The following is a 144,179-nucleotide window of genomic DNA, read 5'->3' as shown; positions in this document are numbered from 1 at the left end:
AGAGACATTTAATAATTCCTGTGAAACTGCACTAAGGGTTTCCTGATCTACAATTCCTTTCACATTGCTGCATTTCAAGCACTATTTTTAAGAGTATAGAGTCAATTTCTTAGTGGAGTTTCTTGCTCCTTTTGCTTGAGGAAAAGTGGTGGAGCTCTCTTATGTCCTTCAGTATTGGTTTGACTTTGTCGGCCAACAATTTGGAGGTTTAAAGAGAGACTGACTCTAGTTGGAGGCAGAACCTCCTTACAGGCCTAACAAGGTTTGTAGCACGCGCACACACACACACACACACACACACACACACACACATGCATCTCAGCACTGTATGTGCTGCTCACTGAGAAGATGAAAAATGCAGCCTTGATTTTCATCTGTCAAATTGGGCTTGGGCATGAGAGGGCAGAAGAAAGAGAGAGAGAGAGAGAGAGAGAGATGGAGAAAGATAAAATGTGAGAAATGAGAAAGTGTGAATAAGTGTCCAGCGAGGCAAGCAACTGGACAGGGTCAAGGCTCCTCATCTTGTTATTTTGTCAAAACGGGTAAAAAATGAAAAGATAGTAAGCAAGCGCATCACAGAGAACTATCAAAATGCAACGAGGTCACCAGAATTTATTTTATGAAAATGAATTTCCAAGCGTGGCACTCTCGACCATTCATTATGTTCTCCTTCACACAGTAAATCAGACACTCTGAGCCACTTTCTATTAAAATTCACAAAGACCTACTTGCGTCTCGCGCTGCAATCACATTCAATCAATTCTCCAAAGAAGTAATGTTTCTCTTAAGTAAACCATTTGAGCGGTGTAATTATAATATTTCTTTTAATTTTGGGTTGTTGGTCGGCTGGACGATGGTTTTTAAATTGCTTAATAACTACTGCATTTGAATGCATTTCTAAATGTTTGTTTTATTTTAATATTTAAAGTGCAGTTTCTTTATGAGTTGCTCAAAGTGTTCAAGTATACAGTAATTATTATTTTCATGCATGTTTCTTCGGAGGCAAGACAAATGTTTATTATAATTCTTAGCTCAATAATTTTACATCTATGTTTTTATCCAAAGCAACTTATATTGAAGCTATACATTTGATCAACTAATGCATTCCTTGGGAATCAAACACATGGCAATGCCCTACCAGTGGAACAGTTCTGTAGAATATATGGATGATCTTATGTAAAGAGTTCATGGTCTGAGTGACTCAAATTTATTTAATGTTTCATAATTCTGCTGTGAAGGTGACTCCACTGAACATTCACATTTTGGAATAGAATACTTATGCCCAAATACTGGCACTTCAGCATTCTGCTTCAATAATGGCACATTAAAATAATTTAGTGGTATTTTTGACTGTTTAAAATACAAACCCTCACTAAGAACACTTACTGAGAGAAATTCAATCTAAGTAATAAGGTCAATGAGACAGTTGGAAAAGGGTCAAAGTACTTTTGTAAGTTATCACCATAAAAGTATAAATTTCTCCTTCACTTACATTGACATTTTTTTTACGGCCCTATGCGAAATAGGACTGTATGACATGTAAAAATAAACAATGATACTCAATGACTGGAAACGTCTGTGAAATGGAAATGAAACAAATGACAGTGACTCTTTACATCAAGGTCCAATTAGTTAGTTGTGCATTAACTAACAATAAGCATAATATTTTTACGGTATTTATTATTCCTTGTTAATCTTAGTTAAATGCCACTGTCCATCGCTACTTTGTGCTATCTCAGGTCCATTAAATTATATTAAGAGATTCAACTTTTCATTTTAATAATTTATTAGAAAATGCAAAAATTAATATTAACTAAGATTTATATATTATGTAGTATATTTAAGTATTTTTTTCATTATTAGTTAATCTTAGTTAGTGTTGTGTAACTTAACAGATACACTGTAAAAAAAAAAAAGTTGAGCCAACTTAAAATTTTAAGGCAACCAGCTTTAGCAGATTTTTGAGTTTTCTCAACTTGTCGTTTTAAGTTTATACAACAAAATTTGAGAATCTCCCACAAAAATAAGTTGAGCAAACTCAAAAATCTGCTGAAGCTGGTTGCCTTAAAATTTTAAGTTGGCTCAACTGTTTTTTTTTTTTTTTTTTTACAGTGTAGAACCTTATTGTACAGCTTTAATAACATATTTATTTATACAGCCACATTTGAATGATTTTCCTGAACTATGCCTTTGAATTATTTTCATTTGGGGCCTTTTCACAGCAAATATATACAGTAATATGTCTGATAAATATTTAATCAAATAATCAGCATATCGTGTAATCAATTTCATATTTATGTAATTGAAATAAGAAGAGTGGCTTAGGTGGAGCAGCCACTTGCATTAGAGCTTCACTTTTCTCATCAGTCTTATGGCATAAAATATTCATCCGCAGTCTGCAATCTAAGCTGGTAAGAATTTGCCCCACTCCATCTGCTTGAGTGGAAAGAGGGGTTTTGTGGGAGACAAAGAGAGCAAGAGCGATAGTAAAAATTGCCTGGTGTCTAGGAAGTAATATATTGATGCATAGGACCTTTTAATTTAATTTTTAACATCTTATTCAAACTGTGATGTATCCGGATTAGCTTCAGTTGGCCATTGTAAGACCACTGAATGGAGGTCACAAATAGAAATGGAACAAATCTCTGCTATTCTCTCTCATTAATTTTTTTAATCTCGGTTAAGATAGAGGCAGTGTGATTGGAACTGTGCTATTTATTTTACCATGTGAATTATTTCTTTAACTTAAAATATTATAAAATATTTAAAAAATATATTTTTTAGAAGCCAAGTATCTTATAAAAGGTGAACAGGGCCAAATGTTTTACAATGCTCTATATGTAGGCCAGATATAGCTGATTTATTCATATACCAGGCATATTACTTTAAAAAAGTTGGGTAGGCCTATTATTCCTGCATTCCACAAATTATGGTATAGGACATTATGGTAAAAAAAAAAAAACAGTGCCAATAAAGAGCTGGAAAAAACTCTTTGAAGATGGAAAGATTATATAAAATAGGCTCTGAATTAATTATAATAACACTTTTGCTGTGTAATTGAATCTAGTATCATTTTACATTCTGTTTAATGTAGAATTTATATGAGATCGCTATAAAATATTTACTTTTAGCCCATGCTCTCAGGAGTTATATATGACGTAGACTTAAGATATATGATTTCATTAAGGTGAGTGTAAAAAGACAAAGAACAACCGTTTCTAAGCCTTAAGACATTATGCACATGCTATATTAATTACAAAACCCTAGAGTTTTAAAATCATAAAGATCTGTAAGATATGTAAAATCTTCTATAATGTAATTTGAAGGAAAGTAGCAGAAATATTTCAGTTTGGTTTATTTAAGCTAGAAACAGGACCAAACCAGATTTGGCATTTATACTTAATAATTATAATAATTTAGCTATTATACATTCCTTTTGAATGTTTTTTTTGTTTGTTTGTTTGTTTGTTTGTTTGTTTTTTGTTTGCTTTTTTTTTTTGGATTCAGTTATCCATTTAGGCTTGATAAGGGAATGTATGTCTTTGTCCTTTCCCCTGGACTTGTAAACTTCCCTGACTTGCACTTCCATTAATAAAATTATTAGCAAAAAAAAAAAAAAAAAGTGCCAGGACATTTTGTCATGATGTTTTCAGGCCACCTCTGCCCTGTTTTGACCCGCATGGTGTGATTACTGATATGAAGCAGTGGCGATGCCAGAAATTTCCAAGTGGGTGGATCTCTATGGTAAACCTCTATTGTTTATCAAAGCTATTTTGAAAAGTTACTATTTAAATTGACTGAATTCAGAACCATATATTTGTGCCATATGAAAAATAGTACTAGTGCGTGATTCATAATTGAGCATTATCATTGTCCATGTTAAGTGCAATCAAACTGAATGAGTTAACTTACTTATTATCTGAAGTTATGATGATTATGAAGTACAAGCATGGTTATGAAGTACAAAATATGATGTAACTGCCTAGTTTTTAAAATTATGACTGTTTCGGCACTTCAGTAACATTACAAGTGGACCAGAAAGAAAGAAAAACCATTAAAGAATTTCATTATATTAGTGTAGTCCAACAGTACTGGCTCCATGTTTGGAATTGTATTGATGTTACAACTCACAGATAACACAGAGTTTAGTTCTGGTTCTTAGATTCTAAGTGTTTTTCTTATGTAATTGTCACAAACACTATATGCGCAGTTGCCTGTACGTCGCTCTGATAAGAAAGCATCTGCCAGCAACATAAAATGGGTGCCGGCACCCTCTGAAATAATGCTAATCTAGTCCCAGGAGATTTGAACTGACATTGTAAACGCCACAGAAATAATAGTGGATATCAAACTCTATAATGAAATGTTTCCCCTGTCTTTCACAAGCAGAGGTAACATATGCTCAAAAGCGCAAATCAGACCTTATATTAAATTGCGTTTCCTGTGAAGATGCTTTGCTCTGAGCACGCTACACTGCCAAGATGCCGTTTTCTTTTTTTACAGTGCTCTGAGGTGCATTAGCTGTAATTGATATGTGCGTTGCCAAGTTGCTTGATCTCTCCTCAGACCTCCAAACGGCATCTGTTTCAACCTTCCGTTCGTTTTCCCTGTTACTGGAGAAAATTACACTGCTGGCACTTGGCTTTGAGCAAAGCCATGGTTATAACCACCAGGAAAAGCACAATGAATCTTAGAAATATAAAAAGAACATATCATCACATAAGTTCTGAAAGAAAGAAGGTATGAGCTAATGTGATAAAGAGTGTGTTTGAAATGGGTGGGTTGTGTGACACGGTGTGGGATATGGCATGAAAGCCCTTTGTTTTACTAAGGACTTGGGTTTGTTTTTCAGTTATATAATGATAAAAGCACCTCATGTTTCCCATCGCATGCTCTTAAACTCATTAACATTATATTTATTTATTTTTCAGTTTATATCCAACTGCAAGAATCATGTATTGAAAACAACCATATCTGTGAAAACACTTTTAAAAATGAGTCCTTATATAACTCACAGCATTATGTAATACAGATATTTAATGTGGTCTAAACAACCTCTTTACATTAGAGTTTGGAAAAGAAAAAAAAAAATGCTCAAGATTCTGGGTCACTAATGAAATTTGTGACATTTATCATGTTAACCTCCTCGTTCAAAAGGTCAGATTTGAATTTATTTATTTTTTTCTATTAAAGCACAAGATGCTCTTTGGAACATTTCCAAACCATGCTGGGATAACATGGATCATCAGGTTTTGCACATCAGTGGCCGTAAAAATGGAAATATCCTAATTCCAAACTTTATTATTTTAGTAACCATGGTGATTACAGTAATGAACTTTAAAAAAAATTGTTTACCCAAAATGAAATTATGACCTTTAAGCTTTCCATTAGGGTTTCGCATCAGTGAACTACAGTTCTCGTTATTGCTAAAATGATCACGGTTATGGTGTAGTAACAGTTAAATCTAAAGAAAGAATCTATGAGATTTTTATATCAGCCTATAATGGGAATATAAATATAGTTAGTTAGTTAATAATAATAATAAATTTTAAACAAATAAATAACTCTAAAGAATTACGTTTTCAGATTGGGTGGATGGCCATGTGCATGGTCATGTGCATCTTGAATAAATGGCAGCAGGATGCACTATGGGAAGATGGCAGGCTGGCAGAGGCAGTGTTATGCTCTGGGCAATTTTCTCCTGGGAAGTAGATGTTACTTTGACACGCACCACCTACCTATAAATTGTTGCAGACCACACACACCCCTTTCAGTGGTGTTCTTGATGGCAGTGGCCACTTTCTGCAGGATAATACACAGTGCCACACTGCAAAAAACAAAAAAGTTCAGAAATGGTTTGAGTAACACAAATTCAAGGTGCTTGGCTTCCAAATTCCCCAGATCTCAATCCGATTCAGCATCTATGGGATGTGCTGTGCTGGACCAACAAATCGGATCCATGGAGGCCAAACCTTGCAATCTGCTGTTAATGTACTGGTGCCAGACACCACAGGACGCCTTCACAGGTCTTGTGGAGTCCATGCCTCAATGCATCAGAGCAAGTGGGACCTACACAATATTAGGCAGGTGGTTTTAATGTCGTGGTTGTATTTTAAGACAAAAATATATCGTTTGCTGCAGTTCTCACATCTACAGCATAAAACATTTTGCTATTTGTTGGTTTTTAAAGATTTTCCATTGGTATTTAAAGTCGAACTATTGCAATGTGGAGGGACTCTCAGAGTCGGTATCAGAAGGGACACCATCTGCAACCGCTAATGAAGAATGACCCAAAACAATTATTATTGAATTTCAGTGTTAACGTTCCAATGCACCAGCTTAGAAATATGTGGAGGAAGCACATTGATTCTCCCACATTTCACAGTTCACTCTCTGGTTCTCCCATCACCAGCAGATGTATTATATAGGAAGTGACTCTCTTATGACCTGTGTTCAATGACAAAGTAGCTAAGCTGTGGATTCAATAGCCTATTCAGTAAGCGAGAGTGATATTCATACCAGCTTCATCGGCACTTGTTTTGTTTGAAGACATGTCATTATTCATTGGTGCCAGCGGTCAAACGAAAGGCCAAATGAAAGCATGATTAGATTGCTTTGTGTTTTCATTATCATGAGATCAATGGGTTTTCTCTTTTTCTTAGCCAGTGCACTACAAAAACTGACTAAATTGGTTCTCATAAAGGTTATTGGATGTCTATGATTGTTTGGTAGCTTTATTCATTTGTTTGCTTTTCCATGATATTTATTTTATCAGAGTAGCTGCCGTGGTGACACATTTCAATTAGTTTGTAAGAAATGTATTTCATAACTTTGCATGACAATATTTAATTACAACATTTTTGAAAGTGTCTGAAACTCTGTAGAGATGAGTTGAGTTGAGGTCAAACAGTTTGTTTTCTACACCATTGGGTCATGGCCATATGTGTTCATTTTAAAAGGCAATGATCCATAAATATAGTTCTAAGCTTCAGCAAATTGGCATTGTCACTGGAATTAAACCAGTCATTCACATTACTGTACAAACTACACTATCTTTTAGTGGTGGCATTTCTGATCTCTGTGGATTGAGGTGTGGTGTAGATTGAGATTGTGGTGAGCTGTTGACATGATAAATGAAATCACTGCTTTGCAGATTTGCTTTCAATGATTTGCTTTACAAACCTTGTAAATTTTATTTTATTAGAATGATTAATTAGCAGTAAACACACAGACACACACTGCCAAAAATGCATTTCTTACTTAGATTTTTTTGTCGTATCCTTACTATCCTTCAAACATTCTATTAACATTACTGGAAGAACGTTCAGAACTTTTTGAACATTTTTGTCACTCTTTTTCATCAAACACTGCAACCAAATTATACCGATGAGCCATTACATTATGACCACCTATCTAATATAACCTGTAGGACCTCTTTTACCCCACAAATCCACACGGCAAGGCATTTATTAGACAAGATGGCGATAGGTCTCCTCAACAGCAGGTCCTTTAGTTCCTGTACACTGTGTGGTGGTCGTCAGGTAAATTTGGAGGCCAAGGCATTAACAGAAATTCACTGTCATTCTGCAGTGTGGCATAGTGCATTATCCTGCTAGTAATGGCCATCACTGGCAAGGAGCACAGTTGCCATGAATGGGTGCACCTGGTCCACAACGATGTTCAGATACCTGACAGCTGTCAGGGATTGTGCTATTGGGATAATGGGACCTAAAGTGTCCCAAGAAAACAACATAACCGGCCTGTGTCCATGTCAATGTGATTTGTTATTCCAGGCCACTTTCTTCCAATAATCCATCGCTGTGAACAATTTGCGACAGATTCCACTCTCCTCTGGCATCAGTGAGCTATGGATGACACATGGTTGGACAACGGTTTGACGTTTGGCCATCCGTGCACTACTTTTGATAAATACTTTCAACAGCAGCATATGAACAACCCACAAGGCGCGCCGTTTCTGAGATCGAAGTTCCAAGGTGTCATGCCATCACAATTTGTCTTTTATTTAACTCCAAAAACATCATTAGCTTTTCACTATCTGACACTGAACACTCGACTGTCCAAAAGCCGGTCCTCGGGTGGTATATATGCTGCTCTGTGAACTTCACCTGTGGCACCATCCGGTTGCCAGGCACGTCCATTGCTCTAGGCTGGGTGTGCTCACAATTAAATGTCCCATTGGTATATATAACATGTCATTTATGTAACATTTAAGGCGACACTTAGGTACTCCTTGATCACTCATAAGAGTCATTTGTTCAGGAATTGATTTCCATCGGTTTTCTGTATATTCCAACGTGTTAAAGAAGAACCAGGTGTTCATTTGAACTGGTATTCAGACCACAAATGTCAATGAAGAAAGGTGCATTTTGGCCACTGTAGTTACAACATACCCTTAAGGGCAAACTAGGACTACTTACTGTAGTTGGTCGTGTTTAAAAAAAAAAAAAAATATATATATATATATATATCAGACCCATTTTTTATGCAGGGCCCATTACAAAGAATAGAACAGTCACTGATATGACTGTGGTATTTATTTACTTTGTGTACCGCAGAATATCATTTTGAACATAAACTGTCACCTTTCTATTGTTGATTTATTTGGGAATTTAAGTGGATAAAAATGACTTGAAGTCAGGGACTTCAAGGTGAAATTAGATCCTCTTTTTTATTTTCTTTCTTGTTTATAGTTCTTTTTTTGCTTCCTCAAATGTTGAGTGTGTGAGAGAGACAGAAAGAGATAAATGAGGTTTTTAAGTTGACTTATCAAGAGGCAGCAGCTATGACTGAGCTGACCTACCTGTCAGCAGATCAATACCGCACATCAGAGATGACAGAGAGTACGGCTACACTCAGAAATCTTGTGTTTTCCTATTACATACAGCGGCCTGTTGACAGCCATTACACGAACATGAAGGTATGGGAATCCCACTTGCCTGCAGCCAATGCATCCAAAACATCCATTCACGGACAGTCACACTCAACCTAACCCACTCTGACAGGGCCAAGGAGCCGCATGGCAGTAATGCACTGCTGCTGTCTCTAAATGAATCAATTTAACAGGACAAACTGAATGTGTGTTTCACGGGGAGTTCATTAATTCTCTCTGACAGACAATCTCAGATAAAAACACTGCAGCTGCCAATATTTTCTTTCTAAGTGAGGTCAGACATTTGGGATTGATGTCATGCTGCATTACGTAAGAATGCCAGCGGTGCTTTTAGAAAAAAAATTATCTGGATACCTGGAAGTTGACATTCCTAGTTCCTTTCATTAGCCCAATCTGGCTTAGCTAGTGGCCAATTTAAATTGCCCATTAAAGCTTGGTTACCACAGGCTTTGAGCAGTTTTATGTGGGGTTTGGTTGGTCAACAGGCATGGTTACACTGATTAAACTGGTCAGCACCTGCAAGGTAAGGACAGAAACCTAAATGGTCAATAAGATCAGTATATGCATTAAAAAAAAATGCTTTAGAGTGAATTTTCATTTCATGCCTAATTGGCATTGTTGTAGTTATTGATCAAATAATGGAAATGAACATTATACATATCAAGACCCATTGTAATTATGGTTGTAACCTGGGTTTAAAAATTAGTGAGGTTTTTTGGGTGGGATGTTATGAATTATGCTAGAAATACAACTCATTAAAAGAGACAGACATGTAGATGTTTGTGAAAGATATTTTCTCTATTTTAGGAGGATGGACGTTGTTAAATTAGACCTTATTTACTGCATCAAAATTTGTTATTGCTTAGGTTGGGGGTGGATAATTTTATTGTTTTTTAATAATTCATGCAACATACTTATTACTAGTTTTCATTAGTAAGCATTGCTATATGACAATAACTTTGTCTAGTGCACCTATAAATGTTTCAGCATGAATTTGTAGACGGTTAATATATATGTAATATAGCCTTCCTCATGGCCAGTGTCTGCATATTTGGCATAATTCATTCTGTAACCTACCTTTTCAGATCTCTGTAGTGTTATTATGCTACTGTTTTTGATAGCAGTTTCTTACAGATAATATATCAATGATCATTGTGTTTGTCTCACTGAATGTGGTATCCTGTCATCAATAGCATGCCCGTGCTCTCTATGAGCCTTTATTTCTTTGTTTGTTTTTGTTTTTGATTATTGTCCAACCATGGTTTGTAATGGTGTGTGAAGAAAAAAGTATAAATTATGTCCCTAGTTTCTTCTAGTTCCCCAAATATAAATTACTAAAAACATTAATTCACTAATGAAAAATTTGAAAGAATTATTCAACATTTCCAATTTATAAGGAAATGTGAGACTGAAGCAAGTACTCCAGCCAGGATTGGCTTTGGATATTAAAAATCCAACATCAGGAGGTCAGTTATCTTATAAAAATTTTACAAGCCATTACAGATGATGTTAAATATGTTAAAGAACTGAGATGCTGAAGCCAAAGGCTGCTGGGGCCTTTTCGCAGGCCTCAAATCACATCCTGAACGTTCGCGGCAGTCGTTCAACTTCTTTCCGGTAAGTATTCCTGTAATGAGCTATCAATGACTTTGTAATATTGTAGAAAGCTGTTGAAATGTCTCCTCTGGCAGTCTCTGGATGACGTTTGCCAAGTATAACATTATTGTTTGTAAGTGCCCCTCGAGTGGATACAGGACAATTTCAGTGTGCGCAATTCTAACGGATGAGAAAATGACTAACACCCCAATCCCCATATGCGTCAGCTTGAATATTAATTTACTCTCCACAAAAGTGCAAGGAGTATTATTTATGGTTAATTGGGCCCAATTGCATGATTTTCATTTGCCAGTGCAGTTAGTCTCTGTGTTATTAGTCATATGCTGCATCTTTTCTTCTGAATTGGCACATGATTTCCCTTTAATTTCACTCTAGGTTCTATAAATATCACTTTGTCCTATCTTTGAAGATGAATATTATCTCTACTGAGATCCCTAATTCATTTGTCATGTGTAAAGTATATTTTCATGTGCGTCAGTGGAAATCGTAAATGGCATGCTAACGTAACATACATTATTACAGGGAGGTAATAAAACTCTGGAAACTGTAAGGAGGGGGATGCAGAAGAACTTATCAGCTCTGCTCATTAACAGCATATTAATTATGTTACATGACATTCACTGATTTGCTGGAAGGCAGTGTTGATAGCTAATAGTCATGGGAGATTTACCATTTACAATTGGCCAGAGCCTCCTGCTTGCCATTAATGTTTTAGATATTAAAAAATAATATATATATATATATATATATTTTTTTTTTTTTTTCCTATTAAAAGCTCAGTCTAGCTATATGCATTTATAAGTCATCTGTAGGCTGTAAGTAATTTGTGGGCTGATTCCCCCAAAAATAGCTATTTAAATGTGCATCAATAATGTGATTAAGGATGGAATCTGAGAAAGGACTTAATCAAATTTACTTGTTTACATTTACTCTTCAATCCTTTCCATTAAAGTGATTTTTATTATAATTATTATTTTTTATTTTATTTTTACCAGAATTATTTTTTTACCATGATGCACATAAAGGTAACACTTTACAATAACAGAACATGAAAAAAAAAAATCATGTACTATTACCTAATACATAACTTAGTTGTTGATTAGTACATGCCTTAACTCATCAGTAACTCACATCAAAGTAACATTTAATTTAGCTATTAGTACATGATTATTCATGTAAGCTACTGTTGTAAAGTGTTACCCAGATCAATTTTAAACTCAAATGCAATAGGCCTGTTTATGTGTAATGTACCTATTTCAAATGAAATATGCATGATCATTAAGTTCAGTTTTAAATATGTTTGGTCATTAACAGAACCTAAGGTTTTAGAATGAATACTATTGCACACTAGAATGCACTTTTTCCTCACAAAAAGAGTGCTACTTTTAGGGTATAGGTGAGTTAGGACACAGCAATGATATTTCTTCTGAGTGCTTTCCTCAATCAAGGGGTGTTTTTAAACCCTGATGGGTGCTTTTCAAATGTTTTACCTGCAACGCTCTAATACACTGAGGGTTTGGTTTATAGGAGGGGGGTTAGTGCTAGGCATTCATGATTTAAGTGATGGAAACAGTTATGCTGGTTGGTAAGCCTTTATCATTTTTATTTCTGTATATTCCTGATTTTTGTTTAAGTTTGTGTCATAGATAACTATCTGCACTGCACTGCATGACTATGAATAAGTGGGACAGCGTCTGCTGTCTCGCAGCAGGATAACTGATTTGTGTGTGTGTGCATGTGTGTTAGTAATACGCTACATTTGGAAACAAATTGAATCCTCTGAGACTGACTTAGGAAGGTGATGTTTTGTCACCCTTTCTCTCAGGATATTCTGCCGTTTTTACATACGCTCTGATTTCTGACTCTCTTTCGGGCCTTTTGCAATTTATGTCAGCTTGGCCTTCAATTTAAGATACTGTATAAGAACTGAAAGAAGAGCTATTTATGGAAATGTGTTGCTTTCTGGTTTTGCTTTCCGTAATGCACTCTCAAATCATTTATTCCAAGCCCTACAGAATACATTTTTACACTGCTCTGTAACCACCAACACATCAGTTTAGTTTGTGCAGTGTTGAACAGTACTGTATATATCCACATTAAGTCCAAAGTGGTTACAATTGAAATTATTTAGATGTTTGGTAAAAGTAGAACGCTTTTCTGATAAGCTCAACATATGGGAATGGATAAACTGATGATAGCTCTAAGCTCAGAGGTTGCATATTCCTGGACGCAATGTTCATTTATTGTTTTTGAAGATTATTTCTATGATAGAAACTATCATGATGACTCTCAAATCACAATTAGATGAACATTAACCCTCCTCTTAGGTGCAAATTTTGTCAGTGACTTTAATGTGTGGGATATTTAAAGACATGATATCCCTAGTGAAAAGAAAAAAAAAAATAATAAAATTAATTTGAAATACATCGATTTTTTGTAAAGTATACTACAAATACATTTAGAAGTACTTAATAAAAATACCCTGCAATTGTACTTTTAGAATACTAAACCGGTATAGCCTACTAAAAGTCTGCTACAACTAAATTGCAACAACTAATTTTGCACTTAATGCACATTAATTGTCCGGAAATAGTGCTGAGATCCAACTAAAGATATACTGAAGTATATCTGATTGTGCTAAAGTGGAACTATTGCAAGTATACATTAGATACACTTTAAATATAATGCATTTAAAGACATTATTGATATTATTCAAAGATCTTACAATCCTCATCAATAGTGACATAAAAACACATTTTAGGCTTAATATTAAGAAATGTGCTTTGTGAACAAGTACTTTAAATAATGTATAATTATTATTTTGGTAACACTTTATTTTGATGGTATCTTTTGAACATTCTGTTGACACTAAGTAATGTTGCAACTACATGTCAACAAACTGTCATAAGAGTATTAGTAGACTGTCTGCTTCAAATCTACTAACTCCTTATTGTGTTGGTCTCCCAACAGATATTCTACTGACTATAAGTAACTTTGAAAGAACGTGTCAACTTAATCTAACCCTAACCCTATCAGTCACTACTAACAATCTAATGAGAGTTAGTAGAAATGTAGGTGCAACATTACTTATGGTCAATAGAATGTGTTAAAAGGACCATCAAAATAAAGTGAAACCTCGAGCGATATGTCAGGAAATATGTTAATAGATTTGAACTATGTATGAAATAAATGTATTTTCAATGTATTACTTTTTTCATTAAAAATGAGGGATTTAAATTTGAAATGTAATTTGTTTTTATTTCCTATTCTCTTACAATGTACCCTCTAGCCAATATTTTCAATTAAATATTAAAACAAAACAATTCTTAATGTTAATGTAGGTCAGACTATTTGTATAAGCAAATGTTATTTTCCATCAAAATTAACATTTAGCTTGAGCTTTTTTGTAGTTCGAGTTCCCACACCCACAAGAAATTGTTGATTCTGATGGATGCAAAATAAATAAATAAATAATAATTATTATTAGTAGTATTTATTTATTTTTAATAATAATAATAATAATAAACTTCACAAAATGTAAGCTCTATTTCCAGTGGTCAGGGGGGAATGTATATGAAAATAACTAGAACCAAATCTGACATATTTCCTTGCTGACCTTTACGTCTGCATTCAGAATTCAAAATTTCAACTTTTTTTTTTTTTTTTTTTTCTCAGAGATGTCAAAGTTGCTTCAGAAGATATTACAGGATGGATGATATTATCAAGACTCAACACCCCAAGTTTGACATTCATGTAAAGACACTTGAAAACCAAAGTTAAAAATGACATCAATCCTATAGTTTTGATATGTTGTATGCAAAATAAATGCATTTTCAGTGAATAATTATTTTATATATTAATTTTTTTTTTTCCTCGAGTCTAAGAAGTCTTGGTAAATCCTGTTGTTTTGTTTTTGTTTTTGGGGGTTTTTTCTACAACCTGTCTGCATTATGAAAAAGTGCATGCAGCAATCTTTTTTTGTGTGTGTGTGTGTGTGTTCTACTGAGAGAAAGCCAGGTTTTGAGTGAACTATTTCTTCAGTATCATTATCATCATCTACAGTATCATTTTAACATCCTGTCTGACATTTTGTTCCACAAACAATAGCTTGGAGCATCATTAATCAGTTCCTTACTCCCTGACGCACAACAACAGTCTCGCAATAACATACTAGATTCCAGAACAGCATCTTTACAAGCATTCAGTTGGTGGTTTTCTTTTGTCTTTGTATCATAGCAACTGCAAAAGCATGACATGATATTCATTCCTTTGGCTTTTCAGCATATTTGTACTGTAAACATGTTTCCAAGAATTCAAAGAACAGAATTCTTTTTTTTATTTTTTTATTTCCAGTATTTTTAAAATACAGAATACGCTTACTAACAGATCCAAAATTCAGTGTATCTTGTGAAGACCAGGAAATACTTCTGGGTGAAGCCTGTTAGACTACACCTAACTGAATCCAAAATAAGAATGCGGTGTACAAAATCTCTCTCAAACACCTTAGGGTAAAAGTCTACAGGCAACTCATCAGATCAACAGCTGCTGCTCAAGGATATTACCTGAGGAGTGAAAACAACAAGAACCTTTGATTAATCTTGGGAAATCGGATCGAATAAAGAACAGTTTTTGAATTGAGTGCCAAATGAATCACAATGCTGCTAAGTATCTCAGGAGGGAATGGAATTGAACATTCTGACACCTGAATGGTCCAACAAGACACAAAAATCTATCAGCAACAAACAATGACAGCCATTTTTATCTGCGGGGGCCCACAAGACTGGTTCAGTTATCACAGGAACAGTGGAGGAATGAGGGGAAGCAGGGGACGGGTTTGATGAAACTGTCTGCTCATTAAAGAGAACAGGCATTAATCACCAGTCAGCGGCAACCCACAGGTCCGGAAGTGGTTGGAGCTCAGCGAGGCGTTGAGGTGTCCAAGCTCTGATTAGGAAGATGCCGGATGACGGGAGAGGAGGGGGTTGTTGAGAGACTGCTTCATTAATTGCAAATTATTTACATGCCAAAGTTCTTATCAGCTAATTTCAAGAGCCGGCACGATCTGCATAATTCCATCCGGAATGACGACACACAGATCGAGAAGGATTAGACTCTTTTTCACCTCATATTCTCAGTTTCTTGGATGTGGCCATTTTGTCCTTCAGAAGAAAAAATAAATAAAAAAATGGCTAGCTGGGTTGTGTGTTCCATCAGCGTGTTTATGGGTCATAGGTTGTGAGGCAAGAGTGGATGACATGACTAAAATCTTTACAATATGAGAAACTTTATTTTACGATAGCAATATATATCACAATACAGTCTTTTCTTTCTTTCTTTCTTTATTTCTTTTACTAAAAATAAGAACATGGAACCAAATGACAAACAATAGGACAAAAACAATATGACAAAAAAATAAAAACTTTTTTTTTTCAGGTACAGTAAATTTTTATTTAATATGTAGCAAGAAATACTACATAATTTGCATAATTAAATTTGTTGCATAGTCTTTACTGTATGAATTAAACAATTGATTTTCATTATGTTTTATGATTTACTCTTCCAGCAGCAGGTATATTTGGCTGCTGTCACTTTAAGACCTACTGTCTGTCTGCATGATTTTCAGCTGTCCCAGGCAAAAGATTGCCATTGTGAAACAATTCCTAATCTGTGATCCTATGTCATACAGTGGGAGAGGCTCAAAGACGGCCGTTGTCAATGCAACATGATGCTAAAACATAAAACTGCTTACCTCAAGCTATCTCCTTCGTTCATCTTCAGAACACAAATTAAGATATTTTATTTAAGATATCAGCGTTGTTTACGTTCATTAGAAAGGGTGCGCATGCTGAACGTAAACAACGCTGATTACGTTCTGGGGTACTCTCCAAAATGGCGGAAGACAGTAACTCAGGGAGAAGAATTGTTGAAAAAATTATGTTATTGTTTTCTTTGTGCACAAAAAGTATTGTTGTAGCTTCGCAAAATTGAAGTTGAGCAACTGATGTCACATGGACTATTTTACCGATGTCCTTGCTACGTTTCTGGACCTGGGAACATTGCAGGTGCATTGCTGTCTACAGAGGGTCAAAGAGCTCTCAGATTTTAACAAAAATATCTTAATTTGTGTTCTGAAGATGAACGAAGGTCTTACAGGTTTGGAATGACGTGAGGGTGAGTAATTAATGACACAGTTTTCATTTTGGGTGAACTAACCCTTTAAGACATGACTGTGTTAAGGTGAATACTTCACACCATGGGCATTTTGAAATTGGGCAGTAATACATAAATCATACCACAATATAACTGATACAGCAAAATCTCGAATGATAGACTCTTTATATTGTCATCACTGTGTCCAACACTATTGTAAGGATGTTGCTATGCATTAGCTAAGGTGTTCTGAGTGTTTTTTGACTGTATTGCTATTTGATTGTGCAATGTGTTCATGAGGATGCCAAGGCGTTCCTGTAGCTCAAACAGTAGAATATGCTACTAGATCATGTAGTCGATTACTACGAATTGCATGAAAAATTTAAATGTGTACTGTGCATGCAACATATGTTGACAAATGTGTTCCTTCTTCAAAGACACATAACTTGTTCACTTGTCTTGTTAAAATTCATAAGTCTGATCACTTAAAAGCATACATCTTCATAATGATCCAGACAATTTGAAGGATCATTCATGTCCATAGCACAAACGGTTTGTATAAGTTATATGCCGTAGTCAAGTTAGGAATGAGTAGGGATGAATTATGGACTAATACCTTGGGGCTTTGCATCACCAGGGACTTCAAAAGCCTGAGGCCCCATGACCCAAGACTTCCTAAGAAAGCTGATCACAAGTGATCCTAGGCCCCCAGCACATACAGAGCAAGCTGATCACAGGACTTCAGGAAATTCAGGCCCCTTGTTACTGTATACTTTATTATTTGAATACTGTTAGATTTTCCCAAGTATTACTGAAACATTCAATTTGAGCATTTCCTATCATCTATCTATCCATCTATCTATCTATCTATCTATTTATATATCCCTGTATCAAACACTTTTTAAAACAACATAAATCAATGCCTTTCCCAAAATCAAAAGATGAAATCTGTCCTCTTGCTTGTTGTCAGCCGTGTGCTGGAATATCCGACTGTGCCTTAGATCAGCCGAATGAAGAAAGCCAACTCACTCTGAGAGCGCTGTTATGAAATGAACTGTCATGGCATCCAAAGACCTCTTGGTGACAGAGGCTTTGATGCAAACCTGAAGATGTCTGCTCACAGGGACACTATATAATAAGATATATATATATATGCATTATACAGTGCCATGAAAAAGGGTTGTAATTGGTTTTGATAATTGGTTGCATATAAGGCACTCAGGAAAATGTTGACAAAGCCACATGGTCAAGAAATGTGAATATGAAATACTGCTCTCTGAATAGAAAGGCTAATGAGACTTTCTTATAATCACTAGCATTTCCCCTTAAGCTATAGGGCACATTATATTTATAATTAATTATTAATTAATTAATTAATTAATTATGAATAAATAATTAAATAATTGTCTGCTGTTTTTGCAAAAGGACCAAAAGAACCATTCTATTAATGTTATGGTCACACTTTAGTTAGGGAACCAATTATCACTATTATCTAAACATTAACTATGAGTTTTGCCTCAATAAACTGTTAATTTGCTGCTTATTAACAATTAGTAAGGTAGTTGTTAAGTTAAGGTACTGAGTTGGATTAAAGGGATACTCCACCCCAAAATGAAAATGTTGTCATTAATCACTTACCCCCATGTCGTCTTCAGAACACAATTTAAGATATTTTAGATGAAAACCGGGAGGCTTGTGACTGTCCCATTGACTGCCAAGTAAATTACACTGTCAAGGTCCAGAAAAGTATTAAACACATCGTCAGCATACTTTTGATTTCGCAAGCAACAACGGTGTACCAGTTCTAATGCCATGATGAAAGTTTGAAAAAAAATTATACACCTTTTTCTTGCCGTAAAAATGGGCGAGTTAATTTCAGATTTTGTTGCTGATTTTAAATATGTAATTTAATCGTGAGTTCAGCGAGCCGTTTTTGAGATTTCAGGATTCCCCCATTCATTTAGTGGATAGGACTTGGTCTTGTTTGAGCTGCCCAGAGGCGTTGCAAATATGGCTGCCGAGTGAACAAACTTTCCTTGAAAGGGACTTTGAAAACATGCCTTTGGCTGCACAGACGAGCACAGAACACTATTTAGAGTCCCAGCCTCAGAGGAGACAACAGTGGATTTATTGATTTATTTACATATTGCTGCTGCCACACAGATCTAAAATAAACATGTGATTTATTTCCCAGCTGTTTAACTTCACAGACATATCCAACCGTTTTTGTAACTTATGTGTGTTTTTAACGTAAACTTATATGTGAATGAGAACTTATGGGTTCTCACACGACCCTGTTGACTTCTAAACGTATGGACAGAGACAGAGACAGTGGAGAAAATGGTATCAGAATTTTTATTTTAAGGTGAAATATTGTGTTAAAGTATGCAGTAACTCTTATTCAATGATTCACCATGTTCTTCGAGTTTACTTGAGCAATACAATCTGCCTATTTGGAATTACGTAGAGAAACTCCTAAAATCCCTGGAGGAAAAAATGAAATCCTAAGCAGTTAATCCTGTCAGCTACATTCAGGATAAGCATATTAGGATTCATTTTGGCATAGTGAAACAGAAACTATACTCTGTGTTTCATAATTCCATGACTAAAGTCCGGCTTACATGTATCATTTTGTGAGGCTTTGGTCTAATGGTGCCTACTGTTTCTCTAGTTTCTGATGAAGGTAAATATTAGATCTGTTTCAACAGTGTAAGGAGTCCAAGTTAGATTGACGTTCCATCTCTAGGATGGAAGATGACAGCCTTACTGTGGACTGAGGAAATATTTCATGGGGGTTATAAATTATGAAGCCACTCAAAACAAAGCACAAGAAGACTTGATCTGTGGTGTGAAGGGTCTCACATAGCAGTCAGAAAGAAGCTGAGCAGAATTATAATTTCTCTATATCTGATATTCGTTTTGTTGAGGACAGTATCTAATTACCACCGACATTTTGGCAACCAAAAAACTTTAGTACAAACTCTTAATAATTTAAAAAAAAATAATTTTTTGAAGAAAATGTGATACTTCTTGTGCAAAAGTCTACACAACTTTTGACTTTATGAATTTGAATTGAAATGCAGAAATGCAATTCAAATGTCAATACAATAATGTTTTAATCACTTATCTACTAGTATTTCATCTTTATTTAGCGCAATTGCCTTTAATAATGTCATGAAAATTAAACTTTGAATGTATGTATCTATCATATAATCCAGATGATCTAAAAGGTTAATCAACAAATCATGTGGTACATCTATAGATTTTTGCTGATCTAGATTCTAACTAGTTTGCAGTTTCCAAAAATGAGAGATGGGGAACATTTGCAATTTGTGAAAACAGAGCAGGATAGGAGAAGAAGAAACGATCAATCACTGTAACCATCAGGTTGATCAGAGATTCGTCAGAAGGAGGGAGACAGATGGCTGTTGCAACAAATACAGGCATTTTACATGATGTATGCTACATCTGAAAGTATTGCAGGAAACTGTTCAAACATAAAAAAAAAAAAAAAACCTTATGGCTGATGTGTCATGTTTTTATAATACCTTTTGATAACACACTGGACAGTGGATACTATTACAAATGTTATGAATTTTATGTCATGTAGAATGAAAACATGATCGCAAGTTTTGATAGACAGCATAGTTACAAGTCTGATTAGTTCAGAGATTTATTTAGGAGTTTTGAAAAATTAATGTGAAAAAGTGAATTAAAAACTCTAAATGTAAATGAATTCAGATTAATTACATAATTAAAGTTGATCACTCAAAAGTTTTGGAAACAAATATAGTAGTGAACTTTGAATGTTTAGACTTCAACTTTGGTAACACTTTATTTTGATAGTCCACTTTAGATACTCTACTAACAGTAAGTAACTTTGCAACTACATGTCAACTAGCAGTCATTAGAGTATTAGTAGACTGTCTGCTTAATATCTTCTAACACTTTATTTTGATGGGTCCACAACATAGAACATATTGTATATGAGAAACTTTGCAAGTATATGTCAACTTATTCTACTAACCCTAAACCTACCCTACTGAGAGTTAGTAGACATGTAGTTGCAAATTAATGAGAATTAGTTGACATGTAGTTAAAAAGTTACTTATAGTTAGTAGAATGTCTAAAGTGGACTATCAAAATGAAGTGTAACCATAACTTTTGTCACTGTGTCCATGTAGTACATTTTAGCACACTTCCAAATAAAGGTACATATGTACAGGTAAAGTTGACATACAACCCGAATTCCGGAAATGTTGGGACGTTTATTCACAATAGAACATAGATAACATAACACATGTTTAAACAGAGACATTTTGCAATTTTATGCACAAAATGAGCTCATTTCAAATTTGATGCCTGCTACAAAGTGCTGAAAAAGCAAGACATTTTGAAAAGATTCAGCTGGGAGAACATCTAGCAACTAATTAAGTTAATTGACATCAGGTCTGTAACATGATTAGCTATACAAGGGATGTCTTAGAGAGGCAAAGTCTCTCAGAAGTAAAGATGGGCAGAGGCTCTCCAATCTGTGAAAAAAACGTTCAGCGATCAGTTCAGTTCAAAAGCCAACATCTCTGATGGTATGGGGGTGCATAAATGCATACGGTATGGGCAGTTTGCATGTTTTGGAAGGCACTATGAATGCTGAAAGGTATATAAAGGTTTTAGAGCAACATATGCTCCCCTCCAGACAACGTGTATTTCAGCAGGACAATACAAAACCACATACTGCAGCTATTACAACAGCATGGCTTCGTAGTAGAAGAGTCCGGGTGCTGAATTGGCCTGCCTGCAGTCCAGATCTGTCTCAGATCAGTCAAAGATGACCACAAACTCTTCAGCAGATGGAAACCAATACCAGGCAAGAATGGGACCAAATTCCAACACCAAAACTCCAGAAACTCATAACCTCGATGCCCAGACATGTCTTCAAACTGTTTTGAAAAGAAGAGGAGAAGCTACACCATGGTAAACATGCCCCCGTCCCAACTATTTTGAGACCTGTAGCAGGCATCAAATTTGAAATTAGCTCATTTTGCGCATAAAATTTTAACATTTCTCAATTTAAACATTTGTTATGTTATCTATGTTCTATTGTGAATAAAATATTGGCTGATGTGATTTGAAATTCTTTTAGTTTTCATTTTATTCAATTTAAAAAAAAAAAAAAACATCCCAACATTTCCGGAATTTGGGTTCTATTCAAGTGCCAAACTGAATGTTATCAGACAATTAACTGTTATTTACAGTTAAATAAAAATGTCTTACAGTTTAAATTTCAGTCAAAAAACAGTCCAAATCTCTTACTAAATTAAATGCCTTTGAACATTGACTGAATTAATGCTTTTAAACAACAATAGGATCATCTCAGGATATAGTCAGTACAGTCTGCCAGGACCAGGAATCCAGACATCCCCCTCTTCTCCTGGAGACCTTCTCCTACATTCTGAAAAAAAAAAGTTGTTGACATCTTTTTGCATCTGGGGCTTTTGATGGAACAGCAATTCAAGTTGTTTCTTTCAAGAAGGGCTTCTCTTCCTGGGATTGTGTCATAAGCTTGTTCTCGGCAGCTTGTGAAGGCTGCCCCCCAAGCCAAGAACGGGACCTGATCCTCACCAGCGCTCATAAATGTTTGACTGATAATGTTTCTGGCCCATAACCACAGAGTAATGTCTTATTGTTACAGCTTCATTTAAGAAGAGAAAAAAGTATTTGTAATAACACTGGAGCCCATGTGAGAGTTATCCAAAATGTTGAGTATGTGAGGATGATCCTATGATACTGCCTCAGGTGTCAGAGGAATTTTTCCTTTAATAAAAACAGCAGAAATTTGAAGTGCTGTTGAAATTTGAATGCAAACACACCTCTGAGGAAAAATCTCAACTTTGTGTTTAATATGCATTGTGCATCCTTTACAAGAAAGGTATCGTGTCAGACATGAACTATGGTAGTACCATGGTTCTTTAAAGTACCTAGTGTAAAAATATGGTAATCATTCAGTATTCATGGATGAAAGTATTTCATAAATGAAAAGATTGTTCATGAGTTGATAGTATGGCTGACTGTACCATATACTTTTTAGTTAGTTTTATTGTTGTTATTGTTAAACTTCAAGGCATATTAGCATACCTATTAACATATTGGCTGTTAATTAGTATTTATAAAGCAACTACCTTACTAACTGTTAATAAGCAGCAAATTAGGAGTTTACTGAGGCAAAAGTCATTAATGGTTTGTTAATGGCAAGAACAGGACCTTAAAATAAAGTGTGATCACATGGCTTTTAGTATTACAAGCATGACTACCTTAAAGCTTCATGTTTATGCTATACATGACATGCATTTTTATATGACCCACACTACATGATTTCATTTTTATTTTTTTTATTACATTCATTTTGATTTAAATTAATTATTACAATAACACATGAGACAGAGTTGTATTAGATATATATATATATATATATATATATGAATATTTCAGAAAATGTATATTTTTGTGTGTTTGTGAGTGTGAGTGTGAAAATTATTTGCCCTTATATCAATTTTACCATGAATTATGATGGTTCTATGCTGTGGCATGATTTATTTATTTATTTATTTATTTTATATAAAACACAGCAGATGTACTTGTTTACAAAAGTAATAATAATAAAACAAATATGTGAAATATGTTATTCAAAAGTTAATTAAATTTTGAAGATAAAAATAGTCATGTGAGAGGATTTTTTTTCAGTAATGTGTTGTTTTTAAGCATGATTTGTAAAATTATACAAAAGATTTGAAAAAGTCGAAAAAGTAATTTAATTGTGTTTGTATTTAAAAGGGTCTCCTATCCTAAATAATATAATATAATATAATATAATATAATATAATATAATATAATATAATATAATATAATATAATATAATATAATATAATATAATATAATATAATATAATATAATATAATATAATATAATATAATTAGTTACATTATAGAGCTTTTCTCAGCACTCAAAACCCAACATACTGTATATTTGGAGGGAGAAATCTCCTCATCCACTAGCAATGTGCAGCACCCGCCTTGCTTTGAAATATTAAAAACTGTCTCAATATTGTCAAAACACAGCTTTGTTTCACTGGCTCATCCAATGAGTTAGTAGACCATAATTTTTCCTGCCACTGTCATTATTTATGCATTTTAGCTTGTGACATTAGCATGCAAGAAATTACACACTTCACCTTTAAACAGAGTGTTGTTCTCTGCACTAAATTCTTTATTTATAAAGTCACCTTGTTGTAGCCTATATGCTAATCTTTGTTTATCATTCTCAAAGTACTAAAAAAGCTTATGAAGTCTCTTATAATCACATTGGCCAAAACTGACTGGGGCATGAGTACACAATGCAGGCAGCACAGACGAAGACATTCAATTATTTTTAGAGACGGTCTAAATTTGATTGCATTGGCTTTTTATTCCACACACTACACGAAATAGCAGTAACCCTCAGAAGTAATTTTGCTGGAACTAACGAGCAGAGAGAGGGAGGGCGCTCCTCACTTCAGCTAAAACAGCTTTGATGAACGACCGCTGTCCCATGGTGCACGTTGTCATTAGCCTGACACCAGATAGAAGTTAAGTCTTAAGAAAATGGAAAATTGATTTACCTCTATTTTGCTTTGGAGCAAATGGTTAATTCCCTGAAATTCCAACGTATTGCATAAACATTGCCACAGCCACTGCCTATATATATATATATATATATATATATATATATATATATATATTTTTTTTTTTTTTTTTTTTAATCTCTCAACAGGAATGACAATCTCAGCAGCTGCTGCCTAGATAACAAGTATGCATTCATTTACTATGAAATGCAACACGAACATCCAATGACCAGTTAAAGAATTGGAAAATAAGTCGAAACTCTAAATCTCTACAGCCGAATAAATAATTTAGTAAAGTTGTGTGTCTTTTATAAGCATAATGGGCTTGGCTTTGAAAATGGGTTCTGAAAAAAGAACACTAAAAGTAGAGTGTATGAATGTTGAAATAGGGCTGATTGATTCCTGAAGACAGAGAGAGATGCTGTATGTAGGTCTTTTACCTGCAGAAATTGCATGTGCACAAGCAGACTGTAATAATGGTAATCTTCTCCTCTTTGACAGACACTTTTCCAGTAGTAATAAATAGAGGAGATTGAGTCTATTCCTCACATTTTGTACTCCAGTGAATATTTCTCAGGTTGAGTTTATTTTTAAAAGTCAATATCTGAGTAGGCAAACATGTCAAATACAGTCAACAAAAAAGCTATTGAATATGTCCACACTTATTGCTAAGGAAAAAGTCCTACAGGGTATACTGTCACAAAAATATATATTGTCTTGATATATAAAACATAATAAAGTATATATTTGTATAATATGTGATGTGTAAAATTATCTACTTCATGGATCTTCAGACCACAAACATATATTTATACCACACACACAAAAAAAATATATAGTTTTTAAATATGAAATGCTGTCTAAAGTTGAAAAAACAAAAATATCTCTGTTTTAAATGTATTATCATCAATTTAAAGGCTTGGTAACATTTTAGAATAGGGAACACTTGTTCACTATCAACTATGACTTTCCCCTCAATAAACTCCTAATTTGCTGCTTATTAATAGTTAGTAAGGTATTTGTTAAGTTTAGGTATTGGGTAGGATCAGTGATGTAGAATAAGGCATTAATATGTGCTTAATTACTACTAATAAATGGCTAATATTCTAGTAATATGCATGCTAATAAGCAACTAGTTAAGAGACCCTAAAATAAAGTGTTACCAAAGGCTTTTCAGTGTATAATATAATATTTTGGTAACACTTTACAATAAGGTGTCATTTGTTAACATTAGTTAATGTATTAACTAACATGAAGAAACAATGATCAACACATTTATTACACTATTTATTCATCTTTGTTAATGTTAGTTAATAAAAATAGAGTTGTTCATTGTTAGTTCATGTTAGCTCACAGTGCATTAACTAATGTTAACAAACACAACTTGTGATTTTAATAATGCATTAGTAAATGCTGAAATTAACATTAACTGAGATTAAGAAATGCTGTAGAAGTATTGTTCATTCTTAGTTCATGTTAACTAATGTTGTTAACTAATGAACCTTATTGTAAGTGTTACCAATATTTTATAATATAATATATTATATTATATTATATTATATTATAAAACTTTAAAATACTTCATGGCTCTTCAGTAATAGCATATTCTATTCTAGTCTAGTCTAGACTTATGCAAGCCACAAAAATAAATAAATAAATAAATCGTTTTATCATAAGAAACTATTTATCTACTTTTTTTTAATATTATTATTATTTTACATATCTGATCACAATAGATCTGTTTAGTAATATAATATAATACAATATTAAGTCAGAATTCACAAAAATAATAATAAAATAAATAAATTAAATAAAATCATAATTAGCAACTGGATGTTTGAAATCATGCAAAACTGCTGCTAGATAAAATGTTAGTCCTTACAATATATTAGCTCAAACAGTACAGCATTATGCATAGCACTAGAGATTGCATGAACTTATAAAATGTAAACTTGAAATGCAATGTACAGTAAGTTGTTTTGAATGCATGCATTTGTCAAATGTATTAATTCAATGCCAAGCCCCTGAAAAGGTTTCAGGCAACAGGTGTGGGATTAACAAACAATACAACAGTTCCATCTAGTGTTTGAATTCAAGACCACAAAGCCGGATAAAAATTCTCATTTTCAGTGGATAAATGTTGCTATATTGTTTATTTATATATGCACGCAAGTGCTGTCTCTTTAATGATCCAAGGTCAGAAAAGATAACAGATTTCTGCTGGCAAAATAGGTCAGGTCTATACAGGTATTAAAGGTATGTTTTAACTAATTGAAAGTTTTAGATAACCAGGGCAAACATGGGGATCACGCAATGTTCAAGGTCTTGTAGAAATTAAATGAATGTTTAAATAGGGATTAGTGAAGTTTGTTTTTCTTAAACTGAAGGTCAGATGTTAATTGTTGAATTGTTGAATTGTTGGGGGGGGGGGGTGCATAATTCATCTTTCAGTGATGTCCCATACCTTTTTCACCAAAAGGAAACAAACACAGTTTTATTGGACATTAATTTTAATATGTTCAACTGTTGCAATTTTATTTACTGCAGTGGTAACTTCAACTTTTTGTTATACTGTTTGTTATACAAAGAATTATGAGGGGTTTTTTTCATCCTTGTAATTCGAAGCAAATATGACTTATCAAAAATTAATTATTCTTGTCTTATTGTCATATCTTGCTAAGGTACTTCCGAATAATGATAAATTGCATTGCAAATTCAATAAATAAAGTGTAGAAATTGTGATAACTAAAGGCTCAATTACAATACCAATACCAAACATAGCATGTGTTTAATAAATAGTAACAGTGACAATAATAGCGTACAAAACTGCAATAAGGCAGTCAGAAGGCAATATTAGCGCTTGGAATAAATTACATTTTTCATTTCTTTGTTGATTTTACACCATGCCAACGGTCATTGGCACACATTCAGGCACTCTTCAATCAATATCAGTGTTACATTTGCAGTGCTTTGTTTCTGGCACTGTGGGCCTTTCAGCATGAAGCCCAGGGCAGTCAGCAGCCTGTGAGAATTGGCCGTTAGCCATTTTGAAGGGTAAGAAGTCAACTGAGGTGATATTAAATATGTTCAGACCTTTGCTCTTATGAAAACCCCCAAATTGTGTTTTTGTCGCCTTGTAAATATTAAGTGTAATCATTTCTTAACCCCTTAACTGTCACTCACAGTTTTGAACACAGACATTAAAGTGTACTATCCAAACTTATTTTTTTTTAGAATTCATGAATTATTATAAATAATAATAATTTTAATAATAAACATTTTATAACATTATTTTGATGTACTATTTCCATGGTAATGCAATGTCTGATTTTAAAATGGGTTCCAAAGGATGAATTTTAAGATTTTCAATTTACGTTTTCAACTGATATATAATTTCTTATGATTTCTAAAGCGTGATAGAGAAAAAGGCAGCTAAGAAGACTTTCTGTGACAAAGGTCAGAACTCCTGTTATGATGTAGATTTTTCAGGTGCACTCTTGTCATAAATTAATCTATTACTTTTCCTTCATATTTTTTTAACAAAAAAGGTGGTAAAATATCTATTTAGGAGTCTTAGACCTTTCCAACGATATATAGTTTGTCATGATTAGATTAGGATTTAATTGTAAAATAGTGAAATAAACGTAGGCGTCCCACAGAGAGGACGGGTGACAAGAGGTTAAATACATTACAAGCTGAATTTCAGTAATATTTTCCTCTATGATCTTCCCTAAAATCCAACAGTAAGCAAAATGCGGCAGTTGTGACTAAGAACAGAAGCAGAGAACACTTGGCGTTCTACATGAGAGATGTTCTAAATGCCCCCGTGGTCTCCTGACATCAGATTGGGACTGACAGACTTTAATTAGACCTGAGGCCTGTCAGCATGAATTTAAATGAAATCCCGATACATATATTTTAGCCATTTATATTTATTTTATATGTTCTGATTTTAGTTTTGCTTTTAATCATGTGCAAAGATAGCTCATGGGATGTTGTGTTCCCACCTGCCCTTAAGTGACTTAACCAAAACTTCTTTTGTCAATCAGACAATCTTCAAATCAAGCAGAAACTAGCATGGAAATTTATGTTGATCTAAGGTAGGATCTTTTCAACAGGATGTCCTTCAACAAAAGCAATAGCTCTTGAGGAGACAACTTAAAAAGAAGCATTATTTTAATATAACTCATTTTTAAATCATCTCGCGGCCCCTTGGTTTTGAATATTTTGAATGAATAGTTCACCCAAAAATGAAAAAAATAAAAACTGTATAAGTTGCTTTCTTATGTTGAGCACAAAATAAGATATTTTGAAGAATTTCGAAGAGCCAAACTGTTGTTGATCCCCATTGTCTTCCATAGTAGGGAAAGAAATACTATGGAAGTCAATGGGGACCATAGGCTGTTTGATTACCAGCATTCTTCAAAATATCTTCTTTTATGTTTAGCATAAGAAAGAAGTTCATTCAGATTTAGAACGACATGAGGGTGAGTAAATGATGACACAATTTTCATTTTTGGGTGAACTATCCCTTTAAGTGTGGAATGTAATGCTATTTACAGTTAAATGAAAATGTATTATAGTTTACATTTAAATGCAATTAGTTAAGCACTTAAGAGTCTTTTGTTTTTTGGCCACTTAAGTGCATCTTTATGTGCAATTTCATAATTACATAGTCACTGGATACAGCTAACTGTACAAGCATTAATGGAAAACTAAAATATAAACTACTGCAATGTCACTTCTGTTAAAATATGCATATCATGTATTCAAAATATATGTGTAATTACAACCCGAATTCCGGAAATGTTGGGACATTTTTTTTTTTTTTTTTTAATAAAATGAAAACTAAAAGACTTTCAAATCACATGAGTCAATATTTCATTCACAATAGAACATAGAGAAATTTTACCCTTTTATCCACTAAATGTGCTCATTTCAAATTTGATGCATCCTACGGGTCACAAAAAAAGTTGGCATGGGGGAAACAAAGGGCTGAAAAAGCAATAAATCTTGAAAAGATTCAGTTGGGAGAACATCTAGCAACTAATTAAGTTAATTGCCATCAGGTCTGTAACATGATTAGCTATAAAAGGGATGTCTTAGAGAGGCAGAGTCTCTCAGAAGTAAAGATGGGCAGAGGCTCTCCAATCTGTGAAAGAGTGCGTAAAGAGGTTGTGGAATACTTTAAAAACAACGTTCCTCAACGTCAAATTGCAAAGGCTTTGCAAATCGCATCATCTACAGTGCATAACATCATCAAAACATTCAGAGAAACTGGAGAAATCTCTGTCCGTAAGGGACAAGGCCGAAGACTTTTGTTGGATGCCCGTGGTCTTCGGGCCCTCAGACCACACTGCATCACTCATCGACTGATTCTGTCATTGACAGTCCAAATTTGACATTCTTGTTGGAAGTCACGGACGTCGTGTCCTCCGAGCTAAAGAGGAGGGAGACCTTCCATCGTGTTATCAGCGTTCAGTTCAAAAGCCAGCATCTCTGATGGTATGGGGTGCATATGTTCATATGGGCAGCTTGCCTGTTTTGGAAGGCACTATGAATGCTGAAAGGTATTTAAAGGTTTTAGAGAAACATATGCTCCCCTCCAGACGACATCTATTCCAGGGAAGGCCTTGTGTATTTCAGCAGGACAATGCAAAACCACATACTGCAGCTATTACAACAGCACGGCTTCATAGGTGAAGAGTCTGGCTGCAGAATTGGCCTGCCTGCAGTCCAGGGATCTCATTTATAAAACTCTCCGTAGATTTCACCTTAAAAATGTATTTACGCACAAAAGATAGGTACGCGTGAATTTTTTCAGATTTATAAAACCATGCGAACGCCAGAACCTGCGCAAAAATCCCTTTATAAATCCCAGTCAGGGGAAGATTGTGGCTACCTGCAACTCCACCCCGACTCCTCCCAGAAATCACCATATATGGAGCTTACAGCACCTAGTTTTACGATGCATAACCTCATCTGCATATCATTTCCATGCATATTCCCACCACGTGACACCGTGTTTAATACCGTCAAAGGTACAATACATTAAGGAAATATGAGATCCTGACTGTAATTCCATTTCAGCCATAGCCTAGACATTAATTTATATTGCCAAAAAATATCCAGTATCCTTGTATTTATGTTTTATAATAAATATATGAAATTATCCATAAAAACAAAACGGTGTAAAATAGTTGATATCATTCTTTTACGCTGGTCATATAGTATTTCAATTGTTTTAAACAATTCAAATCAAATACAATTTATGCAGTTTTGCTGATAAGGTGAACATAAGCTGAACATCTGTTTTTAGTGGAAACAGCTGATATAATAGGACTATTTTTTTGCAGTGTAAATACAATTGTCTGACTCGGCGAATTACTGAAAGTATTGTAAAAAGGAAATGAGCAAATCTTACCGTTTTCCTTTAATGGTATCCTTCAAATACAGTGGTATTTTTTTAATTTTTATAATGTTTTGGTGATGCCTTTACACGACATCAACACGTCCGTGCAGCTGTGGTTGTACAGTCAGATATTATTTAATTGGTCCTATTCAAATGGACCGTATCCAGCTGTGTCCGCCATAATATCGAAGTAAGTGCACATCATGATCATTGTTCTCGCAAAAAAATAAATAAATAAAAAAAATTCCTCGTAACACGAGATCTGCAGTTTAGTTTAAAAATGAATTATTGTGCACCTATAGCGCTCCTCGCTGTCATTAAAACATAGGATGCCACATGAAAAGGGATCAAATGCATCCACTACATGTCTAAATTTAATTTAGTTTAACTTCTGCGTAATTACTTTTTGCAATTTCAGTTCTTATCTCCAATGAGAGTGGAATATTTATTGTAAATGCATATCGAAATGAAAACACAGTTTAATCGTTTACTTCATTAATTCTCACTCCAAAAGAGTTCGTACGCATGGTCTGAATGTCCGTACGGTACGTAAATAATTACGCCAAGTTTATTTTTTATAAATCCGGATATGTGCGTGGAAAATTGCTTATGCATATTATATACCCATTTTGTGCGTACGCAACCTTTATAAATGAGACCCCCTCTTTCATATAAAAGGGTAGAGAACATTTGGTGCATCATTAAACGAAAACGACGACCAAGAACTCTTCAGCAGCTCAAGTAGGGCTCGCTGCACAACACAAGATCCAGGGGGCGTGGATGGATCCACATCTAGGGGGTGGAGATTGCTAGGTTTAGGGGTGGAGATGGGTGGGTTTAGGGATCAGGGGGTGGAGACGGGTAGGTTTAAGTATATGTAAGGTGGGAGGAGTTGGATACGCCCCCTGGATCTTGTGTTCTGCAGCGAGACACTCCTCGGCTGGAAACCTATATCAGGCAAGAATGGCACCAAATTCCAACACCAAAACTCCAGACACTCATAACCTCGATGCCCAGACGTCTTCAAACTGTTTTGAAAAGAAGAGGAGATGCTACACCATGGTAAACATGCCCCGTCCCAACTATTTTGAGACCTGTAGCAGGCATCAAATTTGAAATGAGCTCATTTTGTGCATAAAATTGTAAAATTTCTCAGTTTAAACATGTGTTATGTTATCTATATGTTCTATTATGTTTCATTTTATTCAAATGAAAAAAGAAGAAAAAAAAAAGTCCTAACATTTCTGGAATTCGGGTTGTACACATTTGCAATAATAATGTCGCGATAAAGTTTACATTTACATTACATTTAAAATAGCCTATTTAAATGTACTATCAAAAAAAAACACACTACAGTTAAAATTATAATAAAGAACTTTACATGTGATTTAGTATTTGTAGTAGTTTTAAAATGTCCGCAAGCAGTTTTATTTTATTTTAATTTTTTTATTATATTTTGAGTATGAGTGTACTTTTAAGATTTGAAGTAGGTTACACTACAAGTATTTTGTCGGTGAGCGTCTTGACGTTGGCTGGCGTAATTTAAAGAAGGGGGTGGGGGCTTTTGTTTTGACGCCGTTGTGGCCCGGAAGTGCTCTATTCACACTGCCAACATTACACTCGGCTAGTTGGTCGATACTGCGGAATAGGTAACAAACTAGATGGGTTTACTGCGACAAAACAGTGTCGCCTGTTAGGGAATTACAATGCCATTAAGCGCAGCATGAGATCTGAGAAGTAGACTATGAAAACAGTACACAAATCTGTTGATTTATGTGTTTATTCACAGACGGATTGTTATGATTTTAGCATTTGCTAAGCGTGACGTGATTCTGTGTGATTAAAGTTGAGCAACAGTGTTCAGATAATCGACCAGGTCAATGTGCCAAGAGTTCCGAACCGACTTTACAGCAGATCAGCAGTGGATGCTCGTGTTTAATCGTCTGATCTGGAAGGATATATGCACAAAACTGACTAGCTCACCAGCTAATACACCAATCCAAGTACGTTAAGGAGGATCTGTTGGCACCAGACATCGGTCGATTGTACAGGATTTGCTGTTAAATTCTAAAGTGATTCTCAAACTGAGACAGCGGTGTATCTTTAGCTGAAATGGATGACTTCAGCTCCATCAGTCTGCTGTCTCTGGCTATGTTAGTCGGCTGCTATGTGGCTGGAACAATTCCCCTGGCTGTCAACTTCTCTGAGGTGAGCCTTAACTCGAGTTGAACATGTCTACAATAGTTTACGGGGTGCTCAGTCCTTGAGAGTTTCTCAGTGTACCTTCCTGCAGAGATTAGTTCTCTCCAGAAAGCTAACCATGTGTTTGAGAAGACAGTCGTCCATCGTGTGCAGTGCTGATGACAGATATACCAGGAGTTTGATCTCCAAAAGTTTTAGCACCCTTGATTTAAGCTACCCAGGAGTCTTAAAAGTTTAAATATTGACTGTAATATCAACCGTAAGTTTATACTGTGGACACACGCTGTTTAACTTGCCACCTACGCTGTATTTGTTTAAAATTTTGACAAGGAACTGGTTTTTAAATGCGGTTTAGATAGATTTTCTGGACAAACGAGCTGTATGGTTTATTAGCCATCAAAACATGTTTGTAGTTACTAATGCAGAAAAGTGCGAGACATTTAAAACTCTGAGGTGAATTTCTTCAGTTTTGAATCAGCAGTTGAATGTACTCATACACTGAAATTCTGAATTGTATGCATTTAATATGCATGTATTTTACACAATCATTTACTAATATTTTACTAGGTACACTACAGTTCAGATCTGTGCTCAACAGGGCTGCATTGATTTGTTCCAAAAATACAGTACAATAGCAATATTATTACAATTTTAAAATAACTGTTTTAATGTACTCTAATTGTCACTATTCATGTATTGGCAAAATTGTATTTTCAGCAGCCATTATTTCAGTTGTCAGTGTCATATAATCCTTCAAAAATCATTATAAGTTATATAATAACATTAAAAGTCAAGTTATAATGATATGTATAAGCTGATGCTGATCTCAAAGTTGCTACATATTAATTTATCTGTCTAGCCATTATATTGCTCTGTCTGTGGTGAAGTTTGTGTCTATAAGGAGTTTATGATTTCTGTGAGCTGTGTTGTACCTGTATGCTTATCTTGATGAATATATTTTAAATCTATTTTTATGATATCCAGCTTATGCACATGAAATTGACCTGATGTCATCCCCACCTAAATACATAATTTTATGACCTAAATGCAAGTTTTTGTGACTACTCTTCTCTCTTCAGGAGAAGCTGAAGTTGGTGACAGTGTTGGGAGCTGGGCTGTTGTGTGGCACTGCGTTGGCTGTCATTATTCCTGAGGGAGTTCATGCACTCTATGAGGAAATGCTGGAAGGTGAGATTCGAGTTCATACTTCAGTTGATGCATTAATTCTTTTTCTATTCGATGCACAAAATATTTCATAGTTTTGGGCAAAGTTCTTCATTCCTAAATCCTTATGTTATGTAGATGTGTATCTGTAGTAATGCTTTCATGTGTGGTAGGCATTCTGCTGTAGCTTGTAAAACTACTAGCTGAACTATGAGTTTATAAACTATATTTAAGTCAGGCTGTTTTTTGTTTGTTTATATATATATATATATATATATGCGCGTGTATATATACAGTGGGTACGGAAAGTATTCAGACCTCCTTAAATTTCACTCATTTTTTTTTTTTATATTGCAGCACAGACAGAAAAACACAGAATTGTTGACATTTTTGCAGAATTATTAAAAAAAGAAAAACTGAAATATCACATGGTCCTAAGTATTCAGACCCTTTGCTCAGTATTTAGTAGAAGCACCCTTTTGATCTAATACAGCCATGAGTCTTTTTGGGAAAGATGCAACAAGTTTTTCACACCTGGATTTGGGGATCCTCTGCCATTCCTCCTTGCAGATCCTCTCCAGTTCTGTCAGGTTGGATGGTAAACGTTGGTGGACAGCCATTTTTAGGTCTCTCCAGAGATGCTCAATTGGGTTTAAGTCAGGGCTCTGGCTGGGCCATTCAAGAACAGTCACGGAGTTGTTGTGAAGCCACTCCTTTGTTATTTTAGCTGTGTGCTTAGGGTCATTGTCTTGTTGGAAGGTAAACCTTCGGCCCAGTCTGGTCCTGAGCACTCTGGAGAAGGTTTTCGTCCAGGATATCCCTGTACTTGGCCGCATTCATCTTTCCCTCGATTGCAACCAGTCGTCCTGTCCCTGCAGCTGAAAACACCCCCACAGCATGATGCTGCCACCACCATGCTTCACTGTTGGGACTGTATTGGACAGGTGATGAGCAGTGCCTGGTTTTCTCCACACATACCGCTTAGAATTAGAACTTTTTGGCCTTATCTTGGTCTCATCAGACCAGAGAATCTTAATTCTCACCATCTTGGAGTCCTCCATGCAGGCTTTCGTGTGTCTTGCACTGAGGAGAGGCTTCCGTCGGGCTACTCTGCCATAAAGCCCCGACTGGTGGAGGGCTGCAGTGATGGTTGACTTTCTACAACTTTCTCCCATCTCCCGACTGCATCTCTGGAGCTCAGCCACAGTGATCTTTGGGTTCTTCTTTACCTCTCTCACCAAGGCTCTTCTCCCCCGATAGCTCAGTTTGGCCGGACGGCCAGCTCGAGGAAGGGTTCTGGTCGTCCCAAACGTCTTCCATTTAAGGATTATGGAGGACACTGTGCTCTTAGGAACCTTAAGTGCAGCAGAAATTGTTTTGTAACCTTGGCCAGATCTGTGCCTTGCCACAATTCTGTCTCTGAGCTCTTCAGGCAGTTCCTTTGACCTCATGATTCTCATTTGCTCTGACATGCACTGTGAGCTGTAAGGTCTTATATAGACAGGTGTGTGGCTTTCCTAATCAAGTCCAATCAGTATAATCAAACACAGCTGGACTCAAATGAAGGTGTAGAACCATCTCAAGGATGATCAGAAGAAATGGACAGCACCTGAGTTAAATATATGAGTGTCACAGCAAAGGGTCTGAATACTTAGGACCATGTGATATTTCAGTTTTTCTTTTTTAATAAATCTGCAAAAATGTCAACAATTCTGTGTTTTTCTGTCAATATGGGGTGCTGTGTGTACATTAATGAGGAAAAAAATGAACTTAAATGATTTTAGCAAATGGCTGCAATATAAAAAGAGTGAAAAATTTAAGGGGGTCTGAATACTTTCCGTACCGTGTGTGTGTTTATTTATTTAGCAGTTAGTTTTACTATAAACTACTAACAAAATGTAGCTGACACTTTTGTAGCAATTTACGTTATTAGATAGATCCGATTATATAAATTCTAATTTAGTTGTATTATTTCTTATTTCTTACATCAAGGATTTTTAAATAAATTAATCTTAATTAGAGTGCTGTGATAAACCACTACTACTTGTTACTATATGTGACCCTGGACCACAAAACCAGTCTTAAGTCGCTGGGGTATATTCGTAGCAATAGCCAAAAATACATTGTATGGGTCAAAATTATGAATTTTTCCTTAATGCCAAAAATCATTAGGATATTAAATAAAGATCATGTTCCATGAAGATATTTTGTAAATTTCTTACCGTAAATGTATCTCAACTTCATTTTTGATTAGTAATATGCGTTGCTAAGAACTTCTCGATATTTAAGAATTTTTCTCGATATTTAGATTTTTTGCACCCTCAGATTCCAGAGTTTCAAATAGTTGTATCTCGGCCAAATATTGTCCGATCCTAACAAACCATACATCAATGGAAAGCTTATTTATTCAGCTTTCAGATGATGTATAAATCTCAATTTTGAAAAATTGACACTTAAGACTGGTTTTGTGGTCCAGGGTCACATATGTTAGTAGTATAAATGACTCCAAAGCTGTGCCCCCTCGTGTTTTGGTTTAGGTGGGCACCACCATGGCCACGTGCAGGTAGAAGCAGAAGTTTCTGAACAGAAGATTGTTGAAGGAGTCGTGGGACAAAGTGTTGAACACAGCCACAGTCACGAGCAGCTCCACGCTTATATCGGCGTCTCTCTGGTGCTGGGCTTCGTCTTCATGCTGCTGGTGGATCAGATCGGCAGTTCTCACATGCACAGCAGTGATGGTGGGTGTGACGCTGGTGTTTTTGTTTTTTACTGGTTAACGAATTAGAATGGTATAAAGTGTCTAAATCTGTTCTCTCCACATTTTTAGATCCAGAAGCAGCAAGGACTGCTAGCTCTAAGGTCACCACCACACTTGGATTGGTCGTTCATGCTGCAGGTAAATAAATAATACTGTGAATGAAACCTCTTCAGTTGCATTATCCTAATATTTTCTAGGAGTAGCTTCAGATTGTATTTGTGTCTTATTTATTATGTTAAATCTGACCAATAATCATATTTTATTCTCTCTGTGCTCCAGCTGATGGTGTTGCTCTTGGAGCAGCTGCGTCCACGTCTCAGACCAGCGTCCAGCTCATTGTTTTTGTGGCCATTATGTTGCATAAGGTACATTCAATCTTTAATTAATTTACATTGTGTATTATGTTATTGTTCTGTGAATATAGTTGACTCTTGTGATAAATTGTTTGCACTGTTCCTTATTTGTATCGATTTGTTTAGAAATACCTGCTGAGTGACTGAATGTAAATGCAGGCACCTCTCCAAATAAAGGCAATGGGTTCCAAATACATTTTCTAAATATTTAATACATAGGCTCAGTATATTTTAAATAAGCAATAAAATATCAGTGAACATATTTTGTGTAATTTGACACAAATATGAATGAGACAGGTAGCCAAATCTCTAAGCGTTTTTTATTTTTTTTTAATTTTTTATGCACACTCACAACAGGTGCTTTGCATGTAATCTGAGACTATGTCTGTAAAGCATTGCCCTGTTGTGTATTATTCTAACAATAATTATAAAATTCAGTGCATTAAATATATATAGTGTATACTCTTAATATAGGCACCCTTGGTTAATTTTAGCAAAATGGACTGTGTTTGAACACACAAAAATTGTGTTTTACTGAAGTAAATTTTTGCATAAAAATAAATGTGGAATATTTTTATTTTCTATTATTTCTATACTGTTCTATTATTATATTTGAACTAAAGGGCATTTATGATTGATACCACTTGCACTTACATCGTCCTCCTCTGTTTTCTCCATCTCTTCCATACCTTTTATTTTTCTTTTTCTTGATGTTTTTTTGTGAAATTTGTAGCTTGACAATTTTAAATTAAAATTATTTAAATTTGATTAAGTCATGCTATCTTGATATGTATTGTATTTCAGGCTCCTGCTGCGTTTGGACTCGTCTCGTTCCTCATGCATGCCGGTTTAGAAAGAAACCGTATCCGGAAACATCTATTAGTCTTTGCCTTGGCTGCCCCTCTTTTGGCCATGCTCACCTACGTAGGACTCAGTCAGGTATGTGCAAGTTAAGAAAAAAAAAAAAAACCAACAACAAAAACGATAACACTTTACAATCATTTTCCTTTTGTTAACACTAGTTAACATGAACTGACAATGAAAAATACTTCTTAAGCATTTATTAATCTTAGTTAATGTTGTTTACAACATTTATTAATACATTATTAAAATAAAATGTTGTATCTATTGATGTTATTTAATGGACCTGAGATAGCATGCAGTAACGATGAACAGTTGTCTTCTAATTAACGTACATTAGCAAAGATTCAATTAAAATTAATAAATAATTAAATACTGTTACAAATGTATTGCTCATTGTTAGTTAATGCATTATATAGTTAACAAATAGATCTGTATTGCAAAAATTGTAAAGTAAAAATTAATAATAATAATAATAATGTTATATTTTAAGAGTGCATTAGTGCCTGTTCACTCTGTCAGCGACGTTGGTTCTGGAATCATTTTTTTACAAATTTAAAAGACTGTGTACTGCTACAATCCCATGCAGTTTTGTGAATGGCATAATCAAATTAAAAGGGTTGGTGAAATAAATAACTATTCATTTATCATCAATAGAAAGAATATATTGAGGATGTATTTGGGGGGGGGGGACTATTGCAAAATATCCCTTGTGATTTCCTTATTGCAACTGTCTGATTGGTGGAATGTTTCTGAACAGCATCATGGGTAATGTAGTTTTTCACCATGAAATGTTGTTTAATATGGCATAAACCATCAATAAACAACCTCGGAGCTCAGACCAGGTCAGTTTTTGAAGGTTTTATTATCGTTAAAAATCAATTTCTCTGTGGATAATATCTTTATTTATTAATTTATTTAATCTATTCTTATTAAACAATTTGACTCTAAAACAACTCTGCCAATATTTATTTAAATGTGTCCTAAATTGACATATCCTTTATTAAAAAATAATGTTTTTGTTTCCCCTGTAGGCGTTGTAACATTGTTTTATAATGGTGCATCTACTAATTACCCCCTAATGGGCTTAGTGTCCTTTTTATAACTTCACAGCCATAACTTAAGATGCTTCACCAGGGTTACATAACAAGTATGGAGACCCACACTGTGTTTTTCAGATTTGTCCCGCAGGCTTCCCATCGCCATGGGAACGGCTGAGGTGGCAGAGTGAAGATTACTCACCTCTGGCTCTCCTGCTGTGAAACACCCCATAATTGTGCTTCTTTAGCCAGCCTGGAAATCACTGAAATGCAGAATAGCAATGCAATCTTACCGCTGGGACGCCAATGAGCATCCCTTTAACAATACTGAATATTTAATGTCTGCCAAAAAACGAGTTTCTACCACCCCGACTGTGTCCTAGATTCACCCGTCATCTAACACTTTTCCTCTTCTTCCATCCAGAGCAGTAAAGAGGCGCTATCTGATGTCAACGCTACCGGTGTGGCCATGCTGTTTTCCGCCGGCACCTTCCTGTATGTAGCCACGGTGCACGTCCTCCCAGAAGTGGGCGGCATGGGCGGGCACAGCCACTCGCCCGGAGGCAGCGCAGGGAAGGGACTGAGCAAAGTGGAAGTTGGAGCTCTGGTTCTAGGCTGTCTGATACCTCTGGTGCTGTCCATCGGCCACCAGCACTAGTGTTCTTCACTTGCAGCAACATTGACGAAGGTCTAAAAAGTGTAAACGGGACTTTGAACAGCATTGGCCACAGATGTGGTTTGAATCATGCCTCTGTCAGTTTATTCAAGTTGGCGGTTGGAGTGAACGGAGGAACATTGCAGTCGGGATCAAGATTTGAGAAGCGCCTATGGACTTCCGGAATGGGGCGGCCATGTCCCTCCTTAAAGCCCCGTGGGCTGACAGCTTACGATGACCATACACAAATAAATGCGATCATGTGTCCACCTTTTAATTTTATGTTTTCTTCAGTGGTGCTGGTTAAAAAAGTTTCGGTTGTTGTTGGGTTGTCATGTATGCTTTAAATTTAATATTCTATTGGTTTTTATATGAAATTTGTCCGTGAATCTTTTAAAAGATGAACCAACACAATTGTGCCCATTTACAATGATGATAAATGTTTAGATACTTTACAAAGATTAAATTCATTGAGTTTATTATCCCTCTTTTTCTACAGTATTGATTTAGTTGTTTTAAACTTTGATCAAATTTCACCTTGCCTAAGCTAGTCAGCTAAAACACTTTTCATTAAGAACATGTCCATGTTTTCTTTGTTTTTACTCTTTGTTTTTAATTTAATTACATTTTTTTAATTAATGCTAACAGTTTTACTCTGTATTCTATTAACAAATATGCTTCTGAGTTAATATGGGAACGTACAGGGCTTTGTTTTCCCCCTCTCACAAACTTGGCTACTGCTAAACTATAGTAATTTATTCAAAAATGTCATCATGTGTATGATTATTGGACAAATATGACATCTTTTTTGCCAGTAGAATTTTAAATCTTCAAATATTTGGAAGTACTCTTATTTTTGCAGTCAATTCCAAACAGTTGCATATGACTTTGTTTTTCCTTTTTTTGCTTTTTTTTTTTTTACTATTGCTATTATTATTAAATGACACATGAAAAATGTGTTGTTGTCCAAAGGCTTGCAGGTGGACATTTTTCTGTTGAGTTCAGTGCATGTACAGCTTTATTATTTGACTTACCAACCATTTTTCAAACTTGACTGGTTGTTTAATCCTGAAAAAAGGATCTGACTAGTCATTCAGATGTTTTGTACTGTGATGCCTGCTCCGAGCAGAGCCTGTGTACTGTAAATATGTATTCTCTGTAAAAATAACAGACAAAAATATCCTGTTTGACACCTCGAGTAGTTTTTAGTCTCATTTTAGAATGGGAGAGAGAGATTGTTTTGAAATGAATGACTATTACTTGGGATTTATTCTTTGAGAATTTGAGGTCAGTTGGAAAGATATATGGTGAACTTCTGCTTTGGTCAACTGAAGGTTTTAGATTTGCGAATGGTAAAGCTCCTGTGTTCATCACCAAGTTACTTAACGTTTGCCTCTGAACCTTGAATAAGAAAATGTAAGGAGGCTTTTGGGGCCGACTTGGACACCATCAACATCCTATGGTCCTGGTTTACAAATTGTCTTGCTCTGAAAAGTGACAGTCATAGTCTGTTTGAAAGCTGTGTTAGTGCTTTTAGCTCTCTAGCGCCCTCATCTTACCGAAGCACAGCATCAACTTCAAATTGTGGAAGAAACACTGATGAGAGATTTCATGCTGATTTGTGGATAATGATTATTTTATGACACCATTAAAAGGGAAAGCTAGATAAACTTAGCCTCATTCGAATTCTACGACATGATCTCCTCCCAGAAACTTGGGACAGATATATAATGGAACTGAATGGTGATTGGATAGATGAAATTGTGTGCCATAATGACTTATTTTGACTGATTCTGCTCATACAGCTCAGAGCTGATGGGGTAGGGAGGGTGGTGGGATTTGGATAGAGATTTTACAATGTGGGGGGATATGAATTCATGATGAATTGTATTTTGGGCTTTTATGTGATCATTCCACAAGAGGAGTATGCCTTATTTTTCTCGCAGTTGTTTAACTTAAAATGGTTTCACAATTCTTTGTTCATGATTTGAATAAACTTGTTTTCTTTTTTAATGGATGCTGATCTTACTATGTACTTTATTTTGCCTGTCTAATGACATTTGGAATTGCATTGAGAAATATTTTCACATGTGAATTAATTAAGCAAATAAATGGTAAATGAGTAATCATTTAAAGAAAAATACGAGTTATTGTCCGGTAATAAAGAACTAAACAGGCACATCTTTGGATATTGACAGCAATCTGGGATCTTTTTTTAACACTTTCAACATTTAGTTTATAGTAATGTCACATTGTAGTCCAAACATGATTACATTGGAGTTTTGATTATTATGACTATTATTTTACATATTTAATAATAGACACTTAAATATTGACATTTTTCATACAAGTATTTGTATATTAAAAATATAGTAATCCAAATACAGAGAAATAAATATGAATTATTTCAATATATATGTGAAAATAATTATAGCTTTTACACAAATTACAGCACTCAGTTATACCTGCAAGTATCTTTTCCACCACATACAACAGTTTTACCCTAATGAAGTTTTATTGAACATTAGCATGCTTAATAACAAGATGACATTGCAAATGAAGATCAAAAAGTCTGAAAAGAGGGATGAGATGTGATGCTTGAAGAAATTGCATCCTTCGTCATTTCAAATTAAGCTGTAATTCTGTGAAAATGCCTGTTAATGTGATATAACAAAGTGCAATATTCAGTTTCTACACTGTAAAAAAAAAAAAAAAAAAAAGTTGAGTGAACTTAAAAAAAAAAAAAAAAAAAATTACCAGCTTCAGCAGATTTTTGAGTTTGCTCAACTTATTTTTGTGGGAGATTCTCAAATTTTTGTTGTATAAACCTAAAGCGACAAGTTGAGAAAACTCAAAAATCCGGTTGCCTTCAAATTTTAAGTTGGCTCAATTTTATTTTTATTTTTTTACATAATATAATGTAGGTTAAATATGATTTTTTTTTTTTTTTCTGCATTTAAATCCTGAATTTATGTTCTTATTATTTTCAGCATCTCTGGCTATATCTTAACTTGAGTTAAACCAAGATCATTCCTTTAATACATCCTGTACTATGCAAATAACCTTTAGTCTGTGTGTAAAGTCACAGATGAAGTGTTATTAAATATAAATCCACTGGATCTGGAAGCTGTGTTAAGTGTCTAGTGTACATAATCCCTGATCCATTAGCAAACTACACACTCATAATGATACCATATGTTCAATGACAAAGACAAATCACTGTAAATATGGCAGATTTACAAGCATATAGATCCAAAATGTGTGTGGTGAAGTTGTGTGGACAGGAATACATCTGTAATCCGAACACTTACACACACAACAACACCAAATGGCTCTTTAGCAGATTAATCTGATGTGAAAATGGACAGATTGCTATTTTATGTAAAAACAACATCTAAAATCTATTTCCCCACCTGTCTACTATATATTTTTTATTATTATTATTATTATTATTATTATTTTTTATTATATATATATATATATATATATATATATATATATATATATATATATATATATATATATATATATATATATATATATATTATCACTTTTAAAGCATTCTAGAGACTGGCCAAAGTTCTAAATAAGTAGTACAATATAAAAAATACAATATAAAAAATAATCAAAATAAACATGAGCAGAACACACAAATACCAAATTTAAACAGAAACAAAAATCAATAATTAACACATGTTGAAGGCTAAGGAGAACAAATTAGTTTTAAGAAGAGATTTAAAAACTGGTAAAGAGGGGGCCATTCTAAGTTGTACTGGCAAGCTATTCCACAGCCAAGGACCCACCACTGAAAAAGCTCGATCCCCTCTGTGTTTAACCTTGAACAAGGGATTGTCAATAAGTTAAGGTTACCAGATCTTAAACTTCTAGGAGGGTTATAGGGACACAGTAAGTAACGCCAGAACTGGTCATATTGAACATAAAGAACTGTATGCTCGGTATATGCTAAGCTATAAGGAAGTTATCACTACAGCTAAATCTGAATTTTACATTAATTTATTTAGCGCAAGTGAAGGGAATGCTAGAATACTTTTCTCTACTGTTAATAAGCTCTAGCAGTCTACTGAATCTCTACCAACACACTTGTTTTCTACTACTGTATGTAATTATTTTATGGATTATTTTAATACAAAAATTAGAAGTATCCATAAGCAAATACCTGCATATAATGTTGGATGTGGCTGTTTAGATCCCTTCTTTCCTAAACTTTCTCTGTCCGTTTTCTCTACTTTTAGTCTATACCTATTGTTGATGAGGTAAACTTCGTCATTCAGATCTCCAAATCCACTACCTGTCATCTGGATCCTCTTCCAACACACTTAGTTAAAGTCTGTTTATCTTCTCTGTCCTATACTGACATTGTTAATTCGTAATTTTATTCTGGTTTTGTTCCTTTATCATTTAAAACTGCTATAATAACCCCTATCCTTAAAAAAACAGGAGCAGATCCAACATTTTTTTTGTTTGTTTGTTTTTGTTTGTTTTTGTTTTTTACACACAACATCACAACATCTATTCAAAACAACAACAACAACAACAACAAAACACAGACATATAATCAATACTTTAAAAAGTCCAGTCAAAAGGAAGAGAGAGAGGGAGGGAAAAAAGAAAAAAACAAAACAAGTAATTCCTTTATATAATCAAGTATGTTAAAGGAAAAACACTGCCAAGCATCAATAGCAGAGGGCTTGGCCCCATTAATTTGCGCTGTTGTGCATTCACAAGTCACTATTTTCATGAGGCTATAGATCCAATATGTTTTTCCACACATGTGCGGTGTAAACCAGTTCTGTATTATTGTCTTCTTTGCACTCCCAAAACATATGATGAAAAGTACCTGATGATGCAGTATTGCATATATGGCAGTTAAAATTTGGTTGTAGTTTCATTTTGAATCTTTTGTAAGGAGTTATGTATGCTCTATGAATGGCTTTGAAGTGAATAAGACGATGAGCTGAGGTTAGACCACACTTTCTCCCAGTCGACAGATAAATTAAGGTCAGATAATTCCCGATTCCAAATAGATTTATTAGAAAGAGGTTTTGTAATGCAATCAATAATTATATTATATATTAAGGAAACAGATGGCCGACCAGAAGATGGTGCAATCCCGCATAGGATGAGAGGAAATGGGAGATGCCCAAGGAACTCCATACGCTTTGAGAGCAGAACGTAATTGAAGAAAGGCAAAATATGCAGATGCTGGTAAACAAAATTTGGTTCTTAATGTCTGAAATGAACAGAGGCCCTGGTTATCATATATATCACCCCACGTGTTTACGCCTAAAGAAGACCAAGAGGGTTGGACAAATGGACGATTTATGCATACAAAATTAAAATTGTGCCATAAAGGTGTACTGTTACAAAATTTAAAGGGTCCTCCTATCAGACGTTCAACCGTTTTCCAGATTTTAATAGAATTAGCCACAACCGGACCAAATTTATAATGATCATCTTTTTTTTCCTGTGCCAGTAAATAACATATTTTGGAGTCTATGTGGTTTAACCTTCTCAGCTTCAATCACTCTCCATGAAACTTTCGACTGAGGATCAACCCAATTATGAAGAGCCTTAAGCTGGAACGACCAATAATACAATTCAAAATGTGATACAGCCAGTCCTCATGTGCGATTAGGATGTTGTAATGTGGTAAGTTTGATTCTGGGGCATTTATCATTCCAGATAAAATGAGAAATTATGGAGTTGATCTCCTTAAAGTAACCTAGAGGGGGAGAGGGTGGTAGCATAGAGAAAAGAAAGTTAAACCGAGGTAACAAATTCATCTTAACTGTGGAGATTCTTCCTTGAAGAGAGACTTTAAGATTCTTCCATTTTTGAATGTCATTTTTGACCTTAACTAGAATACTATTAAAATTGTCTCTGGCAATCTTATGGATGTTTTTATATATGGTAATGCCCAAATAGATGAAAGATTCCTTAATATGGACAAATGAGGGAATATAAGAATTAACGTTAACATTGTTAATTGGCATTAAAGCAGATTTGCTCCAATTTATTTTATATCCTGATAAGCTACTAAAATGATCAAATTCCTTAATTATACTAGAGACTGAAACATCAAAGTGGTCTAAATATAGAATAATAACATCAGCGTACAATGAAATACTATGATTATGATCATGAATCTTAAACAATACTTCAGATTTCCTGATGGCTTGTGCTAAGGGTTCAAGACACAAGCAAAACAAAAAAGGGAAAGCAAAAGAGGGGGGTAATATTTACCAGTCAAGACTAATGCTGCAGGTGAGTGGTATAATGTCTTAATCATAGAAATGAAATGTTCACCGAAGCCGAAACATTGCAGAACTGTCCACATATAGTTCCACTCTAGCTTGTCACATTGCACCCCTTGATGAAACCAGTTTGGTCCTCCTTGATCAAACTACGATCCATACGAAAAGCAAAAACTTTAGCATAGATTTTTAGATCACATGGGATAAGTGATATTGGTCTGTAGCTGGAACAATCTAATGGATCTTTCCCTTTTTGAAGAAGTAATGATATCAATGATGTTGTTTAATCTCTATGAAATACACCATATTCAATTGCAAAATTAAATGAATTAAGCATAAGTGTCCCTACCAAATCCCAAATTTCTAAATATAATTCAGGGGGGGAGACCATCCAGCCCCGGCGATTTGCCCTTTTGAAGGCTTTTTAGAGAGATGTGGAGCTCCTCCAAACTCAATGGGGCCTCCAAAGATTCTTTATCCACCTGTGAGATCCAAGGCAGTTCCAATTTATCTAAATACTGCTTACAAATTGGTTCATTAAAATCTGTTTCGGCTTTATACAGATTTGTGTAAAAACCTTTAAATATGTCGCTAATCGCTGCAGGGTTCATGGTGACCTGACCATTCGATGATTTTATTGCGCTAATATATGCCTTAGACTCACATTCTTTCAGCCTAAGGGCCAATAGCTGACTAGGTCTCTCTGATTCAAAATAATATTTTTGCCTAGTCCTATGTAAGATAAATTCCACCTTTGAGTGTGAAAGTAAATCATATTCTTCTTTTAAAGAGGACATCTGTGTAGCCTGTTGCTCAGTAAAATGTTGTTTTTGTAGGTTTTGTAATGATTGGATTTTACTTTCTAATTTTGTAAACTGGTGAATTTTTGCTTTGGCAAGATTAGAAGAGAAAGATATACAGAAACTTCGTATAGTACACTTAGTCGTTTCACACAGTATTTGAGGATCCACATCAGAGGGCATATTAATTTCAAGAAATTCCTTTATATATTCTTTTAGAGAAGTAATGAAAGTATGATTACTTAATAACGACATGTTAAAGCGCCATCTAGGGGATTTGGCTTTAATATCAGAAAGAGGAATATTGCATAACACAGCAGAATGATCAGATAATAAAATTGGTAATATAGATGGAGGAATTAGACAAAATTAAAGATGGGCTGAGAAATATGTAGTCTATCCTTGAGAAAGTCTTATGTCTATTAGAAAAAAAAAAGTGAAGTCCTTAAATTTAGTATTCTGAATTCTCCAAAGATCGATTAAGTTGAGCTCAGTGATAAATTTATTCAGTAATTTAGAAGATGGATTGACTGTTGTGTACCAGATTGAGATTTATCCAAAGCAGGATTTACGACAGCATTAAAATCACCACCCACCACTAATGAGCAATGCTCAAGTAATGTTTTGAAAATATTGTAAAGAATACACTGTCTGTCTCATCCGGACCGTAAATAGAGACCAATGCTAACCTATTATTATGTATTTTGCAACAGATAAAAACAAATCTACCCTCCTCATCACTTCTGGTATGTTCAATTGTTAAATGTAACTCGTTCGTTTAACAGCAGAATTTAGGCCATTCACATTCAATAATAAAATATTTAGAGTATCCATTGAATATTCATAATCCCAAAACTGAATTCAGTAAATGAAGAAAAGCATTCCCATTCTGTAAGTAACATGTAAACGCTGGTGTGCATTCTAGATACCAAACCACCTAAATGAAAAATCCTTTTAGAAATAAGGTAAAGTAAATAAAAGTATGAATGTCTGTTGTGAAAAATAAAAGCAACACAGAAACAGGAACAACAAACAACTATAAACAAGAAAGAACTCAGACTGCACATTACCGAGAATGTAGGTCTGATTGAGCAATAAAAAATGGTGATGATACATGACCGGTCCACTTCAACGCAAGACATGTCCCCAAAAGGCCCACATAGTCAAAAAATATTGTAATTAAACCTACTCTCCATCGGACCCCTCCAAAAAAAAAGGTTAGTCTTACCAGTAAAGAGACAGTTGTGCCGGAAAAATAGGAACAATATCTCAGGAGGAGAGAGAGAGGGGGGAAAAAGAAAAGAAAAGGAGATTTAACAAGTGTCCATGTCCACCTTGTTATTATCTTCTCCTGGGCAGCTGGAATCGCCTCCATCCCGGTCTTTAAGTTCTTCTCGCTGGGCCGAAGAGATGGAGATGGTGGCCGCTGTTTTCCCGTTGCCTTGTAGAGCTGCAGCATAAGTCTTCCTCTGTGACAGTGAGCTGATAAAATCCTCCGCTTTCTGAGGAGAGTCGAACATCATCTGCTCACCCTTGTGCCGTAGTTTAATTACGGCCGGATAAGTGAGGAAGGGCTGAAGACCAAGTGCTGTCATCTTCTTCAAGACTGGATTAAAGCTCTTTCTCTTGGTAGCTGTAGCTGGACTAAAGTCGGGAAAAAATAGTAGCGTGACATTGTCCTGCATACACCAGTCGCACGTTATTTCTCCTGCTCCTATCCTCAATATCCGTCATCTTCTCAGTGAGTTGCTCCAGGTAATTTCTTAAGTCTGTGACTGTCGTCCTATCCTCACGTGCAGCTGCTTGAACAGAATCGACCCGGTCACGTGTCTGCTTCACCGCACTAGCTCATCCCTCAAGCTCCGCTCTTAGCTCTTTAACAGAATTGTTGGTCGCTTGTATGTCCGCACGCAAGTCACGCAACGCTGGGGTCAGTACAAATTCTACCGTATCTCTTACTGTCGAGGCCACAACCGAATCCAAAGTACTTTGCTGCTCTTTAAGTGCTAGCTTGATACCGTTAGCGATAGCACCGTTGATATCCTCTCTGGAGATGATGGAATCTTTGAATTTTTTCTTTATTGGCGATTGCTCAATCTCTCTTTTCCGATCGTCTTTGACTGTTGAAGTATTCATGATGGGTTAAATAGAGAGTGGTTCGAAATTTACTGACAGGATTATATAATATTTGACAAAGTGAGCAGAGCGAAGGACTAGATGTGCATCACAGTCGAAGGGTCACGTGATCTCCCAGATCCAACTAATTTTGACAATTTTCATCCTATTTCAAATTTACCATTTATATTTAAAATACTAGAAAATATAGTTGTAACTCAGGTTTCAAATGATCTTTCTGACAATAATTTGTTTGAAATATTTCAATCTGGCTTCCGTCCACTTCATAGTACGGAGACTGCACTTGTTAAAATCACTAATGATTTGCTTATGGCAGCAGACTCTGGACAGCTGACTATACTTATTTTGCTCAATACGAATGCTGCCTTTGATACAGTCACACATAACATCTTCTTAGACAGGCTTGTCTCCCTGGGATTTACAGGTCTTGGTTTAGATCATATCTTTCTAGTCGCACTCAGTTTGTACAACTTAAAAACTTCAGATCTGAGTTATCGCATGTCACTGATGGTGTTCCCCAAGGCTCAGTCCTGGGGCCTCTTCTTCATTATTTATTTACTGCCACTTGGGCAAATTTTTAGGAAGTTTGGAATTTATTTCCATTGCTATGCCGACGACACCCAGCTCTATATGTCTTCTATGCCTAATTCAGTATTTCCTCCTCCTTCTCTGTTAAGCTGTTTAGCTGAAGTACAAAATTGGTTTTTATCGAATTTCCTTAAATTGAATAGTGATACAACTGAAATTCTTCTTATAGGTACAAAGTCTAATCTGGTCAAATCTGATCATTTTTCTGATTATTGATGTCAACAGTTTTTCAATCCTCTCAGGTAAAGAGTCTAGGTGTTGTCCTCGATTATATTTGTAATTAATATTATTAATATTATTTGTTCTGCCAACTTTCATGTACGTAACATAAAGCGTCTTTCTCCATTTTTGACAACCAATAGCACTACTACTCTTGTACATTCTTTGGTTACATCAGGTATTGATTACTGCAACTCTATTCTATATATCTTTCTAAAGCCTTACATAAATTACAGCTTGTCCAGAATCCAGCTGCACAAATTATTTATTGAACTCCTTTCATAGAGCACATTTCTCCCGTTCTCTATCACTTACACTGACTTCTGGTTAAATATCGAATTGAATTCAAAATCCTGCTTCTTACGTATAAATCCCTTAATAATTTAGCTCCATTTTATCTCACTGATGCTCTTCAAATTCACACTCCTGTACATACTCTTAGATCCTCTTCTTCAATCTCCCTAGTTCAACCACGTGTCCGTCTGAGAAGTATGGGGTCCAGGGCTTTTAGTTATGCTGCCCCTTACTTGTGGGATGCCCTTCCCCAGGACATTCGTAACAGTAACAGTCTTCACACTTTTAAATCAAGTCTTAAAATGCATTTATTTAAGCAGGCATTTCTACAATTGTATGTGTTGATTAGTTTGTTTTATTTTAGTGTTTTATTGTATTTTTATTGTCTGTCTGGTTTGCTGTTGTTGTTGACTGATGATGTTATAGGGAGATTTGTAAGGTGACCTTGAGTGTCATGAAACGCACTTAAAAATAAAAAATGTACACACAAATCGAAGAATTTTGAAGTCAATCCTGAAGTGGACTGGAAGCCAGTGGAGAGCTCATAAAATGGGGGTGGCATGGTCATATTTGCGACCATTTCTAAGAAATGTAGCTGCAGCATTTTGAACCAGTTGAAGTCAAGCTATACTTGGAGATACCGTAAAACACAGAATTGCAATAATCCAAACATGAAGTGAAAAGAGTGGATAACTGCCTCAAGAGACTTTTCAGACAGAAAAAATGTTTTAGAAAGTGAACAAAGCTGAAAAAACAAGAGTCAATGACGGAGGATACATGTTTATCTAATGTTAGCCGACTATCAATGAGTTACATACACAACTTAAATTAAAAACAGACAGTTTGCCCAGTGTGGAATTATTACAGTTTTTCTCAGTCGCTTTGGTGCATTTCTCGAATCATCCTTACTATTTGCAAAACAGTAAGTGCATTTCTCAAAACAACTCGTACAAATAGCAAAACACCATGGATTACCTGCAAAAGCCAGTCTCTTGCTCAAAATACTTAGTTCATCTCTCAAAAATAAATATCTGTCAATGAACATGTCAGCGCCATCAGAATGACAAGTCCTTGTGTCATTGTGTACGGACAAGACAGTCAAATTGCTTAGTCATGTTATCAATATAACAGTGTACTCTGGAGGGATGTTCTGATGTAAACTATTGCAACAGTTTGAATGACAGTTACTGTATTGAAATGCAGAATGCTGCACTTTTCATGTATGCCATATATCCATTTCAAACGTACACATTTACACATTACTGTATGTAGGATATTGATTGAAAGAGACTGGACAAGATTCACATTTACGCTTTTACTGTAATTTGTTGACAGACCATGTCATTGCGATACAGAAAGGAAAAGACAGCACTACATAGCACAAAGAAACAAACAAAAAAAGTAGAAATGTGAACATAGGATAATCTCCTTAGGGAAAACTGTACATGCAGTGCTGTAGGAATTACAGTGCAGTCTTCCTACACCTCCTGACGTTCCTGTCTGTTGGGCCACAAATTCTCATCCACATCACAACGAATATCTTCTCTTGCGATGCAGTGTGGAAAGAATCTTTTAGAGTGTCTTATCCAGCCTCTGCAGGCATCTGCTGTGATATCATCACACGCTGCATCCATGGCAGTCAGAAGGGTCATCTGTGTATGTGGCTGGCGATCATATACTTTTCACCTCCATGCAGAGAAAAATTCCTCAATGGGGTTAAGGAATGGAGAGTAGGGTGAGAGGAACTCCATCAGCATCCTGTTGTGGGCTGCAAACTATTGCCTGATGATGTTGGAGCGATGAAAACTGACATTGTCCCAAACTATCACGTACTTTGGCAGGTCATCTCCAATCTGACCCCTCTCTTGTTCAGGGATGAGATCCCTGTAGAGAGTGTCTAAAAGAGAGTGTACTGTATGGCCCAATAATGGGAATATGCGTTAGCACACCATTCTCAGAGATAGCAGCACCCATGGTTATGTTCCCGCCCCGTTGGCCTGGCACATCAACTGTAGCTCTGTGGCCGATGATATTTCGACCACACCTTCTGCATTTCGTTAGGTTGCAACCAGCCTCATCCATGTAGATGAAGCTGTGCGGTGGTTCACTTGCTTCCAGTTCCATTATACGCTATATCCAGAAGACACAAAATGAGTTTTATGAATTATATGCATTTTCATTTTGACCAAGATACAGTTACATCAAATGTAGACAGCACATACTGCATCTTTTCTACAGCCATAGCAAATGTGTAAAGGTCACACTTACTGTACTGTATATCACTATATGATGTTGTACTGTTTACTGTGAGGTACAGTTGCTGCATGCTCATACATGTTTTACCTGTACATACTGGTAGTGCAGCTCCTTCACTCTTTCACCATTTCTTTCAAATGGAACAGTGTACAGCTGCTTCATATTCATTTGGTGTCTTTTCAGCACCCTGTCAATGGTTGAGATGCTGACTGATTGGATGTTTTCAAAGATGTTGTTGTCCTCTATAATGACACTCTTTATCTCCCTTAGTCTTATGGCATTGTTTTCTACAACCATGGTGCAAATAGCCTCCTCCTGTTCAGGTGTGAAAAGGGGCCCTCTGCCACCCCTGTGAAGTTGTCTTGCAGTCCTATGTGGAAAAAATATAGTAATGAAAACACAAAATTGAGTAAGATAAAATGTCACCGTTTAAAGTATACTTACTGTATATTGTAAAATGCAAGTGGAATACTGTAATATTGTATGAAGCATTACAGAAAGTATACAGTATTACAGTACAGTGCCTATTGTTAGATTACATACCTGTTCTGTTGACGAAAAGTCTGAATGATTGAGGGCACAGTTGTTCTCCCAACATTTGGATGCACCCTTCGACCAGCCTCGGCCATTGTAAGCCCATGATTGAGAACGTGGTCTACAAGTGTGGCTCTTATCTCATCAGGAACACGCATATGTCCTCGGCCTCTTCTGCCTCTTCCTCTGTTTTGCCTCCCAACTCCTCCGCCACGCAGCCTCACTCCTCTTCCTCTTCCTCTTCTTCTCTCTGGCTGTTGACCCCGTCCAATTCCTTGTCCTTCCATTGTCAGGCATTATAACATTGTGTTGTGCTCCGGCTATATATATACAGTACTTGCCAGCTGATGGTTCATGAGATGCACCTTCGTTAGAGAAAGTCAAGATTCACCTGGGAGCAATTTACCAGTTCAGGACAGATTTAGAAAAAAAAAAAGTCTAATGGAAATGTATAGAAATATGCTTGACATATTATGACAACTTGTTCAACCATTTTGCATGTAATGACTTATACGATGAACTAATGACTTGAGGTTTTGAAGGGTAAGACTATAGCACAGAGAACTATATAATACATTTTGAGCAACATGACAATAGTAACTGAAAATGTAGGAAACCGCAGACAAATGTACATAATCAATTGCATAAATGTACCAAATCAATCGCAACTTGTTCAAAAGAATGATAAACTGGTTTTATGATGTGCACAACTGACTAGATGATGTGGAGGTTGAACAAGTAGTTTTGAGAATTTCATTTCTGATCTGAGAAATGCACAAAAGCGACTGAGAAAAACCGTAAACTCAGATTTGTCAGATGGACCAAAAATTATAATCTCTGTTTTAGAGTCATTTAGAGTTAAAAAGCTCTTGGATAGCCAACATTTGACCTTGAGAGGCAGGAGAGTAGAGTGTGTAAAGCAGAAGGGTAATTTCTTTTTATCGGCAGGTAAATCTGACTATCATCCACATAAAAATGGAAAGATACTCCATACTTTCTCAGAATCTAACCTAAAGGAAGCAAATAGAGGGAAAAGAGCAATGGCGACAAAATAGAGCCCCGAGGAAGTCCAGATACGAGCGGAGCAGCAGAGGATGTAAAATTGCCAATCCTAACAGAGAAATATCTCTCAGATAGAAAAGATTTAAACCAGATAAGGACAAGTTTGAGTTGCAATTTGTTAATATATATCAATTATATTCATATTAAAAAATAAAAAATAAAAGTAATAATAATATGTGTGTGTACTGTGTATATTTTATGTATATATAAATACACACAAACAATATATATATATATATATGAAAATGTTTACATGTATTTACATTTATATATATATATATATATATATATATATATATATATATATATATATAATAAATCATATAATTTATATTATAAATTAATAGATTTAGTATGTAAACATAACATATTTTCTTAAATATATACATGCATGTGTGTGTATTTATACAATATATACATAATAAACAGTACACACACATATTATGTAAACAAAATGTTTATTCTGATGTGATTAATCACGATTAATCATTTGACAGCATTAATTCACATATTTATTTATTTATGTCGATGATGGATTTTCATATTTTATTGTAAGATAGCAAGCCTGTGTCTGGGATATAGGTAACATGATACAAATCTATACATAAAATGAATTAAATAAATTATAAAGGAATGGTAAAAGTTTCCAGAAACACTGTTTCTATAATTGCCTCTCTAAAATTTCTGTAATAGTAATTTGTTTGTTTTAATAAAAATCTATTTAATTTACATCTTCAATAGTTAAAGAAACATCGATAGATAGATAGACCCAACGTCATAAGTGATGTAATCTGCAAAGTAATAGCTTTTCTCTTCAAAATATTGCATTGACGTACCTCAGATTAAAAAAAAAAAAAAAAAAAAAAGCCTCTTCCCTAACCCTCTTGCATCCATTCCTCCCTCCCTCCCTCTCTGACTCTGTTTCCACATCCAATACCACTGATGTCACTATTGGCAGATGCATCATTCCACGTCGCTGAATAACTGGAGGATATCATCACAAGCTCTGTCTGTTTGAATGCGTCTATAGGATTATTGGAGAGTGTACATGCTACTGTTTTAACTTTATTGACATTTTTTGCCACACCTCCTCCTCTCCTACTTCCTGTGAAGGAGTCAGCTATGTTCTCCTCATCCAAACCCTCCCTACTCTCGCCCTGGACCTCCATGGATCAAGCTGACTCGGACGCTTTGGATATCAGCACCAAAGTGCAACTACATGGGGTTCTGTGGAAGAGACCTTTTGGGAGGCCCTCAGCCAAGTGGTCCCGCAGGTAATATTGGGCCCTAACTATGCACAGTCTGTAACAAAAATAAAGGTGTATGTAAGATTCTTTTATTAGGAGGAACTTTCAGTTATTGTATTTAGTTTGCTGTTTTTCATTATTTTGTCATTTCCCTGAAGAGATATACAATGTATTTGTTTTTGTTGTTCTGGTCAGTAATGAAGTGTTATGAAATATATGATGTTATATACTAGATAGAGTGAGGCAAAAGAACAAGCTGCAGTATTATTAGTATTTTTGCTCGGTTTAAGCACATATTTTTTGTGTGGTGCCTTGTTGTGTAATGCACTTTAAAAGCTTTATAGCTTAGCTGATATTGAGTAACCCATCATTATAAACTGAACTGATGTGTTTTAAATGTGCCTTTAAAGCTGAGTAAGTCAGATCCATGAGGATGTTCTGTGCCGCCGGTGAGTTTTTGTACATTAGGACTCATCAATTCCAGGACAGATCAATTCCAGGGAAATGAACGTGAAAATTGATGGTTATTTGGCCATTTATGAATTTGTGAAGGAAGCAGTGAAGGGTTTTCATGTAGTGCTTATCTATTGTAATGGACAGAATGTGCAGTGTTAGCTGTGAGGTTATTAATGAATTTCTTCTTTTATGCTTTCATAACAGATTCTTCATCATCAAGGATAGTTTTCTTTTGTACTATGCTGAGAACGAGAAAAAAAGCTTTGAGACCAATAGATACTTCAACATTCACCCTAAGGTACACAGACATTTACATTTCTTAGAGTTGCACATTATTATTATTAACAGTAATTAACACTAATAATGCTGTGAAAACTACAGCAATCCATTACAGTGTAATGAAATAGTAGTGAATATATATTTAATTATATAATCATATACTTAAGTGATATCATGCAAGCAAGATGTTTGACTTTTGTTGTACTGATATTAGCACAGCTGTGTGATGACTGCTCACTTTTATGATATAACCAAGCAATTACATACTGTCCAATTTGTTCAAGTGTACATGTTTACTGAGCATGAAATGTATTTTATCTTTTTCTCAATGTAAGGGGGTGATTCCATTAGGTGGATGCATCGTCGAGCCAAGAGAAGATCAAGGCATGCCATTTGCCATGGTTATCAACCATGAAGACTTCACAGTAAAAGCATTTTCTTCTTTTGTACTTTATTCTATTCTATTCTATTTTTTGAAAACCAATTCACCACAGTCAATTGGGTTTCCAAAGCTATATCAGTAAGGGTTATGATGAACAAATTCAATGCAATTAATCATACTTTTTTTTTTTTTTTTTTTAAGCAAAGAGGTGTTTAGTGCAAACTGATTCACTAGAATTGGTGATAGCTAACCCTGGCTGTTATGTGAACTTGCCACTGAGTTTTACTTTTACAAAAAAAAAGAAAGAAAGAAAAGAAAAATAAATAAATGAAATATTAATGATTTTATCAATAATAGTTTATTATTATTTATATAGCGCTTTTAAGAATACAGATTGTGTCAAAGCACTTAACAGTATCAAATTGAAAGATAGTGTGTCAGTAATGTATAATAAGATTAAACACTCAATTTTCAGTTAAAGGCATTTCATTATTGAATTGTCATTGTCTAGCTCAGTTTAGTTTAAATATTATCTGTGCAATCAAATCGGCGATAATAGCTAGAAATTAAGTGTCCCCAACTGAGCAAGCCAGAGGCGACAGCGGCAAGGAACCAAAACTCCCTCTGTGACAGAACGGAGAAAAAAAAAACCTTGGGAGAAACCAGGCTCAGTCGGGGGGCCAGTTCTCCTCTGACCAGACGAAACCCGCAGTTCAAAAGTTTACATTTCTGTTTTTATTTTGTTGCAATTTCTAACAATACTAGTATTATGTAGTTAGGTATTTTATTATATTTTTAGTTATATGTTATATTTTTAGTTTTATTGTATTTAATCGAGGTCTTCGCTGGGGAGATGTCTCTGGGGGTCATCTGGGTGTCCTGGTCATGGCCGCAGACACCACCTCCCGGCGCTGATCCACCATCCGATCGGACACGGACTGAGAAACAGAATAGGAAAGAAACAGACAAATATTAGCGTAGATGCCATTCTACTTATGATGTAACGAGTACATCGTGTGTTATGGGGAGTGTTCCCGGTTCCGGTTGATCTAATTAATGCAGCCTAACAATCCTTTAACGGATTTGAATAATAGAAGCGTATTAATGTGTTATGTGTAAGCCAGGCTAAAGAGATGGGTCTTTAATCTAGATTTAAACTGACAGAGTGTGTCTGCCTCCCGAACAGTGTTAGGTAGACTGTTCCAGAGTTTGGGTGATAAATAGGAAAAGGATCTGTCGCCCGAAGTCGATTTTGATATTCTAGGTATTATCAAACGGCCAGAGTTTTGAGAACGCAGTGGACGTGGAGGACTATAATGTGATAAGAGCTCGCTCAAGTACTGAGGAGCTAAACCATTCAGGGCTTTATAAGTAATTAACAAGATTTTAAAATGTATCCAATGCTTGATAGGGAGCCAGTGCAGTGTTGACAGAACCGGGCTAATATGGTCATATTTCCTGGTTCTAGTAAGGACTCTAGCTGCTGCATTATTATTAATTATTAATATGTATATATTAATAATAATATTAATCATAAAATAAAATTAAATCTTAATGAATATCTAATTAATTATACTGTTTTTTTTTTTTTTTTTAAAGTAAAGAGCTGTTTAGTGCAAACTGATTCACTAGAATTGGTGAAAGCTAACCCTGGCCGTTATGTGAACTTACCACTGAGTTATTCTTAAAAAAAAAAAAAATGAATGAATGAATAAAATATTAATATATATTAATATTAATAATAAACTATTATTAGTAAAATAATTATTAAAATATTATTAATATTAATAATATTAATAAATTAATAATAAAATAAAATAAAATCTGATATGAATATCTTTCTGCTTATCTAGGGAAACATTGTACTGGCTGCTGAATCAGAGCCAGAGCAGAGCCAATGGGTGGAGATGCTACAAGAGTCAGGAAAAGTGTGAGTGAACTTCTAATAACATCTCAAATAAAAAACAAAGATGAAAGCAATTAAAGCCACTCTTGTAAATCAACAAGCATGCTTTAAACCAATTCCACATTTAAGATTTAATTCCAGCATTTTTATTGTTATAGATTGTGTCTGACATTAGTTTTACTTTTGTGTGGTGGTGTGTTTTTTTTGTGTGTGTTTTTATTTTATTTTTGTTGTTGTTGTTGTTGTTGTTTTTTTTACATAAAAGCACTTGGAAGAATGCTCAGTTGGGTGAGGCTATGATTGAGAGTCTTGAAGCTCAGGGGCTACAGCTGGCTAAGGAAAAGCAGGAATACTTGGGTATGGCCACATCTTTTTCTTTTCTTCTTTAGCCAAACTTTCTTTCTTTCTTTCTTTCTTTTCTTCCATAAATGTCTAATTTATGAAGAGTGATTTATTGTGTTTTTGTTTTTGTCAGATAAGCTCATGGAGGAGACTGAGGAGCTGTGCTTGCAAAGAGAACAGAAGGCGGTTAGCTTTCTGTTTATGATATCAACAAATGTCCAGTTATGCAGTGTTTAGTTGTATTATGCATTTGTACAAATATATGTGTTGATATTCAGTCAATGCATGTAAAGTGAGTGATGGATAAATATGCAAATATGTCTGTGTGTGTTCATTTGTGTACCTGTGTTTTGTAGGAGCTGGAGAGACTGAATCAGTTGCTGGAGGAAGAAAAGCAGAAGTTTGAGGAAGTGGTTCAAGAGCTGAGAACAGAACAAGATCAAATTAAACTGTATGACACTCATCTATCTATCTATATATCTATCTATCTATCTACTTTTTTAGATAATCTACTTATCTACTTACTTCATCAAATTTTGATGACAGACGTGTCCTGCCATAATAAATGGGGTTTGAGAACAATCCAGCATTTGTATGAATAAAATATTAAATTAATAATTAATATGTAAAATTTATGCTGAACATGGATGAACATCCTCTGAAATATTTTCTATTGCTCTGTGTTTGTAGAGATCTGGACGGTACTGCTCAGTGTCTGAAAGGAGTGGAAAATGAGAAAGAGGAGCTTCACAATCTTACCACAGTTCTGCAGAAGTCTTTAGAGGTATCAGCAAATAAACATTTTAAAATATAACATTGAAAAAAAAAAAAAAAAAAATAAAACTCTGGAAGTTAAAGAATAGTGTATCATTACCAGATGTGAAGCACAAACAAATAAATGAACATGCAGGACTGATCTGGGATGAAATTATTTCATGTGAGAAGAATGAGGCTGCATACAGTTCTATGAAATACATGAAAGTTCTGGTTGGTTATTATCCATGAAGTGAAAAAAAAAAAGGTCCATAACAAAAGTCTGACTCTGTCTCTTCAGGAGTTATCCCAAGAGAAAAAGCGCACCCTCGAGCTGCTGCGAGAAAGAGGACAGGATGTGACTGAAACAGTAAGTGATCGGCGGGCCTCTTTAGACTCTCAGAATCCAGAGGTGCAGCTTCAGGGCAATCTGCGGCAAATCGAGGAACAGATGAACAGCCTGCTTAAAGAGAAAGAACAGGCAGAAGAAAGGTAAGAAAATCTGCTCAAGAAAAACGTTTCATTACAAAATATGTCATTTCCAAACAAACAAAGATTTGAAATGTCACTCCATGGAAGTGCATTAGAATAAATGGACTATTGAGACCATGACAATGGAAATGTACATTGATCTCTAAATAAGCCAGTCTATTGATTAGATGTGAATGAAGCACAAAAGACAGAGAGTGGATTGACTAGCGGGCATGAGTGACCTCAAAAGCAGGATATAAATAAATGTGGCTCTGCACATGGTCCATTACGCATGATACAACAAATTTATAAATAACAACCTGATAAGATGTCATTGATTTTTTTACTTAGTTTAAAAAAAAATGTAGTCTCATTTCTGTTTACTGCTGCATACTACAAACAAATGTGAGGTTAACTGAAAATATGATTAATTATATAGGCTACTCCTTATATTTCTGCAAAATATATCGTAGTATGAACTGAGCATAAGTGAATATACATACAGATGACTTGCTATTGCCAACATGTGCAGTATGCAATAGAGAACATTTCACTGGGTAATGTATCCCACAATAAAATACACTTGATCTTCCTTTACAAATTAAACTGAGGCAATATATCTTTCTTAACCCGGACTGCCAAAACTTGGAAAATAACCAGCAAACGTTTCACTCAAAACATGACCTTCTTCAGGGTCATACTATATTTTAAAATGCATACTGAGTACTGTTTCAAATATTAAAAAAAAAAAAAATAGGTAAATAATGTCAAGTATGCAGCAATTTGTACTCAGATTAATTAATTAATGATGCATTTTTTTTTTTTTTTTCATGTATAAGTCAGGAAAATAATGCTAAATAATAGAAATGATAAATAATTTATTTTGCACTTTTACACAGGGAACAGTAAGCAGAGAACGATCCTCTGCAAATTTAGCACCCCCGGCATCTTATTACAAACTACACTCCAGTGCTCTCTTTCCTACAGCTTTGTTTTGATAGCAGTCAGCCAGACCTTCTCTCTGTCGCCCCTTGCAGGCTGATAGAGAATGAAAAGCGAGCCAAAGTTCTGCAGGAGGAAAGGGAGTTTTATTCTTCTCAAGCTCAAGCTCTCCAGCAGTCGCTCACACAGCTGACAGCAGACAAACAGCACACCGAGGAAGAGCTGAAGGTGAAAACTACTGTGAAGTGCGGAAAAAAGACTTTCTGTAGATCTGGTTGTAGAACATTGTAACAATTCTCACTATTCTTTTCAGGGTGCTATGATATTTTTGCTTTGGATCTAACATACAGTGTTATTAGGTTACATACTGTATATATCGCATTACCTCTTCTGCATCTATGGATCATCTGCACATCTACTATCACTTCTCACTGATATAAAAATCAATTGAAATTCTATAAAAGCCCATGTCTGTCTCCTCCTTCATACCTCACTTCTAAAATGAATCTCCCTTATTCTCTGTCTTCATAATATACATTATATGTTGTGTGTGTGTGTGTGTGTAACAGGCAGAGGTGGAGTCTCGTGTGGAACTGGAGCGTAGGCTGAAATTGGCTGAGGAGGCTCTGCAAGATCTAGAGCAGGGTCTAAATACAATAGAACGCACCCATGAGAGGGATGAAAGAATGAAAGGAGACGTCAGCCATCTCCGCAGTAAGTGCACTCCATTAGCCATGTTCTACTATTGAGTAGAAGATTTTTTGCTATCGTGTTAATATTAAAAGAGTTGGTTCACCCAACAATTAAGATTTTTTAATGAAACCTGGTTTCTGTCAAGGTAACCACAACTTAGAAGATCCAAAAAGGTTATAAAAGCATCGAAAAAAAATCCATATGAATGGGGCGTTTTAATTTAAGTTTTGTGAAGAAATAGTTTCTGTGTTTACTGTATGTTGATTGTATATGTGTATGTGTGTCGAACATTGTTTCAGGCAGGTTTCCTTAAAAAAAAAAAAAAAAAAAAAAACATGGTTACTTAAAGGGATAGTTCACCCCAAAATGAAAATCCTGTCATCATTTACTCACCCTTATGCTGTTCTAAAAACCTGTGCAAGTTTCTTTCTTCTGCTGAACATAAAATAAGATACTTTGAAGAACGTTGGCAACCAAATAGTTGGTGGTAGCCATTGACTTCCATAGTATATATATATATATATATATATATAAAAATACAAATAAAATAATATGGAAGTGAATGGCTACCACCAACTGTTTGGGAACCAAATACCTTCTTTTGTGTTCAGCAGAAAAAAAGAAACAAGTTTGAAACAACTTGAAGGTGAGCAAATTATGACAGGAATTTATTTTTGGGTGAACTATCCCTTTAAATGTTGCAATTCATTCTCAGTATTCAACACTGTATGCCTAAAACAATTGGACATTACTGTATAAATGCAAACTAAATACTATTTTTTCCACATTAAGTTGGTCCTCAGGGAAAAGGAAATGCTGTACTAATTTACATCACTGTTGGCAAACCTGGTTTGGATGCACTTGACTTTACAAAATTAGCATTTCAATTTATTAATTTATTTTTTCTTAATTGTTGAGCTGGAACGAATACTGAAAGAAAGGCAGCCAACATCCCAGCATGCTTGGGAACTCATTCAGTGCTGTTTAAAAGCCTCCCAGAATGCACGTCATAAAGTATGTTGTAATAATATTCTTACAAATAAGGGGGTGTAAGCATTGACTGATAAGACAATGAACCAGCTTCACAACCACACAGACTACAGATGCCTGATTTTGTTTTATGGTTTCAATAAGCACTCTTTTTGCACTGGTGAGATAGTTTTCAATTTTGTAAGCCCTTTAAATCCAGTTATCTAAATTATTTTATGATGTTCAAATATCTTGATCAAAATACAATGGCTTCTTGAAATTTACTAAATTGCATTCAAACTTAATGTTGTGCATTGAACCTCCAGAGTTCTTTGAGGAATGTATCTGTGCTGCGGAGATTGAGGCCAAGTTACCGTCCATCATGAAGAACGCAGTGTATCTGCATAAAGCTGCTGCTCGACGCATTAAAAGTTGCCGTATCCAGAGACGGGCCTCCAGACAGCACTGGTGTAAGTGTTTGTGTAGGTGTATGCATGATGAAATTATAACCTAAATAGTACCATAAGTGGTAATTTCATATTCAGCTGACCTGTGCATCTATGCTGGTGCTATGAGAAATCTGCCATTCTGCTATTGCCAGAAACAGCACTTTTTTGTAGTGATAGTTGATTGTTTTGGGAGTTTGCTTGTTTGTTTGTTTATTTATTTATTGAGTCCCACTTTATATTAGGTGGCCTTAACCACTATCTACTTGCATACAATTTGATACAATGCACTTATTGTGTACATACAAGTTTTTACATTGTACTTATATTTTTAAAAATACATATATTCAAAATACAATTTCTGCAATTAAATTTATAATTACACTGTTGACCCATCCCTTACACCTTAACCCACCCTTAAACCTCGCATACCACCAAACCTGTCCCTGACCTTACCCATATCCCACCTCAGTAGCAGCAATAGTGTTTTGCAATATAATATGAACACAATAAGTACATTGTACTTATTTTTTGATGTAAGTACATAGTAGTTAAGGCCACCTAATATAAAGTGTGACCATTTATTGTAAAATTTTAAACATTCTATAAATATATAAATTACCATTAACCTGTTAACATTTTAAGAAATGCAACTTTTATTTGGTATAGGTGTTATAAAGTGTTATGCTATGCCTATGGTGGTAAGCTATGCCTTCAGAAACTTTTTAATTTAATTTGTTAATAGTTTAATTTGACACTAATTTGACTCATTTTTATTTTTATTTTTGAAATAGAAGATTTCTGTTTCAAATGAATGTTGTTCTATTGAACTTTCTATTCATCAAAGAACCCAAAGAAAATGCCATGGTTTCCACAAATATATATTAAGCAGCACAACTGATTTCGACACTGCTAATAAGAAATGTTTCTTGCACAATGAATCAGCATATTAGAATGATTTCTGATAGATCATATGATGCTGAAAATTGGAGTAATTGCTGCTAAAAATACAGCTTTGCCAACACAGATGTATTTTTTTTTTTTCAAATATATTAAAATAATTTATTGTAGTTAAAATAACTTTTTTTTTAAAAATACTATTAGCTACTGTTTTACAGTATTTTTGATCAAACAAATGCAGCCTTGATAAGCATATACTTATACTATAATGAAAGAAATCTAAATATTAAACTATTATTACAATAAAGTTACTCAATTTTTGTTGATGTGTTTAAAATGAAGTAACAGTTGGCATGAGCTATTTATTGTTGTTTTTACAAATATAATAGGATAGACACTAATGCCACAATTTTGTGTAGTGGACCAAAAGGCTTTCATTTTTGGTTAATTTTACTCTAAATAAATTGGCTTTGTCTTCTCTTGTCCTGTGCGCAGTGAAGCACTCCCAATCGTTTGCCTCTTCTCGCGGAGCCTCCTCCACCAGTCTTGAAGAGTTGAGAGAAACTGCACGGCGTCTGACTTCAGACAGCTGTTTGAGACAGCGGGCCTACAAGATCATCACCCGCCAGAAGACCGCTCAGTCCGAGGACTAACAGTGTTCTGACAGATGGACTGAGAGAGGGGAAGTTGTTTTGTCATTCTGCTCTATGCTGTGCAACTTCTGGTGAAAGTTAGCTATTCATAATTCAGTAAGGGGAATCTACACATGGAGTGTGCTGTCATATTTGGGACTGTGTGTCTTTCCTATTGTGTCCTTGTAAATGTAAAACACTGTAGGATAATATAACTATATGAAATGTCAAATATTTGCTTTTAGTGAAAATAAACTTATCTAACAACACATAGCATTTTTTTTTAATGATTTTATATTTTTACACTCAATAAACAGTGCTAGCTCGCTTTTTATTTTATTTTATTTTAATATTTTATTTTACCTTGGTTCAGAAATGTTTTTTCTCATTTTATCCCCATAAGGATTTTAAATAAGTCTTTGTTAAACAGGCATAAGACATGAACCAAACCAACCGGCCATGAGGTGAATCACAACATTGCAAACTTTGATTTGAAGCAAAAAAGTGTTTGAAAATCAGACAAAAAGACTACAGTAGAAGGTCATGTAGGCCTGAATAACAGCTTTAATGAGGGAAAGAACTACAATCCCATGAAGAATTGGAAATTGCATAATCAAATTAACAGTGATGGAATTAAAGATTTAAAGAATGATGGATTTAATATATAAACAATATATTTTATGTTTATTGCAAAATATACATATATACAAATGTTTATGTAGTTTGAGACTGACTCCGTTACATCTTTAAAAGGCTTATAAGTTATCCTTAAAAATCAGTTTTCAAATGGAGAAATTAATTACATCAGAACTCGACTGTTGCATGTTATGACAGAGTTGAGCCAAACCTGTCTATCACAGGACAGAGATCACAGGATTTCAGCTAGAACTTAATTTTGACAAAATATGTGGTTACAGCTTTACAATAAAGTTTATTAACCCTTCCAAATTCTTTAAATATATATATATAACATTGTTATGTCCAGAAGCATAAAACAACTAAATAATTCAGATTTTCTTTTTGTATTTATTTATTTCTTTTTTAATACAGTATGCTATTTTCAAAACTGAACTGTTGGTTCTCACCCTGCATGTCACTTTTTATTAAACTAGTAATAAAGCATCTGCAGCCAGAAAACATATTTCCAATACAATTAACGAAAAAGAAAAGAAAAAATGGTGCTGAGACGAAAATATAATTTGATGAGATACTCTTTTACACATAAAACGCTACAATCATGTTCATGTCACAGCAGCAAAATTGATATGCAGAAATGGCCATTTTAATGAAACAATCTGTTTTTTATTAATATGTAATTAACACTTGCTTTGTCACTAGCCCTAAAAAGCTTTGTTATGAATTACATTCAAAATCCTTTTTGTCCATCTTCATGATTATTAGCTTGATTATTATTCAACACGATTCTGCTTCCATTTAAAAAGCCCCTAAATTTAACTCACGATACAATAATGTATAAAAATGAAATTGTTTCTTTGGGCTTTTTATGATATTAAAAGTGGTGTTGATGTGCCATCTGGATATGCAGGAATTAAAATGGCTTCAGTGTTTATTAAACCTTCCAATTACGTCATGCCAAGCTGAGTCACTGCCAGAAAGGGAATAAGGACCCGTGATCAAAGTGAAATTTCCAGTCTCTCGGGGGTTATTTTTTTACTGAATCAGGCCACAGATGTCAACATCATCATCTTCTCCACTCCCAAACCTGCGTCAGAAGAGACAAACCAGATAACAGTCAATTATTGCAGAGAAACTTTGCATTTCACTCTGTTATATAAATGATTAAGCTGCAGTATCAGACTTGCTTGCGTAACAAATTTGGCATGATTTTGACAGAATATATAAATGTGTTGTGTAGCTATCATGCAATAATTATCTAAAGAGCCCGTACGCAGAGGCACTGAAAAATGTGCTAGCCCAAAAAACAGTTTTTGTCCAGGTTGTTTGATTGCTGTACAGTACAAAAAAGCCTGTGACAGATGGCTGCCGTGACAAGCATCAGTGTGGGTTAAGCTCTCATAGGAATTGAAATGTCTACTGCAGTGTTTTTCTCACAGATATCGATGTGAGCTCTCCTCCAATCCTGTCCTCTAGATATGTACCAGGATGACATGGCATTTTTAGTATAATGGGTGTTTTATGAATAGAATCCTGTGTCTTATATGTTATATTCCTATGCCTACTCAAATTAAAACGTAAATACCAAAGTGTTATGTAATATGAACATTCGTATTGGCTTCAGTGTTCTTTCATTATCATCACACAAGCATTATTTTAATGTGATGATATAATGGACATGCATTAAACATTAATGTCCAGGCAATGTTCAAAACTATTTCTGTAGTATAGCTATGTGTCCTGTGCTTAGTATGCATGTCCTGCTAACAAAATGTGCAGTCTACAAAAAAAAGGATACTTGGCACACCGTATCCCACAATGCAATGCACTCCACTTTCTCCATTTGAGTCGTTATTTTATTGGACTGCCAAAAGTCGACATTTTAACCAAAAACTGAATTAAAAAATGCTAATTAATCTTATTTATCGTACATAATTGTAATTTCATGTTACAATAATGTAGCCCTCAGAAAAAAATATTTCTGAATAATGAGCGCTGATATTTAGTGTTTGCATTAATGACTGGATGATTGTACATTACACCGCACATGATGCCTACTGTTTCACTTACTATTTTAAAAATAGTAGATAGTATACAGTGTATACTGCACAGTAAATAATAAGCTAGTATTCCATTCTTAACATGCCTATGAGAAGTAGAATACCAAAAATGAAGCTTGTGAGGGGAAAAAAAAAGAATAGAAAATAAATTAGCACACCTGAAGGAATGCAGGGGATGTCAGTATGGATTTGAGCCCTGATGGGTCTGTTGCTGACCAAACACTCCTGTGCTTCATCAGCAGTTACACTGTGCTGAGATCATTCTTTGTCATGTCCTGACTCTAGGATGTAATGCTGGGTCAGCATTTAGCTAGAGTTTAGTTTACACACAGTCAAGTCATGGCTCACTCTCTTACGGCCTAGATTCCCTCAAAAGATTTACTCTGGGAGGAACATCCCATCCCATTTTCTTTTTCTTCTTTTAAGAAATAAAGCCACCCTTAGAAAGAAGCCATCACTGTTGTCATAGTGCCAAACTTCCTTGTAAACAATGAACTCTTTATATACAGTTCTCAAAGCAACACGGCTGCCAAGTTACAAAAAAACAATCATGCCCCGACATATGATCATCCACACATAAGCACAAAGTTCTTAGATTAACATTTAAAAGATATAAATACAGAAAAATATTTATTTAGAAGACATGATGAAAATGATCCAGCATCAGGAATAAATGAATCTTTAGATATACAACACTTGAGGGCATGACCATCAATATTGTTGCTGTAGTTTGGTGATGAGGCTAGCATGTAGGCTCAAGCACAGCTTATTTCTAGACAGATGTGCATGGAAAGAGCAATTAGGTTGCACACTTGAAGTGCTCACTTCTCAACTAAATTTGCATTTAACTGAGCCTCCAGGGCCATCTTGTCAAAGGTGCGCATGTTTGTCTCTTCACGAACACGATCCCGCACGTGGAAAGATGCACGGGCCACGGATCGAGCACTTTCCAACACAGCACGTTTTTCTCTGAAAATCTGTTCACTTTTTTCCAGTTTGCGCTCAATGGACTGCAACAATTCTAGGCGGCGCTGTTTCTCCTCCTCTTCTACGCGTTGACGGTTAAGCCTTTGGAGTCGTTCTTTTTCCTGCCTGCTTTGCACCGCACGTTGGGCCTTCTCCCGTGCCCGCTCTTCAGCTACTTGAGCGGCTTGTTGTGCTCGTCTTTCGGCTTCCCTAGCCTTTGCCTCCATTTGTTCCTTCTGCTGTTGCTCACGTAGCTCAGCGGCGCGTCTTGCTTTCTGGATCTGCTTCACTTCTCGCTTAGCTTTCTCCTTCAACTCTTGCCCACGCTTTTCTTGTATCTGCTCATAGTTCTCCAAAGACCTACTTAGCTTCTCTTCAGCTATTCTCCGTGCTTCTTCACGCTCGTCCACTTCACGACGTGCAATCTCTTGGATAAGAGCTGCATGGCGCCTCTTCTCGGCACGGTTGAGTCCACGACGCTCCTCTTGAATTTGGTGCTCTCGCTCCTGACGCTTCAGCTCGGCGATGGTCAGTTTCTCCTTTAGGAGCAGTTTCTCTTGCTCAAGGACGGCAGCTCGCTCCTCTTCCAGAGCTTTAAGGTTCTGCTCTTGTAACGCCTTCTTGTGTTTCTCCTCACGAGCGGCCTGTTGCAGTTTCTGCAACCGGCTACGTTCTTGTTGTTCAGCCAATTCCTTCCAACGCTCCTCATTTTCCAATGCTTGGCGAAGTTTTGCTTCTGCAACCTCACGCTCCTGTTGGTTAAGCCAGCGCTGCCGGGTTGAAACTTGTGACTGCCATGCACGTTGGCACTGCTGCACGGCCCTCTGTTTCTCCCGCTCTTCACGTTCCCGTCGCAGCTCCTCTATTCGCCGCTCACTGTCCCATTGCAGGTGTGCTACGTAGCGTGTCTGGCTCATTATGTCCTCCTCTTGGTACCTGGCTAGCATTAGTGCAGCAATCTTTCGGTCACGCTCTGGAACAGCTTTAAGTCCTCGTCGTTTCACCTCTTTCACAATGCGCTCCACTTTTTGCATAGTCTGTGGAGAATGGCTAAGGTCTCCCAAGCTCAAACTGCGACCCATCAGGGAGTTAAAGGTAGCTAAAGTGCGGGCACGAGGGCTTGATGTCTTAGCCCAGTGATCTCTTGCCCCATCCCAGCTATAGGATGAGGAAGCAGATTCAGAGGAGGTACATGTGGTAGTTGTGGTGTTCGTTGTTGAAGCAGCAGAGGAACAATACGTGTCACGTCTGCGTTGCAAAGACTCCAGTGAGTGGCTTCTGCATCTAGCCTTTGATTTGGAGATGACATGCCCGTTATGCTGTGCAAATGTACTTGTAATGCCGTTGGCAGGGCTTTGGACAGCAGATTTTGATACTATCGGGGCAAGTGAGGTTGGTGTCCTTGGAAACGAAGAAGGTTTTGATATTGATCTGGGGAAAGTGTTTGGAGCCTTTGTATGAGCACTGGAAGGTTTTTTTGAGCCCTGACTTCCTGAAGCTGACTGAATCGATCGTTGGATTATTGAAGGTTTTGGACCTTGAAGTTTTCCTGCAGATTCTACTTCAAGGGACTTAGACTTTTTTGCAGAAGCTCCTTTAGCAGTAGGAGCAGAGTTCACTGGACTGGCTTTTGAGATGGGAGGAGAGCTGGATGTGGACACTGTAGTAACCTGTCCAGACCCTGCTGTCGTGCTTTTAGGGGCAGTTGATGTAGATTGTTTTTTGGGTGCACCACTGCAAGTAGGTGTTATTTTGAGGGCTGGATTTGTTAAATTGTGATTGGTTTGTTGAGACAATCCAGCATTTACAGTTTCCTCTGACTTCTCAGAAGCCAGAGGACCATCATTATTGTTCAGAGTTGCCTGCAAAATTCGCCTCTTCTCCTCTCTGATAATCCGCTCTCTCTCCTCTCTGCAGTGTCGGAGTTTAGCATGTCTATCCCGCTCATATATCTCAAACATTCCTGTGGCGACACGCATACTCCGGCCGGGTGCCTCACGGGCAAAATCAGACAGTGGACGAGACAGAAGCTCCACAGGTTTCACTCCACATCGTGCGCATGCCTCGAGAGAGCGAGGGCTTGTCAGTACATAACGACTGCCTTCTGCAGCTGGTGATTCAAAATTGTAAAGGTCCAGATGTAGTTTTAACTCTTCTGTTTGACTGTTTTGCTGCTGGCATGGTTCTTGAGGGCTCAGTACAGGTTCAGTACTAGGCTCTGTCTGTGGGCCGGAATCCACACTAACATCTTTCTCTCTATCATCACCTGGCTCAGGTAGGCATGGTGCTTCAGAGGCTGCAGCAGGGCTTTCAAACTGGGCCCCTCTGAATTTACTCTGGTCATCAGGTTCCAAAGGGTCCACCATGGTTCACTGTATAAAAAAACAGAACATACAAAAATGAATACTGCAGTGTGTTTCAATAACAGTGCTGGATAACCCACAAGCAGATTTGTGGAATCACAGGGATTATTATGTTCTGTCTAGAGAACAAGGCTTAAGAGTGCTATCTGAGGTTGAGGGACGCCACAAAGCTTGCACATGCATGCATATTTTTTACGCTCTGCTTCTGTATGTGATGACGGTTCCCACCTCAAGGTAATTACATAAGGTTACACATGCATGCTGGGCAATATTAAAGAACTCATGCAGTTGCTATTTTTGTAGTCTGTGATTCAGATGCAATCATGCATGTATGTAAAACCATTTCAATATGTATCATCTCTGCACTCTACATCTATCTATTTATCCATCCGTCTCTCTCTCTCTCTAATGCCTCTAAACCTCAATAATGCAGTTACTCACTCAAAAACAGAAATGTCACAGTTTTGTCATTTGTAATGTCAAAATTATGTAATATGTCTTTTCGTTCACTCTTGTATAGGCTGTATGTATCGCAAGCATCGATAAACAACATAGTTTTATAGGCCCCAACAAGACATATGTTGTTTATACATTAAAGAAACGCTGATTTCAAAGAGCCATCTAAAAACACATATGCTCAAAACAGCCTCTCACTTCGCAGATGGTTTCAAGAGCATATGTTTTGATTTCACATACAGTATGCGGTCCCTATCACACCCAGCGCAATAATATCTGATGACATGAATGCGCTAGAAATCACTTGCCCACAAGAACATAGGGCACGACGATATCGCAAAAATCACGACCATAAAAAAGAGTCTTACCGCTATCAGGGCCCACTCATTCAGGGCGGATCAGGTTACTGATATTTCCCCTCTTCCTCATCAAATGTGTTTTAGATTCTGTGGACGACTCTCGTCTGGTTCTGTCCTTCAGCAGTCAGTCTCCACCTGCTGTTTGACACTCGCATCCTTGGCCGTGAAGCATCCGTGCTCCGCCTCTGTGTGACTGCGCTCTAAAAATATCGCACACATTCAACCCTTTGTCCGGCTGTTATGACCGTATGAACGGAGAATGAACGATTCTGCGTTGCTGTCGTGATGAATATGCTCAAGGATGGCATGTGTTATGTATTTCATTTATGTATATCGGTGTTGTTTACACAGCCTAGAAAACAATATTGGTTGGCTGTTTCTGCAAAGGAAAGAGTAATAGCAATAATAATAGCTACTTGTTATATTAATCTATTATTAAAAACAGAATCTTTCGGTGCAAATTTCGCAAATGCTACATTTGAAATTCAGCAGCGGTTATTTTGGAGAAAATGATCCTGACAGCGACAGTCTGTTCAATGATGTAGTAAGTAGATCTATACACTAGGGAGCGCGATATGCACAAATATATCTTCGAAGGTTCTAAACCAGGGTTCCTCAAATCTTTCCCTGGAGGGCCAATCTTCTGCAGAGTTTAGCTCCAACCCTGATCAAACTCACCTTCCTGTGATTTTCTAATGATCTTGAAGACACTGATTAGCATGTTCAGGTGTGTTTGATCAGGGTTAGGGCTAAACTCTGCAGGAAAGTGGATCTCGTGGACCAGATTTGAGGATCCCTGTTCTAAATGAACACTACATGGACACCCGCGCTACTTTTAAAAGCGTGTGAATTTTGCATTGGATAACTAAATTTCAAATCAAATTATATCTGCAAACATCGAGTACCACAATTCGTCAGAAATAAGTTGATGTTTTTTTTTTTTTTTTTGCAATTACAGTTGTTCTCAGCGTAATATTTATGGGATTTATGAATTAATGTACGAGTTCCCCTGCAGATAACAAACTACCTGCAAAAGAAAAAAAAAACAACAACAACAGAAGCCCAACAGAAACCATCACAGAAATTCCACTGATTTCCATTAAAATACACAGATACTATTTAAACTATACTGAGCTAAACAATGGCATCTCTGAATTCAATAATGAAAAGCCATTAACTGAAAATTGAGTGTTTAATCTTATCATTGTACATTACTGACACTCTATCCTCCAGTTTGATACTGTTAAGTGCTTTGACACAATCTTTATTGTTAAAAGCGCTATATAAATAAAGGTGACTTGACTTGACTTAAAATACCATTATGAACCATTAGCTTTTTCCAGTAAAACCATTACAAAATTCCTTTTTGTAGTGTGTTTTGGGCATTTTTCCAATAGGATTTAACATCCCACCAATAGAATCCATCACATACCAGTAAACACCATTATCGTTTCCATTAAAACCAATACAATTCCCATTATAACCATTAAATCCATTACATTTTCTATTGTGTTTTGGGCAGGGTTCTATTGTTTTTTTTTTTTGTTTTTCAGCAGGGTAACACCTGGTCTTAGAATAGAGGGAAGCAGAGAAATCAAACTGTGATAGAGGAAGTTAAGATCATTTATGGTTGCTTTGTACAGCTTTATCAAAACAAATGTCCCAAGTATATTTTGACTACATAGCCTACTTGCAAGACGAGCAGTGAAAACAACTCGTCTTGGCATTCATGCCACAGGAATTTATGAACATCCATTATATCCATAATTGTGTTGCTCTCATGGAAGAAAACATAAGCCCATTTCACTTTCATTCTACAGAAAATGCGGCCAATACTTATTCCAAGAATCCACTTTTTGTTATATGGAAGAAATACAGTCATACAGGTCTGGAATGACATGAAAGTGAGTAATCAATACAGAATTTTCACTTATCAATAGGTGAACTATTTCTTAACTGTCCAGAAAGTAATGTCACAGTGAAAGTAATCATGTCAGGCTGCTATATTTCATGAGATGCATCCAACAATAACAAATCTTTCCATTATCAGTTGTGCTAAATGAAATTCAAAAACAAACTCAGGATGCGTTTGGATTCTGTGGGCGTCCGGAGAGACTTTTTATAGAATAGGATTAGATAACTGGAGGGGGAGTCTGTGGTGGTGACCCACTAAACTTCTGACCCGGTGTAAGAACAGTGCGAGTTTAATTGACCCCATCCACGGACTCCCATCAGAAAAGCTGTGAGCATGGGGTGACATCAAGGAACGTGCAGGCTGCCTTGTCATTTGAGGGCATGGGGGGGTTTTAGGGAGATATAGTTCACTCTTCACAATAGTATGCCCCCAAAACTGTGCTGGGGGTCAGAGAGAGGTGAGGTGCATGGTACAGTGATGGGCTTAGCTGATGGAGACATATGGAAAAGTTTCTATGCCTTAATGAAGACCTAACAGTTTTTTGTTGCAATGTTTTTCATCTGGATTGCATTTCACTTATGAGCACTATTAGCTGATGGAATGACATCTCCTTTATGAACCATGATGTCATGTCTAAATTACTGCTAACAAATAGAAACCTGACATACTGGAGTGTAATGCCACGGTTATGTAGAATCCTCATGTTTAAACTTATTCACATAATCCAGTAATCAAAGGCTAATTGCAATTCATTAGACTCAAATTTTGATTATTGGATTTTAGAAATGGTGCATTGTGGATGGATGATCCGGCTTTGCTCAATATTATTTTAAATAATACACTCTATTTGGTAAACATATGAATTTGATTATTGCATTAGAATGTGTTATCTTTCCACAGAGGACTTTATTCTGGATAAAAAGTAACCAACAAACAGCAGCTGTCCACACACTGAAGTCTGTAGATGCTTATTGGAATTTGATTTGTCTTGAAGGACCAAGCTCCCTTCAGCTATTAATAAGGTATTGTGGGTTATTGACAGCAAAAGAACCCAAGGTTCCTCCTCCTCGCATGGATTTTTCTAATTAATGTGTGTTTGAACAATAATGTAAGAAGATAAAATAGCCTGCAGGTGCACTGACAATTTCTTTCATCACTCTCTTGAGGTGAATGACAAGAACATGACAAGAACCCAAAATCAAAACAAAGAAAGAAAACAAAGAAATAATTAAGCACATTTTTTCAGACCCATTCTAATTACTATATATATATATATATATATATATATATATATATATATTTTTTTTTAAGTGTTCTTAAACCAAAGCTGCATTTATTTGATAAAACATTTAGAAATTAATATATATGATATCAATGTAAAAATTTGCATAGAAACGTTAAAAACAGTTGTGATGCACAATATTGTTTTGTAGAAGTGATTCATTTTGTTTTTTCAGTACTCTTTTTATGAATAGTAAGTTCTAAAGAACAGAAAACAATCTTTACTGTCACTTTTGAAATTGTGTCCTTGCTGAATAAAAAGTATTAATTTCTTTAAAAATTGAGAGTAAAGCAAAGTAGTATTTGTTGTACTGCCTTTACTTTATTAGTACATGACATGATATACTTTGAAAATTTGACATGCTACTTATGTGACATTCTGTATTAAATATATAATTTAATATTTAAAAGTATTAAATTATTTTATAATTATGTATTTTATTAATAATATTATTATTATGCCGCATTTATGCTTTGCAGCTCATATTAATTGCAAGAAAACATAGAATACTTGTATTTTACAAATAAATTTGTCATAACGCAACCATTTTCCTTTATTTACATTACATTTACATTGACATTTATTCATTTAGTGGACGCTTTTATCCAAAGCGACTTACAAATGATGACAATGGAAGCAATCAAATCAACAAAAGAGCAATAATATGCAAGTGCTATAACAAGTCTCGGTTAGCTTAACGCAGTACACATACTATAGCAAGGATTTTTTTTATATATAATTATATAATAAATAAAAAGAAAACAAATATATAGGATAGAAAAAGAATAGAGAATGCTTGTTATGTTTATGTATTCATGCTGTATAAAGTTCAACACAAAATAATTGCCATGAAAATAATGTTGATTGCAAAACAAATTCCATTAGGCATAAAAAAATCTTATTTTTTTAAAATATAAAAATAGTAAACTTATTTATCTATTTACTTACTTACCTATTTTTCCCACCATTTGACATATTATTCACCTGTCATGAAAAATAATACCATGCAGGCCATAGAATTAACTACATCCAGACTTAGGACTCAGCGTCCACCTGGCAGGCCTGTCCTTGCGAAGACCGGGACCTCTGAATGCCCCCAGTTCACATTTCTAGCTTGGTTTTGCCAACAGCAAGGGCCACGCTTTGCTGACATTTTGACAACTCTGCGCTCTCGACCCCTTGCTCCTTCCCCCCTCCTCCTCCACCGGGCTGGCACAGAGGGAGTGAATCCCCCCCTCGCCGGTGGGGTGAAGGTCCCTGGGACCAAGCTGTTAATTCAATCAGGAGGGTGGTATGCTCAATTAGGCACTCATAAGGGCCCAGGAAGGGTCTGGGGCCCCAGCAGAGGGCAGGCAGCCCTACCCCTGAGAGCCATTAATTGTGGATGACATTGTGTAAACACTTGGGTGAATAGACGGTGCAGGTGTTGGACACACTACTCGTTGGACACTGTATCAATGGTTCTTTTCACACCCCGCTTTCCTCTGAACGCTCTCTTTTTTGGAGTTTCAATCACTCTTCGCTTATCAGAAGAGGCGGTTGAAGGATAAATATAGGTGGTTGATGTCGATTTCAAATATCGGTTGATATTTGTGTGTGTGTTGAGAAGCATCCTTTAAAGGTGACCCCGAAGAAAGTGTAAAAAAAAAAAAATAGTCAGTGACTGGACCAACTCTTTGTCCGGCCTGGAATCACATGACTCCTCCAGATACGGGAGCTTGTGAAAATTGCAGCCAGTACATGTAAAAGACATGGAATTCAACAAATGAAAGCCAGATGAGGGACTTTAAAGTGAAAGGGCTCTGCATCTGACCTCGCATTCTCTTGTTTGAAGTCTTCTCTGTCCGTGTCTTTTCTTCATTCTTGCACGGTTAGGTCAAACAGGCACTTGTGAGAAATATGGACGAAGATGTATTGAGCAATCCTCAGATCTGAAATGTCTTGTTATATGAGTCCCTAAACTCACAATGTTTCATCTTGAAGTATGAAGACACCAACAGAGCGCCTAGGAATACACACACACTTACAGCACACACCTGTAGCAATGTGCAATCACAAATCGGATCTGAGAATTGTTTTCCACTGAGATTACACCGAGACCAAATGGAGACTTCTGCTTCAGGTTTTTCTCCTGAGAAAAAGAACACAGCTTCTTCTTCAGTTTCAGGACAGATTTGATTACACTTTATTTGGTGAGTTTGTTACAGTGTTATTACACAAATAAGTACTGATAATATTTATTAACTACATGTACTAACTGTTTAGGGTTTAGGGTTAATTACTTGTAATTATGCGTATTTTACTGCTATTAAAGTCAATATGTAAATCAGTATGTAATGTGTAACTACATAACCTTAAATTAATTGTTACCCATTCATTTTGTAATTTTATCAAATTAAAGGATTATTACAGGTTAAACTCAATCGACAGCATTTGTGGCATAGTGTTCATTATCAAATAAATAAATAAATAAATAATTATTAATTATTCAATAATAATTATTATTATTATTATGTTGTTGTTATTATTATTATTATTATTGTAGACCAGATTCGAGATTTTTTTTCTTCATCTACTTACCATAATAATAACAGTACTTATGTAAAATTACATGCATCTAACCTTAAAACAAACCTAACCTAAAACAAACTAACTAACCCTATAGTAAGAATACTGTATGTTTTACAGTAGTATTAGTATACTATACAGTAATTTAAAAGTAATATTTTTAAATTAATATTGTTCAGTATCTAATTGTGTAATTATACTGTATGATGGACACCTTAAAATAAAAATGTAACCATTTTCGTGTGGAAATGGATTTTATGCAATTATGCCACAATTGCTGCCATCTGAGCTTAAGTTGTACAGAACATGAAATATTCCTTAAATATGCACTTAAATAAATAATATATTTTTTGACACTCAGAGTACCAAACATTTCTGAATAGAAAAAAAAAAATGCTTCTATAGTAAAATATTTCATAGATTAATTAGACATCTGGTGAGGATATACGCCTTGAAGAAGACAATTGCTGTCAAAGACATTAGCTGAAGGAATCTCTCAGGACTAGAGTCAAAACTTTACCTTCTCTGAAAGCGGGTAAAACCACAATAAAGCTGGGTCCAGATGTCTAATTATAAAAGCTGTAAATGGTTTAACAGCAGTTTGAACCACACAATTTAAAGTACAAAGGTATTAAGGGCACTTAACATGAAGCGAGCCTGTCATGGCTATCTTAGACATCATAATAAGATAAGGGTGGGGGGAGAGACCTCTCCGCTGTACTGATGTGTTGATTAAAGCCACAAAATGTGCATAGCCTGGCAATAATTGCGTTGCAGTCGGCGGGGTGCCCGGTGGTTTAGGCTGGCTGGTCTTGTCTACAGACACCTGCTAATTTTCTGTCGGCTTTGCTTACTATAAACAGACAGTGAACCGCCACTGAGGATCTGTGGAAAGGGCCGGTGTGATAATTGGGCAGCACAGCCCTTTTCAGCTTGTTTGCCCTCTCGTTTCTCTCTGGCCCTTGTCAAACATTTGTTTCAAGTCCAGCCAAGTGACAACAACCGTCTGTGTTGGTCAACGTTTCTCTAACAACAATTTTTTTTCACACGCCAGAAAGCAGCTTTGTTTTGTATGTGGACATGGTTAAAGGAGCGGGCAGGAGGAAAGTGGATACAGGACATAAAGTGATCTCGTTAACATTCCATTAGACACTCCTGTCCCCCCCCCCCCCCCCACCCACCCCTCCCTTCCCCCAGAAGAACTTCACACAGTCCCAGCCGGGCAGAGACCAGCTGGTGTAGTGTGGAACGAACCCCGGGGAGAGAGTCGAATGGAAAGCTAACGGCACATCAAGGTACATCCACAGAATCATCACTGATAGCGGTAACCGCATGGAGGCAGACCTGAGCTCTGCTTCTCATAGCCTCTCTTTCTCTATCTATCTATCTATCTATCTAAAAACTCATATTAAAACTTCGTATATATATATTGAATAATTTCACTTAATATATATTTAATAATTTTCTAAAATAAAATAAATACATACATACATACATAATGGGATGGGGTAAAATCATGTTAGCTAATCATGTTATACCTCCAGACATAACCTGTAATAATTTTTTACTTGTCTAGAGAATATGAAGAGTTCATTTGCAAAAACAGATAACTCCGTGTTTAACAATTTTCAAAAACTTGTTTTGTCATTGTGCATTCCAATTAAGCTCAATCAAACTGCAGTTGGGTTATTTTGATTAGGTTAAATAAATAATAACTAACACAATAAAACGCAATAAAAATATGATAATATAATAAAAAAACATGATTTTTGAACATTTAAAAAATGGAGTTATCTGTTTTTGCAAATAAAATTCATATTTCTCACTAATATTTATTTATAAGTATAAATAAATAGCAATATATTGGTTAAAAAACATAATAGAATAAATAAAATATTATATATAATAATATAATATAAGAAATTAGAATATAAAATAAAAATGTGCACCACTGTAAAAATAAAATAAATATAAAGTATAAATATAAAAGCAAATAAAATAAAATAAAGTGAAATAAATTAAAATTAAATTAAATTAAATTGGTGGGGTAAGTTGACACAATGATAACATGCTGTTTATTGTCACTTTATTTGACAAGAAACCTTGATTAGATTAAAAATCTAGGTAACACTTTATTTTAATTATAAAGTTAATTAATAATCCTTGGTACCTAAATGCAAAATTACACTGTAACAAGGACACCTTAAAATAAAGTGCAACCAAAAACATGTCTATAAAAATAATAATAATAAAAAATATATACCGGTATATATATATATATATATATATATATATATATATATATACAATTGTTTGTCGGACTATGAAACTGAAATGAAATGAAACTGCGTTACACACACCTTTTACGCCAATTAAACACCCATAAAAAAGAAATAAGTTGTAAAATGTTTCGAAGGAGTGTTGAGTTAAAGAAAGTCGTAGAGCTTTGTGCGTCATTACTCTTGCGGTAACCAAGTGGACTGATGATTAATCCGCGGACTTTTGCACCCCCCACCCTGTCTTAGTGCACTGTCATTGGACGTCCCTGCTGTCAATCACGTCATAAAATCCCACCCCCTTAGGTTTTAACCGCGTCCCAAAGTGTAAGGCAAACTATTCAACCTGTAGCTTTGGAAAGGACAGTACATCCCACGCAGTGGAAAGAGTGCATCATTACGAATTTCATCATCTCGTCTGCGTACTCTCTGGCACTATGAATATGCACACGCGTAAAGAAGAAGCCCGCTGAGGACGAATTTATTTGGAAACAAACTTTTGGAATTTCCTGCAATTTTGGGACCGCTGCCAATTCTTAACTTAATCTTGTCCGTAGGCTGTCAGTTGTCTTAACACTTTAACGTCAGACAGAATGTACTGCCACAATCTGGTCCTTTTTGTATTTTTGTATTCCCTCACGCTACTGATGATGATGTGCCTGCCACCAGCCTCAGCGCAGAAGTCGAATGGTCCTCGGGTAAGTCCGTGCGTAACGCCGCTCTCTGCTGCATGTGTTCAGCGGCACGCATTTGTCATTCTGATAACTTCAGTGCGTCATTCAAAGCTGTCAGTGTGAACACATAAAGTGCTTATTCTGTGTCAAAGCCATTGCATCATTTTAAAACAGTGCTTCCTGATACAGTGTTTTCATTTATGAAAATATCTGCTTCAATATACAATGCCATTGCACCACATATATACAGTAACAATGCATCCTAAATGCAATGCTCATACAATACTTGTTTGTTTTACAAATAACAGTTTTAGGAAGGATCGTCTAGACAAACTGGAATGCAAAAATAACCCACTGAAAATGTTAAAGCTTCTTTTTGCTGCCTTATATGGTGACACTGAATTCAAATATACCTTAGTGCATGACATGTTCTGTCCTCACTTATAGTTTATACACATTAGTTCATATAAATATGAACTTTCATTCTAGAATGCATAATACCCCAACATCAGAGCATCTTTTAGTGATTCAGCTGAATAGTTGGGTTTTGCTTGCTGAGGCACATTGTCAGTGAGACTTGAGTACACCCATTGACCTTTTGTCATAAAGGTCTTTTGCTTCCTGTGCACCCCTCTGTGCCCATAGAAAAGAGGACCATTGCCTTTCCAATGCAGCATTTCATACGATTTCAACAAAGACAACTGTGAGGAGTATTTCTTTCTGCGGCTGAATCAGTTTGTAGACAATGTTGAATAGTACAGCTAATATGATGTCTTTTAAAAAATGGTCCTCTCCGAAAAAGTTGCATCAAGGTGATTAACTGTTTGCCTTAATAGCCTTGTTTTATTAGTAAAGTTTAAACAAATAGCAATTAATGCAACTTACTTGGGTGACTAATAACACTAACCAGTCAAAGCATAAAAACCTACCCCAGAAATCGAATTGCCGCAGCATTCTTTTATTTCCTCAAGTATTTGAGCAATTCAGACAGAAGAATGGTTTGTCAAGATTGCCGCAGAGCTCTTGTGGTAAATGTCCATTCAGTTGTGCACTGAGACCATTGAGATTGACCACTGAGAGTACAAATCAGAAAGAGAGTAGAATAGAGAAATTTGTGGATGCTGCTGAGGTATTGTCATACTTGTGGTCGGAGGGGGTGGTCAGTATAAAAATCTATGTTACACGCACACACACATTAAACCTAAAAATGTGTTCATCTTCAAAAGTGAACAGAGTGAAGTTGAATTTGAATTGTTTTGCTGAGAAAAGTCTTAACAGCAAGGTAAAAAAAAAAAAAATCACATTTTTGTCTTCAGGAAATATTTTCCGAACCAGTTAATCTGCAAGGAACACATTGGGCCTCACTGAGATATATAACTAGATTTTAAAAGAGTATTCAAATAAATTCCTTGGAAATTCAAATAATATAATATAATAATATAAACACTTCTATACTGTGTTTCTGCATTATTATTAAAATAAATGAAGTTCTCTGTGAATAAACTGTGCTTATGAAACAAGACTCTGGCTGCTGAGAAGAACTGAAAAGCATTAATCTTCGTCATTATTTTATTTTTTATTTTTTCCTTTTAATGAGTTTGCTCCTTCTCCATACGTATGTACCCACATTCTCATTTACTTTCCATGAACTCTGTCTGACATTTATCTCCTGTGATATCAAATCTGCTTACTTTTTTTTTTTTTAACTCTATAGATTGAAATGAACTGTAATAGTAGCTGTGCAGAGCATGTGTGTGTGTGTGTGTTTGTGCATGTGTGATTTGTTGTGCTCAACAGCATTAAACAGTGTAGAAATATTTCCGCAATGTTTAAACATCCTTCATCATCCTCATCTAATCGTTACAGGAGGCCAAAAAGGTTGTGTTAAAAAAGCTATTTAAAAAAATCTAGAGTTAAATGCTTCAAAAGTTATACTCCCTTCTGTGCCTCATTTGTAAAAACTTATCTCTGAACGCTGTCAGCTCCAACAACCCAAAGTTTCATGAGGAGTTATGGCTGCTCTGCTGAAAACTGAAAGACATATTTGGGCCAATAACAGGATCAAGCTCTTTCCTTGAAGCCAATTGGGTGATTGGGTTTATTAAAAAAAAAAAAAAAAAAAAAGAAAAGAAAGGAAGCGTCTCTTGACAGTAGAGGGATTTTAGGTTTCCTTTTCCACATTTAACATGAATTTGGCACACTTTTCCAGTCACAGTAATTCTGAGTTCTTCGACCTGGCCAATTCTGGCATGCCGCAGACTTAGAAGATAATATTTTCTGAGGATTTAATTCTGTCAGCATGTAGCGATGCGTCTTGAGTGCAGTGAATATACCGACTGTCAGTAGGCATTATTTTGACGATTAATCTTAAGATCTTTTGGTTAAAGGTTATGTGTATTTCTTTTCTACTAGCATGACTAAATGGAATTGAAATAATAATGGTAATAAACAAATTTCCCCCCATAATAAACAGAAAGTCCCGCCCCTAATCTCCCATAATTGGTTGAGCCAATATTGCTGTGCAGTGAATCAACCTTTGGTGTTGTCAGTGTATTTTAACATTGAACAAATTACGCACTTCACTTTTAAACAGCTCCTGTGCAAAGGTCACTGGGGACTTTCACTGTTAACAGTCTGACAGACTTGATCCTCATGGTAGCCTGACATCAGCATGGATTTAAAAAGACAACAGAGAAGTATAGAAATAAAAGGTCACAGTATGCAACACATTTTCATATTAACATGTCACATTAAAAAACGGTGATGAAATTGACTAAGTTATGTTGTTATTATTGTCTTTTTATTACAAACACAATGTGTAAGACCAAAAAACCTTTAAAAGTTATGTTACAGATACAGATTATCAGATGATATCGAATTAGGTGATGCAAACTACTGGATTCATAACATAAGCTACATGTAATGTACAGTGTTCGAAAGTCAGTATTATGCAAGCTTTGTATGCTTTGTCTAATTGGTGTGATCTGGACACTTTTCTTACAGTTTTCTTACAGACTGTACCTGAGTTGGAGTTGGAATTTTTTTTTTTTTTTTTTTTCTTCTTTTGTAACATGAGCAGCATTTTTGATTTATTGCAAAACATGGACTGCATGTGGAGCATATGCTGTACCGTAACCTTGAAAGATGTTACTCAACCCCAGTTTAGAAGGCACCCAGCTGCAAAATTAATAACATAAAAAATAAAGACATGCAATATTTCAACTGGCAGAGTTAGACACTATCTGAAAAATCAATCAGTTAAACTTCTGTCAATGTTTTTGCCAATACAGGCAAGAAAACGGACTAGCAACTGTGCAGCATAATGTCCTTATATACTGTAAATTGTTACCATAATAAGCTATTTCTACCTGATCCAATTACTTATTTATTAATTCATTTGTTTAACCTCATGTAGTCAGGTCTGACTCACTTACATGAAATAATATTTTTGACTAAATTTAGATGCTGCCACATACTGTAAAGCACATTTCAAGGTATTTTTTTTTCTTTCTGTGTAACATATAAATATCTATATTTATTTGTTTGTTTGTGTAAGATAACAGTTGTCAGTAGTGCAGATCAGAAAGTGTACTGGCAATACCATTATGTAATTTTATTTATTTTTATTCTTATTTCTTATTTAGAATTTGCACTGGTAAACATATTATGTACTGGTACAGTTTTTAGAAATGTTTCAATTGCATTCATTAAATTGTATCATTTATATTGGCATTTTACCTTTGGAAAATCTGGATCTGTTTATTTGTTTATTTATTTATTTATATTAAGAAATGTATATATCCACAATCGAAACTGTCACAAGATAAATAGCTAAATCTGTGATCGCACATTTGATTTTATTGTGCCATGGTTAACTTGTTTAGGTTAATATCCTAATGTTCACCTGATAAATATAACTATATTATTTACTGTAGAATAATTATTTTAATGAATTAACTATTTATAGAAAATTTTATTTTATAAAAGCATAAGCTACTCATGAATTTCAGTGATTTTAAAATGGTTTAAACCATGATTTAAACAAAAAAGAAAAAAGTTTTATGTTTTAAATCTTTTTTCTTCAAACATACTTTCAAGAGAACACTAATGATTCATACAAGACCTATTTAGAACACTTCAATATTCCCTTCCCTTTGAAGTATGGACTTAATAGAGTGTTAACTTTTTCCAACATGACAAAAACCTAGTCTAATCTGTTTTCATTCAGCATTTCAGTTAAATGATACGACATAAGCTTTCCCACAGCATTCATTTCTCAGAATGAGCTATCCACACAAACAAAATATCATGGTAGTTTGGTCAAGCTTCAAAAATGAACTTAACCAACATGAGTAATTGAAAAATGGATACATGGAGGTGGCCTGGGGAAGCGCTGTATACAGCATACCTGGTCGAGTGCATCACTGAAACCTCGTAAAGTCATGTAAAGAACAAACACAGCGAGACGAGTACAAGTTCCATGCCAAGACAACATTCTCCCAACTCGGCGTATGAGCGCCAATCCCCCTTCCCTCCTCCTCTCTGCTTTTTTTATTGCAACGGCCCACATGACACCCAATGACCCAATGATGCAGGTGTTAGAGTTGTGTGTTTGCAGGTGAGATTGAGATGCGGGAATCATGTACATACAGGTTCTAATCTGAGTGCATTTAGAAAGAGTGATTGTTCTGTGTGTTTTGCGCGAGTACTAATTTTAACCGGACATCTAATAGTGCAGAGAAGTAGTCAACCAGTCAGTGGGTCATTGTTTACCTTATATAAAATGACTCATGATACACTGTGCAGCATCAGCGGCTTTGCAGTTTAACACTGTGAGAAGAATGTTTTTGACACAAATCATGCCAGACTTGCTATAATTCATCAGGGGCTTGTTGAAGATTGCATTAAATGTATAAATGTATAGGGGCTATGCCTTCTACTGTCACGGTGCACACAGCAGGAAGGAACGAGGAACACGGAGACGAGGAGTAACTTCAAAATAATAGTCTTTAATGTAGACAAGGCAGGGCAAGACAAGACAAGGCAGGGCTGACACACAGGAACACCGGGGAGTAACGAGTACACCAGACAACCACTAACTGAACAGACAGGACTATAAATACACAGGATAATCAAAGATAATTACTAAAACACAGCTGGACAAGAATTAACTAATAATCACACTTAACAAGGACAGGAACATGACCAAAATATGGAAACATGAGGGCGGGAAACACAAGACACATGACAGAGGACTGACATCTACCAGTGTTGGGGGTAACGCATTACAAGTAACACGAGTTATGTAATCAGATTACTTTTTTAAAGTAAAAAGTAAAGTAACACATTACTTTATTAATTAAGAATAAAATATCTAAATCACTTTTTCAAATATGTAACATCAGTTACTTTGTTTCCCATGTCTTGACTGACAGCTCTCGTGTTGCCATGTTGAGAGAAATCGGGAGTGAGTGCAGAGTAAGTGCTTGCTGTGTGAACAGATGCTTACTGTAGTTCTAGACTAAATGTGAACATGCATTTACTCATCTCACCTGCGCAAAAACAGATTCAGTATTCCTCAAAATGAATAAAAACAGTCAAATGCAAACTTAGAATATTATACAATCCTGCAATAATTAAATATGTTAAATAAAACAAATATCATTTATTTTAAATATCACCATTTTATTAACCAATGTCTTTGCTACTGACTTTTGATGATCCAATTCAAGCATACTAAGCAAAAATGACACATCTGTGTTTCATTTGTGTTATTGCTGAATAGTATTGAACTTTCTTCTCCTGCGTCATACAGTATTATTTATGCAGTTTGTTTGAGCTGCGCCCTCTACTGTACAGACGTGAATTTACATTTCCTTCAGCCTGAGGCGTATTCATTTCACTTTTGGTGTGAAAGGGCTTTTACATTTGTAAAAGAATAACTTTTTTATATTAAAAACAAAAAAGCAAGCCCTGCCCAGATTTAAAAAGTAACTTAAAAGTAACATAATGCATTACTTTTCATAAAAAGTAACTAAACAATGTAATTAGCTACGTTTTTAGGAAGTAACGCAATATTGTAATCCATTACTTATAAAAGTAACTTTCTCCAACACTGCCTTCTACCGACTGTGTGATCTTAAAGCAAATTTTTGCAGTCGAAGTCCAGTCTTTTCAATAGAAATCCACATGATCTGGAATTTTTGTACGGCTCAAAGATTTCACCAAACAGGTTTTGCTCAAGTTTTTCACACAAATTTTCCAAACTGACCAAAAGAAAGCTGCTTGGTTTGAAAGTGACGTCTGAGTGAGCTGTGCTTCATACATCGCTACACTATTGAAGATAACAGAACTTTTTGCCCTGCAAGACTAAACTGAAATTACGCTAAAGTCTACTCTAATCTATTCTTCACACCACAGCTCTTGTTAGCAAATGGGTTTCTTTTGTAATTTTGTGGTTAGAGTTAGTTTAAATAGCCTTTTTCCAACAAGGTGGGATATTTGCACTTTGTGTAAAAAGACACTCTGCTATAATCTCGATTGGTTTCATGGTGGCTCACGAGTTTGGCTTTTGAACACAAACCATCTCAAGCCAGGCATTGACTATGTGATTTTTCATCTGATTTCTGAGCCATACAACTCATTCAGATTTTTCATTCATTGTTTATTGTGCAGTGCACAGGGGGTAACGAGAGGTAATTACCCTCTCTCGACCGGCAATCAGATGGTCAGATGAATTTCTGACATGTCAGAAATTTTGGACCATCGTGACGGTCTCGCACAGTTAAAGCAGGGCTACAAACTGATTGCCCTGAACTCAGTGTGTATTCCCTCATTGTGCCTGTGCAAAAAGAGAAATTAAACTATGGTGACACGGGCACACAGTTACGGATTTGGGGGTTCTACATGTTTATTTCACATGTATAGTTTCAGCAGTCAGGTGGTAGCTTGATGATCGAACCATATAGTGTGAGCACATAAATCATTTGTGACCGTGAATTGTGAGCTTTGTCTTTACATTGCATGCGATTTACTCATACAGTGAGAGTTGGTATCTAACATAAACATCTCTGAAACTGCACATCGTATGCCTGACTTCAGATAACTGCAGCACCAATATACCACTTACATCATTTTTTGTGAATGCAAAGTGGTCTGGGTTTATTTTATTTTCACTTTTCGTTACAGATTATCATACTAAGCTAATGGCATGCAGCTACACTGTAACACAGGCTGTGGAAAGTCCCAGGACGTTGACTAATGGGAGAACTTTCTAACTGATTCAACCAGAAGTTGCTTTTACTAATTTTTCTATCATTTGCTAAACTGGGAAGACATTGATCTAATAATGTCAAGTCAAATTTATTTGTAGAGTATAACACTTTTTATAACACATTGTTTCAAAGCCGCTTTACAGAAAGTCATATAGTTTTGTCTATATGACCTTAAAGGAATAGTTCACTCAAAAATGAAAATTTTGTCATTAATTACTCAGCCTCATGTCATTCCAAACTCGTAAGTCCTTCGTTCATCTTCAGAACATAAATTACGAAATCAGTGTCAGCGTTCATGAACATGCATCGAAGACTGATACAGAAGAGAATAAATTGTTGAATAAAGTTGTTATTTTTGTTTTCTTTGCACATAAAAAGTATTCTCATAGCTTCATAAAATTACGGTTGAACCCCTGATGTCACATGGACTATTTTAATGATGTTTTTACTCCCTTTCTAGGCCTTGAACGTGTCAGTTGTGCTGCTGTCTATGCAGGGTCAGAAAGCTCTCGCATTTCATAAAAAATATCTTAATGCTTGTTCTGAAGATGAACTTTGGGTCTTCTGGGTTTTGAATGACATGAGGATGAGTAATTAATGACAGAATTTTTTGTTTTTTTTGGGTGGACTATCCCTTTAATGCTTTACTATGTCACTGTTGCTGTGACTCAGGTACACGTCTGAGCGTTCAAAGTGATTAAGAGATTTAAATATTGATCTGTTTTGTTTTAATTGGGAGTATGTGATACTTAAAATATTAATGAAACATTCGGAATAAGTCAGAAAGGTCTAATGCTTGGGGACACGCTTGAGTGTTTACAAGTGTTAAAGAGATTTAGATAATGGTCAGTTTTGTTCTAGGTGAGAGTGTATGATTCTCAGAAAGCATCGATGTAGTTATAAACAATTGTAATAAGTGAAAAATAGCCAATTGTCAAAGAGTCTGAACTTGTGAGTTTAACATTTTCCAGATTTAATTATTAGCTAAGTCATTCGTTACTGTGTTTGAAAATTACTTATCTTGTCATAAAGATTTCTATGGTCCATTGTGTTTAGCTAAAAATATTACTGAAAATGTGGATTAAAAATGAAGAAAATGGGGGAGAATAAAGCATCCCTGTGATGTAGGACAGACATGTGACTAAGGATTTAAGATGACATACGAGAGATCCAACAGTAGTCCAGTGGAATAATTCATGTGATATTATTTCATAAATCAGAAAGCCAGTTCACAAGACCGCAATGTCTGTTTTTGTATTTTTTTTCTTCACAATGTCAGGAAAAAATGATTTTATAGAAAATCATGTGATATCAGTCACATTAAAATCACCAAACGCTACAATAAGAGCATCAAGAAAAATATACAACCCAATCCATCAAAGTGATGACTAATAATTATTTGTTGCGCAACCTTTGTGTTATTGCACACCCCTAGTGTGTGTACAAGTGCATTGTTTCCAGACTAAATTACACTAGGCAGACAGCAAAGTTTGACAAGGGCTGGAGCGGACAGAGAGAGACAGTGTGAGCAAGAGAGAACTAGATAGACAAGTAAAGAGAGAGAAAATGTGTGGGCGAGGGAGATAGAGAACAAGTTGGGAGACAGAGTCGAGGGACAAAGGGCTGTTCTCCCTGTGTGGGCCAGAAGCAGCGCTGTGTGCTTGATATACAGTGAGCGACAGCTGGGATTTGGATAAGGAAGGTTTTCTGACAGAGAGAATGTGTTCTGGGTCAGTGCTATGGCATTTTGCTGTGGAGAGATAGCAGTGGCTATCAGCATTTAATGATACGGCTTTCTCTGAGAAAATACCAGAGATTACCAGCCTCCCAGAGGTTTCAATTACAGTCCAATAGAAGTAGTGTCTCTTTTACCACACTGGACAGCCATTAGTAATGACATAGCAGGTTTCATCAACTTATGTTTTGCCATATTGGGATCCTCAAGTGGAATCTTCTCTCCACTGTGTGTTCTGTTGAAATCTACAAAACTGATTGTGCTACTTCAATGGCCACACAACTTTTACTGGTTATTTAGTCTGCATGTTTTCATTTGTTGCTACAAAGCTCTGAGGTTAAATAACCAAAAGCATTTGGTTAACATCAAGTTCCTATAAAGAATTTAAGAAAACTTTGATTGTTTTGTGTTTGGATGCTTGTCTAGAATCTAGATTGGCATTTTGAAGAAATAACTTTTTACAAGTGATGATTAAAAAACCAAAAGTATTACTTTCTCTCCAACGAAGAACAAAATGCACAAACATTCTTAAATAGGGATTTATGGCTAATATTAGCCATTCTATGTTGCTTCAGCAGTGGTCAATCAATCAGTTTCCATTATGACTTCACTGATGTGCTGTATGCAATGGAGTTGAGACAGACTATACAAGACACAGAGCAAAACCAGACCCCCTAGGACTCCATAATAACATAGATTGTGATTAACCAAGAACTAGATCCAGCCTTGGCAGTCCAAGAAACGGACTATACATTTTAATGAACACAGTGCTAAAAGGTCCAATTCACTGAATGAATAGTTTAATTGATAGTAATTAGGGGCATTGGGTCAAGGCCTTTCGCATTCAGGCCTGAAATACATCAGAATTTGATTATTGGACAGAATTGGAAATGATCCTGTATCATTTTTTTTTTTTTTTTTTTTTTTGTGATCAGACAGTCAGTGAGATTCCCCAGGAGAACTAACACGACTGTTCCTTAGCCAAGCTGTATCATTAGAGTGACAAAGTAGGAAGTTCAGGAAGCAGATTTCCTGTTAGTCTGGTTTTAATTACTCTAATGATCAGAGAAGAGGGATTATGATTTCAAATGTTCTTCGTGTGAAATCTGACATTCATTACTGAATCATACAAAGATGTTTTAGGAGGGGATTTGAAGTTTGCATAACCAATTTCTCACACTCTGTCTTCTATATATGCACTCGCCTTTAATAGCATATAAAAAAGTATGATCCATTTTTGATCACTTTTCATTGTTTTTATATATCAGTCTCATAAAATGAAAATCTGAAAATTCCTGCTTGAAACTGAGTTCTAATCTGAAACCGTTTTGAGGGCCGCCAGCTACACTTGGCCAGGCCTGCTAATTCTATGGCAGCCAATCAGAAGACTGCTTTTGCCCGTTATTTTTGTTATTGTTCTTTCGAAAGGTAACGAGTGCTTCACACGTTATAGAGAGAAGCTCTGGCGCTCCTCGTGAATACCACACACACACACACACACACACACACAATGCTTGCCAAGAATAAAAATCCATCTGTGCAATGAGATTTCTCTGGTGTCTCCAGCTCGTCCAGAAATCTTCACTTTATTGTGAGGAGTCCAGGCAAAAGTTAAAAGTACCCTTATTGGAATTCACTTTTAATTAGAAAAACGTGCTTGACATATTGTTTATTTAACAAGAGAGTTGTTTTTAATGATTTATATTTGAGTTTAGCAGTGTCAGGAAACTAGTTGAATTTATTGAATGCTGACTACTGAACAGACATTTCACTCTATAAAAAAGAAGTGTACTGATTGAGAAACCTTTGCAATGCAATACTGACTTATGTACAGCAGCCCCAAAAGTTTGTTAAGCACCTGTGCCACAAATATATGAATAGTATTGCATTGCACAAAATCAAGAAATAAACAAAAGAGATACAATGTATGTTACATCTATACATCCAGCACCTTGTGAGCACTTTTTAAACAGAACTGAAAAAACATATTTTAAAAATCCAGTGCAATGCACTTGTAAAAAGCGTGACTAAAGTGTCCCAGAATCTCCCAATACTTTCTGGGGCATTGTATATTGTTAACAGTGAGAATGACAGAAGATTTGTATGGTGTGTAGGCTTCTGTTTTCCTCTGTGTTCCATGCTTAACTAAACTTCTGCCCACACAAACTGACAGAATGTGTGTGATTCATTTCACCTCTAGATATACAGTTAAATAGTTATACTTAGACTCATATTTTACAAATAAACACATATTTTACAGACCTAGTCATGTATCAGAATGCTTTCAATCCAAGGTGATACATAAATGTGTCCTCTGTACCATGTCAGTAGTTACGTTGTCACATTAGGCCCTTCTTATGTTGACTGTAATTGCGTGTGTTAGTGCCTTTCTAGAATACTAGACGATGTCTTTACTAGAGAACACTTGGTAAAACTTTATTTTAAGGTGTCCTTGTTACATGTTACATGTACTTACTATTATAATAACAATAAATTATGCATAATTACATCTAAGTAACCCTAAGCCAAACCCTAATCCTCACCCTAGTCATATAGTAAGTACATGTAGTTAATTAATGTTACTCAATACTTAAATGTATAATTACACTGTAACAAGGACACCTTAAAATAAATTGTAACCATACACTCTTTTAAAAAGAGCTCTTATTAAGGAAGCAATATACTTAAAAGACACACACACACACGTTTGTTTCTGTGAATTGTGGGGACTTTCCATAGACTTCTATTTCTTTTGTTCTGACCAAACGATATTTCCTTTCCCCTAACCCTAAACCTACCCCTTACAGAAAACCTGTTTGCATTGTTACACTTTCAGATAAACATCGTTTACTATTTTTAATCATTTTTTTTTTCCCTCATGGGGACTTCAGGCTGCTGCTCATAATGTAAAAAATGTCAGGTTTTACTTTCCTTGTGGGGACATTTGGTCCTTGCAATGTAGCATAAACAAGTACACACACACACACACATATATATGTATACATAAGTGTGTGTGTGTGAACAAAATGTGTGAATATGTACTTAAGTGTGAACTAATGTTATCAGACAAAATGTATTATGCTATATATATTTATTTTTGCATTTTTCCTTGACAGGACAGTATAGATATGTCAGGAAGTGAGTGGGAGAGAGAGAGAGATGGGGGGTGGGAACGGGAAAGGTCCACGAGGTGGGAATCGATCTTGGGACACCCAAAGCACAACTGCGCCATATGTCGGCGCGCATGTATTGTTGCTATATATTAAATTAATATGAAATGCAATCAGCTGAATTTCAGAGTGCTTTTTGATCAGTTTATGTAGGACCTAAAAATATTTACTCACCCTCAAGTCGTCCCAAACTTATTTGAGACATATGATTTTATTGGATGATATGTTTAAAGTGGTCATATGACGATGCTAAAAATAACATTATTTTGTGTATTTGGTGTAATGCAATGTGTTTACGTGGTTTAAGGTTTAAAAAACACATTCTTTTACACATACCATACATTATTGTTGCTCCTCTCTGCCCCGCCTTTCTGAAACGTTTATTTTTTCAAAGCTCATCGTTCTGAAAAGCGAGGTGTGCTCTGATTGGCCAGCTATCCAGAGGGTTGTGATTGGCCAAATACCTCAAGTGTGTGATGGAAATGTTACGCCCCTTACAACACACAGCGTCTAAACCGACATGCAGCGACGGCAACAATACTACAGCGAGAATAAAATTTACACCTTCTGTCTTTGCGTAAACATTTGGGCGGTGTTATGCAAATCGTCCAACACAGTGACTTAGTTTTCTTTCTACTGTGCAACACAAAATGAAAATATTTTGCAGAATGTCCTGAAGCTCTTTTCCATGCAATGAATGATTGCTCATGTTGACCAATAACGTTAGACTTCATTGATGAGTCATATTTGAATGTTTACAACCGCCAATGATATTTGAGAGCTATACGGTAGAGTTTTTTTTAGTAAACAGTCTGTTAAATCTCACCCTGTTCCTCAAATAAAGCTATTGAATGGCTTACAAAAACTTGCAATACAGCGAAGAAGATATATCAATGTTGTTGTTGTTGTTTTTAGAGCTCAAAAATCCAGATGTTCTGCTAAATATCTTCCTTTTTGTTCAACAGGCAAACGAAAAATCATACAGGTGGCACAACATGAGGGTGAACAAATGAAAAGAATTAGCATTTTTGTTTAGAGTGATCTTATTAATTCTGACCCTTGATGCTTATCTGTGAACCTTTCTCAGCTCCAGTATATGCATCTTAGATTATAAAGACGTGCACTTTAGATTATACAACTGAGTATTAATCTTTTATGCCTTCTGTCATAATAAATGTCATCAGAGAGAACACATCATTGAAATATTGATGTAGTCAAGATGAATTATAACACGACAACTGCTTGACTGTGGAACCTTTGCCTGTTGCTTTCTTTTTCCTGGTTTCCTTCAAAGAAAATGGACAAGTAGGCAACTCACCATCTGGACGTGTACTCAGTTCTAAATCACCTTTAAAACAGCTTGCTTTGGATACAGCATTTATTGTGCTACTTAGACCGGGCAGCTCTCACCAGGAATATTTTGGCAACACTAAAGATTTGCTTAGGTATTAATTTTTAACGTGGCTGTTCTGGATTATTTACCCAAGCGAGAATTAAAAAGTATACAGTGTGAACACATAAAGATATATTAGATATTTATATAGTAGAACATACTTGTGGATGAATTTAACTGAGTATGTACTGTATTACAATCTAATAATAGTATATGTATTAATTTATAAGTTGTATAGTTTGTATAGTATTGATTTATAAGCAGCATATAGTACATGGTAAAGGAGCCAGATTTAATAATGCCATATTTAGCTGAAAGGGGGGAAAAAGTTTGGTTTGTCTGTCATCAGGTATTCAGACTGATTCAGTCCATGTCTGCTATATTAGTGACATCATTTGGTTCCATTTGCTTGATTGCTCAACTCAAGAGATTCAGTCCTGAAGCAACGTTTTGTTGTTTGCTGTGTGTGTGATCAGAAACGGTCAGCTCTGGTTATTCAGATGGGTCGTGTTAAAATGGAAAATGTGCCCTGTGTTTCTGGCTAAAGCTACCCTTTTTCCAGTAGAGGTTCTGCAGTTTTGTATACCTGCTGTGCTGTGAGATGCACTGCATGATGGGCCAGCAGCTATGGCACAATCTATAGTGAATTTGTCTTGTAATAGGTCTACACTGAATGCTCAACTGCCTTTCCTTTCTCTTTACCTCTCTAAAGATGCTTCTGTTCCTCCCAAAAGTTAGGGGAATATATGTCCCTCTGAAATTGTGGAAATTCAAAAAATATTTTGTATATTTGAGGTGTCTGGTTGCAAGACATTAACAATAAGGTAAAAGAAGGTAGGCTACCATTGATGAAACAATGATTTATAGGGAATACGATTTTTTTCTTAATGTAAGGGAGAATAAAATAATTATATTCTCATGTTTTATATTTTTATATTCTCATATTCTCAAAACTTTTATTTCACATATTTTTAATATGAAATCAAAACTGATCCATTTACTTTGTAATGCATGTCCCAGGTCTAAATGTGCACAATTCATCAGTGAAAAGTGAAAATCTCACAATTGAATCCATTCCTAATAGTAATCAAATTCAGTCTTATTTGGATAAAATAAAATAATTAATTAATTCATGTTATTTGATAGACCAAATCAGAATGAAAACATGGTCCATTTTAAAATATGGCCCTCTGTACTGTGTTAATATGAATATATTTTCTGTGTTGATTTTTACCTGTATTTTGAATCATGCATTGCATTGTTTTGTGTTTTAAGGTTAAAGGAAATGTCTGTAATATTAATGGAAAATCTACTGGTAATTTTGTGACAGGACATTGGCCATTTTTCTAGATAGATAGATAGATAGATAGAGATAGATTTTAGTCTGTACAGCATGTTTAGATTTGCCTGTCTCTTCTATTAATTCTAATGTCTTTGTTCTGAAAACTCAAAACAGAAGTCTATATAAGGCTATATGGTATTTGAGCTCAGCTATTTTCAGATTCATGATTCATGGAAATTGTACTAAGCAATCTGAGTCTTCCTGCTACTAAAACCTGTGAAACTCATTGAGCTGCAGCTCAGCTCAGCAGCTCTCTTTAATTTATTGCACACTCATTAGAGTCTAGTCAGGGAATTCTGTCAAGTGCTTCGGAGCTTATTATACTGTCATGCCCTCAGTGCTCTCTTTAAATATACTTCATACATGTGTATATGTGTGTGTGCAGTGGCTTATAGGGGACAGAGAGAGCCCATGTTCCCCTGCGTGCTCCAGGAGTCACGGCAAGCCTGTGTGTGGGTCAGATGGACGCAGTTATGATACCAACTGTGACCTGGAGAGGGCAAAATGCAAGGACCACACACTCACCCTCGCCCACAGGGGCAGATGCAAAGGTCAGTGGACATCAGACATTGTTGGCTGAGAATTCCTGAAAAAAAAAAAAAGTATTATATGAAAACAAGCCTTACTATCACATGCATTTTGAAACATTAAAGGGATAGTTCAGGCAAAAATTTTAATTCTGTCATCAATGGAACTTGATAAATGTTTTGGTGAACTATCCCTTTAAGCAGTGTACAGTCCATTTAACACAATGTACCTCTATACCTCACAGCCTCATTTTCATTCTTGTCAAGAAAACTAATCCTGATAGAAACTTTGCTTCATCCATAATCACATACTGTTTGACTGGGTATTGTGATAAATAACTTCTTCAGGCATTCTATGTAGATTGAATGTGTGCAGTATTAATGCAATCCACGTTGGTATTGCCATGTGACATTATCAATTTCGTGGCATTCATGAATCTTCTCTTGTGGCCTCATGGGACAGTAAAGTGTTCATCGGATGTGCTGGAAGTAGTAGATCACCTAGGTACTTTTCGCCTGCTGTTTTATAAGTACTATATATTTTCAGACATACTGCTCTTTCAGTGTGCTATATAGTAAAGAAGTAGGCATATTCAAATGTAGTGCTGAAAACACCTAACATAGGAAACATGAGGGACATGAAACAATGAACAAGACAACAGGAAATAGGAACGAGAACTTCAAAATGAAAGCACAAAAAAGAATAAAAGACCTGATTCAAAAACAAAAGAAACTAACAAAACTAAAACATGAGTTACCGTAAACTTGTCCGTTCTTTGAGTAGTTGTGTTATGTGATATGTACTTTTCATTTATTTATTTTGCAATTTCAGGTAAAAACTGGAGGATAGATCAGCCTCTTCCTGCGCCCACACTTGTTTCAGAGGTCAAAGAGCTGACAGGTATGAAAGGTACAAAAACCTACATACATACTTAAGATTCTTCCAACTTTGCACCTTGAGACAGCTTCCCAATTTGCATATTTCTGTACTGTGCACTCAAGTACTGATGATTTTACTTAGGAGTGGTGTTGGGGAGAGTTACTTTTAAAAGCTGTGCATTATAATATTGCGTTACTCTCTAAGAAGTTACTAATAATGTTACTTAAGGTCTTTGCACATTGAGTCCAAAATTCTCGTCTGAAATTTTTGCACTTTAAAAAATAAATACGACTTCACGTTGTGTCAATCACACTTACACACTAATAAAAAAATGTGTTCATTAAAAAATTCGGATCAGTTTCGATATTCTGCGTTTTTGCATCCGTAGCAAGCATTTTGATAGGAAAGGATGACGAATACGAAAAAAATGCATACAAAAATGTTGGACTCCGTGTGCAAGGACCTTTATAGTTACTTTTTATGGAAAGTAGTGTGTTACATTACTTTTGCTAATTTCTCTCAACATGCGGACAGGAGAGCTGTCAGTCAATAAATGGGAAAAAGTAACTGCCATTATTTAACATTATATTGTCTTGTAAATTAAAAAGTAATACATTACTTTACTAGTTACTTGAAAAAGTAATCTAATTAGGTAACTTGTGTTACTTCGCGTTAGCCTCAGCACTGTTCAAGATGTAGAAAGAAAGTATGATTAAGATTGTATGACAGGAATGTTATATCATGCTAAAGCTAAAGTTTCACAAATGCTATTGCATAATGCTAATTATGCAAATTACAGCCAAAAATCTATGAGTTATTATTGATGATCAGCTGACTTTCTCAGACCACATTGCTAAAACTGTCCGGTCCTGCAGATTTGCTTTATTTAACATCAAGAAGATCAGGCCCTTTCTTTCGGATTATGCTTCACAACTCCTTGTTCAGGCTCTTGTTCTGTCCAGGCTGGACTATTGCATTGCTCTCTTGGCAGGTCTTCCAGCCAGTTCTATCAAACCTTTACAATTAATCCAGAACGCGGCAGCAAGATAAATTTTTAATGAGCTGAAAATAATGCATGTCACACCCAGGGCCGTCGCCAGAAAATCTTCAGTGGGGGGGCATTTCGTTTTCATAGGGGGGCACACTTTTTATGATCTCAGAAACAGACATTCACCAAAATTGATCAAGTTCTACATTAAAACATATTTAAAAAGGTAGTCTGTCCATAATCTGTCGACTTTTGTGTTATTATGTTATATTATGGCTTTTATGTAGGCTATGTTAGAATCACCGCTCAAATGTTTTGAGTTTTGTTCTGCACACTCGCGAATCTTCTCTTTATAACACTATGTATAGGCTAAATAGAGATTCACTGTGCAGTGTAGAGAGAGATTCGTTGATTATAACTTAACTTTGTGAGATCATGATGAACTATGGGTGACAGCTTTTTAATTGCTATAAAGGGAGCTTTCTATGTCATATATTATCCATTCAGAATTTGAATATAAGTTTTGTTTATCATGCTGCTAAGAGAACCAAATAAGTAGCACAAAAGTAGCCTATTCGGAGTGACATCCACAAATGAAAGATTTAGCCTACTCTCGAAATTGCAGTAGCCTATGTAATAACCATCAATGGATCGGACAAAACGTGTCTATGCATTAAGGACATGACTCGCAATTAAAGCTTTTTAATTTCCAACAACACAATAATAATAAAACAATAGCAATATAAAATTGGTAATAGCCTATAAAGCATATTAGCGCATTAGCCTCGCCATTAAAATAGTTGAAGGCTGAGGGTCTTTGAGTGAAATCTCCTGAGAGCTTTATTAAAACACTTATCCTACATGATAAACTTGTTGCATGTCACCGCCAAAATTTGATTCAAGATTGCATGCGCAGCTGAGCAAAGGGAGATTTTTTTTAAAGGAATTTAAGGGTTTTAGGCTATGTTTTAAAGTTAAGACACTATCTTATATGATTTATCTATACATCATGCTACACTTTTTTTTTTTTTTTTTTTGCTATCTGTAGGCTTATAACAGTGAATTTGTATTTTAAAAAGGGAATGCAACGAATTTATGACAATGTTATATAAATTTTTTTATACAAGTTAATCGTGAAAAGTTCTTTAAAAGCACCTGCAATGCAATCAAGTAGGCCTAATTTGCTATTTTTTTTCGAGCTATTTTTAAAACATTTGCTGCATGGATTATATTTTTTAAAAAATAAATAAAATAATCTGCTATAGCCTAGACACATATCAGACAAAATTGCATTGAGAGAAAAAACAAGTTGTCAACAAATCATTTAAATTTTACGGTATTCAGAACAAAGGAACATAAAAATCAGAAAATGGAGTCTAAGCAGCTATACAATTATAGTATAAATTTATATATACAAATCATAAAATAAAACACAAATTATAGCCTAATGGCATTCATTATAAGGAACATATAAAAATCTTGCCAAAACGAATGTATTTAAAGAGAAACTGAATTCGGCACGAATACAAATGACAAATCCCACGAGAGGCTCCGGCAGGATTGCTTGGATTCACTTTTATTTGTGTAGGCCTCACAATAAAAACAAAACATTGTGCTTTTGTAAAATAAATAAAACAAATAAGGTGAGCTTTCAGTCCTCTCGGTTTCCTTGAACTTGCGGTCCAAAAATAAAACGAAACTCAGTGTAGACATGTCCGCAGTTTTTTTTTTTTTTTTTTTTTTTAAAGAAATATGTTAATTATTTAAGTGAAATACATTTCGTTCATGACTATATATTTTATTCCTTTTATATAGGCCTATGTTGTTTTATTATGTTTTTCTCCCTACACAGAAGCGCTGCAGGTGCGTGAGGTGACGGTTTGAATCCTTATGTGCTGCTATTTGCGCGCCCGCACTGCGTGCCCGTCCACTATGCCACTGTGTTATTAGCTTCCTAATAAGTTACCGTTGTAGAGATTAGTGGTTCTTTGAGCTAAATGTTGCTGAATACATGATTTTTTTCCCGCAATATTCATAGAATAGATCAGTAAAATAAACGTTTTTCGTTCTCAATATTAAGTTCACTCGTGATTTTGTAAGCAGGGGGGCACGTCGAGTCATTTGGGGGGGCACTGCCCCCTAATGCCCCCCCTTGGCAACAGGCCTGCTCTGTTTAGCAATTTGCACTGGCTACCAATAGCTGCTCGCATAAAATTCAAGGCATTAATGTTTGCTTACAAAAACACCACTGGCTCTGCACCCCTTTACCTAAATTCATTACTTCAGACTTATGTACCCTCTAGAAGCTTGCGTTCTGCAAATGAACGTCGCTTTATTGTGCCATCCCAAAAAGGCACAAAATCACTTTCACATACTTTTAAATGAAATGTTCCCTCCTGGTGGAATGATCTGCCCAACTCAATCCGAGCAGCTGAGTCCTTAGCCATCTTCAAGAATCAGCTAAAAACACATATCTTCCATCTTTATTTGGAGCCTGTCCTCCAACAAAAAACGACCCTATAGGTTGTTTGTGCAAGCCCTTATTACAACCTATATTTATGTTTTAAAGTTAAGCACCCTCTAGCGCGCGTAAAAATAATGACAGTCTCGTGTTGCGTCTGTCGTCATGAAATGACTTATGACTGTCATTACCAATCAAAATGCGTGTTTATTTAAATGCAATATGTGGACTTTTTACACCGATCTCACAGTATTCGTACATATTTTACTAGGTGGCTAATTCGTACGAATGACCACACCTAACCCTACCCCTAAACCTACCCCTTACAGGAATTATGCAAAATCATGATTTTTAGTGCACATTTTATGAGCGCGTGCATTCTCTGGGATCGAACCCATGATCGCATGATCACGTAATTACAGTCATATAACGCAATGCTCTACCAACCGAGCTACACGAAACCCTAACTAGGACGCAGATAAAAGAGTACAAAACATTAATATGAAAATGTCCTGTTGCCGATAGGGGCGCAATTGTAGCATACGCTCTGATGGGTCGTATTTCAGGGATTTGGACAAACGACCTATACGGGCGTATTGGTTGGAGGACAGGTTGTTTATTTGACCTTCTAACTCTAGAACTCTCTTTTCTAATTCTATTCTTAAAAAAATAAAAATAACACTAGTTTTTCTAATCTTTTTGTATTGAATCTATTTGTTTTCTTTTTATTTATTATACAATTAACAAAAGCAAAAAAGGCCTCTAACACTAGTTTGCTCTATTCTTTTTCAAAAAAAAAAAAAAAACATTTCTACGTATACTGCGTTAAGCTAACTGAGACTTGTTATAACACTTGAATATCATTGAACTTTTGTTGATTTTGATTGCTTCCATTGTCTTCATTTGTAAGTCGCTTTGGATAAAGGTGTCTGCTAAATGACTAAATGTTAACTGCAAATGTAAATTATGTAAATAATTTGCATTCATTCAACTGTGATTAATTCATCCCATTTGCAATAAGTCATCATTTAACAGGGGTTTACAGAGATAAAGTGGTTATTCATCTAATTTCATTATGTCTGCCCCCATGAGGTGATCCGCTCCATGTAAAATAAAACAGCTTTTATAAAGCTACTGATATGACAGGAGTCTTCATCTCATGTGAGTGTACATGATTTTAAACGTCTTTGAAAAAGTACTATTCATTTCTTTGTATAAAAGTTGTTATTTACACTTTTAACTTCATTTGTTTAAAACTGCACTGGCACTTCCGGCCTCATATTCCTCACCATTTTTCTTTTTAAAATTGGTACACAGTTTTGTCATTCATGTGTTGGCATGAAGGTGGCTGATCTCAAATCAAGGCAGCAGAACACATCTGTGTGCGTGTCAGTCTAGAGAGAATATACAGTCCCCGGAGCATTAGACCAAACTACCAAGGAAGCGCGTATGCCCACTGGTATGCATGTAAGTTTTTGCAGCCTGTGTTCACATGCTCAAAGACAGATTGACTGGCTTTAAGTCAAGGTCAGTCTGCATCATCAATTTCTTAGACTGGATTGTGTTAAGTGGTCAGTTAAAAGTGCCAGGAATCATTGGCGGAGGATGAACCAACTCCAGAATAAGGCTAAATGTAGCCTAATGTTATGTAGCCTAATGTTAGTGTAATCTATTAACTACACAAATCATAAACCCGTTGTTTTAGGCAAGCACCAGATATAGGTGTCATGTAAAATATTTTTAATATGACTGAATTTGTATTTAAAGGGATAGTTCACCCAAAAATGAAAATGATGTTGTTAAATACATTGTGGTACTCTCGCGTCAAAGACTGACACGGAAATGGTTGAATAAAGTTGTTATTTTTGTTTTCTTTGCGCACAAAAAGTATTCTTGTAGGTTCATAAAATTAAGGTTGAACCACTGATGTCACATGGACTATTTTAATGATGCCCTTACTACCTTTCTGGGCCTTGAACGTGGTAGTTGCGTTTCTGTCTATGTAGGGTCAGAAAGCTCTCGGATTTCATCAAAAATATCTTAATTTGTGTTCCAAAGATGAACAAAGGTCTTCCAGGTTTGGAACGGCATGGGGGTGAGTAACTGACCGTTCACAAAAAAAAACGCCTTTGCGAACAGTCAATTAATGATAGAATTTACATTTTTGGGTAAACTATCCCTTTAACTTGATCACAATTTAATAATAATAAATGTAATTTTAAGCGTTTCAGCGATGACTAATCTGAATGCCTCTGATTGGCCATTGCATTTATAAAGTCAATAGAATCTTGTGTGATTGGTTATAATGCGCAGCGTTGTAAAAATTTTAAAAATAAATACGATGCCAGGAGCAGATCTAAATCAATTACTGCAATCGACACTTTTCTTTTCATTTTCATTGTTTTAATTTAGGTTGCATACAGCTGAACAGAAACTTCGGTTAAAGCATTATTATTTACTGAATGTAGAGTTTATATACAAACAAAAAACCTCTTCAGCAAAACCAAGTTGAAAATTAAAATGAAAGTCAGGCTTCTTGGGGCTGCAGACTAACAAAGTTGGCCAATTACCAAAATTAATGTATTTTGTTCCATTAAAAAATGTACATTTGGCAGTAAAGTGTTGATTTTTAATTTGGGTAAATTACTGGTTAAATTTAAGTTGAACTGAAGTTGAATTAAATTGTGTTGATGCCTTTTTCTATATATTCTACACTAGAAAATAACACTAAAAAGGTCAGAATAATAAAAATATTTTTTGGGGGTTGGTTGTTCTTTACATGTCCATAAGTCTTGTGTTATGAGGGGGTGATTGTAGCCCACCTGCCTCTTTCAGCCAATCGGTCACAGACTTTGCAGATACAACAGGTGTTTCTTATTTCTGCATCATGGATGATTTGAGCGCATCTGCTTTCAGACATGCAGGGCAGATTTGCAATTTGTCTCTTTGTGTGCTTGATATGCTTACTTCTGTCTGAGTTCATATGCTAACGTGAATGTAAATACATTGCAGATATGCTCACTGAATATAAACCTAACAGACCACTCAGATCATTATGATCGAGTCAGTTAGAAATAATACCAAGGGTTTACACAAAACAAGGGCAGTCCACTTTTAGCTGTTATGCTGCCCGCAGTTGGAATCAGCTTCCAGAAGAGATCAGATGTGCTAAAACATTAGCCACATTTAAATGCAAACTCAAAACTCATCTGTTTAGCTGTGCATTTATCGAATGAGCACTGTGCTACGTCCGAACTGACTGCACTGTATTTTATGTAGAATCATTTTCTATTTTTAACTGTTTTTAAATTCATTTTAAATCAATTTCTAAATAATTTTAAAAGTTTTTTTATTTTATTTTTTAATGATTATTTTACTTCATTTTATGTAAAGCACTTTGAATTACCATTGTGTATGAAATGTGCTAAATAAATAAACTTGCCTTGCCTTGCCTTGCCTTGCCTAACGTGTATTTGAAAGCATATTGCAAGTCTATGCATTTGAGGACTTAACCGTGAATAGCTTAAAAAACAAAAGTGTGAAAATGATTATGTGGTTTTTAGCCTCCCCACATCTTGGGTGCAGTCCAGCACTGAGGTCCAACTTGTAAGCGTTGTTTATTTGTCTTAGAATGACTAAATACTTTGTTTTCATACAAAATTACCAAGTGCTTACATGCTGGAACACGACACTCAGCTTTGACATTTCAAACTTCATATTTTCCATCCTTAGAAGTTTCAAGATTAAGAATCTACATGATGCATGTCTTACCGCAAATGATGAGGTTTCTTTCGAAGGCTGTTTAATGCGATGAATTTTCCAATAATCCTGTCTTCAGTAATGCTTATGTTAATTGTTTTCAGGATTTCAGCAGTCATGGAAATATCAAGCTATTTTAAAATGGTGATTTTCAAGTCTGGAATACTCACGTACATTAATAATATCTTTATAAGGTCATGGAAATGGCATGGTCATTTCCATCAACTTTTTCTAGTTGTTCAGATCTAAAATATAGTTGGTGTTTTTCAGTCAAAGTTCTGTAAAATAATTTTTTGAAGGCTATTCAAAATACCTATCCTGTAATCATGAACAACTGGAAAGGTCAATGGAGTTCATTGGTCAAAAAGTATGGGAAAAGTGTGGGAGTGTGTTTGGTGTCTTATTGTATGTGAATTTTCCCATGATTTTCCCTTATGTATAATTCAATTTATGCGTTTCCTATATTTTTTTCCCCCTCAAAGCAGCATATAATGAATTCAAGGTATATTATACTAAAAGTTCTCTCAGAATCAAATCCATGCCATTGGCATTCCCTAGCCTTATGAACTAAAAGTGTTCATATTATAGCAAATATTGTGAACATCGCGACTGTCAAGTGTGTGTAATTACACATATTTGTATCTATATTGCAGAAGCGGGCCAGACGAAATGTCGGACTGAGAGGATTCAGGCTCTGGAACAGGCCAAGAGGCCACAGGAATCAATTTTTATCCCAGAATGCAATGACGATGGAACATTTGCCCAGGTCTGTCAGAGTTCCAGTCCACTGCACTTAATGTGTTGATTCTGACATCCACGAATCCTAAAGCAAACCTACCTAGTGAACAAATTAGCCTTCCAATATCTTCCCCAGCCTCCAAAAAAAATTGCACTTCCCTGTGTTTCTCATCAGTACGGCCGTATAGGGAATTTGAATGGAAAGTGTACATTAAATCGCATTTATAGACTCGCTGCCTCTATTTAACCTGCGCCTTACTTTGTTAAACAGCGATCATCCAGTCCGCCTAAGCTTTTAATGCCTCGTCGTTTATGAGAGCCATTTTTCACTCTGAATAATTGTATTCCCCCAGCGCAAGCGCCGGGACGTTTTGTGTGGGTCGTCCAGGAGATACAAGAGCGCTTACTGGAATTTCTTCTCACCTCTATCCGTCTGTATCTCCTCCAGGTCCAATGTCACACCCTCACAGGATACTGCTGGTGCGTGACGACAGATGGCAAGCCAGTCAGCGGCTCTTCTGTCCAGAACAAAACACCAGTGTGTTCAGGTACTGTATGTATGCAGATAGTATCTCTAGACTGTTTGCTTGGATTATCGCTTTGTGTTTAGGTCGTGCTGAAAAGCAGAACCACTAAACCATCAGGTGCCTCGGTCAAGAAGTTGTGCCTGCAGTCCATCACTTTCAAAGCCATTAGACTTTGTTTGATTTAAATTGTGGTCTTTGTTTTGATGGAGTAAGCGTGATGTTAAACTCTAGCCACCACTCTGTTTAGTTTACTTCTACTGTGTTTGTGCATGGAACCAAGAGGTGATGGATAATATCCTGGAGGACTTACGCTGACTCCGAAAGTTCATCCATTTTTCTCTCTACTTTACAGTTTCTGTATTTCTGCTTTTCTCTCTCTCTGTCTCTTTCCAAATTCACACTCAATCAGTCTCTGTCTTCATCTGTTTCGTTCTCAACCATTTTTTCCTTCTTCTCCATCATTGCTTTCTCATTCTCTCTTCATTGTATAACTGCTTTCAGCGGAGGGTTGGAATGAGGGAGCTTTTCTCTTCGTAAATGAATGGGAACACTTTGCTCTAATGGCCATGATTGTTCTGTTGGAGATAACACCACCACCTCCTGCCAGAACTGGATTACATTATGATTGGCGCACCTGGTTGTAGTTCTTTTTTTTTTTCCTCTTGTGTGTCTTGACATTTTATGATTATGTGCCATCTTGTGCTTACCTAACTCTGAAAACACTTGTCAGTTTAGTTCATTTGTTGCAAACTGCAGAGACACATGTGACTTTTTGTCATTTTTGCCTGATCCATATAATTAATTATTTTAGATTTTAAAATGTTTATTATTACTATTATAAAAAATATATTTTCTCCTTGGGATCTATTTTTTTTAAACAATTTTTACCATTTCTGCACCACTTGCAAAATGTAATTACTAAACAGGTTTCCAAAGAGATTTCCCAAACATTCTATTATATGGATGAACAGAAAGTCCTGCCCCCAAGCCATGCTACTGTTTAAGTCAGTGTTATTGTATTGGGCCACTCAAATCAACAGCAACGTGTTGTTAGCAACACAGAGTCACAGGCTTTGATTAGAATAGCATGCTATCATACTACTTTTTCTGTAGTATGCAGTGTGCACAGTACACTATAACTTTAATACCTTCATGAATGGAAACATGGATTACTACTACACTTGCCAAAATACAGTATAACATCTCACACTGCAATGCACCCAACTTTACCTTCCATTTCCTTTGTGAGAAATAAACTCAAAGTAATAGAGTGCTGCAGTGTTTATGTATTTTTGCAAGCCAACCCAAAGTTAGCATCACCCTGGTTTCCTCCAAAAACCCAATTAGATTTTCCCATTGGATAATTTTTGACAAGTCTTCCAGTCTCTTCTGACAACTCTTCCAGTCTTTGCTGAAAGTTTGATTTAGAATAGTTTGCAAGAACACAGTTTTAAACATTGTAAAAGTGAGCAGATGAGTTTATCGGTTCAGCTTGATGATGTTTAAAGGGATAGTTCACCCAAAAATGAAAATTCTGAAGACCTTCGTTCATCTTCGGAACACAAATTAAGATATTTTTGATTAAATCTAAGAGCATTCTGACCCTACATACAGTAGACAGCAACACAACTACCATGTTCAAGGCTCGGAAATGTAGTAAGGACATCATTAAAACAGTCCATGTGACACCAGTGGTACAACCGTAATTTTATGAAGCTACGAGAATAATTTCCATGCTCAAAGAAAACAAAAATAACGACTTTATTCAACAATTTCTTCTCTTCCATGTCAGCCTTCGATGCATGCATTCCTCATCGTGGTACTGTCATGAATGTGAAGCAGAGAGTTTTACACACAAAAGGTATTCTCTTAGCTTCATAAAATTACAGTTGAACCACTGATGTCACGTGGACTATTTTAATGATGTCCTTACGACCTTTCTGGGCCTTGAACGTGGTAGTTGTGTTGTTGTCTATATAGGGTCAGAAAGCTTTAATCAATAATACCGTAATTTGTGTTCTGAAGATGAACGACATGAGCATGAATAATTAATGACAGAATTGTCATTTTTGGGTGAACTATCCCTTTAATGTCCCTGCATTCCCATTTAGCCACTTGTTAGCAACCACTTTCAGCTACCAAGACAAGTAAAATCTTTAAAATACATGGGGCATTATTCATGTATTTTGCTTTAGAATAAATTGCTATGATATCTTGAGCTCACCACAGACCTTATTTCAGGTATTTAACCAAAATAAAATAATATAAATTGTTTAGCATTGTTAAACATACTAGTTTTCAAAATTAGCAAATTGCACAGTGTGTACTGTGGAGTATGTTAGAATTCCATCTTGAGTGTGTCAATTAATGAAAGGCTTACTCAAGTTGTCTCTGCCCATTTTAGCTGGAATTATTGAAAGTATTTCAATATCTAAACTTTATCAGCTTTAAGTTGTTTACTGTCTAATACTTGTTTAATATGTCCCTAGATTTTCTCCCTGCTGCTTGTTGTCCTGTATAAAATTCTACATGGCAATTTTAATATTGTGTCATTCAAAAGTAAAAGATTTACACTGAAATGTCAACCAGTGGTGTTTTGCAATAACATCACACCCAAATGAATTATTTGGCTTCAACCTTGGCTCAGTGTTCTACATCTCATGAATGTTCAAAAGATGGACCAGTCCTGTCCCAGAAATGAGTGAATCCCATGAATCACCACTTAAGTGAAATGTCTTGCACACGTTTGCAGGAAACTTCCGTGAATTTATGGGAACTCATGCTGGGACAAGTGGATTGTCAGGTAGTAAATTTCATTCCAAATAGCCCTTTTGTTCAAAGTTCTCTTTCTCTCCAGCATTTTAATTGGTTTGACTGTATAATCTTGAATTTATGCATGCCTTTAATCCTGAGCATTTGCACGTACTTGGATCAATGTGATTGTTGATTGTTTGTGCATAACTACCCTCTCCTTGATGCATTTTATCTTTTTGTGTGTGTGTGTGTGTGTGTGTGTCACACTAAAGTGTGTTTTATTCATGGATACTCAATCCTGGAGATTTGTCTTACTGCAGAATTTAGTTTCAACACAAATCAAACACAACAAGCTAATCATAAATATCTACACTGATATCTACACAGGGGACTTCAATCATGATTGTAGTACAATTAAAAACAGAAATGCTCAAAACAATTGCTTAAAGACTGGTCTGTTAGAAAAAAAGTTGGAACTATATTCTGCAGGAAGGTGTGTCTACAGTACTATTGTCAATAACAATAACATTAATTAATAATAATATAATTCATAATAATTATGAGATATGAATAATGGATGTAAATAATTGTATCCATTTTTGTGGTGATTTTCACTACCTAAATAAAATATGTAGCATTGCACACCATTTTTCCTTGTGTGTGTGTGTGTTTTTTTTTTTTTTTTTATCTGCTATGAATGAATGCACTCAACACCTGGAATAACATGGGTTTGACATTACAGGAAACCTAATTTCTAGATAATAACATTTCAACATTTTCAGCAGTGAAAATGTGGTTTCAGAGTGGTCTGATGGATTTGAGGATCTTTTAATTGTTTTTCTTGAACTGATTCCTGTTTCTCTTATATGCGTAAGTTAAGATATTACAATTATCACTTGAATTTTGTAATCTGTTGTATGACTTTTCTTGTGCATGCTGTTTTCCTACAAGTGCAAGTTGTACATATTTTAACCTGTTCTCCCAAAGTGAAGTGGTTACTGCAATGCATTGCAAAAGTTGAGTAAACATTCTCCTCTCTCTTCAAAGGGTCAGTAACCGATAAGCCACCAGGACCTCCTAGCTCTGGCAGAAAAGGTGAGTTGAATTTCACAGAAATGTGAGTGTGTGTGTGTGCTTATGTATGAGAGATATTGAAAGCTAACAAATCAGGACACTAAACTGCACTATTACTAAATGTTAAGTTTCTCGCCTTATTTTATTTTATTTATGTAAGATTAAATGTGTCCACACATTCAAAAAGACGTCAACTGTTGCCTCGTATTTCTCTGACATGTTCATTGGCCTGACTCTGACTCAACTTTCTGTCAAGCTTTTACTTCAGACTTAAGTTTCTCTAAGGACCGTAAAGGATGAAAACCTATTCCAGTTGTTCCGTTTAACAGCCAGTGTAAGAACTTAGCACACATCAAAGGCTGGGCTTTGCCAAAGCCCCACCGGTCTCTGTTATAGCAGTGGAATCTCAAACAGCTAATGTATATGTTAACAGACGCAATGGCAGGCACCTATTTTGTGGGCCCTAACTCAGGAAAGCCAGATTGTCATTTACAGGCCCCGAGAGTGATGTATAGGGGTTTGAGAGTGCGTTTAGGTTAGTATCGCAGGGGTGGGAGAAGGTTGTGTTGGGAATGTGAGGTACGGTTTTTGGTATGGAGTTTGCCTGTGTTCTTTTCAGATCTTGTTTCACCTCTTCTGCACTGGGCTGCACTCAAGACAAAGTGCATGTGCAACAGATCTTTATGTCACCAGCAGGTGGACGGTGGTTGTGTGCCACTGTATGTGAGTCTCTAAAGTTCACTGTAGGGTTTAGGATTAAAAATGCCATTCACACTTTTGATGCATAATTGCATAATTGATTTTTAGCAATAAATACAAAGTTCTGTCATGAAACTCTAGATGGCGCAGGCCCATGGGTCTAACTCAATCTGATATAATCACATCATTATTCGCACAGTGCAGTTGATTGGTTCTTTTTGTATTAGAAGACAATGAGCTTGCTGCTCAACATTCCAATACTTGGCTAGTGCTTGCTGTAGCAGTTGCAGCATGCTTCAGAAACCCTCCACCTTCCCCAGCTCCACCTGTATAGATCTGCTATGGGATGATTTCATGTATGTTATAAATGGGGCTTATTTTATAGATGTTGCATGTGCAGCAGCAATATTTCCTACATGTTGACAGCAGCACGTTGTGGATGTATTGGCAGTAACAAGTCTTGGTACTTGCTCTGCCGCAGCAGCAGCCGCGTAGCAGATGTATTCCACCAAGACCAAACATATTAACTTTGCCATGTATATTACCATGCTAAACTCTCAGAGAGTTGCCATGACAGAACTATAAACCTTTTGAGAAATACCTACAATGAGTTGTGAGGTTGTTAAATGTAAATAATCTTATCATTATTGTGTTTTAGGCTATAGATAATGAGTAGCTTAACTAGCCTGCTGGTTCATAGTCTGCTAGTCTAGCTAGTTCGTAAACAACTGACTGTGACCTCATAAGTGTTTTTTTTTTTTTTTTACAGGCTAGTGGAGGCTAGCTAGGTTACTTGTTCGCTAGCTAAATACATAGCATATCGATTAATCTCTAATGTGTGTGTGTGAGTGTTAAAGGGATAATTTACCCCACAAAAATGTTAATTCTATCATCATTTATTTACCCTCATGTTTTACCAAACCTGTATGCATTTTTTTTTTCTGCAGAACGCAAAAGAACATAATTTTGAAACATTTCTCAGTGTTTGAACTATCCTCTAAAGCCTAAAACACAGTAGTGATTTAACATTTGCAATTCTAAATTTGCAAAGGATGAAGGAATTCATTCCTCCATAAAAGACACGATAGGGTGTTTTTTTTTTTCAAATTTTTAATTACATTGAATCACTTTATGTTGAAATTCATCTTGAAGCTGGTTGGTTTGATTTAAGGTGAACAATTTTAATACATAAATTAATGAGTGGCTGTCACTGTTGCTCCTAATGACAGCAAATTTGCTGACTCTGATGTAAAGATATCTTTAAAAATAGCTTTTAACAGTGTATAGATCATATTACTGCTGCTGCTATCTTTCTAAATAACCCATGTTTGTATAAAAGACAGGCAATAATAGAGTTCACTTTCAAAAGGTATATCATAATCATTGATTTTTAATGCAAACATGCTGGACAGGAAAAAAAACTAGTATCACATTGACTGTAATTTAGTTCAGTGAACTACATGTATTGTATGAACTGGTTTCACTGCCACCTTATTGTGGCTTTAGCACTATGGCTTTGGCCCCTCGACTACCAGGGCCTACAATGCTGTGAGCCACAAGGAAATCAGCAAGAATGCAATAGAGCATAAGTGGGTAAGTACCGTAGGACATTTGACATTTCTCAATTATCATGACAAATTTGAGTGTGTTAAATCATCTACTATTGACTTTTTTATACAACTGAATTAGCATTTATCTTAACAGTATGTATGTGAAAGCTAATTTATGCATTCTGGTATGTGTGTGTGTGTTACTGAGTGGATGAACACTGTTATTTATCTGTGTTTTCTCACTTGTATTTTCTCACTTTTTATCTTCTATCCCTCACCCACTTTGTTTTCTGTGCTATTGGCCGGGCCATGTGCAAATCCCAATCATTCAACAGTTGTGGAGAGTAGATTGTATTAACCTCAATAATGGTAGTCTCTTTCCGTTTCTTTCTCACCCTCAATCCAGATGATGGCTCCAAGCCCACACCAACCATGGAGACACATGTTGTCCCAGAAGGTGAGGGTAAGTTTGGACCAACAACCTACGAGTCTTGCATTTATGGATATGACTGATATACAAGTGCAAATAAATGTTATGTTGTATTTTAAACAGAGATTACAGCTCCAACGTTGTGGATTAAGCAGCTGGTGTACAAAGAGAACAAACAGAACAGTTCAAACAGTAGGAAGTCAGGTGAGATTCTCTATCTATCTGTCTATCTTTCTATCTATGGTTATCGTCCATTTGTAAATCTGATATTCTGATATATCAAATTCAGTTTTCTCACAACAGACATGCCTGTCAACAGCTGATTTGGTTCATTATACATACAAATGGAAAGAAAATCCCTTAAATCTATTTCCTTCGTAGAGCAGCAATGACCAGAAACATATTTTCGAACAGAGCTTTGTTGACAAATACTGCTGGCTAGCCTAAATAACACTACAGAAATATTTCAAAGCATCACCATTGCAGCATCCAAGTCTGCGCATTCAGGCACACTTGATTTTGCAACAGTTCTGTTCCAGTTTTAGATTTAATATTCAGCGTGTCCAGGAACGAGAAACCTAACACCAGTAGAATTATGGCGCCCCTCTTTCTCTGTTTGTCTCAACTCTCCTCTGTGTAATTTGTTTAGCTTTCTGTGTCTCCTTTACAATTTCCTTCAAATGAGTCGAGCACCCTCTGGGCATGGTCAGTCAACTCCGTTAAGCTCTGTGAGGTTTTTGGGCAGTGCGGTTGAGAGGTAGAGGCATCTGAATTTTCGTAGCACTGGAAGAGAGAACATTTCATGACTGAGAAATGTGTGTGTGTTGTGTATGTAGTGTGTGTGTATATGCAGTTCAAGTGGTATTCCTTTGTGTACTTATTGCCTGTGTGGCCTATAATTGGTAGACATTGAAAAATAATCTATTCATTCCATCAGAAAAAAAAAAAGACAAAATTTTGACAAAAGATTTTCTGTGTTGAAGGAAACACTTACCTTGAGCAGACAAGTTGTATATCTACTCTGACAAGTCTTTGGAACGCTTCAGAGTCTCCTCCTGTGACCAATTAGCATCTGTTGCACATCACCACTCTTCAACAAGAATAGCAGATCCACGGTCATCACAAGGGTGCTTTTGGTGCTGAAGTGACGGAGTTGGCATCGGGCTCCACCGTTGCTGCTCTTGGGAGCGTGTGTGGGATCTGGAGTAAATTGAAACACTGAGATGTTGCTTTTGTTGCTAAAGTAAATCTCAGAGAAAGCCAAGTTTCCATCTCTCAGTGCATTGTGGGTGGTACGCATCAGTTAGATCTTTCACACATCAACTCGTGCAGTTATAAATGTGAACATGCTCATCTAAGGTGATGTAAATGGCTTGCTTCTATGGTAATTGTGGTTGTGGTATCCATTAAACAGAACAAGCATGATTATCATAGTGTCCCCTCAGATTTGGGGGTGGCGGTATTAAGGGTTTGAACTAGCTACTGTATACAAATGTCTCTGTGGCTTCAAGTGCAGATAACACTTGGCGAAAACAGATCTGTAGAGTTACAGACACACCGCAGGACTCTTAAAAAAGGCTTTTAACCCCAGGGTGACTTTACAAGTGGCCTTTTTATCCACAAACATTGCTATTTGTGCCTAAAAATGATTGAACTGAATAAATTTGTTTTCATTCACATAATTTAAAAAGATCAGCATTAACTTCAAAATAAATAAATAAATAAAATCACATTTTCCAACCTCACGCAAAGTTTTAGGGTCACAAACACCTTAGGCATTAGGGGACTAGTATAGGCCCTCAGTCTAATACTCCTACTGTAATCCTTATGCATTGTTACTGATAGTACCTGTACAAAACTGTTTACTTCCACATTGTTTAAGAAGGTGGATATGATTAAGTTCTGTATCCTATTAATTATGTAAGTAGTAAGTCATGGGGAAACAAACGAGGCACAAATGGTTTTCTCGGAATGATTCAATATGGTAAGTCATTTTGGATAAAAGCATCTGCTTTATGGCAAATAACCAATGTGCGTCACATGCCCAGGAAGTTCTTAAATGATTACGCATCATTGGCCAATCCTCTGTGAGAAACAATATATTGTATTTCTTGATATACATCAAAACCCACTATTGGCCAATTCACATGAAGCAAATAAAAGTGAAGAAGTTAGAATACTTATAAGGATGATGAAATGTTTGACACCAGTGTCTATAAACCTTTCTATCCCCTCTGTGTAGCATATTAAAGTTTGAAAGGAACATGGTGCCCACCCCTCCTCTTCTGGCCCATCATACCCTCTTCTGTTACTTTATGAGCACCGAATGCATAGATCCAAGAATGGAGTGATTACTTACCCCACAGCTGAAAACAATTGGAGGGACAGCTGAAGAAAGAGAGATAGAAAGAGAGAGTGAGATATATGCATCTAAAAGAGAAAACAAGAGCGAGAGAACACTGTGTTTATAGGAGGCTGATAAGTCTGAGTTTCAAGCTATTTTGTTTGGCCAGATCTTGGCACGATGAAACGCATGAGGCTCTGATTTTCAGCATGATAGTGAGGAAATCAGCAGAGTTTACCTACAACATACCACGCATAAACTAATCAATACCAGCCTGTAAACACTGAGAGGGAACCACAGCAAAGCATTCTGAGGAACAATGAGCAATGAGGTCTCACCTCGGCTGTACTCTCACTTATGTCTGTTTGTTTAAACAGAACTCATGCAACTCACTTCTTGGAACAACAAGGGACAGAATGCATAAAAATGACTGTATTCCGAAAAGAGGGGAGGGTCGGATTAAGTTTTACGTGCAGATTTAAAAAAAAAAAAAAAATGAATGCATAACAAAAACGTGACGTAAATAGGACAAATGGGATCTGAGACTGTCCATCCTTTTCTGTCCTGTTTTATTGTATTAGGGCGAGAGAGAGAGAGTAAAAAAAACAATTTTCTTTTGGGAATCCCAGCTGCTTGGCGCCAGTATACCCTCGCTACAATAAACAGTGCTAAATAATTTAGATATGAAGGAACCTTGGCGGGAAGCGCAGGAGTCATGGACTTTGCCGTGATCACTTGAGTGCGGATTGTGAGCCCATCTCTGAAAAAAAGGACATATTAATACTGTGATGGCTAACTCTCCCCCGTTCCTTGTCTTTGCAGTCAGGTTCCACTTAAAACACCCCAAGCCTTGTTCTCGATCACGCCAACGCTGTCAGTCCTCTTACCAGAACTATTTGTAATGAAGACAAAAGCAAAAACAGCAGGATTTGGTTACACTGAACAGGGTTGTAGCTCATGGTTTTCATTTTGAGGTTCAGACGAACCCTGACTGGGTAATGCTGTTCTCCTCTGCTTAATTCTGCTTAATTCTCTTACACTCCAGATCCTGTCCTACATCATTACCCCCCCCCCAACCCCCATCTAAAAAATGTTATACTTTGGTAGAAATTAATTTGACGGCCATTTAGGTTTTTTGTTTGTTTGTTTTTTTTTGTCTTTTTTTCCTAACATAAAACCATGAAACCTGGATTGTAGTATTGAGGCATGTTGTTCTGTGACACTCACGTAGACTTACCTTGTCCGATTATTTCTCCCAACAGAAATTGGGTGACGGAATTTTTGCATCAATAATTATTGCTAAAATAATATTTCCAAACAGATTTACCATACATCCCTAGAAACCCACATGCCCTGCCCCCATCTGCCATTGTTTAGATTGTAACAGTCCCACCCCAGACTCATGTTATTGGTTGAGCCACAAGTTCACACTACTCAAACAAATGCATTGATTTCATCAATTAATATTAATATCAGTTCCCCTTCAGGAATTCGAGCTGCGTAGAACTCTTTGGGAATGCCTTGGCGAGACCACATTCTGAAGCATGTGTGAAATCAGTCCAATAGCGAAGAGAAACATTACGAGCGGGGTGACGTGAGCAACCAGGAAGCATAAAGGTGCATCCGGCAAGTGCACATGTTAGCTTCATGCTCTTCAGCGAGCACGTTTGTGGTGTGTGTGTCTGTGTTTGTGTGTGTATATATGCAAAAGCACTGAGTCAGTCAGAAATCCTCTGTATAGCAAGTGAGAAATACTGTACAATGCTTAAGTGTAAATCAAAATCTAAAGAAGTGGCGAGCGGACATCATTTCAAGTCGTGTGTTCCTCCCAACCCACGCTATCTCTCCGGTGAGGATACACACGATTTGTACGTCATCTGTTTGGGAGCGGCTGCCTGCCATGACTGTGAGCTTCTCCTGTGACACCTGAGGTTGAATCCATCCAAATTACAAGACAAGGACATATTCTTCCTGCTGGATGCCTCACTATCGCCTTCTGGCCTCTTTGGCGGCGCAGTAGAGAGGCGAAGAAGCAGGCGGCGGCATTCCAGCGCTTCCTCCCTCGCCTTTCCCAGGTCTTTGGGACTGCTGAGCGGGAGCAGCCCCACCCGTCCAGCTCCTCATATCACCAGACCCAGAAAAGCAGGGTCAGGGTCCTCAGAGCAGAAAATGGCTTTAAAAGCGGACCGTTATTATGTCTAAGAGGATCTCGGCCAAGCAGTCCTGACAATACCATTGATAGGACCCTGAGGGCTGCCCACCCTGGGGAGGAGAGGTACACACCTCAGTATACGGTGCACGATCCTCCTCAGTGCCCTCAGGGAGTTTCACTGATACCCCTGCCACTCCCGGTGCTTCAGGGCTCAGTGGACTCCCGCAAGCAAATTTCCCAGTTGCCGTCTGGCAATGGTACGGCACGGGAAAGCTCAGATGAGGGCGCTAGCGCAGTCAGGTTGGTCGTTCCCTGCCTCTCGAGAAATAATCAGGGTTTTACAGCCGTTACTTCATCGTTCCGAAGAAGGATGGGGGTTGTGTCTGATCATAGATCCGTGCTATCAAATGGTTTCGGTTCAAGATGCTTACTATCAAACAGATCGTGTGTCAAATCAGGTCCAAGGACTGGTTTGTCACGATAGATCTCAAGGACGCATACTTCCATGTATCCACCCTTCCTCAACACAGGAAGTTCTTGAGGTTTGCTTTCAAGGGCAAAGCATACCAGTATTGGGTTCTTCCGTCGGGCTGTCACTCTCACCCCGCAAGGCGGAAGTGGATCTATCCATGTTGCAGGAAACGACACACTGTCCGCTCTGGTTCTCCCTCACGCATCCAGCCCCACTTGGGCTGGATTCCATGGTACAGGCGTGGCCGAGGCTTCGTCTGTATGCATTTCCCCTGATTGCTCTGCTCCCGGGAGTTCTGGAGAGAGTACGCCGGGACGGGATCCGCCTGCTGCTAGTAGCTCCATTCTGGCCGGCTCGAGTATGGTTCTCGGAACATGGTGTCCGCTGGAGATTCAGATCAGGAGGGACCTCCTTTCTCAGAAGGGGGTTACCATCCTTCACACCCGCCCGGAGTTATGGAAGTTGTGGGCGTGGCCCCTAAGGGGGCACAGCTCATAGCATCCAGTCTCTCAACTGAAGTTGTTGAGAACATACTCCAGTCCAGAGCTCCTGACATGAGGAAACTGTACACCTTGAAGTGGAAACTTTTCGCTTCTTTGTGCGGACAGCGACTGCAGGACCCAGTCAACTGCCTGGTTGGTTCAGTTCTGGAGTTTCTGCAGAAGCGATTCTCTGCAGGGTTATCTCCCTTCACTCTGAAAGTTTACGTGGTGGCCATCGCTGCTTACCCTTCAGGATAGTCAGTCAGTGGGAAGACACCCATTTTTTAGACGTTTCCTCCATGGCACCTGGAGGCTGAGGCCAGTACAGCTCACCAAGGTGCCCTCATGGGACCTAGAAGTGGTTCTGGAGGCTCTGTACAAAGCTCCCTTTGAACCCATCGAAGATACCTCAGACAAGCTTCTCACGCTTAAGACTATCTTCCTGCTGCTATCTTCCTCGCTATATCCTTGCTGAATAGGATATGAGACATCCAGGCACTTGCTGTGTCGGGCCTGGAGTTTGCCCCGGGCATGGCTAGGGCATTTCTTTACCCGAGACCCGGGTATGTCCCTAAAGTGCCCACTTCCTCGTCAGGTCCCATCGTACTGCAGGCCTTTTGTCCTCCTCCCTTCCAGGAAGCAGGCCAGGAAAGACTCAATCTGCTGTGTCCAGTGCGAGTACTGGGCACTTACGTTCACAGAGCTGCTCAGTGGCGTAAAGCAGATCAGTTATTCATTTGATTTTGTCCACCTAAGAAAGGGATTGCAAACCATGAGTCGGTGGGTGGTTGAGACCATCACACTGGCCTATGAGTCCTCTGGCCTTCAGTCACATATAGGGGTCAGAGCACACTCGACTAGGTGTATGGCGGCCTCCAAGGCCTTATCAGTGGGTGTGGCCCTTCAAGATGTTTGTGCTGAGGCAGGATCGTCCTCTCCGCACACATACATCCGGTTCTACTGTCTGGACCTGACATCTACCCCAGGGTCCCAAGTTCTCTCATCTTGATGTGCTCACAAGATACACACCAGACAGGGACTTGTTTGTATGGCGCAGTGGGTATTCTCGTTCCCAAAGCATTCGACGCAGCTCGAGTTCCTGAAGGGGAATGTCTCAAGGTTACGTGTGTAACCATGGTTCCCAGAAGGGAACGAGACGCTGCATCTCCCTGCCATACTCCCTGCATCCCTGCAGGCGCTCGCCTCCGCAGAAGCTAACATGTGCACTTGCCGGATGCGCCTTTATGCTTCCTGGTTGCTCACATCACCCCTCTCATGATGTCTTGCTTCGCTATTGGACTGATTTCACACATGCTTCAGAATGCGTCTCGCCAGGGCGTTCCCAAAGCATTCGATGCAGCGTCTCGTTCCCTTTGGGGATCCATGGTTCCATACATAACATTGAGAAGTTTTATCTGAAACAGATAAATGTGAATAAGGCTATGTTTTATTACATCAGTTGTTGTGTGTATTGTGGTAGTTTGAGAATGAAATGTTCAGTGAGTGTCCCTAAAATGTAAATGCTCTATTACATCTACGTCTAATTCTACATGATTGCACAGATACTATTTAAACTGAACTGAGCTGGACGATGACATCACTGAATTCAATAATGAAATGCCTTTAACTAAAAATTGAGTGTTTAATCTTGTCATTTTACATCATTGACACTATTTCCGTATTCTGATATTGGAAAGTTGCTTTGACACAATCTGTATTGTTAAAAGCGCTATATAAATAAAGATGACTTGACTTGACATTTGAAAAAAAAAAAAGTACCACCTACACTAAACCTTACCCTAAACCTAAACAATAGTGGTAACAAAAGCAAACATGAGATATAAAAGCTGTTGTTGTTGTACCAGGTGATCTACTGAGCAAGTTTACAGTATCTCACAGAAGTGAGTACACCCCTCACATTTTTGTAAATATTTTATTATATCTTTTCATGTGACAACACTGAAGAAATGACACTTTGCTACAATGTAAAGTAGTGAGTGTACAGCTTGTATAACAGTGTAAATTTGCTGTCCCCTCAAAATAACTCAACTCACAGCCATTAATGTCTAAACCGCTGGCCACAAAAGTGAGTACACACCTAAGTAGAAATGTCCAAATTGGGCCCAAAGTGTCAATATTTTGTGTGGCCACCATTATTTTTCAGCACTGCCTTAACCCTCTTGGACATGGAGTACACCAGAGCTTCACAGGTTGCCACTGGAGTCCTCTTCCACTCCTCCATGACAACATCACGGAGCTGGTGGATGTTAGAGACCTTGCACTCCTCCACCTTCTGTTTGAGGATGCCCCACAGATGCTCAATAGGGTTTAGGTCTGGAGACATGCTTGGCCAGTCCATCACCTTTACCCTCAGCTTCTTTAGCAAGGCAGTGGTCGTCTTGGAGGTGTGTTTGGGGTCGTTATCATGTTGGAATAGAAGGGAGGGGATCATGCTCTGCTTCAGTATGTCACAGTATATGTTGGCATTCATGGTTCCCTCAATGAACTGTAGCTCCCCAGTGCCGGCAGCACTTATGCAGCCCCAGACCATGACACTCCCACCACCATGCTTGACTGTAGGCAAGACATCATCTTTAGAAGAGGCTTCCTTCTGGGACGACAGCCATGCAGACCAATTTGATGCTGTGTGCGGCGTATGGTCTGAGCACTGACAGGTTGACCCCCCACCCCTTCAACCTCTGCAGCAATGCTGGCAGCACTCATACGTCTATTTCCCAAACACAACCTCTGGATATGACGCTGAGCATGTGCACTCAACTTCTTTGGTCGACCATGGTGAGGCCTGTTCTGAGTGGAACCTGTCCTGTTAAACCGCTGTATGGTCTTGGCCACTGTGCTGCAGCTCAGTTTCAGGGTCTTGGCAATCTTCTTATAGCCTAGCCATCTTTATGTAGAGCAACAATTATTTTTTTTTTAGATCCTCAGAAGGACTTTTCACACTGCGCTTAACCCCGGGTTATCGTCGTTCTAAACACCGCTTTTAACCCCGGGTAAAGACACGTTTCACACCTGTAATTTGAAAGCAGTGTTAGCACCGCATTTTACCCGGGGTTATGAAACCCTGCTCCGGAGCAGGGTTAGCACCGCATTTGTGGGTTAAACCCCGCATTGCGGTGCTAAGTTTGTTCAGTGTGAAACGGAGCGGTATTTGCTTGTTGCTGCTGGACACTTGGCAACAGACAGCCAATCAGAAATTGAGCAGCGAGGCTCATGTCACGCCATTAACAGGAAACGCGCGTCATGTAAACTGCAGCTGAGATAATATTCACATACTTTGCTCCTTGTTTTCTTTCTTTTGTACTTTTGTCTTTGTTTTCTTGCCTTTGTGCGTCATGAGGCTGTTCACATGTCGCGCCTAAAAACGCGTTTAAAACGCTAAGCGCACTGCTGTCTCCTTCTTTCCAAAGTGCTGTAGCTTGTGCTCCTATGGCGTCTGCCGTTGCTAAGCAACCATGACCTGCGCTCTTCATGAAGACGCAGAAGTTTCAGCAAAGGATAAATGCTGTTCGTCCAATCAGAGACAGTGACACCGCAAATATGCAAATAAGAACGTTAACCGGGGTTTAGGAATGTACGGTGTGAAACGTCTGTTAATGAATACCCAGGGTTAACAGTTAACCCCAGGCATAGTATGAGCAGTGTGAAACTGATTACAGATAACCCAGGATTCTGCTTATCCGGGGTTTAGGATGACCTTTCTTTGCCATGAGATAACATGTTGAACTTCCAGTGACCAGAATGAGAGAGAGAGAGCGATAACACCAAATTTAACACACCTGCTCCCCATTCACACCTGAGACCTTGTAACACTAACGAGTCACATGACACCGGGGAGAGAAAATGGCTAATTGGACCCAATTTGGACATTTTCACTTAGGGGTGTACTCACTTTTGTGGCCAGCGGTTTAGACATTAATGGCTGTGTGTTGAGTTATTTTGAGGGGACAGCAAATTTGCACTGTTATACAAGCTGTACACTCACTACTTTACATTGTAGCAAAGTGTCATTTCTTCAGTGTTGTCACATGAAAAGATATAATAAAATATTTACAAAAATGTGAGGGGTCTACTCACTTCTGTGAGATACTGTAACACATAGCAATAGCTATGCATGCTGTATGGAGCTGGTTATGTGATGCATAACATCAATGTATTAAAAATGTTTTAATGTATTATGTATTTATAAATGTTTTAAAATTGTTGTAAAGGTACGGTTTTGGAGTACAAAAATGTAGGTAGAGGCATGTATTTCCAATGAGCAAAGCTTAGTCTTATATTGAAAAGATTTGCCTTTTTTAAGTCTATGTTCTATAACAGTTGTTAACAAATGATAATCAGAAAATGTAATCTGGTAATTTACAAATTTGTTTTATTAAGTGGTTAAAAAATTGCATTTGTCAAATGGTTATAATTACCCAATTTAACATCAGAAATAATAATGAACGTATATATCATTTAAAAAAAAAAAAATACGTCCTTCATGATGAGTCTACATTTATTTGGGGATTCACTGTGTAACTTAATTGAATTGGTTATATTTTTATTCAATTCATAGCCCTATTTTAAACATTACAAAATAACAGGAAATCAAACTGAGGAAGAGTTGAGAGAGTTTTGTATAGCTTATGCATCTGTGCAATCTAATGATTAACAGCTTGAGTGTCCCAAGCTGCCGTGCCGAGGGGAACGGCGGTTCTGATAACTGTTCTTGCGGCATGATATTCACTAAACATTTGATTAAAAATGACATGAATCAGAAGTGCTAAAAAGCTCTTCAGCACCCCACTAGCTGGATTAGCCTCAACATGTGGTGCTGTTATACTTGGCACAGTGCACTACAAGTGAGCAATGTATTAAATGGATAGCATAAATAGAGATTTATGAGACAAGGCGTTAAAACATTTAAAAGAACATCTCTCAAGTGTCCTTTGTGTTAATAAACACAGGGAAATTGAATCCTAATGGCTCAGAGAACTTCAGAAAAGGGGCGAAGATGCATCTTGAAAGTGTTTAAGCCAATTCTGCCTCTTGTTATTTTTAACAAATTTGGTGAGTTTTATTGCAGCTAAAAGGGTGTTGCCAATATTGGCGATTAGGGGAATCACATAAGGATGCCAGAATGGTACATGACTATCCTTATAAGTTTTATCTGTTGATATCTCTTAACAGAAAGGCTGGAATTACATTGACTTTGACAGATGCCATGTCTCATGCTATTCCTCTCATAATTTCCATGAAAGTTTCCATGTGGTGTCTCTGTTTTTTCTTAGTGACTGTGGTGCCACCTTGTACTTGCTTAATATAGATGGACTACAGACGAAGAGTTCAGATGCAAAAGCCTCTAAGTGCCGTTTGAAATTTTCTTCTAAAATGAGCATTTTTATCAGGCTCCTATGTGTAGGTTCAGTAATTTTACTTTAATGGCAATAAATAGGTTATTTTTGTTGCTATTAAAGCAAAATAACAACATAAACATTGGAGCCTGATAAAAAAGCTCATTTTAGAAGAAAATTTCAAATGGCAAACTCTTCAAACTCTTCAGATGTTAAAACTGTTTTTGCCATTAGCTTCTTCCCCGCCATTGGCAGAATTTTCCGACTTTCGGTGTTTTCACTATTATACTGTAGGAGGCACATCTTATGAAAGAGTTTTGAATCCCCAGATCAAAACACTGTGAAGAGGCAGAAACAAGTAGTCACGTATGTAAGCAGATGTATACGTAAAATAAAGTGATTATCACCAAACCTTAAACAGCATTTAAGTCAAAACTGCCTAAAATTTCTGAATTAATGTCAACCCAGGAAGTGGTTTAGGACCGTGCAAGCTTTGGGGGTGTTGATGGAATTGATCTACACCATCTTTGTTTTGATCATTGATCTGATTCCGAAGCGGACACAGTCTTTGACAAAAACAATTTTCTCAGCATTTTTTATTTTATTTCATTTGTTTTATGAAGCTTGCCCATATTCAAAAGTCGATAAAAAAAAATGCATGAAGCTAGAATAAAATTATTTCTCTGTTCTTTCTTTTGACTTATTGCATGCTCAGAAATGTATACAAAATATTCTGGGATCCATGAAAGTTTTGTGCACTTTATCAAAAATGCTGGTGGGGAAAGATTTAAAGAATAGTGAAAGAAATGTAAGCCGTATTTGAAGTATACTGCCTGATACGATTTATTTCTGTGTATTGAGTGTGTTTCTCGTGGTTTTAGAGAAAGTTCCCTCTTGTGACCAGGAGAGGCAGACTGCTCAAGATGAGGCTCGGCAGAACCCACGAGAAGCCATCTTCATCCCTGACTGTGGCCTGCAGGGCCTCTACAAGCCGGTCCAGTGCCACCAGTCCACTGGTTACTGCTGGTGTGTGCTGGTGGACACTGGGAGACCCATACCTGGGACCTCTGCAAGGTAAGACAGAGTCATTTTATTCTTCTGGCAAATTTTGTAATGGTATCATTAGCGCTGCCTCTGCCTGTTATTTGTGTTATAACCTCATTATTTATACGACATGTTTCTGGATGAGCTTGCATGCTCTAAACATCTCAAAATGCTTTAAGTATTGCAATCATCAGTAATACAATCCATTGTGACTGATTAGTTTAGTTGTGGAACGTTATGACAATTGGCTTTCCCTCCAAACCACAAAGTTTTTATTTTTCCATGAGCGAAGCTGTCAGTGCTGAATTTTGTTTAGAAAGGACTCAAATTGAAAGCGTGACACGTCCTGATGTGTTTCTACCCATTACGAGCCCTGATTTATTTTCCACTTTAGGAGATGTGCTCTGAATGTGTAAATTGCTCTCTTTTTTGCTTTGGAAATATTGAGAAGGTTTAGCCAACTGGTTCTAGCTGAACGAAATTTGCAATTTGCATTCAGGCACTGAGCCCACGCTGCCTCTGTACCATGCTGAGACAGCTTGATCTTTTGGATGTTCTGGTCATTTCCGTTAAATCCTAGATTTTTTGTTGTTGTTCTTGTTGTTCTTGTGTGAGGCTGCAGTGTCATGCATTCTTATGTCTGTCTCACTCAATTTTTCTGTGCAATTTTGTGTAATAAAAATCAGTGAACCAAATCTAATCAAACAATGAAATCGAATACTTGGAGTTTGTCATTTCTTCATTTGTTTGGATAGCTGTGTTAACTGAGACAGGACTTTTTTCTGAGGACTTGTTACAGTGAATGCCAAGCTCTGCAATCTCTACTAACAAATAACGAAGAAAATGTCCATGGTGCTTGTTCATGAAGATTTGGTTTCCAAGTCAACTTCTTTGGTGTCCAAAAAGTTGATACAATGGGGTCACCATGGAGTTCTGAGTGGTTGTAAGCACATTTCTAAGCATTTTCTAGGAGATTGTGCCTTGTTGGTTGCCTACTGACTCAAGTCAAAAGAATCCATAAGAGTCTGAAGTCTGTGTAATATTCTGGCCACCAGATATGGCTTGTATGACTTTGTACAAAACTTACTGGGGAAAAAAATAGAATTTTATAAACATTGTAACTCAGCCCCACATGTTTGTGTTCTCCATCAGGTATAAGAAACCAGAATGTGACAGTGCGGCTCGTTCTCGAGACTCAGAAATGGAAGATCCTTTTAGAGACAGAGATCTGACAGGTGAGCAGAACACTTGATATGAGTTGTGTCCCAATTTGCATACCTGCACACTATTCTACACCAATTGGAAGTATAAACAGTGCAAGTCAACACAAGTTCACATTGAAAATTCCAACAAGAAGTGTACTTCAATACCCAGATGATGCACTCATTTAACCGAAAAAATGTAATGCAAGTGTTTTTTGCCAGTTTCAGCCCGACGCAGTTATCATTTTCACATCCAGTGCCATGTTGTTTAAATAGCAAATGCTCTTGCACCCATCTGTTTGCCCATGGGCATTCTGGTCTGAAAACGAGGTCTGTTCAGGCACATTGATGGCGCGTTGCTATTTTAAGGTAACTGAAAACAACTGCGCCATTGACCAGTATTTATTTTATTTAAGGGCATGTTCAAAATGTGCATAGCGTACACACTCTTCTTATTACACACACAGGGACATGCAGCAGCATACAAACATGCCAAATATTACAAATGAAAGGATTCAATTGTAAAATATTATTATTGTGTAAGCTTTAACCTCGCGCACGAGCAGATCTGTTTCCTCTCCGGGGATGCGTTCAGTCTTTGCTCTTGCAAATTCCGCCATGGTGTAAGCGCTACTGGCTTTTAAAGGAAATGGGAGATGAGACTCTGATTGGTTTATCGCACGTTACTGTCAGAACACACCCATGGCTCATTAAGAGAATAGGTGCAAGCCTTTTGGACCATGCACCTGGAGTGTCCAATGTTTTTTTTTTTCCATTGTTAAACTAACAAAAGTGGATTTGGACACACCCAAAGTAAAATAAAGCATAGTTTAAGTGCATGTGTAATGCGTCAGTGGACTAACTGTCCAATTAGTTTGTCACTCATTCTTCTGTTTATATACATATTGTTTCTAAAATAGTTTGATTCATTTTCCAATTGCTAACTAATATAGTGTACCAGTCATTTATTAGCTTTATTAACTATAGGCTAGCTTTGAGGTCATTTGTAAGCTACATCTATTTGGCTAAATTTTTCACTATTTCAAATTCCTTTTCCAGGACAATAGACCAAAAATACAGATTTTTCTTTAATTTAAATACTCTTTAAAATGAGAATATCCTTCTCCCTGAAACTGACTAGCAAGTAGCTAATTGTGATTCATTATGCAATGCAATAATGATTGATATTGCTAATATGTTTATCTGCACTTAAATAGATGTTTTATTGTATATTTTCATTTTCTTGATCATTTTGCTTACAAAAGTCCAAAAAGTTCCTTGTATGCTCGCTAATAATGTTTGACAAATGGTTATAGGATCCAGTACAAGAACATGCAGTACCACATGTTAGCATTTAAAGGTTGTTTTCCCTTGAAATATTAGGCTTTTGCTCATTCCAGTTCGTTCCTAGGTTTCTTGCTTCTTTCCCTTTCATTTAGAATTTCATTGTAACTCCTTTTTAATTCCCCATCTGGTAAGTTTACAGAGTAAAACATGGCTCCTGACTGGGCAACAGATGTGTGGTGTAGTTTACGACGGTGTGGACCACTGGGGAGGACAGCAGCAGGGGGCCGAGAGGTGCTGTCAATGCCTGGGGGACTTCAGTGAAATTATTTTTATGTACTCTACTTGAGTGCTACCTGGCACCAAAACAAAGAATCTTGGTTTCATCCTTTCAACACAGGAATGGGAAAAAAATAACTTTTGGAAAGATGTACAACCATTTCCACAGGCCAAATTCCACTAGAAGACCTACCTGTAGCATCATGCTAGTGCAAACAAACAAACTAATCTACATCAGGGCTTCCAACAAGCTGTCTTTATGAAGTCTACATGTGCTGAATACAGTATGGGAAGTTTGACAAGATGAGTCTGATTCCATATGTTCTGATTTAACACTTGGGCTGAGAAGCACTGAGCCGGCACGTCATCACACTTGTCCAAACCATACAGATACTAATTGGAGTCACCTGGTGAGCCACAGGGCCCCACCTCCCATACTGCCTTGAGCCAGCAAAATCAAAAAAGTTAGTGGGACTGAGGTAGAGGGTACGGCTTGAGAAGACGAAAATGAAGCAAAGTGAAAATGTAAACTGAGATTATTTTATTGCATACTCCTGTTTTAAATTGCTCTTTAAGAGACACAATTAAGGTCGAAACATTGACCCAAGTCGAGCACACCAGTGCAGCCAAGCATCTGGGACAGTTAAAAATGCACTACCCAAGGTGTTCAGCAATGTGTTATAAAAGTTAACAGGGCTGCGGTGGTCTGTGAAAGTGCCCTCGTCACCTTGTCGCTCTACCTTATTCTCTACTTTACATTTCACATGTGCGCTCAAGCATTTGGAAATGCTAACATCTTTGGCTCTGCACATTATGTTGATTATGGATTCTTTGAACTGCTAATGTTAAGACCGAGATCGAATGTGACTTATATTAGAAAAACAACCATATTGCATTGTTGTTTTTCATTGGGACAGCTTAATACTTCCCTCGCTAACTGTAAGAATGATTGAAAACAAGTTGGTCTGAGAATATTTTAATGTTGAAATATCTCTTTTGTGTCCTGCTGCAAGCCAAAATGGGAATGCTTGTGGTTATACCAGTCTTTCTTTGAATGTTACAGGATGTCCAGAGGGAAAGAAAGTGGAATTCATAACCAGCCTGTTGGATGCCCTTACTACTGACATGGTGCAGGCTATCAACTCACCAACCCCCTCTGGTGGTGGGAGGTAAGAATTTCATAAAGTAATGTCTAATTTACAAATTTGTCTTCTAACAGCAAAAAATTATGTTTCATAAATGTTATAAATTTGTATAATTTTGAGAAAATTGTAATGTTATTAGAATAAATATTATAAGAAACACTATTCTGAGAAATGGCATGACTGAGGAATAGCTTTTTCAGTCCTTAAAAATCGATGGAATTTTCATTTCATTTTGAGATTTTTTCTCAGAACATTGTGACTTTATTTTTTTAAATGTTATTATTATATATTATTATTTAACATTAAAGCACTGTCATTCTTACAAGACATGAGCCAAAGAGAAGTCTAGTCTTGACAGGACCAGCATTTATTAACTATACTTTTACATTACATCACAAAAAAAAAAAAGTATGAGTAGTCTCTTTTTACACAAAATGTCCCAGCACAATGGTGAATTAGGCTTGACCCCACCCCATAATTTCCCATGTCTCTCTGATATTCTAGTGTCTATGTGTGGCCAAGGATCCTATGAGTTCAGAGTCTGAACACAATGCAATTCTACAAAATTTTGATTTAATTTAATTAAATTAATTAATTTATTCATTCATTCATTCTTCAGTTTTAGTCACAAATCTTCAAAAAGGAATCATTAATGGCCATATGGGGGAAAAAACACTGCTTTTAGTGTCCGGAAATGTATTTTTTTTTATTAAATATATATATATATATATATATATATATATATATATGTGTGTGTGTGTGTGTGTGTGTGTGTGTGTGTGTGTGTGTGTGACCCTGGACCACAAAACCAGTCTTAAGTCGCTGGGGTATATTTGTAGATCATGTTCCATGAAGATATTTTGTAAATTTCTTACCGTAAATGTATAAAAACTTAAATTTGATTAGTAATATGCATAGCTAAGAACTTCATTTGGACAACTTTAAAGGCGATTTTCTCAATATTTTGATTTTTTGCACCCTCAGATTCCAGATTTTCAAATAGTTGTATCTCAGCCAAATATTGTCCGATCTTAACAAACCATACATCAATGGAAAGTTTATTTATTCAGATTTCAGATGATGTATACATCGCAATTTCGAAAAATTTACACTTAAGACTGGTTTTGTGGTCCAGGGTCACATATATATATTAAAAGAAATGTTAAACTGCCCAAGTATAGTACTATCTGTATCTCTTGTCCTAGCCATTTGTCTAGCCAAGCTGTCTGTCTTCTCTCTCTTTCAAATTAGTCAAACATCAACAAAAAATCTTAAATGGAAAATATGTTTTGCCTGTGTTGAATGTACTGTACAGTATACCCCTCCAACTGGGATTGTTTCTGTTCCAGGTTTGTTGAGCCTGACCCAAGCCACACACTGGAGGAACGGGTGGTTCATTGGTACTTTGCCCAGCTGGACAATAATGGCAGTCACGATATCAACAAGAAGGAGATGAAGCCCTTCAAGCGCTATGTGAAGAAGAAAGCAAAACCTAAACGATGCGCCCGCAAGTTCACCGACTACTGCGACCTTAACAAGGACAAGACCATCTCCCTTCAAGAACTCAAAGGATGCCTAGGAGTCAATAAAGAGGGTGTGCAGTTTTTCTGAATGCATTTAAGATATAAAAACAGGTGATGGATTAGATTTGGTACTCTAAAAGAGCTGGAGTGGTGGTGTTGTGCTTTGGTGGAACCACATTTTGTGACGTTATTACGGAAGTTACTTCATTTCCCTTGGCACTTCCTGTTTCATTGAATACACAATGAAAGTTGGTGTTCCACCAACTTCCAACCAGTTTCCATTTTTTTTTTTTAACTTTTTTTTTAGTTTTACTTCTGATAGATTCTTCTTCTCTAATCAAAACCCAGTAGACAGATATTATTAAAGCATATCTTTACAACATATAATTATTACATTATCACAATATGCAAATGTAATTTTTACAAATATGACTGTTATCCAAAACAGTAATGTTGTGTCTTTTTGGCGTCAAACTGACACCAGCCAAAACACACTGTATTATGTATGTGTTACATGATTGATGCATATTCGTAATGCAAAATTTCTTAACAGCAAGTTTCCATAGGATTGGAGAAAGTCATGAAGTTTCTTTGGGTTTCTGTTAAATATAGAATCCCATTTCAGACTTGAAAACAATTTATTGCTATACTATGTTTCTCATAATTGCAACTTTATATCTCAACATGTGACTTCATATTTTGCAATGTGAATTTATTCTTTCAAATTATGACTTAATTTGTCATATTGCTGCTTTATGTGAAACCAAACGACTTTATATCTCACAATGGGACTTAATTTATTACAATGTAATACTATATCCTGCAAATTGCAGTCAAACAATATGACTTGCAACTCGCAATGTGACTTTAAATGTCACAATTGTAATTTCATACCTCACAGTGTTCCTTATACACACTTATGTCACAATTGTCTTTTTTTATTATTATTATTTTTTTCTCAGTGAAAACGGGCTTAGTGTACTTTCTCAAACCCCAAACAGCAGTGACTGTACAAAATGAGTCAAATACTGACGCAGTGAAATTTTTGTAAGAGTTAGTAGTTTCTGACTACTGGAAAAATGTCAGGAAAACATGTTAGTCAGATCCTTTTCTTATTATTAACATATGTCTTTCTTGTATGTTGTTTTTTTTTTTGTTTTTTGTTTTTTTGCAGGTAGCACTACAAGCAGCAGTCAAGGGACAAGGCAAGGGACAAATTTGTTCAGTAAGGCCTGACTAATTGCTTTCGCACTAACATTTGCCTCAGCAGTTGCAGAGAGCAGAAATTATAATATATTAACAATATGAATAGAGTGCAAGCATTGTAGTGCAATATATGCCTTGCCCTTTTATGATGGAGATGGCATGAATGATGCATCCTTATGGCCACCCACATTGTGTCTGCTTTTGTGCGTGCATGTATTCTTTGTGAGCTAAATTCAATAGATGATTACTTTAATCATAGTTTTGCACTGTAGTCAGAGTGCTGTATGTAATTGAGTCAGAAGGGAACTATTCTCAGAGAATAATCAAGGACAAAAAAAAAAACAGATACAAAGAAAGTGATATCATTATGGAGAGTAATGTTGTGGAAAATTCACATTTAACCCCTAGAGCCTGAACAGCGATCATCTGAGTGAGGAAAATATGCATCTTTGCTTATATGCACTTAGTTCTAGATTTCTTTCTTTTTTTTTTTTTTGTTGACAAGAAATTACAAAAATGATATGTATTATTTGGTAACAAACAAGCATTGGTAATCTAATGCAGTGTTATTTTCCACTATATTTTCATCAACAGTGTTTTAATTAAAAGGTTAATTATCGTCATGATGATTTTTTTTTTCCATCTCAGCTTCATTATTAGTGAGACTAACAAACATTTTCATGATTTTGATATGCTGAAAAGCTTTTCACTACTGACCTGAGCTGATTCTATATAAATATACTATAAAAGGTCTAAATAAATGTGATTTTTGCCCCCAGAATGGAGTGGTTAGGTTAGCTAAGTGGGCCGTGTTAAACAGCCAAAACTTGACCCTTGAGTTGGAAGCAACTTCTAGCCTCAGATAACTGGGCCGGATGGTCGGGCAGCCCACAATCCACCTGATCCTCCGCTGATCGAGTTAAAATAATGCTCTATCCCATCATTAGCTGCACCAGAAGTTCTGCCACTCCATCACCGTCCAAAAGACTAGCTACTTATGTTACTTATTACAAGAAGACATCCCGTCTAATGGCTTTTGTTGGACAAAAGTTGCAGGTTTGGAGTTACTCGCTTCTCCTCGAACACATCATTTGTTCTGCTTCATAGATAAGCAATGACAAGTGCATTAGTAGGACTGTAAAATGTTTCCAACCTCATAAATCTAGTAGGAGAATACAGTTTCCAAAATAACCACCAGGAGTCACGACCCCAGGCTTTTTTTCTCTTTTCCGTTTTATATCGCAAAAAAATATAGCGCTGTCATGACTTTGCTGTATATTACCGGGTTATGAGAAGGAAAGTGTGGTTTTAATATTAATCCTGATGTGCTTCTCCATATCGGCCTCCTCTGGTTTGTGGTTCTTAAAGTGGAATTTAAGAGGAGAAATTATTTATCTAAATGCTATAATTCTGTATGTCCAGACCCACCTGTTTCTCTTTGCTAAATTACAGTGTGAGATTTAATTCATTGGGCTCCTGTGTGTAAACGCTCAGAAGTCATGCGCAACTTTATAACTGGTTTGAATAAGACTTTGTGGCACCATTTACTTCACATTTGATTAGTGGTAGTCTTCAGTGATATTTTCTTTAGAGCCACAGAAAAAAGAAAAACGCACTTATTTGGAAGCACGACTGTTTATTTGAAATGATGGCAACTGTAATAGCTCTGAGACCGAGACTGTCTCACTCGTGGTTTTTTTTTGTGTTTTTTTTACTGTGTCAGGGACAGAGACACAGAGCAGAAAGCAGAGACGTTCTGTCTCATAGCACGATGACAAGTCACTCTCTCGCTCCTTCGTGCTCACCGTCTGACTTTGGTCTGTTTTTGCCAGCCATAATGTTTTGCTCATAGTTAGGTGTTTAGCGTTTGATGACAGGCTCGCTAGCCCACTAGCACCGTTTCTCGCCAGCTCGCTCTCCGACCAGTGGGATTCCCTTGCTATTAGTCGAGTAGCTGCTGTTTACCCTGGCTTGTGGGTTCTGGTAGCCTAGCAGAGACCCACAAGGTCCCAGCGAGGGCTGAGCTCATGTGTTTACCCTGGCTCTGCCCACTTCAACCTAAAAACAGTGGCCCGGAGCGGGCAGAAAGTCAGGCCCAGTGGACCGTGACTAGCACTGCCAAGATAAACAGCTGCTTCGTTTGGAGAGCTGAGGGGGCTTCTCCAACCCACAGCCAAAGAGTTTGCTTTTCAACACCCCTCTCCCGTGTACACACTCGAGGGTTGATGAATTGGGCCTAGCTTCTCCAAAAAGACAGTTTTATGTCTTGTCGCTTAAGTGTACTGGAAGTAAAATTGATGAGTCTGATGTAGTCGCGATTTGGGACCACGCGCTGCCAAAATATCTACGACGCAATGGGAGCCAATAGACATTTCCTTCATCTGGCTGTGGCTGTTTGACAATGAATGTATGACAAACTGTAACATAATTTATTTAGTTACAATACTGTACTTGCAGTTACTGCAATCCAGACACCAGAATTATGTCTTAAAAATGTTGATAGTGCTCTTTACTACAGAGTTTTATAAAACAGAGGTTTTCTTACACAAGTGAATTACTGATGGTGTTTATTAAAGGGTTAGTTCACCCAAAAATTAAAATTCTGTCAGTAATTACTCACCCTCACCCTCTTTCCTAACCTGTAAAACCTTTGTTCATCTTCGGAACAAAAATTAAGATTATTTTAAAATTACAGTTGAACCCCTGCTTTCACATGGACTATTTTACAGATGTCCTTGCTACGTTTCTGGACCTGGGAAAATTGCAGTTGTGTTGCTGTCTATGAGGGTCTGAGAGCTCTCAGATTTAATCAAAAAATATCTTAATTTGTGTTCAGAAGATGAACAAAGGTGTTACGGGTTTGGAAAGAGGGTGAGGGTGAGTAATTAGTGACAGAATTTTCATTTTTGGGTGAACTAACCCTTTAAATTCATCAACAATATGTTCACATTCATTATTAATCTTATGCCTATTGTGCTAAAAATGGCTGTTAATATTTCTTGATGAATTCCATTGTTTTACATGAATTGAATTACATGAATCATTACATAAATGTAATGTTTCAGTTCAAAATGGCAAAACTAGACAAAGTTTGTTAGTTTGAATCCCTGATTAATGTTGGCCGTTTAACATTTCTATAGTTAAACAGCTGCCAAATACAACTCAAATTCCAGAAATGCTGGGACGTTTTTTAAATTTGAATAATATGAAAACTAAAAGAATTTCAAATCACGTGAGTCAATGTTTTATTCAGAATAGAACATAAATAACATAAGAAATGTTTAAACTGAGAAATATTACAATTTTATGCACAAAATTAGTTCATTTCAAATTTGATGCCTGCTACAGGTCTCAAAATAGTTGGGACAGGGGTATGTTTACCATGGTGTAGCATCTCTTCTTTTCAAAACAGTTTGAAGACGTCTGGGCATCGAGGTTATGAGTGTCTGGAGTTTTGGTGTTGGAATTTGGTCCCATTCTTGCCTGATATAGGTTTCCAGCTGATGAAGAGTTTGTGGTCATCTTTGACGTATTTTTTCGTTTAATGATGCACCAAATGTTCTCTATAGGTGAAAGATCTGGAATGCAGGCAGGCCAATTCAGCACCCGGACTCTTCTACTACAAAGCCATGCTGTTGTAATAGCTGCAGTATGTGGTTTTGCATTGTCCTGCTGAAATACACAAGGCCTTCCCTGAAATAGATGTCATCTGGAGGGGAGCATATGTTGCTCTAAAACCTTTATATACCTTTCAGCATTCATAGTGCCTTTTAAAACATGCAAACTGCCCATACCGTATGCACTTATGCACCCCCATACCATCAGAAATGCTGGCTTTTGAACTGAATGCTGATAACAGGCTGGAAGGTCTCGATCCTCTTTAGCCTGGAGGACACGTTGCCTGTGATTTCCAAAAAGAATGTAAAATTTGGACTCCTCTGACCATAGAGCACTTTTCCACTTTGAAACAGTCCATTTCAAATGAGCCTTGGCCCACAGGACACAACGGCGTTTCTGGACCATGTCCACATATGGCTTCCTTTTTGCATGATAGAGCTTTAGTTCTACACAGCAGATTGTGTTTGCCGACAGTGGTTTCCGGAAGTATTCCTGGGCCCATTAAGTAATGTCAATGACAGAATCATGCCGATGAGTGATACAGTGTCGCCTGAGGGCCCGAAGACCATGCATCCAACAAAGGTCTTCGGGCCTTGTCCCTTTCACACAGAGATTTCTCCAATTTCTCTGAATCTTTTGATGAAGTTATGCACTGCAGATGATGAGATTTGCAAAGCCTTTACAATTTGACGTTGAGGAACATTTTTTTTTTTAAAGTATTCCACAATCTTTTTACACACTCTTTCACAGATTGGAGAGCCTCTGCCCATCTTTACTTCTGAGAGACTCTGCCTCTCTAAGACATTAATTTTATAGCTAATCATGTTACAGACCTGATGTTAATTTGAAATGAGCTCATTTAGTGGATAAAAGTGTACAATTTCTCAGTTTAAACATTTGTTATGTTCTCTATGTTCTATTGTGAATAAAATATTGGCTCATGTGATTTGAGAGTCTTTTAGTTTTCATTTTATTCAAATTAAAAAAAAAAACGTCCCAACATTTCCGGCATTTGGGTAGTATTAAATGTTTAGTAATTTAGCTCCTTACATTTAATCGCACACTTTATGACTGAAGCATCATTATGGAATTCTGCCAGTCTCATTATAGCAGCTGATTTGTTTTCTCTCTGCCCAAACGGGCAACGACTTCACAGCCAGCGTTTGAGCACAATGGTACATTATTAAACTGTTTTCAGACAGGCTTCTGAGGCAGCATATCAGTCGAATGATCAGAAGCAATAATTATTTAATACTATACTAATTTATTGCTATAAATGAAATCAAAAGTTGCAATCTGCTGCAGGAAAGGTGCAAGATCAAAGCTACCTAAAACATGATGATGCTTTATATTAAGTGCTTCAGACAATCGCATAAGCACATTGTTTATTGTGGCTCTTCAGATGTGTACTGTTTAATGCATGCATTTTCCCCAGTGCAGCAAGCGCATAACTTGCATTACTTATGGTTTTGTCCTTATTTGAAAATATCAGAAATTCACTTTTGCACTTAGGTAATAATAATTGGATCTAAATGTAAGTTTCTTATATTTAGCTCAAGAAAACCTTAGGTTAGTTTATTGTTTCTTCTTCTTCTTCTTCAGCTTTTTAAAAGCATTGGCTCCTTTGAATGGTCAGCACTATTCAGCACTAGACCTCTCAAACACAGACACTATAATTGCTAGTTGAAGCACCAACTTACGCCTCAAACTGTGACAGAAAAAGACACTACTAGGTTGCATTGACTCACTTCATCCTTTTCTGGTTGGGAAATGAAGACAGTTAAAGTGTAGTTGCTTAGAGTTACTGTAGTGAGGTCCCACATAAAAAAGTGTGAAATCTATTGTACAGGCATTCTTTTCATTATATGTAAGAAACTCAGAACAAAATACACTAATTATCAGCCTCTAATGCACAGCTTAGCTTTTATGTCTTTGTTGGAAATTAAGAGGGCTCTTAAAACAGGGGTGGGCCATCCTTCCAGGCTAATTGTTTAAGGACTAATATCACTATATGGGACCCACCTGTTCTGCACATTTCTACAGACTCTACTAGTGCATTGTAACACTTATTTTGGAACTTCCTCTCATTAATGCAGTTTAAAGTGTTTTAGAAGCATATTTAAGATAGCATGCATGCCACTGAATTGTTTTTGATCATTCAGTGGTAAAAATCCCCAGTTGCTGTAAGATGGACAAAAAGTAAATGTCAGACTGAAGAGGTTTTAGTGAGCTGGAAAATATGTCAGTTTGTTTGCTTTAATTTTGACAGCAGACGTGAGGCTCGTCTCGCTCTCGACTCTTATTTCTGGCGTAAGAAAGAGGCTTTGTGTGTGCGTGCCATTAGCCTTGTGAACAAGACGCTTTAAGCATCTGGCTGGGAGAATGTTGCAGACACACTGATTTGTTGCATCTTAGTCATTTACGATAATTATGGATGACATCATGGTGATGTTTTCTATGGAGTATGTAAAAAAGGAAGCAGACTGCTTGCTTGGGAAGTTTGGCACTGACTGGGAGTGAATTGCCCTCGCTTTTTTTAAAAGTGTCCTTCTTTTCTGTAGCCTTTTGTATACAAGCACAAGTCTAACTTAGGTGTATTATATGTTCAGATTATATAGCATTTGCTTTCAATTTCCTCTGTTTTGCATTGCGCAGTATTTTTTTTCTCAACTAATGGGTTGTGATCCAAAAATGCAGGTTGCAATTCTGAGAGTATGTAAAAAGAAAAATAAATAAAAATGAAGGGGAAAAGGAATAACAATTAGCCATTTTCCATCAGAAAATCCATCAGTAGTGTTAATTATTTTCCATATTATTGGAAACCACTATGTTCTGTATAAAACCCTGATTTTTGCAGAATATTTGTAGTACCCTTCTAAATGTTGTAGAAATTATTTTTTGAATCAGCATCAGTAATACCTTGTTGCACACCTTTTCTGCCACCGGGCACTATCCTACCGTTCCAGGTCTCCAATGTTCGGCCTAATCAGAGATCAGCAGTCAGGTAAGGCAGCTCTCAGACACACTGGATCTGGTTTCCCTGGCCTTTATCAGATGAGGGGGACGGGGGTGAGCAGGGAGAGGCTTTGTGTCCTTAATGGCACAGTCATTTCATCACTTCACCGCTCTGAAAGAGTAGAGGCCAAAGTGGACCCTTTTTCTGGTGCCTGTTAATTACCGAAGGGAATTGGGCTTTTGAGGAGAATGAGTACGCAGACACTGAGAGCTAAAAGAATTCTCCACGCTAACGGACCAACAAGACAAACTCTCAGATTCGCCCCAAAACCGCCCCCACATCGCCATTAGCTGTAAAATTTGTGACCACTCAAATACTAGCTGTGTTTGAAAGGAATGGAGGTAAACATAGAGATAACATACAGAAAACACAGAGGTAAGCAGCCACATTTACCCAACTTTTTGAAAAATTTTGGTTAATAGTTTTGCTGCTAAGTACAACCCGAATTCCGGAAATGTTGGGACATTTTTTAAATTTGAATAAAATGAAAACTAAAAGAATTTCAAATCATGTGAGTCAATGTTTTATTCAGAATAGAACATAGATAACATAACAAATGTTTAAACTGAGAAATATTAACATTTTATGCACAAAATGATCTCATTTCAAATTTGATGCCTGCTACAGGTCTCAAAATAGTTGGGACGGGGGCATGTTTACCATGGTGTAGCATCTCCTCTTCTTTTCAAAACAGTTTGAAGATGTCTGGACATCGAGGTTATGAGTGTCTGGAGTTTTGGAATTCGGTCCCATTCTTGGCTGAAATAGGTTTCCAGCTGCTGAAGAGTTCGTGGTCGTCTTTGACATATTTGCGCCAAATGTTCTCTATAGGTGAAAGATCTGGACTGCAGGCAGGCCAATTCAGCACCCGGACTCTTCTACTACGAAGCCATGCTGTTGTAATAGCTGCAGTATGTGGTTTTACATTGTCCTGCTGAAATACACAAGGCCTTCCCTGAAATAGACGTCGTCTGGAGGGGAGTATATGTTGCTCTAAAACCTTTATATACCTTTCAGCATTCATAGTGCCTTTCAAAACATGCAATCTGCCCATACCGTATGCACATATGCACCCCCATACCATCAGAGATGCTGGCTTTTGAACTGAACGCTGATAACACGCTGGAAGGTCTCCCTCCTCTGTAGCCCGGAGGACACGACGTCCGTGATTTCCAACATGAATGTCAAATTTGGACTCGTCTGACCATAGAACATTTTTCCGCTTTGAAACAGTCCATTTTAAATGAGCCTTGGCCCACAGGACACTACGGCTCTTCTGGACCTTGTTCACATATGGCTTCCTTTTTGCATGATAGAGCTTTAGTTGGCATCTGCAGATGGCACAGCGGATTGTGTTTACCGACAGTGGTTCCTGGAAGTATTCCTGGGCCCATTTAGTAATGTCAATAACAGAATCATTCCGATGAGTGATGCAGTGTCGTCTGAGGGCCCGAAGACCACGGGCATCCAACAAAGGTCTTCGGCCTTGTCCCTTACGCACAGAGATTTCTCCAGTTTCTCTGAACCTTTTGATGATGTTATGCACTGTAGATGATGAGATTTGCAAAGCCTTTGCAATTTGACGTTGAGGAATGTTGTTTTTAAAGTATTCCACAACCTTTTTACACACTCTTTCACAGATTGGAGAGCCTCTGCCCATCTTTTCTTCTGAGAGACTCTGCCTCTCTAAGACATCCCTTTTATAGCTAATCATGTTACAGACCTGATGTCAATTAACTATGTTAATAGCACTTTGTTGCCCCTATGCCAACTTTTTTGAGACCTGTAGCAGTCATCAAATTTGAAATGAGCTCATTTAGTGGATAAAAGTGTAAAATTTCTCCATTTAAACATTTGTTATGTTCTCTATGTTCTATTGTGAATAAAATATTGGCTCATGTGATTTTAAAGTCTTTTAGTTTTCATTTTATTAAAAAAAAAAAAAAAAACGTTCCAACATTTCCAGAATTCGGGCTGTATATTCTGCAGGGTCTCAAAATTATAAATAATTTTCATTGGTTTATTTACTTGGTAACACTTTACAATAAGGTTCATTAGTTAACATTAGTTAGCAACATTAGTTAACATGAACTAAGAATGAACAATACTTCTACAGCATTTATTAATCTTAGTTAATGTTCATTTCAGCATTTACTAATGCATTATTAAAATCACAAGTTGTGTTTGTTAACATTAATTAATGCACTGTGAACTAATATGAATAAACAATGAACAACTGTATTTTCATTAACTAACTTTAACAAAGATGAATAAATAGTGTAATAAATGCATTGTTCATTGTTTGTTCATGTTAGTTAATACATTAACTAATATTAACAAATGACACCTTATTGTAAAGTGTTACCATTTACTTTTACTACAGTGAAACAGACTTTCCAGAGAAAAGACAATTTAAGATTGTGTGCAATACCTTAGTCTCCTGTAAAGCTATGGCACAATTCATTCTGACATTAAAAGCAAATTGTTGTTTTTATAGTAATAGTTGTTGGACAAAGTATTTAGAAAATAGTATAGTTATTGTGCTACTGAAATATGTAGTTAAGGAAGTTCAACTTTGGCCTCTCTATCACCACCTGTGGTTAAAACGTAAAATTGAAACTTATTTGCACTGTTTTATGGCAGATTTGTCACTCTACTTCAAGTCACTCTGTTTGACCAAGTAAGTAGCATACTGCATTCCATGCCATAGTAGCCAGGCCTTCTATTCTTTACCTTAGGACATTGTGTAAGCATACAAGGACAAATGATGTGAATCTGAAATTTCCTGCCAAATCTGACTGAAAATATTATAATGAAGCACTGATTGTTTATATATTTGCTCAATAATAAATTGTTATGCATTATTAGCTTAAAACTCAAACATTACCACCACAGCTCTTACAGGTCTATAAAAGTGACAGGAAAAAGTAGGATACTTTCAATAAAAGGTCTAACATATTATGAATACTTTTAGCTTGAAGTTTAGAAATTCTGCAAGTGTGTAATATCAATTGAAACCCAAACACTGAATCAAATTCCTCCACCTAGTAGAAACACTGCCAGTGTTTACCCTTGATTTACCCCATTGTCTCTGTGTATTTTGGCAAGTCTTCAAATTTTGCTTGCACTTTTGTAACGGAATCTGAATTTCTTTTTCCACACCAGTCAAACATGCTCAGGCTCAGCCAACTACATTAGCCCCGCCCCAAACTCTATTGGCTGAGCAGAGGTATGCAAATACATAGGTTGACAGACAGGTATCGAAAATCAAATGCATTTTAATCCTGAGGCTTCTACAGTAGACATATTTTATATTTTGACCACTTTAATTACTGGTTCCTATTAGGCTGTGAAGAAATTTAAAGCCAGTAAAAAAAAAAAAAAAATTACAAATCTTTCCATGTTTCTAGGGGGAAAAAATTAAATCCCTAAAGTTGTGGTTTCAACTAAAGCCAAACAGTTGCTAATTTTTATGGGTGCTAGGGTATGCGCACAGTGTGTGTTATGTAAAATTGATCATCATTCATACTGTATGCGTGCAGACTGATGTACATACTCATCTCACGTTTACATCTTGAATTTGCACTAATAAGCCACTAATAAGGTGGCAACACTCACCTAGACTGATGTTCATAACTAAAAAAGAAAGGAACTGTACACTACTGCAAAAACAATAAATGCTTGCATTGATGGATGTTTATGTGAGTGGGTTAAAACATACCTGCAACTCTAATTTAACAACAGTTTTAAGACATTTTTATCAGTCATATGTTTTGGAGAAAGATAGCACAGGCACTGTTGGCTACGTATTCGGCTGTACACATAAACTAAACGTTGGTGTAAAAACTGAAGTAAACTTTGTACTTAAGTTTGTGTGTGTAGTTAATTCAGCATAGCTGATACAACAGGTCTATTCCTTTTGATTAAGCATCCACTTGCATTTCCCTACCCCCAAATGCCTGCTGTTGACCTCACACACACATCTGATGGACTCTCCAGGGCCCGGGACCCCCCTCTGCCTGTCAGACCCTTCCCCCATGGGGAAGAGGAGGGGGTTCTTCACTAGAACTCTTGTACTCCCTTCCACAGCAGCCATCTGCAAGCAATCTGTCCGCTTTACCCATCTCCCCAGTTTCTAAGACTCTCTTTGATTGATAGCCCCAAAAGGAGTCTTATGGCCCAAACTGCGGACACCAAATGTCCCTGTTCCCAATGCCATCATGATCCAATTACATGGCACATCAGTCCGTTATGGTTTACTGTACAGGACATGGCGTGAACTAAATACTCTGTCTTTGTGCCGCATGTGGGGCTTATGTTATGAAAATTGCTTTTTTTATACTGTAAAGCAGCAATTTGCATAAATCTCTAATGATTTGTGGTCTAATGTCAGACATCCCAACCTCAAAGGCAGAATGGATAAGTGAGAGAATTCAAGACAAGGAGGTAGCAGTAGAGAAAAATTACACATTGCCGCAGGGGAAGGATCTGTTTCCCACATGACTTTGCAAAGAGAACAAACATGGCCTCTCATCCTCCCATCCACATTAAGATGCTCACATACTCACTGCATATTTTAAATAAAGCCAGTGCATTATTGGAGCTGACATCGAACATATCATCTTGAATGTGTTTGGTGCATCTGGAGATGTTCTTCTTGCAGACAAAGCCCACACATCCGCAATACCGGAACAACATGTTGTTTGCCCCATATCTCTCTTCCTATTGTGTGTGTGTGTGTGTGTGTGTGTGTGATCACAGACAAGATCTAGGGTGCATGTATGTGCGCATATGTGAATGTGTGCATGCATGAGTGCAGATAATCTCAAGAATGCTGCCGTCTTGTCACGCTATTGCTGTGTTTTGCCGCATCTGTAGGCCAGCTAAGCTGAGCGGAGACACCTCGCCTCTCACCTATCTCACCACACTGTCTGTTTTCCAGTAGGTCGTCTGGTCTGAAGACAGAAAGTTCCAGAAGATGAGGCAGTAGCACAAAGCACGGTGGGAAGGCATCTGTTCACTGCTGGAAGAGTACAACGAAGGATTCTGAGAAATTATTAAGAGGTTCCTTAAGAAAAAAAAAAAAAAAAAAAATGATGAAAATGATATCATGGAGCCAAAATATTTGCACTTTCTCCTCCCATTGTTAGACATTTTATCATGTCCTTTGTTTGTGTTGTAAACGTCTTATTAATATGACTTAAAGATGTCAGAGAACACAGACTGTAAGTGTGAATGATTACCTGCTTCCGTCCACATTTTCAGCACATCCACGCTCAATCCAGACAGTATTATAGTTGTTTGAATGAGACATTTTTGAATGTCGTTTCATAAAAACAAGCATTCTGTTTTGAAATTAGCCTGTCTTTAAATGCCTCTTCTCTGGTTTGCGGTTGTTTTTGATAATGTCCACTCAACCAGTATGTTTGCTCCTTTCTTCACCTTGGCAACGGAACTAATGGAGCATTGATAGTGAAAAAGAAATGGAGCGAAATCGTTTCTGTCAACAAACATTAGCTATGGTCTCTCAGACCTGCACCTCAGGACACTAGTAATGTACACATAACCATCGCCTGAGAATTAGCAGTAAGTTCCACATGGTTCGTTCAGAAGTCAGAGGTCAGAAACACTATCACGCAAAATTAGTTTTGTAAATGTCATGAGACACTTCAGTTAGCTTTACTATTTTCAAATGGATTATTCAGTATGTACATGGTGTTCTGTTGTTGTTGTTTTTATGTAATGCCTTTATCGAATCTTGAACCTTCAAATGATAAATAGTACAGTAAAATTGAGTGTTGTGAGTACTGTAGACTGATGAGTACACAGAATTATTCTAATTTAGAAGTACTTTTAATAAGAAATACTTCTTTCCATACATCAATTCTTCTTGTGCTGGATATTTGCATATTTTTTTTTTTTACCTGGGAGTGACATGTAAATAGCATGGTAATCATTCAGTACCACTGTATTTTACCATGGTATTACCACAATGTTTTTATTATTTTATTTTATTTTTATTTTTTTGTAGAATTCCATTTTCTTCTCTGGCTAGAAGAGGATTGTATAAATCAGGAGGTTTGTGTAGGTCTTACAATAATTCAGTGTAAAACTTTTTTTTTGCAAAGTTTCTGAGCTTATGTCCTGTCTGGTGTGATTTATTGTTAAGCATCTGCATTAGCTGGAGTGTGTTCAATAGCAATTATTTGTTTCTCAGCCAAGGTAATCAACTGTAGTTTTGTTGCAGGAATGACTATGAGAAAAGGCTAATTGATGTAAATTTATTAATTGTTTGAAAATTGTAATTAAAGTTAACTTCTGTGCCATCATTGACTGGGCTTTGATTATGGTAATTTCTTGTTGATTCCAAAAGCGAAACTTCCAAACTCTTGCAAGAAAACAATAAGATTAGAAATATAAACATATTTACCCATTATTTTGATGACTATATCTTTTCACTTTAGGAAAGATTTGTTTTATGGCTCTTTATGTTTGGTCCCACCACACCCCCCTGCCCCCTTCATGTATGTATGTGTGTGAGTGTTTTATCTTTCCATGTGCGTGTGTGTGTGTGTGTGTTTTTGTTTGTTGACATGTGCTTGGAAGCCATTACTTTGGCTTAAATTAGTCAAGTTGTAAATATTTATCATATGTGCTTTTTTGTTTTGTTTTGTTTTGTCTTCAATTCACCCTTAAAACAGTGCTTATCAAACTCTGAATGAGATGCCAGCATCAATTAGATTATGTCATAGAGTAAATTGTTAGTAGGCAGTACTGCTCTCATCATAAAATTTCTGGGGGTTTTTTTGTTTTTGTTTTTTCTGTTCTTCACAATGTAAAGATGAGAATTGGTGACAATACACAAAAGAAAAAAATCTGTCTGCTTGTATTTTTTGAACATTATCTGATTATGTGCATCATCATAATGTAGAAATGACAGCGAGTGACAATACACACATACAAAATCTAAATGTCTGCTTGTTTTTTTTTTCTGATGATGAAAAATAAATAAATAAAAAAAACACTTAAGCATACTTTTACAAAGAGTTCTCTATGGATATAATATGCTTTAAAATAAATGCGAACTGTTTCTATTCATCTGTGAATCCTGAAAAAATAAAATGTATCTTGGTTTCCACAAAAATATTGGGCAGCACAACTGTTTTCAACATTGATAATAATGTTTCTTGTGCAGCAAATCAGCGTATTAGAATGATTTATTTTGTAAGTCGCTTTGGATAAAAGCATCTGCTAAAATACATATTTTTCAAAAGAGTTAGATAACTTCAGAACACATAGCTTTGTGTGATATTTGTCTCACATTATTATATATGTTAACTGAGGTCAAAGGTGATAAGAAAATTGGAAGACTGGGAAACATTTTAATTAAACCTGTTCCGATGACTTATTTGCTTAAGTCAACAGAACAATTCATATGATAAAAAAAAAAAAAAAAAATGTATTAACCTGATATTTCAGTTTTAAGTACATTTTAAGTACATTAAGTACATTTTAGTTTTAAGTACTGGCCTGAGGATTAATAGTTCATATTCAGTAATGGTTCAGAAATTGGGTATGTCTTGGGATGACTGTGTTTTCGATTCAACTTCAGAGAAGCAAACACACCCTTGTTCACAGCTGCCGCCCATTTTCTCTTTTACGCCCACCTGAAACGCAGGTCCGTGTGTCCCCTGAAGTACTTCCAGACCTCAGCTGAGGCCTCATCACATTTTAAATGTTTCAAATTGTTCAAGCTGTAATCACGGCCAATCAAACGAGGGAACCAATCTGGAGGGAGGCACAGATTACTGTTAATATCACAGATAGGTGCCTCAAAAGA

General features: G+C 36.5%; 4 protein-coding genes across 15 annotated transcripts; 3 read left to right on the top strand and 1 right to left on the bottom strand.

Moving 5' to 3' along the window:
• The first annotated feature begins 32,333 nt into the window (after positions 1-32,333).
• On the top strand, positions 32,334-41,854 carry slc39a9 (solute carrier family 39 member 9). Its single transcript, XM_058750219.1, has 7 exons — positions 32,334-32,955; positions 34,029-34,137; positions 36,651-36,851; positions 36,941-37,009; positions 37,151-37,236; positions 38,029-38,163; positions 39,550-41,854. Exons 1-7 carry the CDS (start codon positions 32,860-32,862, stop codon positions 39,781-39,783), a joined length of 930 nt encoding a protein of 309 aa, XP_058606202.1. The 5' UTR covers positions 32,334-32,859; the 3' UTR covers positions 39,784-41,854.
• Positions 41,855-55,066: 13,212 nt separating this feature from the next.
• plekhd1 (pleckstrin homology domain containing, family D (with coiled-coil domains) member 1) lies at positions 55,067-64,617 on the top strand. Its single transcript, XM_058750216.1, has 13 exons — positions 55,067-55,218; positions 55,852-55,945; positions 56,262-56,351; positions 58,162-58,238; positions 58,480-58,571; positions 58,690-58,742; positions 58,913-59,007; positions 59,247-59,340; positions 59,611-59,801; positions 60,818-60,950; positions 61,292-61,436; positions 62,711-62,860; positions 64,226-64,617. The coding sequence occupies exons 1-13, from the start codon at positions 55,067-55,069 to the stop codon at positions 64,381-64,383; spliced, it is 1,524 nt and encodes a 507-aa protein (XP_058606199.1). The 3' UTR covers positions 64,384-64,617.
• Positions 64,618-64,920: 303 nt separating this feature from the next.
• Positions 64,921-71,608, bottom strand: ccdc177 (coiled-coil domain containing 177). 2 transcript variants are annotated; one of them, XR_009266820.1, is made up of 3 exons: positions 71,212-71,608; positions 67,217-70,396; positions 64,921-66,085 (listed from the first exon to the last, which is right to left on the bottom strand). XR_009266820.1 is itself a non-coding variant. In XM_058750202.1 (2 exons), exon 2 carries the CDS (start codon positions 70,388-70,390, stop codon positions 67,880-67,882), a length of 2,511 nt encoding a protein of 836 aa, XP_058606185.1. In that variant the 5' UTR covers positions 70,391-70,396; positions 71,212-71,608; the 3' UTR covers positions 64,921-67,879. The 2 variants fall into 2 exon arrangements, 1 of the variants encoding a protein (XP_058606185.1); XM_058750202.1 differs by having other exon boundaries at positions 64,921-70,396.
• Positions 71,609-79,575: 7,967 nt separating this feature from the next.
• smoc1 (SPARC related modular calcium binding 1) lies at positions 79,576-143,330 on the top strand. Of its 11 annotated transcripts, none has more exons than XM_058750206.1 (15): positions 79,576-79,941; positions 95,217-95,382; positions 96,191-96,268; positions 104,100-104,212; positions 104,633-104,732; positions 107,464-107,514; positions 108,513-108,560; positions 111,162-111,245; positions 111,342-111,422; positions 122,904-123,096; positions 124,219-124,301; positions 126,895-127,000; positions 128,326-128,570; positions 129,674-129,704; positions 141,282-143,330. In XM_058750206.1, the coding sequence occupies exons 1-15, from the start codon at positions 79,837-79,839 to the stop codon at positions 141,319-141,321; spliced, it is 1,524 nt and encodes a 507-aa protein (XP_058606189.1). In that variant the 5' UTR covers positions 79,576-79,836; the 3' UTR covers positions 141,322-143,330. The 11 variants fall into 11 exon arrangements, with proteins under 11 accessions (XP_058606189.1, XP_058606191.1, XP_058606194.1 ...); XM_058750208.1 differs by having other exon boundaries at positions 96,191-96,259; positions 111,162-111,251; positions 141,282-143,329; XM_058750211.1 differs by having other exon boundaries at positions 111,195-111,245; positions 141,282-143,329.
• The last annotated feature ends 849 nt before the right edge of the window (positions 143,331-144,179 follow it).

Source organism: Onychostoma macrolepis, chromosome 17 (genome assembly GCF_012432095.1).
Source record: "Onychostoma macrolepis isolate SWU-2019 chromosome 17, ASM1243209v1, whole genome shotgun sequence".
In the NCBI taxonomy this organism is placed as follows: Eukaryota; Metazoa; Chordata; class Actinopteri; order Cypriniformes; family Cyprinidae; genus Onychostoma; species Onychostoma macrolepis.
This window is presented reverse-complemented; position numbering and strand designations above follow the sequence as displayed.

Bases quoted from the DNA above. Each gene is read 5' to 3' on its own strand.
- slc39a9 (XM_058750219.1), top strand. From the start codon at position 32,860: ATGGATGACTTCAGCTCCATCAGTCTGCTGTCTCTGGCTATGTTAGTC. The intron at 34,138-36,650 runs GTGAGATTCGAG...GTTTTGGTTTAG, and splicing joins CTATGAGGAAATGCTGGAAG to GTGGGCACCACCATGGCCAC. The intron at 38,164-39,549 runs GTATGTGCAAGT...TCTTCCATCCAG, and splicing joins CCTACGTAGGACTCAGTCAG to AGCAGTAAAGAGGCGCTATC.
- smoc1 (XM_058750203.1), top strand. From the start codon at position 79,837: ATGTACTGCCACAATCTGGTCCTTTTTGTATTTTTGTATTCCCTCACG. The intron at 111,423-122,903 runs GTGAGATTCTCT...TCGTGGTTTTAG, and splicing joins TTCAAACAGTAGGAAGTCAG to AGAAAGTTCCCTCTTGTGAC. The intron at 127,001-128,325 runs GTAAGAATTTCA...TTTCTGTTCCAG, and splicing joins ACCCCCTCTGGTGGTGGGAG to GTTTGTTGAGCCTGACCCAA.
- ccdc177 (XM_058750202.1), bottom strand. From the start codon at position 70,390: ATGGTGGACCCTTTGGAACCTGATGACCAGAGTAAATTCAGAGGGGCC.
- plekhd1 (XM_058750216.1), top strand. From the start codon at position 55,067: ATGTTCTCCTCATCCAAACCCTCCCTACTCTCGCCCTGGACCTCCATG. The intron at 58,743-58,912 runs GTTAGCTTTCTG...TGTGTTTTGTAG, and splicing joins TGCAAAGAGAACAGAAGGCG to GAGCTGGAGAGACTGAATCA. The intron at 60,951-61,291 runs GTGAAAACTACT...TGTGTGTAACAG, and splicing joins ACACCGAGGAAGAGCTGAAG to GCAGAGGTGGAGTCTCGTGT.